Source organism: Medicago truncatula, chromosome 3, assembly GCF_003473485.1.
Source record: "Medicago truncatula cultivar Jemalong A17 chromosome 3, MtrunA17r5.0-ANR, whole genome shotgun sequence".
NCBI lineage: Eukaryota > Viridiplantae > Streptophyta > Magnoliopsida > Fabales > Fabaceae > Medicago > Medicago truncatula.
Window position 1 is genome coordinate 41,083,710 of NC_053044.1, and position 135,393 is coordinate 41,219,102.

Here is a 135,393-nt window from a genome sequence, read left to right on the forward strand (position 1 = left end):
AGTGTGAATGGTTAAATATATGAGTGATTATATCATACATCACATATTAATAAATAAAATGTTGGATATATAAGAGAGGTCATACATATACCTAATGTCTTAAGATTTTAGGTGGAGATCGATGTGGCGTCTCCCTCTGTTATACCTGTTATTTCTCCTGTTATCCCTGGACTCCCCAAAAATGCTCAGAGCTAGTATTTTATTTTATTTTTCGAAGAGAAAGAGAATCAAAACCATATAAATGTTAGGGTTTGTCTAACATACACAAATTAACAAAATGGTCCTGCAGTATGCAATAATATCTTTCCAGCATTAGATCAGAAAATTATATCACATTTCATTTAATTTAAGGGAACTTCTACGGTACATTTCATAAATTGAGGCGTACCGGTATTGTTTCATAAATTTATGAATTAACGATCATTTTTATTAAATAAAGAGCTATTTGTTAATATTTATATTTTAGGAAACATCATTTCATAAAAAAAAAAATCATTTTATTGTTTATAAGAATCATATTAAATTTTTAACATTTTTCTCATAAAAAATAATCAATATTCTTTGTTATGAGTAGTAAAAATTCAAAAAAAATTAAATGATTCTTAAGAATCAATTTAATTATTATAATTGTCAATGATAAAAAAATAAATTTTTTTCTTCAAAAAAAAAACAACTATTTAATTATTAATTTAATAATTTGATATACTGATACACTCAAAATTTTGGGTGTACCATAATTTATATTTGATTAATAGAATTAATAGAAGAAAATAATTTATATTTGATCCAAGACTTGTTTCACTTGTACACAATATAATTGGTATGTCATATGAACGTGTGTGGAAAAAAACATTCTCATTTGGGAAATGAGATTTCTAGGCACCTTCAGAGACATCATTTTCACATGCAGTTAGTAAAATGAAAAGAAAGAAAAAAAATATACAGAACAAATATACGGTTGCGGCAGCCTTTGTGGTTGAATTTGGTCAAATATTCAAGAGGAAAAAACAGCCATCTAGTGGGTCCATGCCAAGTGTTTATGACAATTCAACAAATGAACCCAAAATAAACACAAGCTCTGATTTAGACTAATAAATCTAAGAAAATTAAGTTGAACAAATCAGATTATTAAAATATGAGAAATGCTAGGGACACACTCCCTAACACACTCTTTAACACACACCAATCAAAATTAGACACCTCATCGATTTTTTTTTATTTCTTTACCTGCTACCTGTTCACTTTTGTAGCCATTTAATTTATGATTTTATTATTATTATTATGATTTATTTTAACTTTTCATCTCTCCCCACTCAATCTCCGCACCAAAACCGTTCTCATCCGCCAAAAATGAAGTTGCTGTTTTTCTGTCAAATTAAATTGAATGGAGTTGCTTTTCATGATTCTGATCCATCAAAAATCAAGCTGTTGCACAAATTACAAATATATCCAAAAAAAAAAATTCCACAATCTCAAAAGCGAAAATGTCTTGTAGAACATAGATCTTGAAAATCTCATCAAAGGCCGCCGACCAAGTCAACGACGGCCACCAGAGCTTTCAACGGTGACGAAACGCTGGCAGTTAGTTAACAGAGACGAGATGTGGCAGATAGAATCTTGAGAGAAAGACGATAAGCTTACGACAAATACACAATAGATACTAGAAGCCATGGGAAGATCAGTTGGAAATGAGAAGATGCCATCCACATATTGAAATACGATGAGATTGGAAGGAGCAATGGATTTGCAATTAATTAAATTCTATACAAAAATAAATAAGAATTGTAGCAACCTGTTAAACCGGTGAATAGGTAAAGAAATAAAGTAATTGGATGAGGTGTCTAATTTTGATTGGTGTGTGTTAAAAGAGTGTGTTAGGGAGTGTGTCCCTAGCATTTCTCTTAAAATATATTCAATTAGATTTAAAATAAGATTTTGTTGGTCTATAAATACCACCTTATAAAGAACTCTAATATGCATCATAAAGCAAGCAACCTACAATAAACTTGGAGAAAGAAAAGCATACAACAAGAGTTTTTAAGTTAAGAAATTCTATTAAAAATATGGATAACTTCCCAATTATCAACTTAGAAAACCTGAATGGTGATGAGAGAAAAGCTACTATGGAGAAAATCAAGGATGCTTGTGAAAACTGGGGATTCTTTGAGGTACTTTATGAACTCAATATTCGTTTCATATAAATTTCTACATTGGTCTCTAAATCTCTATTCATGTTTGTTTTTTTGTAGCTGGTGAATCATGGCATACCTCATGACTTAATGGACACTGTGGAGAGGTTAACCAAAGAACACTACAGGAAATGCATGGAACAAAGATTCAAGGAATTAGTGTCTTCCAAAGGGCTAGAGGCTGTTCAAACTGAGGTCAAAGACATGGACTGGGAGAGTACTTTCCATTTGCGTCACCTACCTGAGTCAAACATTTCAGAGATCCCTGATCTCAGTGATGAATACAGGTTCATATCAAAAATATTTAGATTGCCCCACAAATAAGTTATTTACATAATACCAAATGATGACTTCGGTACCAACATTATGTCGCTCTCTGAGTGAAATTGTACTCGGATCTATTAAACAAATTAAGGTCTTGAGTTTGAGTCTTGTGAACGGAAAAAAAAATGTGGATGAGTGTTTCACATCTATGATCTGTTAACAAAAAAAAATGATGATTACAATTTATTGAGATTCTAAATTATTCAAGACAATGATGCAGGAAATCAATGAAGGAATTTGCTTTGAAGCTAGAGACACTTGCAGAGGAGCTACTAGACTTATTATGTGAAAATCTTGGACTAGAAAAGGGGTACCTAAAAAAGGCTTTGTATGGATCAAAGGGACCAACTTTTGGAACCAAGGTTGCAAACTACCCTCCATGCCCAAAACCAGACCTTGTAAAGGGTCTCCGTGCACACACCGATGCCGGTGGAATCATCCTTCTTTTCCAAGATGACAAGGTCAGTGGCCTTCAGCTTCTCAAAGATGGTAACTGGGTAGATGTCCCTCCCATGCATCATTCCATTGTCATCAACCTTGGTGACCAACTTGAGGTAAAAAAAAAAACATTCTTCTAAATTTATATTGACATTTTTACAAACATAAAATCAACAACAAATGATTCATATCAAGCATTAATTTTTTATTTTTTATTTTTAATGTGACAGGTAATAACAAATGGCAAGTACAAAAGTGTGGAACACCGTGTGGTAGCACAAACTGATGGAACAAGAATGTCTATAGCCTCATTCTACAACCCTGGTAGTGATGCTGTTATCTACCCAGCACCAACATTGATAGAGGAGAATAATGAAATCTACCCAAAATTTGTGTTTGAGGATTACATGAACCTTTATGCTAGGTTAAAGTTTCAGGCCAAGGAACCAAGATTTGAAGCATTTAAGGAATCAAATGTTAATTTGGGTCCAATAGCAACCGTTTAATTATGTTTTACTATAAATAATTATATATAAACATGTTTGTTTAAGGGGAAGCAAGCAAAGTAAAAAAAGGTTAAAGTCAAGTGCATAAGTTTCTCAAAATAGTATATAGTTGTTTACTTTATTATAGTGAGTGATGTGATGTTGTTCCATGTAATAACGTTATCAAATATAGGGGAGAAAATATCAATGTTTGTTAATAATAAAGTATTGTTCATGTGGAATAAATAAATATATGTTGGTTCTTGTCTTTATCCATCTCCTTTCGTTTTCATTGTGGCTGTACATGAATGATGAAGGACAAGTTGGGTTATGGGACAATAATGATCATAAGCATAAGTGGTCAATCTTTGAAAGAAAGTAGGCCTGAACTTATCAACGGTATAACCACCAAATGGAAGAAAAAAAATCAATACAGGGACCACATTTTTAGTAGTTGCTTAAAATCTTTGTTTTTTGCGCAAGTAACTGGTAATCAAAAGTTAGAGATTAATCAGGTAGAAATGTTTTTCTTTTTCTTTTTCGAGTAATCTAATGGTTAGAGATCACGTTATACGCAAGGTAACTAATAGTCAAAAGTTAGAAATTAATTTGGTAGAATGTTTGTTTACTTAAGGGTTTACATCTTCTAATTAATTATTAACTAGACTTGTACCTGCGCGTTGCACGGGCACAAGTTTGTCTTGTCCTCATTCTCTGACTCTTCCTAACCAATTTCACACTCTTTGGGTATCATCTTCCTTTAAATCAACTTCCTTACTTGTTGGGTGTGGTGAGATGGACTCCAAGCTGGAAAATTGGAGAAAAAATTACTCTTGACATGGTAGAAATCAATAGTATCTTAATAATCCAATGCGATTATAAGATAGAAGCAGAAACCTTATTGCAATAAGATAAAATCAGAAGGTTATATATATAAACATTGCAATATTTTTTTTTTTTGAAACGGCTAAAATTTATTCATGGCAAGTTTGTGCAAGACGCACATAAACTCGCAGGAAGAAGAAAAACAAAGCAAGATACGAAATAAGGTGCCATATATAGGCGTAACACCTTGCAACCCTAAAGCCGGGCTTCCTCAAACAAAACAGAAAACAGAGGAAATAAAAAGCAACACCTTAACAAAAGATGAGGCTGTATTATACATAAAGAATGCCTCATGCATACCACTGCCTTATAATTCAGCACCGACAGAGGCGCTACAAAGGCTCCCACAACACATCCTCCTTGTTAAAAATAGCCCTGACCTCCAACGATACACAACAGCCTAAATAACCTGACCTAGCAAGACAGAACAGCAACCCAAAAGAGGATTCCGTAGCACAGCCGGAAGTAAACCAGAAAAACAAAGCAGCACTTAGCTCAATTTTAACCAGCCAGTGACTCTCCAAAAAACCTGCCATCAGCAGCAGCGCCTAACCAAAGAAAAACAGAAAACTGGAACCAAAACTGCGACCTGAACCGCAACCTGACAAGCAACACCTCTGTCCAACAACTGAACAACTACCTCAAGAGACAATCCCTTGGATTCCAAGTCCATTCATAGAATAAACACGGCGAAATATGAAGCCTAGACAAAAACCAACGCCACGACAGCACCTTAATCTCTTCCACAATCTCCTCGACACCACAAGTTGAACTAATAAGATAAAACCCTTTCTTGATCTTTTTCTTCCTCTCCGCAGCACACCAACCTGCGAAATAATAGTATATATGCCACTTAAAAAAAATGAGAAAGTCATTTCTCGGAATGGTCCTTTAATTTTTTCTTCTATAATTGACCCTTTAATTTAGATTATGTTTGCATTGTTAGTCATTTGTCTCACTTTGTACAACAACTTGTGCAATTGAAAGCATATAATCATTATAAACTTTACTAAATGATGCAACAATATGTCCCTCAATACTAATCCTTAAGGAAACATCCACCAAAGCTTGTGAACGGTCTTCATTTCTTGATTTTCTTTGCAACCATTTAGACACAGGTATAACCTTTATTTAGACTAATATCATACAAATGTGACAAAAACAAAGTGATCAGATTATCCATGTCTCTCAATATATATTGTTGATATGTATGCCATTGATTGAATATGTAATAGATCGAAGTTGATCTATCAATTTGACTGAGAGGTTGACGCTGAGGTATACGGTGTCGGTGATTGCTTTTCGGCTGCTGACAACACGCATACAGCATCATCAATTCTGTTTTCTGCTGCAGTAGTGATTCGGCTGGGATTTTTTCTGTTATGAAACAAATTGGTTTTTTTTGGGGTCTAGAGGGGCTTTGGCAGTGGAGTTTTCCGATATGTCGGAGACTTTTGCACTTTATTTTTTCTCCCACCGAGTTTGTTGTGCGTCTTGTACACCATTGTGTTAATAATATTAGCTGATTCCAAAAAAAAAAAAATGATTGAGTCGAACATTGTAACAAGACGAAAAAACAAAGAATGTAGCACTAAGACATCAAACAAAAATGACACACTCCTGCGTCGAAATCACATAAAAACACGTAAGTATAATTAGATCTATGTAAACACCGTTTAGTTAGATAAAAAGGGTAGAAAAACAATGTGGCGTACATTTATTCTACATGCAATTCATACTTCTGCATTTTTGTTGTTTTTCTCGATGAATTAAAATATTAAAAACTCTGCCGCAAGCATCATAACAAGATAACTCTACCCACCTTCTATGAAGGGTTGGAAAGGGCTTACACTATATGTGCTCGAAGGGGGGACAATACACCATACACAGTCATACACCAATGACAAGGCATACAAAGATAACCCCAAAATTGCCTGCCAGAGAGTAGCCATACAAACCAAAAACATGTTGCTAACCCACGAATACATGAACCTCAAAACAACCATGAACACCCTAGGACTCAAACAAACAAAAATAGTAGCAAATATAACTTTTTGCTGTACAAAAACACCACCAAAACCAGAAAATTAACAGCATAGCAGAAATAGCAGCAAATCAAAACTTGTGGCTGCACCAAAACACCTTTAGGACTGAAATGCGGTGTGCATCTTTGATATTTTCGTATGTACCTATATTTTCATACAAATTAGAGTACATTTGTTTAACATTTCAGCGCTTGGCATTTTTTGAACTAGTTAAATAATCCACAACTAAAAATGTAGTTCTTCATTTGTATAATCCTTAGAATTTTTAGAACTATTATTTGCATTTAAATTGTTAGGTTTTGCAGTCGTATATTATCTAAATATATATTGATTCGAATATACGCGTTTGATCATTATTTAATTTAAGAGGAATCATATTATAATTAAAATGAGAGCGTATTTTGATTAGAAGAACATCTACTAAGGAGAAAAGAGAAGAGAATTGGATATTGTAAATTGAATGGTTAAGTTAATGGAACATATTCTACATAACATATTATATGATTAGTACACGCGGTTTTGTCTTCATTTTCAAATTATGGAAGTGTGAAACAAGCACATAAAGAGAAATAGTATGAAAAATATTGGGAAGAAGAATTTAACAAATGTTAATATTAATTAAGGGGATAATTGAATAATTAAATATAGTAAGAGGGTTGATTATATATAAATCAACCAATAGATAACATACAATATAATGAATCTCTATGACTTAGTGCTAACAATCACATGAAGCTCACGACATAGAGAGAAATGAGTAATTTCAAACAACACTCTAAACGTATTTTGGTGGAGGCCTTGGCATATCCTTGACGATACCGCAAACAAGTTGAGTCTCAGGAAGGTTGTATTCATCCCTAGTAGACTTTTCTTCTGATTCAACACTGAGATAAAGTTGTTGTCCCAGGTAACGGTGCTCTGCATGCTCTGACCTCAATTGCCACATACCAGCATTGTCGAATGTCAACATGATTGCAGCCCATGATTTAGGGAACACCTGAATTGTGTGTCTGCTGATGGCATCCAAAAGGTTGTAGCCCTTCCTCTTCTCTGGGGTCCATGTTCCTGGCTCACCAGCGACGGCAAAGAAAGAATAACCACCCAAATTGTAAGATTGGAGGACCTTTTCGGGGTTCTCGAAGATGATCTCAATGAAGGTACGGAAAGTAGTTTGCATGACATTAGGTGCGATGGTGATGGCCCTGAGATCGGTTGGGGGTTCATCGGAGATGATGTTGTACTTGAACACCTTATCCGCAACACCGTAGTACTCAGCAAGCTTCACAGGAGTTTCAGGATCAACATGGGAAACACCGTTAATAGCATAACGGAGTTTACCGTTAACATTGCTAACAGAGTTAACAAACTTGATTGTGCGGGTAATGTTGATCTGACCGTAATGGTAAGATCCCTGAGGGTTGGGTCTTGCAGCAGAAGCGGTTAAGTTCCAACGGAATGATCGGAACTGGTTGAGAGACCAAGCCCAACCGACAGGTGCAGGTGGTAGCACAGGTGAAGCGGGACCTTTTCCGTTGGTGTAACGAACAATACCCTTTCCAAGTAGATTGTACTTGGTCATACGGGTGGAGGCAATCATGTAATAGTCCCTTGGCTCTTTATCGGCGGTCACGAGGACAGTGTAGCATTGTCCAACGTGAACGTCAAGAGAGTCATAAACATTTTGAACAACGTGTGATCCTTCGGTTTCAACCAACTTCATTCCATGTCCTTGGAACCTGAAGTTAAGGGTGTCCTTAAGACCAGTATTGCAGATTCTGTATTTGTAGGTTTTTCCCGGCTTCATTGTGTAGAGTGGCTCATCTCTACCATCACCTTTAGCATTTTTACCGTTTATGATAACACCGGCAGGTCTTCCAATTGAACGACCACTGTCCAACTCCATCTTAAGAGTTTTGTGGCTCTTACCGTACCAGTCACCAATGAGAACCCAATACTCATCCTCAGGATCAGCATAAGGAACAGGGATCAACAGACGACTGAAGATTCTAAGACCACCGAAACCACCAACGGCTCTTTGAAGACCTGTGGTAGGGTAGTAAAAGTAACTTCCAATTTGATCCTTCACTTGGAATTTGTAGGTATAGTTAGTCCCAGGAAGAATGGGGCATTGAACACCAGCGGTACCATCTTGCCATGAATTCTTCCTCTGTTGAACACCGTGCCATGTGAAAAGCAATGGTTCATCAAGGTTGTTGAATACATTAACAACAACATTGTTATTGCTAGTGCTGTTGATTTCAGGTCCTGGGAATTGACCGTTAATAAGGATACCCTGCTGGGGTGTTCCAAGTGGTGAAATGGTACCATAGGTAACCTTCCATGTATAGTAAATGTAAGGATCTTCACCGTAAACGGTGACGCCTAAAAGGCATAGCATAAAAGCTAACACCGCTCCACGACCCATTTTATTATTATTTTTTATTTTGATAAAAGAAATAGAATAGTAGAAAAGAGAGAATGAGATGAAACTCTTATTTCCTATCTCCTCCTTATTGGAAGAAGATAGTTGCTTTTCTATGGAACGCATTTGTAACCTTCTTATACAATTGCTTCAACATTTTTCCACCATTCAAACATCTTTGGTTTCCCTTAATTTTCTGATCGTGAATTCCTTATTGAACGCTCTACTTCTCATTTTTTTTTTACTTTCTATTTATTCCCTTCTATTTTTAGAACTATTATTTTCATTTTAATTGTTATATTTTACGCTTTTATATTATCTAAAGTAATGTCGATTCAAATATACATTATCTAAAGTAATGTCAATTCAAATATACATGTTTGATCATTTATTTAAGTCAAGAGAGATCACATTATGATTAAATTGAGAGACTATTTTGGTTAGAAGAACATCTACGTACTGAGGAGAAAAGAGAAGAGAATTGGATATTTTTCACATATCTGCCATTTTAAAAATGCAATTGGATATTTGTTCACTATATTGGATCATGCTGAGTTTGTTCACTATATTGGATCATGCTGAAGTTTGAGTTGTGGGTTTAAGACATATGTGTCTTCATTTTCCATTGTTGGTTTAAGACATATGTATCTTCATTTTCCATTGTTGGATCACTGTTTGGAGCTTTGAAATGAGAGACATGCTTGCACAACAAACAACATTATTTTTTAGTATTTTTCATAAACTTGTTTCCCATTTGTAACTATTTGTATCTCAGTTTCACATTATCCTAAACAAAAATAGTTACTATTTGTTAGTGTTTGATGCCTGCGATTTCGTGCTTTGGTGCCTGAAATTTCAGTTAGCAGGTAGTGTTGATTTTTGTTCTTTTTTGTAGATTGTTAATTATGTAAATTCAATGGTTAAGTTAATGGAACATATTCTACTTAACATATTATTTGATTCACTCATTTTTGTATTAATTTTCAAATTATCGAAATGTCAAAGAAGCACATAATATTAATTTTCAAATTATCGAAATGTCAAAGAAGCTCATAATGAGAAATAGTACGAGAAATATTGGGAAGAAGAATTTAATAAATGTTAATATCAATTAAGGGGAAAATTGAATAATTAAATATAGTAAAAGGTTGATTATATATAAATCAACCAATAGATAACATACAATATAATGAATCTCTATGACTTAGTGCTAACAATCACATGAAGCTCACGACATAGAGAGAAATAAGTAATTTCAAACAACACTCTAAACGTATTTTGGTGGAGGCCTTGGCATATCCTTGACGATACCGCAAACAAGTTGAGTCTCAGGAAGGTTGTATTCATCCCTAGTAGACTTTTCTTCTGATTCAACACTGAGATAAAGTTGTTGTCCCAGGTAACGGTGCTCTGCATGCTCTGACCTCAATTGCCACATACCAGCATTGTCGAATGTCAACATGATTGCAGCCCATGATTTAGGGAACACCTGAATTGTGTGTCTGCTGATGGCATCCAGAAGGTTGTAGCCCTTCCTCTTCTCTGGGGTCCATGTTCCTGGCTCACCAGCGACGGCAAAGAAAGAATAACCACCCAAATTGTAAGATTGGAGGACCTTTTCGGGGTTCTCGAAGATGATCTCAATGAAGGTACGGAAAGTAGTTTGCATGACATTAGGTGCGATGGTGATGGCCTTGAGATCGGTTGGGGGTTCATCGGAGATGATGTTGTACTTGAACACCTTATCCGCAACACCGTAGTACTCAGCAAGCTTCACAGGAGTTTCAGGATCAACATGGGAAACACCGTTAATAGCATAACAGAGTTTACCGTTAACATTGCTAACAGAGTTAACAAACTTGATTGTGCGGGTAATGTTGATCTGACCGTAATGGTAAGATCCCTGAGGGTTGGGTCTTGCAGCAGAAGCGGTTAAGTTCCAACGGAATGATCGGAACTGGTTGAGAGACCAAGCCCAACCGACAGGTGCAGGTGGTAGCACAGGTGAAGCGGGACCTTTTCCGTTGGTGTAACGAACAATACCCTTTCCAAGTAGATTGTACTTGGTCATACGGGTGGAGGCAATCATGTAATAGTCCCTTGGCTCTTTATCGGCGGTCACGAGGACAGTGTAGCATTGTCCAACGTGAACGTCAAGAGAGTCATAAACATTTTGAACAACGTGTGATCCTTCGGTTTCAACCAACTTCATTCCATGTCCTTGGAACCTGAAGTTAAGGGTGTCCTTAAGACCAGTATTGCAGATTCTATATTTGTAGGTTTTTCCCGGCTTCATTGTGTAGAGTGGCTCATCGCTACCATCACCTTTAGCATTTTTACCGTTTATGATAACACCGGCAGGTCTTCCAATTGAACGACCACTGTCCAACTCCATCTTAAGAGTTTTGTGGCTCTTACCGTACCAGTCACCAATGAGAACCCAATACTCATCCTCAGGATCAGCATAAGGAACAGGGATCAACAGACGACTGAAGATTCTAAGACCACCGAAACCACCAACGGCTCTTTGAAGACCTGTGGTAGGGTAGTAAAAGTAACTTCCAATTTGATCCTTCACTTGGAATTTGTAGGTATAGTTAGTCCCAGGAAGAATGGGGCATTGAACACCAGCGGTACCATCTTGCCATGAATTCTTCCTCTGTTGAACACCGTGCCATGTGAAAAGCAATGGTTCATCAAGGTTGTTGAATACATTAACAACAACATTGTTATTGCTAGTGCTGTTGATTTCAGGTCCTGGGAATTGACCGTTAATAAGGATACCCTGCTGGGGTGTTCCAAGTGGTGAAATGGTACCATAGGTAACCTTCCATGTATAGTAAATGTAAGGATCTTCACCGTAAACGGTGACGCCTAAAAGGCATAGCATAAAAGCTAACACCGCTCCACGACCCATTTTATTATTATTTTTTATTTTGATAAAAGAAATAGAATAGTAGAAAAGAGAGAATGAGATGAAACTCTTATTTCCTATCTCCTCCTTATTGGAAGAAGATAGTTGCTTTTCTATGGAACGCATTTGTAACCTTCTTATACAATTGCTTCAACATTTTTCCACCATTCAAACATCTTTGGTTTCCCTTAATTTTCTGATCGTGAATTCCTTATTGAACACTCTACTTCTCATTTTTTTTTTACTTTCTATTTATTCCCTTCTATTTTTAGAACTATTATTTTCATTTTAATTATTATATTTTACGCTTTTATATTATCTAAAGTAATGTCGATTCAAATATACATTATCTAAAGTAATGTCAATTCAAATATACATGTTTGATCATTTATTTAAGTCAAGAGAGATCACATTATGATTAAAATGAGAGACTATTTTGGTTAGAAGAACATCTACGTACTGAGGAGAAAAGAGAAGAGAATTGGATATTTTTCACATATCTGCCATTTTAAAAATGCAATTGGATATTTGTTCACTATATTGGATCATGCTGAGTTTGTTCACTATATTGGATCATGCTGAAGTTTGAGTTGTGGGTTTAAGACATATGTGTCTTCATTTTCCATTGTTGGTTTAAGACATATGTATCTTCATTTTCCATTGTTGGATCACTGTTTGGAGCTTTGAAATGAGAGACATGCTTGCACAACAAACAACATTATTTTTTAGTATTTTTCATAAACTTGTTTCCCATTTGTAACTATTTGTATCTCAGTTTCACATTATCCTAAACAAAAATAGTTACTATTTGTTAGTGTTTGATGCCTGCGATTTCGTGCTTTGGTGCCTGAAATTTCAGTTAGCAGGTAGTGTTGATTTTTGTTCTTTTTTGTAGATTGTTAATTATGTAAATTCAATGGTTAAGTTAATGGAACATATTCTACTTAACATATTATTTGATTCACTCATTTTTGTATTAATTTTCAAATTATCGAAATGTCAAAGAAGCACATAATATTAATTTTCAAATTATCGAAATGTCAAAGAAGCTCAAAATGAGAAATAGTACGAGAAATATTGGGAAGAAGAATTTAATAAATGTTAATATCAATTAAGGGGAAAATTGAATAATTAAATATAGTAAAAGGTTGATTATATATAAATCAACCAATAGATAACATACAATATAATGAATCTCTATGACTTAGTGTTAACAATCACATGAAGCTCACGACATAGAGAGAAATGAGTAATTTCAAACAACACTCTAAACGTATTTTGGTGGAGGCCTTGGCATATCCTTGACGATACCGCAAACAAGTTGAGTCTCAGGAAGGTTGTATTCATCCCTAGTAGACTTTTCTTCTGATTCAACACTGAGATAAAGTTGTTGTCCCAGGTAACGGTGCTCTGCATGCTCTGACCTCAATTGCCACATACCAGCATTGTCGAATGTCAACATGATTGCAGCCCATGATTTAGGGAACACCTGAATTGTGTGTCTGCTGATGGCATCCAAAAGGTTGTAGCCCTTCCTCTTCTCTGGGGTCCATGTTCCTGGCTCACCAGCGACGGCAAAGAAAGAATAACCACCCAAATTGTAAGATTGGAGGACCTTTTCGGGGTTCTCGAAGATGATCTCAATGAAGGTACGGAAAGTAGTTTGCATGACATTAGGTGCGATGGTGATGGCCTTGAGATCGGTTGGGGGTTCATCGGAGATGATGTTGTACTTGAACACCTTATCCGCAATACCGTAGTACTCAGCAAGCTTCACAGGAGTTTCAGGATCAACATGGGAAACACCGTTAATAGCATAACAGAGTTTACCGTTAACATTGCTAACAGAGTTAACAAACTTGATTGTGCGGGTAATGTTGATCTGACCGTAATGGTAAGATCCCTGAGGGTTGGGTCTTGCAGCAGAAGCGGTTAAGTTCCAACGGAATGATCGGAACTGGTTGAGAGACCAAGCCCAACCGACAGGTGCAGGTGGTAGCACAGGTGAAGCGGGACCTTTTCCGTTGGTGTAACGTATAATACCCTTTCCAAGTAGATTGTACTTGGTCATACGGGTGGAGGCAATCATGTAATAGTCCCTTGGCTCTTTATCGGCGGTCACGAGGACAGTGTAGCATTGTCCAACGTGAACGTCAAGAGAGTCATAAACATTTTGAACAACGTGTGATCCTTCGGTTTCAACCAACTTCATTCCATGTCCTTGGAACCTGAAGTTAAGGGTGTCCTTAAGACCAGTATTGCAGATTCTGTATTTGTAGGTTTTTCCCGGCTTCATTGTGTAGAGTGGCTCATCGCTACCATCACCTTTAGCATTTTTACCGTTTATGATAACACCGGCAGGTCTTCCAATTGAACGACCACTGTCCAACTCCATCTTAAGAGTTTTGTGGCTCTTACCGTACCAGTCACAAATGAGAACCCAATACTCATCCTCAGGATCAGCATAAGGAACAGGGATCAACAGACGACTGAAGATTCTAAGACCACCGAAACCACCAACGGCTCTTTGAAGACCTGTGGTAGGGTAGTAAAAGTAACTTCCAATTTGATCCTTCACTTGGAATTTGTAGGTATAGTTAGTCCCAGGAAGAATGGGGCATTGAACACCAGGGGTACCATCTTGCCATGAATTCTTCCTCTGTTGAACACCGTGCCATGTGAAAAGCAATGGTTCATCAAGGTTGTTGAATACATTAGCAACAACATTGTTATTGCTAGTGCTGTTGATTTCAGGTCCTGGGAATTGACCATTAATAAGGATACTGTAACGCCCTCTTTAATTATTTGATTATTTTAATGAGTTTAGAATATAATTATATGATTTGTGTGATTTATATAATTTATTTTGATGAGTGATATTTTGTTATGTTATATATTGGTATTTATTAGTATAATATGTATATATTTTATTTGTTGTAGAAATATATATAATTTGTTATAGAAATATTTTATGTTTTATATTATTGAATAGAATAGGATTTGAAATTAAATAAATATAGAGATGTGGGGCTGTTTTGGAATTTAGAAGAGTTTAGTGGAAATAGAGGAAATAGGATAAAGTGGATTGAGGAGAGATAAATAGGAGAAACTAGGTTTAGAATTATTTTCACGGACGATCAGTTTTGGAGAAACAAGGGAGAAAACAAGAGAAGAGGAGAACCAAGAGGGAGAGAGACCGCCGATCATCAATACTAAGGTAAGGGTGGGACTAACATTCAATCTTCTTAAGCCTATGATTCTGAAATTGGATTTAACATGTAGTTTTGGGAATTTGGGAAATTAGGGTTAGAGGTTGTAATTGGTTGATTAGATGTTGGAAACCCGTTGAATTAATGAAGAAATAGTGTTCATACCTTAGATTGTTCATAGTACAATGATTAGAACCAGTTTTTGGGTTTGGGTTGATGAAAATTGGGATTTTCGCTTGAATAGTCGGTGTCTAAACGTTTATGCAAATAAGTGATTATGTGAGGTTTTGGAAACCGATTTTTGGGTGGTTTAAACTTGAATTTTTCTATAGATTATGATAGAGCTAAGTGTCAGGAGCGTGTAGGCGAAAACGGCATCGAAAACGGGTTAACGGTTTGGTTTTTATGAGCGAAAACGTGAAGGTTGAAAATCTGAAGTCGTCTGTCAAATCTGGAAAAAATCGTGTCACGATGGGAGACCAACGTGCCACGATGATGTCATACCAGAAACCCTAAAAATGCAATTTTCTTCACTCCAAATGCTTCCAAACTTCTTCCTAAGTGTAGGGACTTTATCCTAACCATCTAGAGATGTTTTTAGGAAAGAAATAACCTTGTATAAAGGGTCTAATGAGTTGTTGAGAGTTGAACCTTAGGGTAGTTATGAATATTAATGATGATCTGTGAAGCTGATTTATGATGATTTGATGTTGTTTATAATGTGATATAATTGTATATGCATTACTTGAATTATATGTGATTATTTGAGATGTTGTTTACTTACGTGCGATATTATTATATCATGATGTTTTGCATACTGCCTATGTTGCTGATCATTAACTAACTAAGCTGCATGAGTCGGTCCAAGTCGTTGAAGATGTTGATGTTCCAAATTATTGGACTATTATAAGAGGTTGTCGAATTAAGACGTTTAAGAAGTCGAGTCCATGCATTAGCATATAACGATTGGGGCTTGATGCTCCGGAAGTATAATAATACTTAAATAATAATACTCAAATAGCGATTGGGGCTTGATGCTTCGGAAGTATAATAATAATCAAATAGCGATTGGGGCTTGATGCTCCGTATTGGTACCACATGCATGATTAAGAGGTTGTAGTTGCATTTTTGTCAAGAGGGTCTAAGATGAATAAGATGTCTAAGTTGCATTGTTAAGTTGAGGTTGTGTCGTTATGATTAAGTTGTTATTTAACCTTGAGTTGTTGATGAAAGATTATTTGATGTTGTGATGATTATGATGTTTTATGATAATTAAGTATGATGTTGTATATGAGGTTGTTATGAAGTGTTGTTATATTATTATAAGATGTTAAATACGTGTTGTTATATTATGATGAGATGATGAATTATATGCCTATTAAGATGATGTTGTGTTGTTTATGATAATGATTAAGATGATGTTATGATGCTTTATGATAATGATTAGGATGATGTTATGTGGTTATGATATAGTTATATGTAATGTGATATGTTGTTGTTTATGTTATTGAGAAAGGTGAGTACGTGTTAAGTATGTTACTATAGGATGATGATCAGGTTGTTGCTATATTATTATATATGATGAAATGTTATGTTGTTAAATATAATTGTTGAATTATATGCTTAATATTATTGTTTTGTGAAATCTCACCCCTTCTGCTTGGAAATGTTGCTCTTCGTATGAGTAACTTGTAGGTGATCGTTAGTAGGTTGCTGGTGTTGCTGTCGTGAGTGACTTATTCCTCACTGAGTCTTAGGATGCTCTGATACGTAACGGGATGTGATCTTTTGTGGCTATTTTCTATTCCTTTACGTATTGCTTATGTTTTAATAAGGTCTGCGTGCCAAAGACTTACTTATGTTAATGAATTAAATCCGCTGCTAAGTTTGAATTAATATGTTTATGATTTTTGGAAAGATAATTAGTTAATTATCTCATCTATGATTTTTAAGAAGTGTAGCATTCCGTTATGTGTTGAATACTCTGCTATTTGTTATGAAATTTTTAAGTTGGGAAAACGGGGTGTTACAGATACCCTGCTGGGGTGTTCCAAGTGGTGAAATGGTACCATAGGTAACCTTCCATGTATAGTAAATGTAAGGATCTTCACCGTAAACGGTGACACCTAAAAGGCATAGCATAAAAGCTAACACCGCTCCACGACCGATTTTATTATTATTTTTTATTTTGATAAAAGAAATAGAATAGTAGAAAAGAGAGAATGAGATGAAACTCTTATTTCCTATCTCCTCCTTATTGGAAGAAGATAGTTGCTTTTCTATGGAACGCATTTGTAACCTTCTTATACAATTGCTTCAACATTTTTCCACCATTCAAACATCTTTGGTTTCCCTTAATTTTCTGATCGTGAATTCCTTATTGAACGCTCTACTTCTCATTTTTTTTGACTTTCTATTTATTCCCTTCTATTTTTAGAACTATTATTTTCATTTTAATTGTTATATTTTACGCTTTTATATTATCTAAAGTAATGTCGATTCAAATATACATTATCTAAAGTAATGTCAATTCAAATATACATGTTTGATAATTTATTTAAGTCAAGAGAGATCACATTATGATTAAAATGAGAGACTACTTTGGTTAGAAGAACATCTACGTACTGAGGAGAAAAGAGAAGAGAATTGGATATTTTTCACATATCTGCCATTTTAAAAATGCAATTGGATATTTGTTCACTATATTGGATCATGCTGAGTTTGTTCACTATATTGGATCATGCTGAAGTTTGAGTTGTTGGTTTAAGACATATGTGTCTTCATTTTCCATTGTTGGTTTAAGACATATGTATCTTCATTTTCCATTGTTGGATCACTGTTTGGAGCTTTGAAATGAGAGACATGCTTGCACAACAAACAACATTATTTTTTAGTATTTTTCACAAACTTGTTTCCCATTTGTAACTATTTGTATCTCAGTTTCACATTATCCTAAACAAAAATAGTTACTATTTGTTAGTGTTTCATGCCTGCGATTTCGTGCTTTGGTGCCTGAAATTTCAGTTAGCAGGTAGTGTTGATTTTTGTTCTTTTTTGTAGATTGTTAATTATGTAAATTCAATGGTTAAGTTAATGGAACATATTCTACTTAACATATTATTTGATTCACTCATTTTTGTATTAATTTTCAAATTATCGAAATGTCAAAGAAGCACATAATATTAATTTTCAAATTATCGAAATGTCAAAGAAGCTCATAATGAGAAATAGTACGAGAAATATTGGGAAGAAGAATTTAATAAATGTTAAAATCAATTAAGGGGAAAATTGAATAATTAAATATAGTAAAAGGTTGATTATATATAAATCAACCAATAGATAACATACAATATAATGAATCTCTATGACTTAGTGCTAACAATCACATGAAGCTCACGACATAGAGAGAAATAAGTAATTTCAAACAACACTCTAAACGTATTTTGGTGGAGGCCTTGGCATATCCTTGACGATACCGCAAACAAGTTGAGTCTCAGGAAGGTTGTATTCATCCCTAGTAGACTTTTCTTCTGATTCAACACTGAGATAAAGTTGTTGTCCCAGGTAACGGTGCTCTGCATGCTCTGACCTCAATTGCCACATACCAGCATTGTCGAATGTCAACATGATTGCAGCCCATGATTTAGGGAACACCTGAATTGTGTGTCTGCTGATGGCATCCAAAAGGTTGTAGCCCTTCCTCTTCTCTGGGGTCCATGTACCTGGCTCACCAGCGACGGCGAAGAAAGAATAACCACCCAAATTGTAAGATTGGAGGACCTTTCCGGGGTTCTCGAAGATGATTTCAATGAAGGTACGGAAAGTAGTTTGCATGACATTAGGTGCGATGGTGATGGCCCTGAGATCGGTTGGGGGTTCATCGGAGATGATGTTGTACTTGAACACCTTATCCGCAACACCGTAGTACTCAGCAAGCTTCACAGGAGTTTCAGGATCAACATGGGAAACACCGTTAATAGCATAACGGAGTTTACCGTTAACATTGCTAACAGAGTTAACAAACTTGATTGTGCGGGTAATGTTGATCTGACCGTAATGGTAAGATCCCTGAGGGTTGGGTCTTGCAGCAGAAGCGGTTAAGTTCCAACGGAATGATCGGAACTGGTTGAGAGACCAAGCCCAACCGACAGGTGCAGATGGTAGCAAAGGTGAAGCGGGACCTTTTCCGTTGGTGTAACGAACAATACCCTTTCCAACTAGATTGTACTTGGTCATACGGGTGGAGGCAATCATGTAATAGTCCCTTGGCTCTTTATCGGCGGTCACGAGGACAGTGTAGCATTGTCCAACGTGAACGTCAAGAGAGTCATAAACATTTTGAACAACGTGTGATCCTTCGGTTTCAACCAACTTCATTCCATGTCCTTGGAACCTGAAGTTAAGGGTGTCCTTAAGACCAGTATTGCAGATTCTATATTTGTAGGTTTTTCCCGGCTTCATTGTGTAGAGTGGCTCATCGCTACCATCACCTTTAGCATTTTTACCGTTTATGATAACACCGGCAGGTCTTCCAATTGAACGACCACTGTCCAACTCCATCTTAAGAGTTTTGTGGCTCTTACCGTACCAGTCACCAATGAGAACCCAATACTCATCCTCAGGATCAGCATAAGGAACAGGGATCAACAGACGACTGAAGATTCTAAGACCACCGAAACCACCAACGGCTCTTTGAAGACCTGTGGTAGGGTAGTAAAAGTAACTTCCAATTTGATCCTTCACTTGGAATTTGTAGGTATAGTTAGTCCCAGGAAGAATGGGGCATTGAACACCAGCGGTACCATCTTGCCATGAATTCTTCCTCTGTTGAACACCGTGCCATGTGAAAAGCAATGGTTCATCAAGGTTGTTGAATACATTAACAACAACATTGTTATTGCTAGTGCTGTTGATTTCAGGTCCTGGGAATTGACCGTTAATAAGGATACCCTGCTGGGGTGTTCCAAGTGGTGAAATGGTACCATAGGTAACCTTCCATGTATAGTAAATGTAAGGATCTTCACCGTAAACGGTGACGCCTAAAAGGCATAGCATAAAAGCTAACACCGCTCCACGACCCATTTTATTATTATTTTTTATTTTGATAAAAGAAATAGAATAGTAGAAAAGAGAGAATGAGATGAAACTCTTATTTCCTATCTCCTCCTTATTGGAAGAAGATAGTTGCTTTTCTATGGAACGCATTTGTAACATTCTTATACAATTGCTTCAACATTTTTCCACCATTCAAACATCTTTGGTTTCCCTTAATTTTCTGATCGTGAATTCCTTATTGAACGCTCTACTTCTCATTTTTTTTGACTTTCTATTTATTCCCTTCTATTTTTAGAACTATTATTTTCATTTTAATTGTTATATTTTAGGCTTTTATATTATCTAAAGTAATGTCGATTCAAATATACATTATCTAAAGTAATGTCAATTTAAATATACATGTTTGATCATTTATTTAAGTCAAGAGAGATCACATTATGATTAAAATGAGAGACTACTTTGGTTAGAAGAACATCTACGTACTGAGGAGAAAATAGAAGAGAATTGGATATTTTTCACATATCTGCCATTTTAAAAATGCAATTGGATATTTGTTCACTATATTGGATCATGCTGAGTTTGTTCACTATATTGGATCATGCAAAAGTTTGAGTTGTTGGTTTAAGACATATGTGTCTTCATTTTCCATTGTTGGTTTAAGACATATGTATCTTCATTTTCCATTGTTGGATCACGGTTTGGAGCTTTGAAATGAGAGACATGCTTGCACAACAAACAACATTATTTTTTAGTATTTTTCACAAACTTGTTTCCCATTTGTAACTATTTGTATCTCAGTTTCACATTATCCTAAACAAAAATAGTTACTATTTGTTAGTGTTTGATGCCTGCGATTTCGTGCTTTGGTGCCTGAAATTTCAGTTAGCAGGTAGTGTTGATTTTTGTTCTTTTTTGTAGATTGTTAATTATGTAAATTCAATGGTTAAGTTAATGGAACATATTCTACTTAACATATTATTTGATTCACTCATTTTTGTATTAATTTTCAAATTATCGAAATGTCAAAGAAGCACATAATATTAATTTTCAAATTATCGAAATGTCAAAGAAGCTCAAAATGAGAAATAGTACGAGAAATATTGGGAAGAAGAATTTAATAAATGTTAATATCAATTAAGGGGAAAATTGAATAATTAAATATAGTAAAAGGTCGATTATATATAAATCAACCAATAGATAACATACAATATAATGAATCTCTATGACTTAGTGCTAACAATCACATGAAGCTCACGACATAGAGAGAAATGAGTAATTTCAAACAACACTCTAAACGTATTTTGGTGGAGGCCTTGGCATATCCTTAACGATACCGCAAACAAGTTGAGTCTCAGGAAGGTTGTATTCATCCCTAGTAGACTTTTCTTCTGATTCAACACTGAGATAAAGTTGTTGTCCCAGGTAACGGTGCTCTGCATGCTCTGACCTCAATTGCCACATACCAGCATTGTCGAATGTCAACATGATTGCAGCCCATGATTTAGGGAACACCTGAATTGTGTGTCTGCTGATGGCATCCAAAAGGTTGTAGCCCTTCCTCTTCTCTGGGGTCCATGTTCCTGGCTCACCAGCGACGGCAAAGAAAGAATAACCACCCAAATTGTAAGATTGGAGGACCTTTTCGGGGTTCTCGAAGATGATCTCAATGAAGGTACGGAAAGTAGTTTGCATGACATTAGGTGCGATGGTGATGGCCTTGAGATCGGTTGGGGGTTCATCGGAGATGATGTTGTACTTGAACACCTTATCCGCAACACCGTAGTACTCAGCAAGCTTCACAGGAGTTTCAGGATCAACATGGGAAACACCGTTAATAGCATAACGGAGTTTACCGTTAACATTGCTAACAGAGTTAACAAACTTGATTGTGCGGGTAATGTTGATCTGACCGTAATGGTAAGATCCCTGAGGGTTGGGTCTTGCAGCAGAAGCGGTTAAGTTCCAACGGAATGATCGGAACTGGTTGAGAGACCAAGCCCAACCGACAGGTGCAGGTGGTAGCACAGGTGAAGCGGGACCTTTTCCGTTGGTGTAACGTATAATACCCTTTCCAAGTAGATTGTACTTGGTCATACGGGTGGAGGCAATCATGTAATAGTCCCTTGGCTCTTTATCGGCGGTCACGAGGACAGTGTAGCATTGTCCAACGTGAACGTCAAGAGAGTCATAAACATTTTGAACAACGTGTGATCCTTCGGTTTCAACCAACTTCATTCCATGTCCTTGGAACCTGAAGTTAAGGGTGTCCTTAAGACCAGTATTGCAGATTCTGTATTTGTAGGTTTTTCCCGGCTTCATTGTGTAGAGTGGCTCATCGCTACCATCACCTTTAGCATTTTTACCGTTTATGATAACACCGGCAGGTCTTCCAATTGAACGACCACTGTCCAACTCCATCTTAAGAGTTTTGTGGCTCTTACCGTACCAGTCACCAATGAGAACCCAATACTCATCCTCAGGATCAGCATAAGGAACAGGGATCAACAGACGACTGAAGATTCTAAGACCACCGAAACCACCAACGGCTCTTTGAAGACCTGTGGTAGGGTAGTAAAAGTAACTTCCAATTTGATCCTTCACTTGGAATTTGTAGGTATAGTTAGTCCCAGGAAGAATGGGGCATTGAACACCAGCGGTACCATCTTGCCATGAATTCTTCCTCTGTTGAACACCGTGCCATGTGAAAAGCAATGGTTCATCAAGGTTGTTGAATACATTAACAACAACATTGTTATTGCTAGTGCTGTTGATTTCAGGTCCTGGGAATTGACCGTTAATAAGGATACCCTGCTGGGGTGTTCCAAGTGGTGAAATGGTACCATAGGTAACCTTCCATGTATAGTAAATGTAAGGATCTTCACCGTAAACGGTGACGCCTAAAAGGCATAGCATAAAAGCTAACACCGCTCCACGACCCATTTTATTATTATTTTTTATTTTGATAAAAGAAATAGAATAGTAGAAAAGAGAGAATGAGATGAAACTCTTATTTCCTATCTCCTCCTTATTGGAAGAAGATAGTTGCTTTTCTATGGAACGCATTTGTAACCTTCTTATACAATTGCTTCAACATTTTTCCACCCTTCAAACATCTTTGGTTTCCCTTAATTTTCTGATCGTGAATTCCTTATTGAACGCTCTACTTCTCATTTTTTTTGACTTTCTATTTATTCACTTCTATTTTTAGAACTATTATTTTCATTTTAATTGTTATATTTTACGCTTTTATATTATCTAAAGTAATGTCGATTCAAATATACATTATCTAAAGTAATGTCAATTCAAATATACCTGTTTGATCATTTATTTAAGTCAAGAGAGATCACATTATGATTAAAATGAGAGACTACTTTGGTTAGAAGAACATCTACGTACTGAGGAGAAATGAGAAGAGAATTGGATATTTTTCACATATCTACCATTTTAAAAATGCTATTGGATATTTGTTCACTATATTGGATCATGCTGAGTTTGTTCACTATATTGGATCATGCTGAAGTTTGAGTTGTTGGTTTAAGACATATGTGTCTTCATTTTCCATTGTTGGTTTAAGACATATGTATCTTCATTTTCCATTGTTGGATCACTGTTTGGAGCTTTGAAATGAGAGACATGCTTGCACAACAAACAACATTATTTTTTAGTATTTTTCATAAACTTGTTTCCCATTTGTAACTATTTGTATCTCAGTTTCACATTATCCTAAACAAAAATAGTTACTATTTGTTAGTGTTTGATGCCTGCGATTTCGTGCTTTGGTGCCTGAAATTTCAGTTAGCAGGTAGTGTTGATTTTTGTTTTTTTTGTAGATTGTTAATTATGTAAATTCAATGGTTAAGTTAATGGAACATATTCTACTTAACATATTATTTGATTCACTCATTTTTGTATTAATTTTCAAATTATCGAAATGTCAAAGAAGCACATAATATTAATTTTCAAATTATCGAAATGTCAAAGAAGCTCATAATGAGAAATAGTACGAGAAATATTGGGAAGAAGAATTTAATAAATGTTAATATCAATTAAGGGGAAAATTGAATAATTAAATATAGTAAAAGGTCGATTATATATAAATCAACCAATAGATAACATACAATATAATGAATCTCTATGACTTAGTGCTAACAATCACATGAAGCTCACGACATAGAGAGAAATGAGTAATTTCAAACAACGCTCTAAACGTATTTTGGTGGAGGCCTTGGCATATCCTTGACGATACCGCAAACAAGTTGAGTCTCAGGAAGGTTGTATTCATCCCTAGTAGACTTTTCTTCTGATTCAACACTGAGATAAAGTTGTTGTCCCAGGTAACGGTGCTCTGCATGCTCTGACCTCAATTGCCACATACCAGCATTGTCGAATGTCAACATGATTGCAGCCCATGATTTAGGGAACACCTGAATTGTGTGTCTGCTGATGGCATCCAAAAGGTTGTAGCCCTTCCTCTTCTCTGGGGTCCATGTACCTGGCTCACCAGCGACGACGAAGAAAGAATAACCACCCAAATTGTAAGATTGGAGGACCTTTCCGGGGTTCTCGAAGATGATTTCAATGAAGGTACGGAAAGTAGTTTGCATGACATTAGGTGCAATGGTGATGGCCCTGAGATCGATTGGGGGTTCATCGGAGATGATGTTGTACTTGAACACCTTATCCGCAACACCGTAGTACTCAGCAAGCTTCACAGGAGTTTCAGGATCAACATGGGAAACACCGTTAATAGCATAACGGAGTTTACCGTTAACATTGCTAACAGAGTTAACAAACTTGATTGTGCGGGTAATGTTGATCTGACCGTAATGGTAAGATCCCTGAGGGTTGGGTCTTGCAGCAGAAGCGGTTAAGTTCCAACGGAATGATCGGAACTGGTTGAGAGACCAAGCCCAACCGACAGGTGCAGGTGGTAGCATAGGTGAAGCGGGACCTTTTCCGTTGGTGTAACGTATAATACCCTTTCCAAGTAGATTGTACTTGGTCATACGGGTGGAGGCAACCATGTAATAGTCCTTTGGCTCTTTATCGGCGGTCACGAGGACAGTGTAGCATTGCCCAACATGAACGTCGAGAGAGTCATAGACATTTTGAACAACATGTGAGCCTTCAGTTTCAACCAACTTCATTCCATGTCCTTGGAACCTGAAGTTAAGGGTGTCCTTAAGACCAGTATTGCAGATTCTATATTTGTAGGTTTTTCCCGGCTTCATTGTGTATAGTGGCTCATCGCTACCATCACCTTTAGCATTTTTACCGTTTATGATAACACCAGCAGGTCTTCCAATTGAACGACCACTGTCCAACTCCATCTTAAGAGTTTTGTGGCTCTTACCGTACCAGTCACCAATGAGAACCCAATACTCATCCTCAGGATCAGCATAAGGAACAGGGATCAACAGACGACTGAAGATTCTAAGACCACCGAAACCACCAACGGCTCTTTGAAGACCTGTGGTAGGGTAGTAAAAGTAACTTCCAATTTGATCCTTCACTTGAAATTTGTAGGTGTAGTTAGTTCCAGGAAGAATAGGGCATTGAACACCAAGGGTACCATCTTGCCATGAATTCTTCCTCTGTTGAACACCGTGCCATGTGAAAAGCAATGGTTCATCAAGGTTGTTGAATACATTAACAACGACATTGTTGTTGCTAGTGCTGTTGATTTCAGGTCCTGGGAATTGACCGTTAATAAGGATACCCTGCTGGGGTGTTCCAAGTGGTGAAATGGTACCATAGGTAACCTTCCATGTATAGTAAATGTAAGGATCTTCACCATAAACGGTGACGCCTAAGAGGCATAGCATCAAAGCTGCTAACATCGCTCCACGGCCCATTTTATTTATTTATTTATTTTTTTGATAAAAGAAATAAAATGCTAGAAAAGAGAGAATGAGATGAAACTCTTATTTCCTATCTCCTCCTTCTTATTGGAAGAAGATAGTTGCTTTTTTATTGAACACATTTGTAACCTTCTTATACCATTGCTTCAACATTTTTCCATCATTCAAAAATCTTTGGTTTCCCGAAATTTTGTGATCTTGAATTCCTTGTTGAACGCTCTACTTCTCATTTTTCTTGACTTTCTATTCATTCTGTTCTATTTTTAGATTAAGAAACATTCCTTTTGTTCTATTCTATAGCCATATATTTCCCCTTTGACCGGTTTTCAAGCTGTATTGATTTTCTACCTTACACGCCAACATCCATTGCCTCTGGTCTAGTTATATTATTATGGGTAAATATATTGATATACATCATGACTTCCTTTGCACCAAAAATATATTCTTTTTGGTAATTCATTAACATAAAAGATATTCTCTTTGGTAGAATATATATATATATATATATATATTCACATGAATTGAAGAAACGAAAATTAATAAGGATTTTATTACCTTAATTTAGCTAAACTTGAGATTGATTATTCAACAATATTAATGAGGGTACTAACTACACACTATCCAAAATGAGTTTTTTAAAAAGGAAATGTTAACCGGTGTCTCAGACACCGGTTAATGAGTCAATTATAGTAGTATTTTGTATTGAAAGTTGTGTAGTTAATGTATTAAAAGCTTAAAAAATATTCTTTTTAATTTAAAATTTTCATTTTTAGCTTTGTCTAGAGCACCAGTTAGCAAAACCTTTTTTAAAATTATGTCAATGTTGATGCTATCAGATCAAGACCAACATCCACATCATTACCATAACAGTCGCATAAAGATCATAATGATAACTATAACATCAAAGTTCAAATCATCACCTGAGTGAGTATAGTTTCCAATTTACATGTAAAAGAAAATCCACAAACCTAGGTAAAGATGTTAAAGGTAACCATCTATATTGCTAGGAAACTTCGACTACTTCACCCATACATAATAAATAAATCATTGGATATATGTGGCGATAATAACAATTTGAAGAATGACTTCGATCCAGTGGCAGAGGGAAGAACTACATGTCCATCATCATGATTCTAAATTCATCGAAATCAATTCTGCCATCACCATCGGTGTCAACGCAGCCTATCATTCTTCCACATTTGGCCAAGGAGCACTCTTCACCAAAGCTTGTTTTAAAAGAGTTTGAAGAATCCATAGTAAGAAATATACAATAAGCGCGACGATGAAATAGGTCGTATAGTGTTGTTTGGAAAGCTTGTTTCCTGCTTCTGTGTAGTTCAGTACTAGCTAAGGCAGTCAAAATGGTAAACAGTTTATATAAGATGTTTGCCAAGTCTTTAAACACTAGTTAGTAACTTGTTTGAACTTTGAAAGATAAAAGTTAAATGCTAATGCATAGTAGCAAACCGAGGTACTAACCTTGAAACTGGATTAATGGAGTTTGAATTGGACTCCATCGGAATATATTATGCAAAAGTCAGTCCAAGTATAAATGGCGACAATAATATTGCCCTGTATATAAATTCAATATAGAGCATAGATTATAATTATTTTTTGTTATTGAAAAGAAAGTTTCAGGAAAAAAATGTAATGAAAGCTCTTTAAAAACAAATTAGAAATATCTTGTAAAAACAAAAATAAACAAATTAGAAATATAGAAAATGAGATGATGTCTAAGATATTGTTTAGGCTTAATTACCTTTTTAATTTTTTTAACTTACTTTGGTGTTAATTTTAAATTTTGTCTTTTAGCATCACTATGTTAATTTGTATAATTTTTTTTTTTTTTATGTGACATCTGATAAAATTATTTATTTTTTCAAAATCTAGGGTTTGTATAAAAATCATTTTTCTTTACCTTATTTGATACATCACCCTTGCTCGAAAGGTCAACATCTCCATTTGCTATAATGATTATAAGATTGATGAAACATACAAGAATAAAGAAGACCGGCTTAAACTAATATTCTTTATAAAAAAAAAAAAAAAAAAAAATTGCTTCAAAAATAAAATAATCTTTGGTGTTTATGTTAAACTATTTTTTTTATAACAACGGATAAAATAAAATCAAACATTTGCATATAAGTCATAATTTGTTTAATTACAACAAATAGAATTGTTTGCGACGGTTGAAAAGTGAATTTGCTACAATTCAAATCGCCGCAATGTACTATCTGCGACAATCCCTAACGATCGAGAATATCGGCGTTGCTATACCATTTTGCGACTGTTTGGAAAATTGTCGTTACAACTGCCACATGGGGTATTGCGATAGTTTGTAACGATCTCAAATCACTTGACAAAGTGATCCAACTATTACCACCATTGTTTTTTCATAATTTGAACCCTGAAATGGCAAATATTACTAACATTGTTGCTAATCGTTAATTTAGTTAAGGTGGCTTGTCCTAAAATCAATATGATCTTGTCCTTGTATCATCTCATCCTTATTAAACATGTATTACATCAAGTTCAATTAGATTCATGGCCATGTTCATGACTAAATAATTGGTTAAGATTGGGTTTAGGTCTAGTCAAACGAGACTCATCTCTAATACATCCTTAGTATGTACCTAATTTTGTTTTGCCAATCATGGTGAAAATGTTAAAAAAAATCGATTATATTGTTTTCCTTCTTGCTAATAAATATGATTTTTTTAATGATCGATGTTAGTATTTAACTCTCTTCTTGTTATAAAAAGAAAATATGAAACTTTGACCGGTCTTATACATACCATATCATGAACAACAAGAACATAACACAATTGTGATTCCAACAAAATTACAAAACAAAAAACAACACAATTGTAGAATGAATTTGATCTAGTGAAAATTGTGAATACAAAGAAAGAAATGTCAAGTTTGATGTTCGACTCTATTATGGCGAGAACCCATCATCATCATGATTCTAAAATCCTCAAAATCAATCCTACCATCACCATCACTATCAACGCGACCAATAATTCTTTCACATTCATCCAAGGAACACTCTTGACCAATGCTTCTCATAAGCGTGTTAAGCTCCTTCGCCGTGATGAAACCATCGCCATCAATGTCATACACAGAAAACGTGCTCTTTAGGTTTTCTATTTCCTCTTCAGATTCATAGCTTGTTGTGCTTAGCTCAATAAACTCTTGAAGCGTGATAGATCCTCCATCAATGCCATCAACGTCATCTCCTATTTCTAACTTTCCTGTTATCGATCTCAGATCTGAGATCGATATCTTGCCATCACCGTCTGTGTCCAATTTCTTGAAGAGTTTTTCCATCTCCGATTCCAATGTGTTGCCATTTAAATTGTCGTTTTTGTTTTTATTTTTCCATCGTCGATTGATAAATATGACAACAACGATAATGGAGGAGATGAAATAGATGGTGTATTGTTGTTTGGAAAACTTGTTTGCAGTTTCTGTGTAATTCAATGCTAACAAAACAGCTAAAACGGCAATCAATTTGTATAAGATTTTGGCTATGTCTTTCAACACTCTTTCATTGCTTTTGATCCTTTTTGAGGGAAAACAAAAAAGAAATTGCAAATTATTAGAAACTTGTTTCAACTTCAAAGGTAAAATTCAAAAATAAAAAACAATCTGACCTTGAAGCTGGATGATCGGAGTTGGAGTTGGAATTGGAAACCATCTGATTGTGTTTTTTCGTAGAATCTGGATCCGTTTATGTGAGTCGGTGGAGAGCCTAGGGAGTAGGGTCTGATTTAATTAATTATTGAAAGAGGAGAAAGAGTTTTGTTTAATTCAAAAAAATGGACCAGTTTAAAATTAATATTTTTTTAGAAGATTATCCCAAAGTAATTTCCAAAAGTAAAAAGAGGACAACTTATTCAATGAAGGATAACATTACCATATATAAGTATATAAACAAAAATAGCAGAGCACCATAAAACATTGATAAATTAGAGCACCATACAACATTGATAAAAAATTTATTCTTCAAAAGAAAAATTGACAAAATTTTGATATCAATTATGAACTCCTATTTTTAAAATATCTTTAACTTGAAAGTTAGATTTGTTACATGTGATACAAAAACTAGAAAATTAGGATGAATCTAATAAAAAAATCACAAATCGAATCAATCCAAATTAAATCAAACCGTAACATAAGAAAAATATTAATTAAACTTATATCATTTAGACGAATATTCATAAAAACTCATTAAAAATCTTATAAAATAAAATATTTTTTCTCTTGTGAAGTTTCTTCTTTGTTTTTTATTTTAAGAATATATTTATGTACTCTTGAACTTTTAGAGATGTTAAAATCTCAACCTTTTGCATTTCTTAAATAATATGATTACTTTTTATTTATGCTTTAATTTATTCTATACTGTTGGAAATATTGTTAGATGAAAATGAAATTATTATGTTAAATTAAATTTAAAACATTGTTGAAAACAAAATATTGCATTGTCTAATATAAATAAAAACCGCACCAACTAATCAAAGTGAAACTGCATTGATTTGGCTTGTTTTGATTTAGATTCTACTTTAAGTCAATCAAACCAAACCAAACTGCATGTTTTTTTATTTTACGGTTCAGATGATTTTTAATCTTAAAATCGAAACAAATCACGTTGCGAACAACTCTAATAAAAATATATCTCAAAATTCTAAGACACATCAAGTACTATATCTCGTATAAAAAAATTATTATTTCTTTAAATTATATTGGGTCAAAAGTGTGAGGAAAGAGAATAATTTAGATTTCTTAAAAAAAATTTAGATATTAAATTACATTAATCGTATGTTATTTAAGAAAAAAGTAAGTAAAAAAAAAAAACTAGGAGAAAGCTTTCTATGATTTTTTTTTTTTAAATGCCCGTGGTATCTTCGGTAAATGTGGATATGGTTCGGTTTGAGATGAAAATTAAATCAAACCGAACTGAACTGTTAGATAAATTTAAAACAATTGATTCGAAATAAACTATTTGGATTTCGAACTGAACCGAACTGTTTTAAATTAAACCGAATTGTTTCGAATTGAATTGTTATTATTGGTACCATTGAATAAAAAAAAAGCCAAACAAAATCGAATTTCATAAGGTAAAACTGAACCGAACTATTTCAAATCGAACCGAACTGTTTTGAGCTGAACCGAATTATTTTAGTTAAGTTCTAGAATTGTTAATAATGGTTCAATTTTTTTTTGCTTTGGTTCGGTTCGATTTTTTGGTTTTCTTGCCTACCCTTAATCTTCAGATGAAATTCATCGCACATATGAGACGTGCGTTTAACGAGTACACTTGTAAATAAAACAAAATAAAATTTCAAACAATTAAACATCTGGCACATATATGATTCATCATGATCTATTTTTCCTCTCTTTATGTGAGTGAGTGGAGTCGAGGGTCCAATTTAATTGAAAGAGGTGAAAGAGTTTTGTTTAATTTAAAAAGCGGACCAATTTAAAATAAATATTTTTTAGGAGGTTATCCCAAAGTAATTACCAAAATAAAAAGAGGGCGATTATTTTTGAGGATATCATTTAAGAGACTAACATATTATAAGATAGGTATTTATCCTATCATATTATATTTTATACTTATTCAACTTTTTATCATTGTACACCAAACAAATTACAGTATTTGTTTCAAAACGTCGTTAAAATATAAAGATTAAATTATTTTTAGGACATTTATAAAGTAGTTTTTTTTAAGAAGAAAAATAATGGTTAATGCTACCTAATTAATGAAATGTTTAAAATTGTGTTTAGGAGTAACTTGATTTTTGAAGTTTACTATTTACTAGAATGAAATTTTACTCCAAAAACTAAATGTAAGTTATAAAAAAAAAAAAATGTATGTAATAATAGTAAGAAAAGAAAAATAGGGAAATGAGTTAAGACACAGTTTGGATTGAACGATTGATCGATCACACTTTCCCCAAATTCCAACTTCCATCGTTACGCTGCAAACAAACAATTCATTCATTCCTGCACCACCCACCAACATCATCATCAATACCAATTCATGAACTCTCAAACGTTTCTTCGTTAATTTTTCTTCTTGGTACTTTTTCATCGCTCTTAATCTAACAATATTATTATTATTTCTTTATTATTCCGTCAATTTTCTTACTATTTATTTATTTATTCTTTATATTTGCGTCTCAATTACGATCATCTTGCTTTGCTTGCACCTTCTCCGCACGCGCTTCAATTTTCCACCTGAGCCGCGCGTGTCGTATTTCTGTTATTTCAACTCTTCCAGATCCTTCTTTTCATTTTTTTTTTTTTTATATATAAACCGATTCGCGTTATTTTTTTTTTTTGTTATTGTTCGTTTTACATAAACCCTTCGCTGAACAAATCGTTGTTGCTTCGATTCTTTCATTCTTCGTTTGGTAAAGGTGATTATTATTCCTTTTTTTTTTCTTTAATGTTCCTCATCATTATTTGATCTGTGGTGGTTTTATTTTTGGGGGTTTTGGGTTTTTTCTGCTTGATTATTGCACTTGTTAATAGCGTATGAATTAAATTGTATTATTTATTTTTTTAATTTTTGGTTTGCTTTTGTTTAACCAATCATTGACCTTGATTGCTAGATCAATGAAATCATGTTGATTTTGTATAATGATGATAATTGATAATTTCTTCATGAATTAGTGCATAATTGGTTTAGCTTTTAGAAATTTTTGATTCATGGTCTGGGAAAAAATTCCAAACCATGAATATTTTGAGGGTTTAAACCTAATTCTATGAACTCTGATGGTTGTGAGTGCTTAATTTTCTGTGTTTTGGATTTTGATTCGAAATTGTATTGGCTTGATGTTTCAGGAATTAAGGAATATAGTATCTGTGATCTTTGGAGGGAACATTCTAAATTGAATATCATGGACGAAACAATGGCGGCAAGATATTGGTGTCACGCGTGTTCTCAAATAGTCAGTCCCGTCATGGGAATGGAGATCAAATGTCCACTTTGCCAAAGTGGATTTATTGAAGAAATGAGCAGTGCTACTGGTATCAGTGACTTGCAAAATACACCAGAAACTGATTTTGGAGTGGATCGTTCTCCCTCTCTTTGGGCACCAATCTTGCTAGGCATGATGGGTAATCCGCGGCTTCGTCGAAGATTGAGACGAATAGAGCTTGAAGATGATTATGAAAGTGGTAATCGTGATGATGATCATGGTGGTGTAGGACATTATGATCGAGAGCTTGAGTCCATCCTTCGAAGGAGGAGAAGAAGCTCAGCTACCATTCAGCAATTGCTCCAAGGCATAAGAGCTGGACTGACATCTGAATCACACGAGAATACTGACAGTGATGACCGTGTTAGGGAAAGAGAAAGAGAGCATGTAATCTTGATTAATCCTTTTAATCAGACTATTATTGTTCAAGGTTCCTATGATTCAAACCGAGATCAAAGTGATAATCATAACCCAATTGGGGCTCTTGGTGACTATTTCGTAGGGCCTGGTTTGGATCTATTGTTGCAACATTTGTCTGAGAATGACCCTAATAGGTATGGAACTCCACCTGCACCGAAGGAAGCCGTTGAATCTCTACCTACTGTGAAGATTAACGAGAATTTGCAGTGTTCTGTCTGTTTGGATGATTTTGAAGTTGGTTCTGAAGCTAAAGAGATGCCATGTAAACATAGGTTTCATAGTGCTTGTATCCTACCCTGGCTGGAGCTTCATAGTTCTTGCCCTGTTTGCAGGTCTCAATTGCGAGTGGATGAACCTAAGCAAGACTCTGATGTGTCAAGGAATCACAGAAATCAAAGGGATGATGAAATTATTGGACATGCCAATGCCAATGCTGAAGGAGATAGTGAAGGGAGAAGTCCAAGTGGGGGTAGAAGATTCTCATTTCCATGGCCTTTCAATGGATTATTTTCTTCATCATCTTCTAGTTCCAATGCAAATGGAAATGGTACTCAATCAGAAAGAAACTGAGTATCCTTGCATATTCGGTGTACTATTCATGTGCTGCCTTGCTTTTGTACAGAAAGAACTACCGATTAAAAGATACAACGTTGACGTTATCGGTTATGATTCTTTACGTGACTTTGTTTTTGCTAAATTTCGCGCACAATTGTTGTTATATTTCCTTCAACTTTTACCACCAACTTGGTTTGTGTATATTTGACGGTGGTTGTTTTGTTATCCCTATCTCATGAATTTGTACTACACTGGTATATATGCACATTTATTAAGCAGCCTTGCTTTCAAATTTGTCTACTTGTAAAATTGAAATTTCTTGGTCATGGTCATGAATTATATTGGTGTAGGATGTGTGTTGTTGATTTTTATTTTTGAATGAGCGTTTTTGAATTTAGACATTGGTCAGTAGTCATAAATTGATGAATCTTATTACTGCAGTTATTTTTTGAATTGTTCTCTTACGATATGTTTGAGCAAAATCTTTTAATTCAGAAGTTATATATTTAGTTTTTATTAAAATACCACCTCTTAAAAATATTTATTTTTGTAATCAACTATGATTGAGTTTTATTGGAAATGATTAGCAAAGAACAGTTTGACACATGGATTACAAAGAAATTCGGTTTTTTTAATAAAAATATTATAGTCCTTTTATTTATTTCTACCTATTACTGTTAAAACAAAGTTGACAAGTTGAACAAGAATTATTTCAAAAAAAAAAAAAGTGGAACAAGAAAAACAAAGTTGACAAGCTGCACCAACACTTTATGCGGATGCGCCACAATCTTCAACTGATTTTCATTGCAATTAAGACGTATGGAAAATGTTTAAATATTCAAATATTAAGATTTATATTTAGATTTCGTCAACAACAAAAAAATGTATGTAGGCCAACAATTCATAATACAAACAAGTTGAATATTAAGTGTCACATGATATGAGTTTTCTTGTTTCAACCATGTGAATATTAACATCTTAGGCCATGCCACAACTTCAACTCTATGTTTCAAAGACGCTCATAAAATATACCACATTTTTCTTTCCACCCACATTACTAACAGTCCTTTTAATGCTAATTTAGAATATCATTGGATGTTTTAGTGGCCAAGTAATTGCAGCTTGTAATTTCTTGAGAAGGAAGATTAATGATCTTGTTTATGCGTTGTTTTATGAAGCCTACTTTACACATGTATCAATTCACATAACTCTATAATGTCACTTCTTTTTTTAATAAAACTCAATAATGTCACTTTGTTACGCTAGTTCCTAATGCTAAGATGCGATTGGTTTGTCTGCGTAATAATATTTTACACTGTCGGTTTATACAACTTAAATTCATTTTATATTGCATTATACCTTGTAAATATTATCTCACCTATGATGATTTTTGTAGGGAAGTTTCTATCTATTGATGAAGCAGCAACGCAGAGGGACCATGGTTCAACATTTCTAACTAAAGATGGTTCAGGTGAAACTTCATAGTTTGCTGCAGAGAACACAACTGTTACACCTTGTTGGATTGCATGAAATGAACCAATACTTGAACCATCTTTCAACAAAGGCACAACAAGTACAATTATATAACTGGCACATATATGATCCATAAATCAAAGAAACTTGTGTTTTTCACTATTTACCCTATCTAGGTGATTCACACTCAAAATTATCTGCTGAATTTAATGGTCCATGTTCTTGTTCTAGACCTTCTGGCTTCTAGATAGTAACAAGCATCGAATTAACTTGTTGCATGCTTTCTTAGGGCTGAATCTCTCCTTTCCAAGTTGATGGAATAGGACTGATGTTAGTATCTTCCTCGAAACTCTCATATTTCAGCCATACTCTAGTGCTTTAGAAGCATAAGTTTTCTTATAATTACTAGTACGTAGCTAGTAAGTGTGGCTGCTTGTGTTGAATTGAGCATTGCTAAAAACCATGAGAAACTTTTTTTTTTTTTGAGGGACATGAGAAACTATACTTATAGATATATAAATTAAACTTTCTGGCTTCTGCATCCTTTTCAGTGAAATGTAGTTGGTGTAACAAACAATAGATAATTGAGTTTATGTCTGCAAAGTCTTTTAAAAAAAAAAAAAAAGAGTTTTTGCCTGCAAAGAAAGCTTATGCAGAAATTAAAATAAGCAAGGAGTGGAATTATAAAATAAAAGTGACCAAAATAGACCCGAAATATTGTGAAGAAAACAACTACTAATTAAGTGAGATTATTGAGCGAAATAAAGAGAACATTTGAGATTACTGTTGAGAAATCGGAATTTATTGAACGAAATAAATAGAACATAAAAGAAATTGACTCCAGAAAAGAAGAAAATAAACAGCCATTTTCCTTGGAAAATAACTTTGTATAATTGATGACGGATTGTTTGAGAAAGTTTCAAGATAAGGTTTTGAGTGATATTGTTGAATGATCTAGTATTTCATATTTTGAACTAAAATGTTTCACAAAATAACTTCTTAAAATTTCTATATTTTTTAATACCAAGAGATATTTTTTAAATTGTAAAAAATCTCAATTAAGGGAAATGTTAACTTGTGCCCTTGGGGCATAAGTTAAGAAGGAAAATGTGAAGGTTTTTTTTGGAACTTTTGTATTCAATATCTTAAAAGTTGTAAAAGTTATACTTTCGATATAAAATTTATTTTTAATTTCCATTTTAACCTTTTAACTTGTGCCCTTAGGGCATATGTTAACATAACCCCTCAATTAAATATCACAAATTTTGTTGTCCACTTAAAAACTTCGACAATCGTAATTGAATACTACAAGACTCATTTATATTTTATACAAATTTGAATTGAATGCAACATTTATTTATTATCATAAAATATTTATATTTTATACAAATTTGAATTGAATGCAACATTTATTTATTATCATAAAATAGGAAAAACGCAATAAATCTTAAAGCCTATGGTGAAAGTTGAAACAAAGGCTCTTTCTTTCTAAAATGAGGTCCTTTAAATAGGGAAAAATACATATACCTCCCTTGACGTGTCATTAAAAGACACTCGCATCCCCTCTAATTTTAAACAAAACTAGAGACTAGAGAGGCTTTCAAGCGAATTTTATAAAAAAAAAAATGGTAATATGCCACCCAGTAGCTACCTTAGTCATTTGCTCGAGTCACTTTCCTAGACAAAATTATATAAAGCCAAGTCTCATGTTGGAGAGTGGGAAAACTGAAAGCTAGCTCGGATCAAATATCTACTATATGAAGGCAAAGATGAACTTGTGCCTTGCGTAAAGAAAATAAAAATAGGTTAGCCATGAACCCATTACAGTCTTAATACGACCCCTCATGCAGGGATTTCCATTAATCATTACCATGTTGATTTCAATCCTGCGAAATTTATTTTCTTTTTGCATCAGGACTCATCAAAGAAATTGGACCGAGAAATAATACCTAAGAACCACAACAAGAGTACTATTGTTGTTCGGGTTCAATTCGATCAGATTGCACAGCAGAGCATGATGAATATTTCAAAGACACGGGCTGCCAAAAAATGGGTGATCGTTTCATATTTTTAACGTTCAGCACAAAGACTTAACCATGGCCAGAAAACCAAAATTGAGCACAAAGATAAGTTAATGGCGGCACATTATTGCCTTATAAAATATATAATTACAAGGAAAATGAAATTACGGATGCCCTAGTGCTATAGAAAATATGGTATTATTCTATTGTACAATCAACAGCTTCTATCAATTATGCTAATCTGAGTCAAAGTCGGCTGTTCTAGAACGCTCATGTACACTCTCAACTATAACTTAATCTATTTCTTCCATCAACACATCAGCATGCTTTACATTTAATTTACAAAAGTCACAGCGGATCAAGTATGATACAGTCTACTCAGCTCAGTCTATTAGCTGTCTTTCCACTCAAACCAATGGGTAAAGGTCATTGTATATAAATTAAAGTCAAGATTTGTCTGACTGCTTGGAAAGCTCTTTGTCGGCAAAGTGAAGAAGTCGTCTTAGTCTCAGAACCATGTCACAATGGAAAGGAAGTGCTGTTCGTCGTTCTAGGTATGTGGGGCTGACTGTCATCCATGACAAGGCATGAAGCTCTGCGGCAAGGGACTCCAGAACCAAGTGTGTCTCAGTTTCAAAATCTTTAGCTTCCCAGTTCAAAGATCTACCACCTTGCTTGTTAATTCCACGAACATTCTTCTCTTGTGGGATACTAGAACCACCATAATAATCAATGAGGCTCACTGAAAGTACTGAAGGCCATTCTTCTTTCAGGTTGCTTCTATAGTCCTTCCTCATTGAAGCAACTGTTTTTGAAACCACAAATCCTGTGGAGAGCGGAAGAGCAGAACCCTTGCTGTGAAGCAAATGAGCTAGAGGTGGAGACTCGGCAGTGAGGCATGTGGGGAGTTGAAGTGCTGTTGGAGGAAGGAACCGCATGCTGGGAGAAGGAATTAGGATATATGCAGAAGATGCAGAACCAAGAGACTTCACTGGAGTGAAACCTTCTACATAACCTACAATAGAAACCCCACAGCCACTTTCAGTTCCTCCCAAACATTTTTTCTATAAATACTTCAGTATTTACTTCATAATGAGTATTCAAGTATGACTTACTATCACAAAAATTCTAAAATTTGTATTTTGGTTATTTTGGAAATACCAAATTCTATTCTCTTCTGCTATTATGTGTACACTTCAAACTTTTTTCCAAAATCCCCAAGTCTATCATTAGCATAATGCAATTCCATTATGGTTCAGGCCCTGAAGGATGCTTTTCTTAGTCGACTCTATCATATACTTCAATATTTTAGCTTTTTAACTAATGGATTTAGTGCTATACAGATCAAATGATGCAATTGTAAAATGCCAAAATTAGGCTTATGAAGAAACGATTAAGATATAGATCCATTTTAACATTTCCAACATTTCCAGTAAGAATTTTATTTCTCTTTCTTTATCTTTAACAACAGACCATTGTACATCTAATCAACTCTTATTTAGGCTTCTACTAGCCTTCTTCTCACATGGCCAAACTATCTTAAGCACAACTTTACCATATTTTCCTAAATAGTCGCTATTCCTATTTTTTTCCCAACCACACTCATTTCTAATTTTGGCTGTTCTCCAGTTCACTCACAGTATATTGTAACACTCTTGTCGAGATCCCAAATAAACTGAAGATATAGCCTAAGTAGTCCTTTTAAGAGTAAAACAATTCTGACTTTTGGAGTTGAATTAGGCATAGTCAAAATTCTAAGATAGTATCAAAGTCTATCTTATATCAGTTAATTAGGTCCCAGTTATTTGTCCACGTACTAGATGTCCAACCTTCGGTATGAGGTGAGTTGAGATCTACATCAACCAGAGACATGACAAAAGTAGTCCCTACAAGACATCGACGATCCTCACCCCTTGAACTTGTTTTTAGATTGAGTTAGGAGTAGTTCAAAATTCTAAAAACTCTCAATTTGTGAATGTAATTTAATGAAATGAGGGGAAAAAAATTATGATAGTAATGATCACTCACCAGGAGATGATGAATCAGCTGGGAGAACTGGTTGTAGCGTATGGTCCATTGAAACTGCAACAAAACTAATGCTTTGTGCCCAATGAAGTAAACCCCTTGAATTGTCAACCGTGGAATGTCCACCCATCATCTGTTTTCTTCCAGCAGATTGCCCTAAATTACCTTTTATAAAACCAGTTGGTTTGGGATGAGGGCTGTACAAAGGACTAGGGGAGGAAGGAAGAGTTCTTTCTGGAATCAAACTCATATCTGGTTGTTGCAAAGAAGAACCATTACTAGTTGAGGACACCCCATCAGACAGAGACTTGCGGAGTTGCAGGGGCCATCTCTTCATCTCAGATCCACCAACTGAATAAATAGCTTTCTGCCACTCTGTTTGATATATTAAGGCAGACATAAGAAGCGAATATAATCCAATCAGCTACATTAGCATCCACTGACTATCATATGAATAATAAGAAAAATATGAATTTACAACTGAATGCAAGTATATATGAATAACTTGAAGGTTGGAACAGATTGAACATGGTCAAAAAGAAGACATCTAAATACGCTGGAACAATAACTGTCATCATTACCAATATCAAGCAATTGGTCTCAATTTGATTGATTAGACAGTGAATTGTCTAGACATATGTATTAAAAATTAAAATAAGTTATATAAATGCAAAACTCTATTAAAAACCACAGGTTTAAAAAACGATTTTTAACATAAAACATCAGAGAAGATGTAATTTGTACTTCACTTTCCCCGTTCTCAGGCTCAACTACTTATTTAAACATTACATGCTACAATGAAAAAAATATTACATAATCGAAAGTGAGTCCCCTCTAATCCAAAATCAATAGTTTGAATGTACCAAAGTTAATGAAGCCAGCTAATTTCATTATTACAATTGAAAGAATAAGAACTGGTGTAAGATTGTTATTTTAAACTGAAAGGAGAGCCCAAGCTCTTGCAAGGGAAAACCAGAGTCTCAGCTTCTCAAAGAAATAATTTGTCTAAAAACAACCCAATGACTAACATCCTCTCAAGCTACTAATCGCCTCCCTATAATAAAGCAGCTTGGTCTAATTGACATGCAAATTCACCAGCCTAACTAATTCTCTTCCCCTGCACATTTTGTGCGATTAACGAGTATAGACCTTCCAGGTCGTACACTCTTTGGGATTCCATTCCAATAACTGGTCCGTTCTCTGCTCATCCTCACTGCTATACATCAGGTCCATAATCTAGTGCTGCAACATCTGAATTCTGAACTTATCAGGACCTACACCAAGACCAACCCTTAAATCAAACTAGTTTAAAATTTTAGGACAATTATTGAGGACCATGAGAGCTTTGTAATGATCTTCGCTTGCCAGAGTTTTGTTTATGATGTCTGAGGTATAATCCACACACACCCCTCGCTCTCTCTCTCTCTCTCTCTCTCTCTCTCTCTCTCTCTCTCTCTCTCTCACACACACACGCACGCAAACTAGTAAGGCAAGGATTGGTCAGCCAATTCGCGGCGTACATGTGAGATAATACTCAAGTCTAAAACATTGTGTGACTACAGCCCACTCACTTGAGGATGGTAGAAGTGTTCTTAAATTAACTTTTACTCAAGGTCAAGTAAAAGAATGTCCTCCATATCTCCGTACAGTTCAAATGTATGCATGCAATCTCTCTCTCTCTCACACACACAAAAACTAGTCAGCAAGGCTTGATTGGCCAATTCGCGGAAGAAGTGCTTTTAAATTAACTTTTACACAAGATCATCTAGAAGAATGCCCCCATGTCCCAAACCCATGTATGTATATCAAAAATACAGCAGAGATGCAGAGACAGAATTCTTACCAAGGTACTCAAGCTCATAGAAACCTCCAATGCGTGCTATCACAAAATCTCGAGGCTTTGCAAGGCCGGGATCACAAGATTGAAGTATCAGACAACCTTGCTGGAGAACTTGAACAAAAAGGCACTGCAGACCTTTTGTATCCTGCCTACTGCTTATTCCACCAAAGGGGAAAATATTAGAGTCAAGCAACTCTCCCCTTGAATCTGTCCAGATGCATACAAGCCAACGCCAGTCCTCTGTCCATCCATAGCAACAATGTAAGCTTGGATGAGTCTTTTGGTCAGACCCAGATCCATCAATGCTTGAAGCAGAATCCACACTCCCAGATGTACTTGTACTCTGCACATGGTTACCACTACTGTCATCTGCCAATGCCTTGGAAGCTTCTGAACCGGGGCTACCTACAACTGAAATACCATGTTCTGGAGAACCTGGTTCAGCAAGAATAAAAAGAGGTTCAAACATGTAGCGAATTTCATCATGAAGAAAAATATCCCCGGTTCTACTTGGATCGCAGTTCAGAACCCCAGACCTCGTCGGTTGCCAAGAATTATCCCAATTACCAGGTCTCAAGCTAGTATCAATGTCACCATCTCTTGGAAGAGAATGTCCTGCCATCCGAGGACCACCGCAGTCTTTCCACATCCCAGAGATGGGAGAGGGCATTTGTGGCAAAACAGACTGAGATCTACTAGAAAATGCCAATTGAGCGGAATCACTGGAGATGCCACGTGAAATGCGACGAGCCTTGCTGTACACAGTAAAGGCAGTCTCTTTTAAAATGACAAGCTCACTCACTGATGGACTTGTGACTCTAAAAATGGCATCGACTGTAACTATTTGCAAGACCAATTTAGGAATACTAAACCCAGAAAGCACAGGGATATTAGATGCTGAAGCTTCATCAACAGTTGCCAAACCACTCAATGCCTTTACAACCTGACTATGCAAGTTAGATCTCCTCTCTCTATCTGACTGTTGGATAACCGATCCAATGGCAACAGATGATTCAATAATAGTTTGCAAAATTGCAGAAGGATCAGGAAACGGGCACACCACATAGATTACCTAAATGCAAGGAAATTAAAAAGGATGAGATCAAAAATCTCTAAGCATGTAGATCTGCCAAAAAAATATAGTGAGAAATATACAATTTTCTTATATAAACAGACCGTTTGTTATCATGATGTTAATCCATTAGTTAAAAATACACTAGCCATTAATCTACAGGATCAAATCAATAAACAAGTCACTTACCAAACATGAACTGTTACTTCCTTCGGTAGGGTTTGCAGAAAAACAAGAGCTCAGGTTTAAAGCTCTCAGCGCCTTCGAAAGAGACTTGAGATAACTAGTCAGGTCCCAACCATTCGATAAGGATAAAAAATAATCACTTACGGAACCAACAAGAGATGCATTGCTGCTCTCAATTTTCATTGATTGAGGACAATCAAGTAAAACAAAACCACAAGATGACAGCTTCGCAGACTCCGTCTCCATCTGATTCCCCAAGACCAGAGGTGAATGAGTACCTAGCTTGCACATCTCGTAGACTGAAGAGTAAAAGAAAAACAAGATTGACAGAACAACTCAGTGCAAAAAAGCAGAGTAAATGAACAAAAATAGTTGGAACTTAAATCAACAATACTGCATAAAATTAAGCATGCTGCTGGCAACACAGCTATCATTACTCTTAATTGGTGTGACACGTAGGAAAGTCCAGCAACATAACCCGCTCTAAGAACTTTGAGATTTAAAAAGAAACTAAATTAAAAGAAATAGTTTTTTCTTTCCCAAGATAAAAGATCCTACTATGGTTTCTCCACATTTTCTTTCGTCCTTTTTACTGTCTATAATACATCCATTTTAAATAAATGGACATGTATACCAAATTTGCTATAAGCCAGAATGTAACGATAATAGATTTCAAATATGCAACCACAGAAACGTCATCAAACAGACCTTATAGAGCAATTGAAGCATAATTACCATTACTCACCTGTTCCTAGTTGTTGAAAAAAATCAGCAGCAGCAGAAGTAAGGGGATCGATATCAGGACATACAACGTGATATGCAATCTGTAACCACCAATAATTACAATTACATAAATGAAAGCAAGTTGTTAAAATCATTTTCCAGCAGGTAATCAAGTCGGATTATATGGTCGAAACAGAGTTTAACTAGCAACACTGTCAACTGGTTATTATAAACGTACAGGTTTCTGCAGAGCATAAGGTTCTAGAGGAGCCTTTTCCCAATGCTGCATACAGTTTGCCGATGCCTTGAGCCAATCATCCTGATACCTATTGCATATGTTCCATTGGCATGAGTGGTTAAGGCAAAACTTCACAAGAAATGGCATCTCTGATCAAATTTAATAGATGATGATGATGATGATGATATGTCAGTAAGCAAGGGATCAATCAACCGAATTTTTTGCACTCAAATACTATCAAAAGCCTTGTATTGTAAGTAATTATGTATTCAAACATGTTTGTCTTTAAACATGAAAATGACTGCAAGTGCACATACCCCACAAGTATAGAAGGAAATGGAACAGCGATGAGGGTAGGTTTTAGACGGGAACACGGCTGCTGCTCTGATTCTGAATTGCACATATCTTGACCAGTCAGGCTTGAAACTGCAGTAACATTCAAATTTTATCAGTAAAACGAAAATAAGGCTTCCATCACTAATATATAAGCAAACTTATACCTTTAAAACTGGATGATCCACAAACGGATGATTGTGATGGACTCAATGGTTCTGAAGAATCCCTACATTCACTAATGCTGGATTCAGCAGAAACTCCATCAACCATGCTTCCAGGATCAACTAATTGGCTGCGTCCTTTGCACCAATCAGTCACAGATAAGGGCCCCTCCAAATTCGTGAATGCCGACTTTAAAGCTGTTTTTATGTCAGATTGCAACAAACTGATCACAGTAGATGCATGAACCTGAAAATTCAGAATACTGCCAAGATAAGTATAAATTGAAACATAAACCAATCATCAACTCCACCATCGGTGCTGTCATGAACAAACCATCCTAACAGCTTAAGCTTTTAGATGAAGACATGCAAATGGATTTATATTATATTTCTAACACCCCCTCGTATAAAAGCTCTATGCGCTTGGAGCATGAGCAACACACAGGCCCGCCTACATTGTCCTGAAGACACATGAATGGTTTACATAATATTTCTAAGTTCTAACATGTTCAAGATATCATATGATTGAAATTGATAACCCAAAAAGACTACCAAAAGTAACAAAAGACGCAAAGGGCTGCGACAGAGTTCCACACAAAAGCCTTTCCCCGGGGATCAATAATTACATAGCCAGACTCAAAGGTTTTGTTACATATTCAACAGCAAACATAAAATTTCATCAAACCCTCATGACATGGATAGAGATGAGTTTCTTCTTCGCTAAACAACTCAGAAATACATGAATATTGAAAAGATTACACAAAAGTGTCAATGCAAGTATGAAACAGAAAAGAGTTAGAGAAGATATCCTAAATATGAAACAGGAACAGTATGTTATATGAAGGTAATATAACACGAAAATATAAACACATCCTACTCATGTTGTGAATCATACACCAATAAAAACAGCAATGAATAAAGAGAAGGGTTAAATATGTTTTTGGTCCCTAAAAATAACAACTTATCGTTTTAATCTCCAGATAATTTTCTTCCACTTTTAGTCCCCCAAAAGTTTTCTATCACCACTTTTGGTCCCTCATTTTAAGTCAACTCATGTGCAGACTGCATATTTTTGAATGAAATTTTGCAGGAATGTATAGTATATTATAAGAATCTCTCCTAGAGAAAATTAGAATTTTTTAACAAAACATGAATTAAATATGAATTTTTATGTTTTTGGAGCTTAAAAATTCATATTTAATTTATATTTTGTTAAAAAAATCTAATTTTTGCTAGGACATATTCTTATAATATTCTATACATTCCTGCAAAATTTATACATTAAAGTCGAAGGAAAATTTTAGGGGGACTAAACATATTTAACCTTAAAGAAAATTCATGCAATATATCTTGAGATACACAAATTTACTTTTACTAGGTGTCGAATCATATACATGCAACATTTATTACTTAATTCAGTGTATGTATTTAGTTTATATTCATAACCAATAAATGACATAAGCATATCCCTGTTAGAGTGATGGTAATAAATAACAATTTTCCATCCTTAAGAATGCTATGGAAGTCGACGACGAATAGCATCATATCATAGAACCAACATTTTTACAACAATTTAACACCAGTGAATGCATATATCCACAACAAATAAAAGATTCCAAACCCACAGCTCTTCACACCTGAATATTTCTACAAACCACGACAAATATAACTTCAAGACATACAGTCTATTTTATCATTAAGAAATGCTATTTGTATAACCATTTTGGGACAACTTTTGTGACAACTCTTTCTCGCATACTCTCATCATTGTGTTCTTACTCTCCCTATCTCTATTGTTTTTGTCCCAAAAGAAGAGGGGGAAAAAAAGTTGTCCCAAAAGTTGTCACAAAATGGTTGTATTACTTTTAGCAGAAGGAACATCTAAGAAAAATATATATACAACAAAAGCTTACATCAGAAGAAAGTGGATCCACTAACTCCAAGCCAGCAATGTCCAGGGAATGAGAAGAGGCAAGAGTTCCCCCACAACCAGCATGGACCATTGAAGGCCCACAACAAAACCCACGCCTCCACTGTTCTTGCAACGCAAGCAAACCATAAGGACCATCACCACAATCCGCATCCAAGGCCAGATCAACAAAGGAAGTAGCCTGTTGGACAAGCAATGCAATCCCATCAAGAAGCTCCTGAAGTGGTTTTCTTTGAGCATAAGAAAGGATTCCTTCTTCATTGAATGAATTATGGGAAAAGGAAGGACCAACTTCCATGTTTGGTGAATTGGAAGGTTTTACAACTTTTGAAGTTCCTACAGAGCGCCAAACACCAACAGGTGCATTGAGGTGTCCATCAAGCATTCCTCCATCAAAATCACCTGCAATCCTGACCGGTATATTCTCTTTCTTTTTCACCTCGTACTTGCCAGATATGTTGTCTGTGGTGGTACTTGGATCAGTTGGAAGCTGATTAGAAAATGTAACCCCAGTGGACCTATTCAAACCAACAGGAACGAGGTTGTTACCAGAAGATAAGAGTGTGTGTCGTAACCTACACATGGAAGCTTGCAACATAGCACAGGTAACATCAGTTGCTAATAAAGTTTTTGCAGATAGAGGAGTGAAACGCTCTGCGTCCTTTGGGTCTTCAGTCATCTTCCTTAAAACGGACTTGACAGAGACATTAGAACCAACGCTAGAGAATGGAGGTTGCACTATCCCCTCAGATTTAGCAATGTTGTTAGCAATACAAGTGACTGGTTTTTTCTCATTCATGTCTTTCCTACTCTCCACAAAAGTATAATAATTTTTTGAGTGGAGAGTCATACTTGTATCATGTTTTCCAGAACATGTTTTTGTATTGATGACCATTCCATTCTTCCCCTCTGATCCTTCGATATACGGAGAAGAGGGTGGCTCTGCACCATACAAGTAATTGTTTGAACAAGAATTTGAACTCTCGGCCTTTTGAAACTTTGGAAAATATGGGCTTCTGAATAATGTTGTGGATAACCCACTAGTAGGGGCCTCAACAGCTCCAAATTCAGGAGCGAATGTGATCATTGCTTCAGCTTTCATTATATGATCAAACTCCCCTGTATACAACATTTGAGTTTGATTAGTTTGACCCGTTGACATGGAGTTATTCAAGTTATCTTGATCTTTGTTAAGACATTCCTCCATGACTGCCGGAGAAGTTGGATTAAAGCTCTCAAAGGAAGAAAACCCAATAGGCAAAATCATTTGATCTGAAACATCCATCACATCGGCACCAACTGGACTGCTGTTAACATCACCACAATCAGGGGCATACACCATAAGTGCCTGAGATTCAGCAGTTCCTGGGGGCTTTGCCAGAAAATTGATTGTATGATTAGACACCAGTATATTAGAAACCAAGAAGCAGAAAGAAATAATTACAATATTATAATTATGGAAAGAAGCTTATAAATCTAAGTACAGTTCATCACTACATATGTACACTTAAATCAGAAAGGAATGTGAGGCATAAGAAATGAAGAGCACGCCTTCCACTCCCCCTCCTAAATAAATCATTAAGGCTTTCTTTGGGAGTTTGGAGGGGAAGGAAAGGAAAGGCTTTGAGGGGTGCAAAATATGAGGAAAAATAGAGAAATCTTTCAAAAAATTTAAAAGAGTGGTTTTTTAGAGAATGATAATTTAATGCATATGATTACTTTATTTTTAATTTTAAAAATATTATAACAACATAGATTAAATTTGAAAAATTCTTATTAACCCTCCAAAACCCTCCAATACAATTTTTTAGTTCCTCAAAATGAGGAGGGTTTTGTATCATGAAGAAAAGTTAACCCCCCAAAGCCCTCCTCTCCCATTTTCCTTTATTTCTTCCACTTGCTCGTTCCTTTTTTCCCAAGCCTTCCCCTCCAAACTCGCAAACAAAGCCTAAAAGAGAGAACAAACTAAACAACCTAATTGGTACAATAAGGAGCTTCAAGCCCTCTTCATATTCAAAACAGGAGGCTCCCAGTGCAGTATAGAAAACAACCAAAAAAGAAAATAGTAAAATATGTATGTATAATGTTTTTTGTTCACAAGAAAAGCAAAATTGTATTGATTAAATTTATGAATTCCTAAAATAGAAAAATGCCTAACTATACTTCAAAATTATATTTTATTATGAAAAGAAACTGAACAAGGTTAAAAGTTAAATTATAAACGTTTCTTCTGCTCGAGGGAAACAGTGTGCTGACAGATGTTAAAATGTAACTACAAGTCTATAAATAGTCAAACTATGGACAATTTAATAGTCCTAATGTGTCGCACAACAGTTTAAACCGGGAAGCATAACTTAATAGCTCTTACTTTATTATAGAGAGAAAAAAATGGAAATCAAAAGAAGGAATCCTCTAAATATGGTGCTGTAAATATTCAGATACCTCTCCAAAAGGCAATTCATCACCAACGAAGAAGTCATCAAAACCACGACCAAACTCTTTTAAAAGAGCTTCCATATTCAATTCCATGCCTCTATTCTCCTCATCATTATCATCCCAGTCCCAGTAAGACCCAGTTGGCTCATTCCCTACTCTTGTAATGGCTGAATTGTTAACTTCCATGGAACCAAAATCAGACATGTACGCATCTTGCCCAGGAATATTTGTAGTCGTACTTAATGACTGTACCAATCCTGTTCGAGAACGCTTGGAGCCCTGCACAGCAATAACAGTTATGTTGATGCCCAATTGTACAAAAGTTAAGATTGGCCAAATAGGAAAGTTTAAAAAGATTTGCTAATCTAAAAAAAAATAACTATGATGTCAAATAATCATCTTTTCAAAACAAAAAAAAAAAAAACTAATAATCAATTTTTCTCAATGAGTCCGGATCCGTTGACACCATATGTCAAAGATAAATTTGACACCAAATCTCGTCCATTCAAATGTTTGATCCACAAGTCCGCATTTACTCATTCAACCATTGATTTTGTTCCATTTTAGGAAAATTATATCATTTATTTGCTTAAATCTTGATTTGAGATTCTTTCCAAAAACGCATTCACTAGTCTCTCTATGTTCACTGATCGCTTCTTCTCCAAATTGCTAGAGAATTTTTAATTTAAACCACAATACATTACTCAAATATCTATTTGTGCGTTATCAGATTTTGATAGATAGGAAAGCAATATGAAAACATGTGTCGCTGTCAATATGATGGGTTTAATTCATATATATATATATATATATATATATATATATATATATATATATATATATATATATGTGTGTGTGTGTGTGTGTGTGCATTACCAGATTGATAGAAAAAATGTTAATAGTTTTACCAACAAAACAAAGGAACAATTATTCCATAAACGTGCTGTGAGTTCAGAGAACGTGCTATGGTGTTTGGTTACCATTAACATATCTAAAAGAAGTGGTAAAATGTGAATTCAAAGAATCACATGATTCTGCACCCTGTTGCCTTTTCTTCACAGATATTGATCACAACGACTCAAATAATTGTGATATAAATTAATAAAAAAAATATATATCTCTATCAATCTGTAGAGGAAGCGATAGAGATTAGTATGTTTCTGGAAAGAATAAAAAATCAGGAATTAAGCTAATAAATGAGATACTTTTCCTAAAATGGAACAAAATTAATGTTAAATGAATAAATAAATAAATAAATAAAGGCCTTTGGATCAAATAATTGAACGGATGAGATTTAGTGTCAAAGTTAACTCTGACACTTGGTGTCAAGGATCCTGGCTCTTTCTCAATTTACTTCATAAACACAGTAAGTTAGCCATCTTCATGTGAATACAACAAAATAAGTGACTAACTTGTGAAGTATTTCCTTCAAAAAACTTACGAAGTAGCAAGCATGTAAGCTACTATGTTGTAGGGATAAACTATAAGTACATGCATACCAATTCCAGAACTTATGGAGACCACGTATGAGTAACAGATGCATTCAAACATTAAACTTGAAAAAAATGCATCACCATTATTACGCCTCCTTTTAATCCAAGAATAAAAACCATCACGGACAACAGAGGGAAATTTTTGGGGACTAGCTTTAGCAGTTTTGAAATTAGTAGTTTAGTAGAGGGGAATGTTTATGGCAATGTGAAGTGTAAGCTGTTATCTTGTTCATTCGACCGAAGGGCAACATTTTTAGTATGCTCATGAAAGCCAGAAGATTAGGCAAATGGCTTCTATTTGGAGTAAAACAAGGATGGTTTTCTCAAGGGGTCCCTAGCAGATATGCAAAGTGATTTGGTTGACTTTGTTTTCTTGCTTTAATTTACCTTCTCTACTTTTTAGATAATCGATTATCCTCCAAGTTCTTTGTAATTTTGTTTTACTCATCTTGATAAACTTTCTTGGTAAAATAATCTAAAGTACCTTTTCAGAAATAGATAAAGACATACCGATTTGGCATCACTTCCCAACCGATCAGCGGATGATATCATAGACTGTCTACACGCTAAAGAATCAGCATCTGCCTCTAGTTCACTTGGTCCTGTAGTCTTGTAATCACTATCACTAGAGCTGGCACTTAAGCTACTGATACTGCTACTGTTGCTATTGCTACTACTATCATAACTATTTTGAGTTCGGGATCCATTGTATTCAGCCCAAGGATCTTCAGTAGATTCCACATTACCCGCACTACATAATGTAGAACATTTAAGATTCAAGATATGAAAATTTAGGCTTTAACCAAAACCAGAGCAAAACTGAGCATATTTATGTGTTCAAAAAATTAACCAAAAAAACATTATAGGGATAATGTTTGCTTAAGAAATATATATATATATATATATATATGTGTGTGTGTGTGTGTGTGTGTGTGTGTATGTGAGAGAGAGAGAGAGAGATTCATCAATAAACCCATTACTACATACATACATGTCAATTCAACGATATTTTTTAACAAAGGGAAATGTTAACCGGTGCCCCTGGGAAAAGGAAATATTTTCTTGAAAATTGTGTATTCTATTTTTTAAAAGTTGAAATATTGCTCTTGTCAATGTAAATTTATTTCTACTTTTAGTAGCTTAACCGGTGCCCCCGGGGCACCAGTTAACAAGACCCTTTAAGAAAATAGAAAGAAGAAAAAAACTGAGAATAAGATATCCACAAACAGAAAATTCAATAGAAAGAAACGGGAGGAAAAAATGCAACAAGGCTTCCTATTTTCTCTCTATGCCAGAAACAGAAACTCACATGAAACAGCCATGAGCAGAAAACATAAATACTAACCTCAATAATCAAAGAATGCAAGGAAAAAATAGAGATAGAGAACAACAAACCAGTGAATAAAGGATGAGGAACCAGCCAGGGATGGACCCATCCAATTCTGCAGCCAAAATCTGTATGTTCACATTAAAGAGAAAGAATTAGAGCTCCTTTAGGATTGGAGTGCATGGTTTATATAACGGGACATTCACATTGCACATGTAGGTATGTAACAAATATGTCCAATCTAATGAAAAAATTAAAGTTGTTGCAGCTCAAGTAGCATCAATAACTGTAGCTGAAGATAGAAGTGGCACAAATTAAGAGTAAGCATTCGCATCCCAGAAGAGTAAAAACTAAAGGGAGTAAAGATGCCTGTACTGCATGTGAAAGAGAGGCAGCCTTTGGAAACCATAAAATTCTTCAAAACAGAGATGATAGCAGCTTATGAACTTAAAGCCTAGCTATTGGACTTCGGGTTCTGGTCAGTAGATGATGAGTTCTCCAGCTAACGATTGGATCGTTTGCTACAAAACTTCTTACCATCCCACTCGGACAGTTTTTAATCTCTTTATCGCTCTAAATTTCTTTCTCTCTTAATCCTTTTCTCATATTCTTTTCTTTTTCTCTTTCCTCCCACTCTCATTTCTACTTGTTGCGAGGATCCAAGTCCCTCCAACTAGGGGTCACAGAAAATAAGATCAGCATCATATGGAGTATAAGTATAACTATTAGATAAGCACTAGTTAAGCATGTAATTAGTTTAGAACTAGTTAAGCCAGCTGTAATGTATACAGCTGTCATGTAACTGACCTGTCTCAGTTAAAGATAGGTTAATCTGCTATTGCAGGTATTCACCAGCTTCATATATATAGCTGTTTTGTAACAGAATTATTCATTCAATTAAGAAAAGAGATTTGTGATAAAAGTTTGTTAGAAAATTCTCTATGAATTTTCTCTTAAGTTTTACATTAGGATGGGTTCTGAGCAGCTGCAACCAGAACTGTAATAATGGTTGCATGGCTATAATTTAAATGGCCACCAAGCACTATTGCAAAACTCTGCCACAATGGGGAAATGCTATATCATATGCATTTGGGAGCAATGAAGTTGTGCTCTACTAACTGCACCACCATTAGCTACTCTTGGTGATCCATGATTCTCTATGGTGCATTTTGATTGGAGCTTTTTTAAGATTTACTTGCTAAGGAGCTAATTCAAATAAGACTAGATCACTGGATTCTATTTGCAGTAACATTGACTTTTCAAGGAGGTTTCCCAAGTAGATATGGAAAGGTATTGAGCAACTTTCCTCTGGTGATTTTTCTCATTTTCTTTGTTGCTTTGTTTTTCCATTTCCTTGCGCACAGCCCCATATTCTCTAATTCCTATGTTATTTTTGAGTCTTAATGACTATTAAAAAACATTACATTGCACAAAAAAAGAACCAGACAGGAAACAAGCTTGACCAGATTGTCTTAAAAGCCACCTAGAACTCTTATTGAAGAAAGGGAAAATTAAGATGTGGAAAAAAAATACCTTCTCAAAGATGACCTAGCTAACGACGTTTGAAAAACGGGTACAAGCACTGCCTCAGCTGGATAGAGAAATGTTTTCTCATTATCTGATAAATGATCTGGTGATCCCTTGCCATCATTGTGTCCCGTGACAGGAGATTTGAGTAAATTCCTAATATTTTTGTTTGACTGCAATGCCTTGTCAGTTTCAGATCTAGGGAAGCCAAGGCTTACTTCAACAAAACAATTCTGCCCCCTCAGCTGGCAACCAACACCCTGGGAAACATGATACGGGAGACCTATAATTCCATTTGACACCCTAAATTTGGCAGAACTGCTACACAATAAAAATTATAAAAAAAAAATTAAAAAAAAAATGGAATTCAGTCAGTGGTGATATCTTCATACATCAGTTATACACATAAAGGGTTATAAAAAAGGACCTGAAATAACTTTGCTTGACAAGATCACTTGATGAACAACCAGTCAGGTTGCCACGTATTCCATGAGGAGAAACAATCACTGCCACATAATAATGTAAAATAATTTAAAATATGCTGCCAGGAAAAGCCATCTGGAGAACTAAAATGAACTTGGTAACCCTATGGACATTGGTAAGTACGAAGAGACATGCATTAACATATGAATCATGATAAAACACTTAAAGACAGAATATCAATGACAGATATATTGATAATAACTCAACAAAAAGGTGGGTAGAGAAAGAAAAGATTAGCCCATCCCTCTGAACATCTGAAAGAAACCAGCAATTCCATGAACACAAAAAAAAAAAAAAAAACATCGAAAAAGCAAAATGATGTTCAAAGGAAAATGGTCCCGTCCCCATAAGCCAATCCTTGAAAATACAACCATTGCTCATATCATTGCATACCAAACAAAAGCAGGCATAACACAAATGTTTAATGCAATCCTAAGAGAGCAACCAAAAACTCATGGACAAAAATCCTGCCAACCTGGAAGCGTATATGTTGTCTCCATAGAATGTTTCAATAATTTTTCTAGATCACCGCTTGAAAGCATCCGGATATTCCTGACAAAAAGGAGGGAAAACAATAGGTAAATAATTTAATGCAAACTAAACTATAAGCCATCTAAAAATTCTACCAGCATCATACTTTGAGGATACTATGACATGTATAAGGATTGCCTCCTCTGTTGCAGCAAAAACAAACTCAAATGCAGGGTGTCCTCTCCTGTAAATATCAAAAATAGGCAATAGCAGGGTCACAGTCAAAAAGCAGTACAGAGGCAACACAACACAATGCAGACAATGGTCCAGTCAATCAGCTCTGGTGGGATTTGGATTTCGCAATTTTGTTCGAGTTCAATGCAAACAGCCTAAATCTATAAAAAATCTACAGCCTCATGGGAAATAAGCCTGTTATGGTAAAGTTTACAGTTGTGAAACTTGTTCCAACATAAATTTTGTTCCGCGAGTTACTTAGGTATAGATAGTTACAGCGACTCGCACTATACAGTTGAACCATGCTACTATTAAACTGAAGGCTTCAAGCAGCTTATTTGAAACAGAAGGATAAGACAAAAATAACAAACGCATGCATCCAAACCTATTACGTGTACTCCAAAATTAAAGCCATGTGCATATCATGTGCGTACAAGTTGGATACATGTGAGTACACACTAGGGATATAATAATAATAATAATAATAATAATAATAATAAATAATAAATAATAATAATAATAATAATAATAATAATAATAATAATAATCTATACACATCCAAACCTATTATGTGTACTCCAAAATTAAAGTCGTGTGCACATATCATGTACGTACAAGTTGGATACATGTGAGTACACACTAGGGATATATAATCATAATAATAATAATAATCTATTCTATAATATATATATATATATATATATATATATATATATATATATGTATATGTATATTACTCTTAAACAATATTAATAATATATTCTATAATAAAAAAAAAAAATATATATATATATACTGAAAATAGGCTTAAAATACCTATTTTACTCTTCAATTAAACTATTTTATTTACTATTTTATCCTTTGATAATATTATTATAAATTTTCATTAAAATAAATAAATCCCATTATCAATATTATATATGAAGGGGATGGAGATTTTGGGCTGAATTTTTTATAATTTCAATTATACCCTTAAACAAATTTTCCTATATTAATGTTATATTGTTGGTGGTATTAAAAAAGATAAGGATTTATATTATATTTGTTAAATTATTGTTGTTATTGAAAAAGATAAACATGATTTTTTGGGTTTGTTACAATTTGAAAGTCACAAATATTTGTACTTATAATTTTAATCAAAGTCAAATTTCATATAAAATACCGTTTATAATTTACACGCGTTGGCACAATAAAAAGAGCAGAAAGACGGGCATTATAATAGGCACTCAGTTTGCGTACACGCGGATGTTTGCGTGTGTACCAACCCGTATCCATATTAATAAAAAATGAGGTATTCTTCATTCCTTTTGTTGAGAATGTTAAAACTATTATTTTCTTGCTATGTAAATATTCTTTCATGATTTTTCGCTGCGAAAATACCATTTTTCCTGATCTTAAGTATGATTTGTAATGCAGTAAAATAGGAAAGGATTCTAGAGAGTAGAGAGAGGGGGGGGAGGGGAGGGCAAGAGAAATCAGGGGAACTTTGTTAGTTCATTATATCGTTTTTAGGACGTAGGATTTTAAAATTACACTGCAGGAACAAATTGGAGCAACGATTTGAAAAACAACTTCAACAGAGTCATTCAATTTTCGTTGTACCTATGAACCCATCTATTGCATCAGGGGAACTGTAGCCAGCCTTGTAAATATGGGATTTGGAAAATACTTGTAGCCAAAGATCATTTTTATGTGGTTACACATGACCCTATTAATGATTGTTTAGAGTCGGGATCCATTGACACCAGGTGTCAAAGTTTATATTGACACCAAATAATAGCTGTTGATTTTTTTTAATCTGATGCCTCAGATTCATTCACTTAAAAAGTCACGTGACTGTCATGGAGCTTCTATTCGCCTTGTTGAAAATGTCATGACCTAACTTCACTCTATTTCAATACCGTCGTATTTTACTCATGACCGCACAACCCTAGAGAGAGAGAGAGAGAGAGAGCGAATAGAATATGAACAAATTCGCCGACCTTAGGTCGGTGGAGGCCGGAGAAGTCTGCCCCGGGCGAACTGGGTGACAAAAGAGAGGGGTGTGCCATTGGCGGTGGTTGAACGTGAAGACGGCAAATTCTTCCTAAAAAAATATATATGACAGTGGCACAGTGAGCTGATGACAGTAGCACGGTGGTTGTACTCGTAGATCTGGTTCCTTTGCATTCTACCTTCTTTTTTTTACGGTGATTCCTCGAAACGGTTCCAGCTTTTCTATTCTGAGGTTGTTTGACAAACTTCGGAGACAGAGCATTGAAATTTTTCTTTATCACTGTTTGTTTTACACACAAATAGTGTAATTAAGATTTAAATAGTAGAGTACATGCATGAAGCATCAACGTCGAGCTTCTTTTTACATGGATGAAGCATCAACGTCGAGGTTCTTTTTAGAATAACTTAGAAGGAAAAAACGATGAGTAAAATCCAGAAGAAGACACCACGTGACTTTTTAAGTGAGTGAATATGAGACGTTAGATTAAGAGAAATCAACAGCTATTATTTGGTGTCAATATAAACATTAACACCTGGTGTCAATGCATCCTGACTCAACTACTTATTATAAAATAACTTATTACATTTTTAACGGGAACACATCATTTGTTGCTCTTTAACAAGTTAATATTTTTTTTATTCAGATCATTGCTGGCTGCCCACAATGTTCCCCACTGACAACGTGAGAATAATCTCCGCTTGCCCGGGGACAAAGTAAAGGCTAGCTAACACTTTTTTTTTCTGTACTGTTGATTGCAATCAGATTTCGTTATTATTAGCTTTCGTAGTTCCCTTAGATAGTCGGTAACTGATTTGATTCCAAAATTATAGGATAATGTTTCCTTTTCAGATTATATTTCACTTGTTATATGTGTGTGTGTACATAACCCTGTAAATATTAGTGAAATATTTAGATTTAATTTAGCCAAAAGTGTTAAATCTAAGTACAGTAAAAATATACCTGAGCAGTTCTTCACTTTGAAATTGATGGACCTTCAAGAATACATCTCCAAATCTCATGTAATAAAGCCCAAGCAGTGCTCTGCCAAATTCAACAAGATAAATGGCAAGATATGACCAAATTTAACATCACTTTGAAGAATTGAGGGGGAGAAAAACCTTTCAATGCAATTCCTTAAAGCCTGAGAGAGAGCGGCTGCAACTTCTTCTGAATCCCCAGGAGCGAGCCAGAGCCCAGACGCGACAGCTTCATCCAAAAAACTTTCCCGTGTAAGAGTGTTTTCAAAAAACACAGAAGTATAAAAGCTACAAAGCCACTATCTTTGACGAAAGAAATGTATACTGTAACATCCCGGTATCTATAAATGGGATTGTTATATTATTAAATATTTGTTGTATATTGTTTGAACTTTATTATTTAACGGGGTATTACATATATGCCCAATACAACAGTTCTGTTAAGTGTGATACCTCGTAATCCAGTTAAAGCTGGCTGAGCAGTTTCAGAAACTGTTAAATGACGCCCCGGAAGAAAAAGCCACAGCTTAATCTTTTCATCTGCATGTTAAGTACAGAAAGCAGAAATTTAGGTAGCAAGAAAATGGATGACCATTTCCGTTCTTTCCTTTTGCTAAAAAGACAATAAAACTGTAAATAATCACAGATGACAAAACCAATAAGTCAGCAATCTCTACCAGGATTATGCAAACCCTGAGATGGATCCCACGGTCCAACAAAAGAATTGGTCCATGCGCTGAGAAATCCTTCCTTCTGCAGTTGCAAATGTGATGAAAGCACCACTAACATTGCAGCATCCTTCTGGTCCGCTTTTACACTGTTTGAACAGAAGATGGCCCATAAATAATATTAAAATAGTGAAGCAGAAAGAAGGAGAGAAATAGAAAATATATTCCAACCTTTTGTCAGGTAGAGGGTTCAGATCAGGTTCGTGAGGGAGAAACTGAAACCATGATATCTGATGCAGACTACCCTGTACAAATTTCAAACAATATACACATAGTTATATAAATATAAACAATATACACATAGTTATATAAATATAAAGACAACCAAATAAATTGTGAACAAAAATGGAGGAGCATGGAATATACATTAATTTATGGTAAAAGCTAACTAAACAGCAGCATTGAGATTTAACCTTTTGCACTCATTTCTAAAAATGATATTATTCTTGGAGAAGGAGATTTGACCTTGAGATCTTTCATTAGACTAACAGACAATTTTTCTTCTATTTTATATATCCTAGTGCTGTCAATCGCAGAACGATGAAATAGCGGTTTGTTCAAACTCTGTTATGCTATACCACTATTTGATAGTGCTTTTTACTAAATCGCATATCGGGTAACAATAGTAGATTGTTAAAATTCCGCTGCGCTATAGTGTCACAATTAAATCGCATATAGCGTAACAATTGTAGTTTGTTAAAATTCCACTACGCAATAGATCCACTATTTGAGAACAATATTATGAAACCAGGTGGGCCAAGACGAAGGTTGATATCGATCCACAACATTAATTGACATGATCGAGCAAGTAAACAATATTTTTGTCATCATCCTAGCATTAATACGAGCCGATACTTTATTGTTCTACTAATGTATTTACTATTTATTTTAAAAAAATAAAAAATAACAGTCGGATAGGACACGTGTCGCCTCCTAGTAATTTGGTCACCCGCCGAACACCTTTCTTGCCATATCCGTGTTATTTATTACACACGGCTTTTCATTGCCACTAATACCGATCAAAAAGAAAAGGAAACATCTTATACATAAGACGAGTTCTTGATCAGGCAATTCACATACCAGCTAGGGTGATATAGCTAACTCGCAGTTTCATTAACATAATCCAACAGGACCAATACCAAACGTGATTATGAAGGCGACAGAAAGTCACAATCATCAGTGTTCCAGCCCATGGCAACCAAATATCGAATGACGTAGTTACTTAGCGAATACGTAATCTCTAGTAAACCCTAACAACGCTTGATCGGGGAAAAAAATCATAATTCCAGTATATGATGAAATAGAAAGAAAAAAGCAAGTAACATAATCAAATAAGTTTTTCATTTGTATAAAACATATATCTACAAGAAAAATTTAAACATTCACAAACCAAATCTAACTAAAACAACACAAACACCTTGTGTGAAAATAAACATGAGATAATTTACAAAGTTTTCGGTTCATAAACAAATTAACCGACTTAATCATCATGAGATTAACTACAGCTGAAAAAATGAAAGCATGTTTTGTGATATACTAACTAGGTTAAAACGAAATTGAACCCTAAACTATCATATTCCAGCTAAACACGCAAAATAATGAGAATTGGTGAAGAAGAGTATTGAGATTAAGAAGAAATAACGTACGATTTTGAAAACGTTGGTCCACATAGCTGATGAACGGTTCCGGTGAATTGAATAGGGTTTTGGATCTGCGTTAGGGTTGGGTGAGACTTATGAAGCGTAAACGTGCTTCTGCTCTAGAAAAGCGAAACGGAAAATGCGAATTCGGAATCTGATTCAGAAAATGTAACACTGAGTTTGATTTGATACTTACTTCGCTTACCGTTTAAACTGAAAAGCGATTACGAAAATCGCTTCATTCAGCATTCCCGCAAAGATCACTCGAGTGTAGGGTTTTTTTTTTGTTTTCTCGATAGAGTTGAAATTTGTGACCGCGCTTAACTTAGTTCCAGTATTCATGACAGAGTTAAGAGTTGTTGGTGTTTATATATAGCATTGAATTAGACTCAAGGTATTTTTTGGACAATGTTACTTTTTATCGGTGTCAAAAAAAAAAAATACTAGTATTTGTATATCGTGTATTTATTCATAATTGTTGTTGACACATTGTATAAAGTTGTGTCACACGAATAATTTACTGAAATGTTCATCGGCAGTTAAGTGTCGAATTATGGAACCGATTGCAGTTAATTATCATTTTTAACCGTACGATAATATGTTAATTGTTATGTTAATATTTTTTCTTGTTAAAACTTGAACCTTTAACAATTTAACTTTTTTAATCTTTTAGCTCAAACCAGTTTAACTAGTCAACGATCTTTTGTTTAATTGGTGCGTAAAATCTTTTAACTTTTAGTGTTTTTTCAAAAATAAAACAAAGATAAACTAACTAAAATGACGCAGCAATTGATTGTCGGGTCAAGAGCTTTATAGTTTGAGTGATGATTTGTGTCACTTACAAATAAGAAAGAAAATTGATGTAGCGTGTGTGTTTTTTTTTTGTATGGTGAGTGTTTTGTTACAACGATTGTTTTTTTTTAGGATTGCAACGATTCGTTAAATAATAAATTATAAATAACTTTATAAAAGGAAGAAGTCATTGAGGATTCATGTAAAAGAGATAACCACAATCTCATTGAGTATCAATAAAAAAATAACAACGACGACTAAAATATGGTTAAGTGGCTCGTTGACTCAATAAAAGATGGTGGGAACATACCAAAACACCCTTGAGGCTTTCAAACAAACGTGAAATTGCAAAAATACCCTTTAAATCTTTCATCTTCCTATTATCCTCCCTCTCCCTTATTCCCCCGTCATCCACCACCACTTAAATCAAACTCAAATCTCTGCTCCTCTTCTCAAAGTCACAGACACATATCTCAAGTTAATGATTCTCCTTTCTTCCTCCTTTGAAGCCTTCTTCCTTCCTCCTTTAAAGCTTTGTTATTCTCCTCATCTTCCACCATCCATTTTGGCACCTCCAACATTTTACCATCAAAGGGTCGTCGTCCCCCCTTCCACCACCAGTTTCGACGCCTCAAACATAATAGTCCTCGGAACCCAGTTAAGAAGAAGCTTGCAGAATCTGGACCCACCATCGATTCTTAACCTCATCGCAGCTTAACACCACCGTGTCGGTGACTAAGTTTCGATTTCCTACCAATTTAGAACTCACCCCATAATTTCCTCACTCATTTCAATTTTATGTTCTTTAAACAAACTATTTGCTTCTTCTTGCCTTGGATTGGGAAAAAATGTAAATTGAAACCGAAAATGGATAACAAGATATATATATATATATATATATATATAGAGAGAGAGAGAGAGAGAGAGAGAGTTCAATTAAATTCATGCAATTGGTGTTTTGATTTTGAGATGATGAAGGCATGGTTGGAAAATTTCAACCACCGTGCTATATGAGTGTTTTTTAGATGATTTTGACAATTAGTTTCTTGTTAGTGGATTTGTAACAAAAAAATTGGATAGTGTTTTTGGTAATTGGCTTGGTGTTGTATGAATCAATATATATGTCCCTTCTTACGTTCTCACACACGATCTCATATATGACTGTTCATCTTATAAAAAATGCATACAATTGTTGACTTTATTGGCAACGTTGTAGGGTTTACGATATTTTTTTTTCTTCCTATAAATATGTTGTTCATTCTCTAAACGATTTGATTCATTTCATTACACAACCACACATTTATCTTTAAGAAGTTCTTCTTATGTTGTTGCGACAGATTGTTGGGGATCAAGTTCCCTGCTTTGAAATTTGTTATGTCTGCAAACCATGACCTTCCACTGATAGCGAATAACTGTTCATTTGGGAACTCTGCTACAATAGTTTTGTCTTTCGTGGTCAACTCTTTATTTTCCAACCTCGAGAGGTGATCCACCACTACATTCTCTGCTCACTTCTTATCTCGAATTTCCAAGTCAAACTCTTGCAATAAGAGTATTCATCCTAACAACGGGGGTTTTGAATCCACTTTAGTCAACAAAAATATTTAAGAGCCGGATGACATGTAAAAACAATAATAACCTTGAAAATAATTAGATAAGATGCTGTGACATGCGACAATAATGTGACATAATGACTAAAGCATGATCAAAATAAGTTAGAGTATTAGTTTATTACAAACCTGAAATTTAGAGAATTTGAATGCGACAAAAATAACATCAATCTTATTACAAACTTCAAACTTAAATCACAGTTTAGACCGTTAGCTCAATCACAAAATTGTCATAATATTCATATTCCATCGATCTGTTAAGAAGTGCGTGCGTGCGTACTTGGTACCCAGGGTTTTTGTGTTATTCCGGCGCGAGCTCGAGTGAGAAAATGCAAGCTGCAATGAAGCAGAAACTGAAACTCCTCTACAATTCCAACTTCAAATCTCTCTTTACACTCTCATCATTCAAATTTCATTCTTATTCCTCTCCGCTAAACTCATTACCACATTCTTCCACCGCCACCAACTCCTTCACCACTCCATGGTCCATCATTCAACGACGTGGAAACAAAATCGTTGGTTCTGATGTACGCATCGCATCACCTTCACCTTTCACTGTTTTTAAATCTTTACCGATTCTTATACTTTTTTACATTTTTCACTGCAGATCAGAGTCGGAAAAAAGATCGGAAAACAAGGTTACTTTGCTTTTTCTATTATCATTCAATTGAAATTTCGTATTTGATTGTTCATTTGATCAATTTCTTACGCGTATTTAGTTATTTTCTTCTTACTCACAAATTTTATGGCTTAATTCCAGGGCGCATTTACGAGGTAATAATTCATTTCTTGACGAGTTGTTATCAGTTTCTATTCATTCATTCAATGTTGTTATTGAAGACTTTTTTTTTTTTATTTTTTATTTTTATATTGTGAACTTGTTCAGGTTCTTAAAGTAGATCATTCTCATGAAGGACGAGGAAAAGCCACACTGAAGGTTTTTTTTCTTTCTTTTTTCTATTCAAGATTTTACATGTTCCCAATCATTATTTATCAGCTCACAGATGTTATCTGCTGCCTGTTTGGATTGACCTATCATGATAAGTGCTTACGTATAAGTTCACATAAGCTATTTCTATAGCAAAAGATAAAATAAAGAAATTGTTTTTGTATATGCTATAGGTTGTTTTTATGAGTATATCAGAGCACTTATGAAAATAAGTTGAAAAAAGCTTTGAAAATTGTCATAAGCTGTTTTCTTAAGTTCTCCCATACAGTATCACAGAACCTATTTCAGTAAATAAGCTCAAATAAGCTAATCCAACCTTTATTTGAGGTTATCTATTGACATAAACACCTGTTTTCAGCTCTCTACAAAATAGCTTATGAAAATAGTTTATAGCTTATATGAAAATAATTTAACTTTACTTTATCTTTTGTTATAAAAATAGCTTATCATAAGCGCTAAGTTGCAAATTAAGCCGTATATTCAAACGGGGCCTTGGTTTTTCATCCATTACTATTAGAGTTTGAAATGTAATGCTGTGATGTGTGCATAAATGTACATTGCCTTTAATACAAAATTAGCCAAGTGAATACTGAATATTAACGTGCAAGTTATATTTTAAAAGAATTATTACTATTTTATATATTTACGATGGCTTTTATTTGACCTATGAGAGGCCTTTTTGCCATAAATTTAAAGGAAAAATGTATTTTCTTATTTTCTGCATTTTATTTCAGGTAAAATACTTGCAGGGGCACGGCCTCTCATGTTTTAAAATATTTCCTTTTTTCATTAACATATTTGGTTATTGTGTGTGTGCGTTGTAACAAGACACTGACTTGGTATTTTGGCCATTTGCTCTCTGAGTCTTTGAATTTATATCTTTGGTAATTGCTCTCTCTATCGGTAAATCTGTGCCTTCTGCGCTGCATACTTGACACATAGAACCAACTTCTTGTTGCAAAATATGCCATGCTAGATTTTGTAATCCACCTCTCCCTTTGGTAGGAAAGTTTTAGTTGTAGATTACTAGATTTACTGGCTTGACCGAAATGGCGAAATGTTAGAGATGTATTTTTGCAACACATGATTCATAGGAAAACAGTTTTCCATGAAGCAGTCTTATTGAAGGATTAGGATCAACTAATAACTGATGAATACACAATTTTTCGTACCTTTAACATAGATATTGATACATGATCTCAAAGGATTATATTGTTTAATTTGATCAAGTAATGATTTTTTTAAGAGAGTGTTGATTTAGGTTTTATTCTAACTTACCAGTCTTATTTGTGTTTAACATGGTATTATCCAAAAATAGGCTTTGTGATATTTGGACAGTGGCATTTGTCAATCCATTTTAATTTGCCAACTGTGGAACGGCAAATGATTAAATGCAATCTCATTTTGCTTGGTTTGTCCAACTGCCTATGCATATTTATGCTATTGGTATTGGATATAGTTGTTTATTGTAACTTATAACTTGTAGACTCTCAACTCCATGCATAACTGACAATTGTAGCTCTTTCTGATGATGATAGGTGGAACTTCTTGACATTATCCAGGGAACCAAGGTATCACAAAGAATTGCCACTGATGATGAGTTCGAAAGTATGTCCCTGCATTCATTTACAAATTTATCAACAGCATAACATCATGTATTTTGTGTATCGGTGTTGAGATTTTTTATTTAGTTCTTGATAATATGGCCAGGATTCTTTAATTTGTTTAGGTTGAGTCATTCTTCCTAGGGAAACAAAAAACAGAAGACATATTATTGGGTCACTAATAGTAGTTAGTTAGAATAGTTATGAAGTGAAGTGGTTGGGCAGTTAAGACTGCTGGGTTTAGAAATTTAGATTAAATAACAGGAGAGTGGGGAAGAAAGGATGGTAGATTTGTTAGTTTGTTAAACAAAGTAGGGTATTGGTTGTAAAATGGAAAGCCTTTTACTGAGTGGGAAACCCTTGAAAGTTGAAAGTATTCCCTTCTTTATTCTTTGTCTGTGATTCAGTTATTCAATACAGTAGTGTTTTTTCTGTCTGTTTTATTTGGTGTGCTCAAATGAAATCTTTCGCAACGTTTTGGGCTTTGTTTTGGGGTTTGTAACAGCGTGTGCCTCCGTTCTGTGGATCCAAATGAATTTGTATGAAGGCTATACATTTATACATATTCTACAATTACATCTTTTAATTTGAATGATAAGATTTGGGACAATTTGTTCTCTTTCTGATTAGTGGCATGCTAGGACATTTCACACCTGCTGATAGCTGACCAGTATCCTTTTCCGTGCTTACAATTCTCAAATTGTTGCAGAGGCCTATATTCAGGAAAAGAATTTCATGTACATGTGCACGGATCAAGATGGTACTGTAGTATTAATGGAGTGAGTTCCTACATCTTTCATCCTGTTTCGCTGTCGGTATGTCATTCTATGCTGTCGCGTACAAGAAACTCTTGGGGAGCATAGCTATTTAACGCGGTTTCTCCATTTATTTTTGCTCAGCACTGATACGTTGGATCAAATTGAAGTTTCCAAAGAGTTGTTTGGCAAGAATTGTTTATACATACAAGGTGTGTTAAATTTTACTCTTGATCACTATTCTTTTACTGTTAAAATTAAGAATCTTTAGAGATTCCTATCAGCTATTATGTGGAAAATTAAGACATTTTCAACTGCACTTAATGGTCATACTCAGCATCCTTGTCTCAATAAACTACTAGCTCGTTACCAATCATTTTCTAGTTTTGCATCAGTTCTGATATTGTTATTGCTATGTGTTACTGTGAATTCCCTACATAATCAATGTCATGACTGGTGCCCGAGTATTTCCCTGAATTTTCATTTCTACTTAACCTTTCTCATTTGTAGTTTACTCTAGCTGATTAGGTGGTCAGTGTTGTATCTCCTTCTCATAGCTGCTTAAGTCTAAGTATCTCCTCCGTGGGTTTATTTATCTGATGCATTCATGACTGATGTTGCGTAACAATTCAAGCTTTATTCTAGTCAGTATAGCGTTCTCTTCTGTTATGTATATGGTGTCATTCTGCATTTGTAGCTTTTCTCTGTCATTCTGCACTTATGGGATAACCTTTTTTTTTTGTCTTCAAGGCTTGTACCCCCCTCCGACCTTGTTCTACCTTCTTACTGTGATTTTTCCTATGTTCATAAATATGATTAGCAAACTGTAATGTTGTGTTTTATTTTACCCTCTGGTAGTCATCGAGTAGCAAACTTTTATTTCATGAATATGATTTGTAATAGAACTATTACCAATTAATTATTATATTGTTGCCCGTTTGCCAGATGAAATGAAAGTTAAGGTACAATTTTACGATGACAAACCTATATCTGCAACAGTTCCAAAACGTGTAATATGTACTGTCAAGGAGGTGATTGCAGCCACTCCAAGGTACATATTTTTCTCCATTACTGGATATAAAAAAAAGTACTTGATCCTGTACCTTTGCATTTCTTTTCCTTCCTCTTGTTGTGAATGCCTTTGAATATTTTTTGATGAAATATGCCAACGAATTGTCTTTAAGTTACAAATCACTCTCTTATTAGTTAAAAAATGTCACATATTTTTGCGGGCTTATGTGCCCTCTCCTTAGGTCGTATATGGTATTATTAGAAATGTCTTTAACATCGTGGAAGAGTGAGCAGGAATAAAAGTTTCTTATGTTGATACAGGAGACCAACTATGTTTCCCAGTCATAGGACATTCCCAAGCATGCAGTTTGCGAATGATAGTTAAAAGTATCATCATCAGCTTCATAGCTGGGACTTTTCTGTGGAAATGGAAATTTATAGGCTGTAAAGTTACGAATTTACTCACAGTTGCTGCCAAAGTTATAAACAGCACATTCATCAAACATTAGGATAAAACTTGGTAAGGAACAGAAAGAAAAAATTCCCAAAAAAGTTGAATGGCAGCCAAAATATATCATAAAATTTGGATCCCCTCATAAAGATATGCCCAAGGAGTGAAAGATTCCCTGCAGCACTGAATGCCCACCTTAATGAGGTCAGTGTAGCTTCTATTCCACAAATTTTGATGCCCAAGGAATAATATGATCGTGTGAGTGTTTTCTTCAATTTCACATCCTGTCAAGACTTGGAACAGTTAGGAAAGATAGTTTGACTTAGGATAAGAATCAAAATATCCAATAGATTTGAGTATAGGATAAGATCCAAATCATTTGATTCAGCCCTGAATCATGTTATTTCCTCCTTTGTATTTTTCCCTAATTGCAGTAGAGTGGTTGTTTCTGCAATCTCAGTATTAATTACATAATAATTACGATATTGTTTCTATCTTAATTACTTAATATTACTATAAACAAAATATATTATTTACATAAATATTAACACTGCTTAACCAACTATGCTTTATATTCTAGCAATGTATGACTCTTGAGCAAAAAAACAATATAATCTCTTCTCCGAAGTTACATTTTCCTTAAACAATTAGGATTAAGAGTCTAGTTTAATATAATTCGCGTTAGAACGTTAGTGCTTTCTCTACTGGATCACACAAATATGCAGAGGATAATATTATTCATGGTCTTTTATCTCTCTTATTCTCATTTTCTGCCAATTTCTATAAATTCTGAGATCTTCATTGATTATTGTGTTTGTAAATCATTGTCCTTTGTCAAGAAACATTCCTTTCCTTTGGTTTCTTAGCCATGCCCATGATCCTGACTAAAACTTGTGGCAGTCCTACATCATCCATCGTTATGTAATATGTGTAGTGATACGTTGCTGTCATTCACATTATCATATGTTATATTATGGTTCACAATGTCAACTGGAGCTGCAGTCTTCATCAATTTTGAGAACTGACTTGAAAGTTGAAGAGTCTTTTGTTGTCAACATTACTGTAGATCTCTACTTGGTGTAGGAGATGAAAATTTTGAAATCAAGAAAAGAGAACAGGCAGAGGAAGGAAGTTTTTTTCCCACATTAGTCTGGTTGGAGATTTGTAATTGAGACAAACTCTAAAACATTAAAGAAAACCTTGTACATGGAAGGGCCGTCTAATTTCCCAATCTCTTTGATCTGATTGTTTGTTGGTAATGGTAACTCCATTAAGACATCCATGAGCAAGTGATTGAATATAAGTTAAGAACTTTTTCCTATCCTAAAGTAAACTTATGGGAAAGGAATTGTCCTTAAAGATAGTAAAGTAGCTGCTTTGCAGTGCATGAACAAGTTTCCCACTGTTGTAGAGCTTGACTGAGTTGTACATAACATACATGTCATGCGAGAGAGAAATCTGAGACACAACCTTTGAATCTGTATCTAGTCATTAATATTTGACCTACTAAGTAATGCTGTCCAAATGATTAGATTAGAGAGTAGTACTTAAATTGTTTGCGTTCTTACCCCATATTCCTAGTTATATATTAAACTTTAAAGTCTCACACTTGTGATATTTCTTGGCATGTGTAGTTCTCAATTTGTGGGAGGATGCTGGTTATTTTTTAATGTGTCCGACTAATTTTATGTTTCTGCATCAATAGAATTTTGCTTACTATCAGTTTGAATCTAACAAATATTAAACATAGCATGATAGCAAAGACGAAGTCAATTTCTGAGATGGAGTATAACAGTATCTCTATAATTTCCATTCAATTTAATCATGTACTGATTTTTTCTTTCCTTTTTGTTTTAAGGAATAAAAAGGTAACACTGGACAATGGTCCTACAATCGAAGTAAGTCAAATGATTATTTCATTTTTCCTTCTTTGTTTATTCAGTAGCATAAGTAATTCGTAAAAAAATTACTCAGATGTGCAACTAATCATGGAAATTTTATTATTATGTCATGCAAAAGTTACGATTATTTGAGACTTTTTTTTTTTCTTTTCAAAAGTCAGAGACTGTAGCAGTTTCTTGCATGATACTTATTACACACGGGATCAGTTTAGCGTCTCCTTAAAAATGAGACGAATATAATTTGAGGAGCTTAAGATACTTATTACACACGGGATCAGTTTAGCGTCTTCTTAAAAATGAGACAAATATAATTTGAGGAGTTTAATATGTGAAATTATAAAAATCCAATCCCTGAAATTTTACGCTCATTTTAGGGGGATACCTAACTAAATCTTAGTGAAATATGATTAGTTAAGATGTCTATAACTATTTTCTTTCAAATATATATCCTTTATTGTATCCATGATATAATTTTGGCAAAATTCTAAAATTGTGTCAATCAATAAGAATATGCATTAGTTATTTTATAACTATATTATTATCCCCTCAATAATGCAATGAACAACATTGGATCAGCATTTTTGAATCCCAGGAAGTTTATGTATTCCGCTACTACTAGTTATCTTACCATCTGACCCAAGGCTGAAAAGTTCCCAGCCTGGAGTTGAAATATAATTTTCTGGAAAAAACTTTTACAGGATGGTAGTGAGTCCACCTGATAAGTATGCGATGTGTTTGGCTCGTCTTGGGCTTTGAATGATATCATGTAATGCGAAGAGAAAAATGAGAGACACATAACTAAATCTATTCGTCGCAGTGTTGGAACTCTGAACTACTCCCTCCGTCTCTAAATAATAGTCGTTTAAGGTTTTGTGCACGATTATTAAGGAAATGATTAATTGTGTTGATTTCAATGGTAAAATTAATATCATTTACTAAAACACCCTTATTAATTGTAGTTAGTGGAGTAGTTAAGTTAGATGAAATTCAATAAATAAGGGTATAATAATGGAAAAAAAATAATAAATGTTGCATTGGTATTCTAAAGTGACACAATGAAATAATTATAAGAAACTCAAAATATCATAATCGATGTACTTGCAAGATATTATTCACATATTTACAATATTCACATGTGTTTCAACAAAATTAACATGACTAGCGAATTAATTTTTAAAAGATAATAAATATGGTGGTATCTCTGTTATAAATTCTTTCCCTTTGACTTCAAATAACGATTCAATATCTGTTGTTGGTAAGGCCTAGTGCTTATGTCTTGTTTGTCCATATGATCAACATCTTCCAGGTCCCCCCTCACATTGTAGCCGGTGATGCCATTCTTGTTAATACAGAGGACGACTGCTACATTGAAAGGTTAGTTGGTCTACTAAAACTAAAAGCATTTGATATAAAAATTATGATATTTGCTATTTTATTAAGCATTAAGCCACTCTTGTATTTGTGAGATTGATTATTGTGCCCCTTTATTCAGGAGGATATTCTTTCCCACAACTTTTGTTTTCCATTCTTTTGTGGCTCTCTCTTGAAAAAACAAAGGCTATCCTATATTGACTTTGAAATTCTTTGGGTAGCTAGATTTTTTTAACTGTGATTTGACATGGAATCATGATTGTCATTTTTACATAAGTTTGAAAGCAAATTATTAATTATAGCACCCGTGTAAGTTGTTTCTCTTGCCCTTCTCTTTAGTAATGTGGAAAGTTCTGAGAAGGAACATAATCTGTAACGACCCCATCTGTTTTCTGGTGTGTTCAGTATCAATTATCATCCCTATCAGTCATCGTCAACTCCCACATTATAAACCAAATGCTACGAGCTCGTTCTCACCAGATAGCCACTGTACATTTGCTTTTCATATCATGCAGATGGAAAATTTAACTATTGGAAATGAAAAACATCTGTGAGGTTACCAAAAAAATAATACTAGCTACTGTATCAAATCCTCTGCTATAAAATGCTTTCTCGTTCTTTCCATGTTGGTTTTGTATGTTGGGGATGGGCAAGGAATTGATCCCCGTGGTCTATTACTGTAGGCTCTGGTGGCATGCTGTTATCGGTTGAATTTATGAAATATATGATACTACATGATCTAGTTATTTTCATGTTAATAGTGAAGCTGTTTTAACTTTTATCTCTTCATTCTCAGGGCTAAGGCATAGGGTGTGTTCAGCCAGAGTTTGTGCAGACTGTGTGAAACAACATCCATTTTATTATGCTCATGAATTTTGAAGCAGATACAACCAACCTATGCTATCCTTCCCCCTCCCCTATATCTCTAGGTAATAAGCCTTTCCTTTATGTCCAATTGATGATTTTAATGTATCCGTGGGCAATGACTTTAGGTTTAGCTGTGATATCCGAATTTTGTGTATCTTGGTTCAGTTTATGCACGTCATAGAGAAGCATTGGAAAATTATTTCACTTCTTGAAGTTTAAAAAAAAAAGTCATCGGTTCCACTGAGTTTACTCATTGGTGGGATCCGGGGCAAGATACTATGATTGTCAACTGCAAGAGATGTTTTCAATCCTTGTCATCAATTTCTTGGGAACGTCATCTTTCATCAACTTATAGATAGACGACTTATTTGGGTGTGACAGCAAATTTGTTATTTTACGTTATTAAGGCCCCGTTTGGATAAACAGCTTATATAGATGCTTATAGCATTAGTGCTTATGACATTAGAGCTTATATCATAAGCTCTTATACTTGATAAGCTATTTATGTTTGGATATGTACACTAAAAAGTACTTACATAAATTGAAGTGTTTGGATGTGACATTACATAAGCAATTATCCAAATTTTAAATATTTTTAATTTAACAAAAAAATCAAAGAATTGAACCACAATCATCAAGATTTTTTTTGATAAAATTAATCAAGGCGTAAAAAAAACAATATTATAACATATTAATTATAATTATATATATATATATATATATATATATATATATATATATATATATATATATATATATATAGTATAATCAATATTTGTCCTTAAAAAAAATATCAATATTCATATAAGATAAAATTAACATTAGAGGTGTAAATAAACATATCATATATATTGATATTAGCGTGCAGTTTGTTACCCAAAAAAGACAAGTTAAATTTGTTTTTTTATTCAGTTTCATTTTATTACGTAACAAAAAAAAAAAATCTTCTTAAAAAAAAAAAATCTTTGTTACGTTTGTTACTTTAGTAAGATAAGTATATAGTAATTTCGTTACTGATGCACCGCCAAAGATAACTAACATTATAATTAAAATATTCCTTCAAAAAATATTATAATTAAAATATATGTTTTGAAAAAGTGGTTCCAGAGAGAATCGAAGGAGGTTACATAAATTCATAAGCTCCTTGTTAAGCCAGAGGGTAAGCTGAAAATTTAGGCTTATTAAAATATGACATAAGCAGCTTATGAAACTATGATAAGCTATTTTTATTTATTTACCCAAACACCTTTAAAAAGGCTTATGGGAGTAGATAAGCCCACATAAGCTCAAAATAAGCCAATCCAAACGGGGCCTAAATGTAAGTGTGTGTTTGTTTCTGCTGTGATAAAAATTAATTTTGATAGAATTGATTGTGAATGAATTGATTCGGATCAAAAGTGAGTTGAGTGAAATTAATTTATGTTTGGATGCATTAATATGAAAGTGATTCTTAGTAATGTATGTTGTTTGGATAGTTTGAATCAAAATTGATTTTACATGTATAATTACCAAAATGGGTTTCATTATAATTATAAGTATTTAAAATACAATTAGATTTCATTTCAATTTTATATAATTATTCAAATTTAATTTGTATCATTAAATTTAATATTTTATAATTATAAAAAAATAAGTTGTTTATAAAATTATTTTGACAAAATTATTCATAGATTATTGAAATCATATATTAAGGGTTGATATGATAAAAACGTCAATGAAAAATGTGAATTTAAATTATTAAGAAATCCATAATAAAAATAGTTAGGCTTTTATCATGTACAACGTCAAAATAAATAAGACTGAGTTTAATCTTACAAAATATATCGGTAATTTTTTCTAATTAGCAATTTATTGTTTTAGTACAATTTATGATCTACATGAAAAAACAATATTGCAGCTCCTAGATAATTAGTTTAGTGAAACGGCACAATAGAAAGGATATTTATGTAAAACTGAGGGCATCCACTCATAAAATAATAAATAAATTGCAATCAATTCCCACCATGTTCCCAAAAGCTACAAATACCAGCTTTGGTTGGAATCGCTTTTACATGCCAGACTCAATTTTAAAAATAGTTATCCAAACACCAATTTTTTAACAAACTCACTTCTAAGATTTCTAAATTCACGATTACGGTTCCCCACCACGTAACCAAACGAGTGCTAAGTATGAAAATAAAGTAAGCGTTGCCTGTAAATGTGTCAAAACAGTGTAGTGGTCCCCACTCCCCACTATAGGATGTGCAAAAGTGGAACAATTTAGCGGCCGCTGCCTTGGCAGCGTATAAATCAGCGTTGCACGGAATGAGATAAGTTTGCCTCCATTAAAGCCCTTACAAGTAGGGCTGGACAAGATTCTGACAAACCGGCCCAAACCGCATCGGTCGGGTTAACTGGTTAAACCGGGTTGAACGGGTTCGAAATCATGGGTTTATTCGGTTAGTAGTGGTTCGGTTCGGGTGGGCAGATTCAGCCCAATGAAAACCGTAGCCGTCCGATTCACACAGCTTCAATATGGATGAAAGCCCATTTCTAGATAAGGCCCATCATATATAACCATAAGTTAAAGGGAAGCTGAAGAAAACCTAATTCATTTCACTAAAACAACACAGCCGCACAGCTGCTTCTTTTGAAATTGAAAACTTTGTTTCTCTCCTCAATCCATTCATTTGTCTCGTTTTACAGAAATCATCATCCCTTTAATTTTTCAATAAAATCATCACCTCTAACCTTCAAATAGCAAACAAAACTACTAATTCTGCTAACTCAGTATGGTGTGTTCTTGCCCTTCCTTTTTGCTGAACCATGCTTCATCTTCTCTCCCAAACATTATTTCCTACGTGGTTTCACCACAAAATCCAAGCAATACTGAACAAAACAATGAATCTCAACCATTTATAAGCGAACATTTGCATTCAAATCTGTTAAGTTTTTTATGTTAACTTTCTGGATCTGTAAGGTTTTTGTATCGATTTTTTACTCTCAAACCCGATACTAACCACCCGCCAAACCGAAAACTCAAAACGGACGGGAACGGTTGGTAGTGTTTCAACCGTCGGTTGATTCGGTTTCGGATTTTGAGCCCGAATTCCGACCGAAACCGGCCTATGTTCAGCCCTACTTACAAGATGATAGAGCTTTAAAAAAATGTTAGAGGTTTATTCCTAAAAATAAAATAAAAAAAAGGTAGTGTTAACCTGTGCCCTTGAGCCATATGTTAAGAAACCTAAAAAAGAACTATTCTCTAAAATTGTGTGCATTCAATTCATTAAAAAATTTAAAATTAAATATAATGCACACATTCCAATAAACTATTTTCATATTTGATTCATTAACCTGTAGCATAAGTTAACATTTTCAAAAAAAAGAGAGGATGTTGGAGCATTTATATAACAAAAAAGATGTTTGAGCTTTGTTTATCCCTTAAAAAAAAAGATCTTGGAGCATTTATATATATAAAAAAAGAAGATATTAGAGCTTTTTGCTTGGGGTACTTTAGGGATTTTTTCAATTTAAAACACAAAAATGGCGTTTGAGCGTCTCCTATCTTATTATGTCTTCCTGCTGCTATGATTTTCTACCCTCTCACTAATCAGTTACAACTAGTTGTTGAGTTTATATAAGTATAACATAATTAAATTATATGTATCTTTGAATTGATAGTGATATAGACGAAATTACGATGACATCATGATTTTATAGAAGTTACAAAGTGATTCTGCCAATGTCATTATGAATCCAAACATTATAAGGTTTTCAAATAGTCATCCTAATTTTTGATATTTTGCTAGTGTTTTTAAAGTTAAACGCTTTGTGAGATTGAAAACATTAAACAAAATATGTCTGCATGATATAGAGTTGTTTTCCAATATAGTTTAGAAATATTTTTATCTCAATTTTCAAAACAAAAGGATTTATTTAAATTTTTAGTCTTAAAATCTATCACATTAATCACAATATTTCAGTGGTGTTGATAATGGCTAGTGTTGGGTGGTACATGGTAATTTTTTTGATAAGCAAAAACTATTCAAACCGACTGCAAGAGATACTCCAACTTGATACATCAACAATACAATTAACAAGCTTTCAACCATGTTATAGGACATGTATACCAACAAGAAAGTTCAGAGGACATGTAAACCACTTGGGAAGTTTATACCCCATCCTTTACGAACAAACCATCCCCAAGATATGGTTCTATTATTGAACTTGAACGTACGATCTTTTAGGGACATGGCATTGTTATGTATTCTGTGCGCATAATAACTACATTGTCATGTAGGCTCAACCCACTAGCCCCCCCTCTGAATAATACAAGAGCCAAATTTATTCATGAAATTATTATATACCTTGGCAAACACTGCTACAAATTTTGTTAGGTAATGAGTTTATATGGTCCCAAAAGATCCGTGTAATGCCTGAAGAAATTTAACATGAAGATGCAAATCAAAACAACTGGCATAATTCATACATGTTGATTATTAAATTACTCTTGCTCCCGAATTAAATTACTTTTTTTGTCGGTAAGCAGTTCAAATTTGTAGGAACTAGTAGCAAGTACAATAAATAAAAGCCACCTCAAAAAGAAATTAAACAAATTCAACCAGGCCCTACAAACTAAAAAGGATGAACAGTACCAAATGACAAAGTTTTTTTTTTCTTCTTCTTCCAGGCCCTTCATTAAAACCCCTCCCCTCCCCTCCCCTCCGTTGAACCAAACGGACTCTAAAGAGGAAATGTCAACAAATGCTTCTGGAATCTATTAAAGGAAATAAATATTGTAAAAATATTGTTATATCATCAAATTCAAGTATAAAAGAGCTCCTTTTTGATACATTTTCCAGTTTCCTTTTCTTTTTGGTCAACATTTTCCAATTTCTTGTAACTAATGTCTTAAAAACATCAGTTAACATACCTTTTGAAAAATCGATGCGAATATATTTTGAGATATATTAAAAGAGTTTTTCTATCATATACAGATTTATACATGATATATTAAATATATAACTTTTTAATAAATAATTAATTTTTAATAAAAAATTATTATTTTTAATTGCTTTTTTTTTTTGGTGAATATTTTTAATTACTTTAACAGATGCAATATTACACATGAACATTTATTAAAAACAATACTTGGATTTTTTTTAAAGAAAAAACAATACTAGGGTTAATTAGCTGTACTCTAAACTCTAACACCAAATCCAATTAAATGCACCGTGTATGTGATAAACAACTAATAAATGCTAGACTTTATAAAGTTGCTAAAGCCACCCATGCAGTCCATAGCTAGCCACTCAATTTATTTATATGGATCATACTAACTTATGATTTAAGGGTACAATATAAAATTTAAATGTAAAAATTTAACTTTGAATGCATAATTTTCTTATCTTATGCTTTAAGGGCCTTTTTCGAATTTCTTATCATGGACACATGTTAGCATTTTTTAATATTTTGTAGTACCCCCTCCATCCTAAAATTACTCAATCATTTGATTATTTCACATATATTTAAAAAAGGGTTTTGCTAGAAAACACCTTTTAGAGGTGTCTTTAGCAAGCCACAAATCAAGGTGTGATATCCACTTTTTAGTTATAACTTTGCTAAAAAACACCTTCATAAAAATTAGTTGGTGTCTATTAGCAAATGCCAATAGGATAACTTGCTAAAAGACACTTTCAAAAAAGGTGTCTTCTAGCAAAACCTTTTTAAAAAATGTATAAGCAAAAGAGATAAAAAAAATAGTTTTAAATGCCCTTGATTAGTATTGATACATTCATCATTATCATAATTTATTTTTTAATAAATATAAAGTGGAATATTAATTAAAATGTATAATTGAAAAGAAAAAAAATCAATGTTGTATTGAAAAATGAAATAAGTCATTTATTTTAGAATATTTTGGTTTATTTTAAAATACCAAGAAATTTTCTCTAACTTTCTTAAAAGACACTTTAGTTTATTTTGGTTTTATTTTTTGGAGGAGGCGAAATTGATTCTAGATATAAACCATAAAGTTGATTTTGCCATATTTATCTCCAAATTATAATTGTGTTTGTCTTTAAAATTAAAATTGATTATACTTGAAGTTTAAAATTGTAACTTCTTATTTTAAAATTAATTTTTACACTCAAATTTATTGTTCAATTCACTTTTACATAAATATATTTAACTTAAATCATTTTATCTCTAATTCAATTTTCACCACAATGAATTATACATGATCAACTTATTCAATATCAATTTTTCTCTAACCAAATATGCTTAATCTAGTTGATATGTTAATGACAAAAGTACTAAAAGAGTGACCTATATTATTTTATTTTTGAAGGGTGACTTGTCTTGGGCCTTGGCCGAAGAGTCAGTGTCAAGACTTTAGTAAAATCAACTCCGTGATTAGATAGTTTGGCTGACAGTATAATGGCTTGTATTAATCACCTGACATGCATGAAGCTGACGGAACACAAGCCGTTATTCTTCTCCGTAAGAAAGAACAAAAATGATATCGTCATGTAACGCAATATTTTGGTATTTCCTCTGAAAACGAATATGTAACACAATACAATCGAGTCAATTTCCCCATTGAAATTGTAAGTTTCATCAATTATCCCTTAAAATTAACAAAATTTTAATTACCCCCTCTGAAATTTCACAATGTTAATCAATTTACCCCCTCCGTCAAATTTTTCTGTTAGTAAACATGACATTTTGCAAATACCCCCCTGAAGTTTTGCACTTATGTGCAAATGCCCCCCAAATTTAAAAATTTATATTATTTTTTTCTTAAAAACAATCAATTAATAGTTAAATATTAATGCTAACTATTAATTTTGGAGTTTGGAAAAACTACATACATATATACATCAAAATACGAAAAAATATGTATTTTTAAAGTGACAATAATGGTTATTTCTAATAGACAAATTATTATTTTTAGAGGTTTATAAACAAATTAATAATCAGATTTAAATTTATATTTTCTCCTTCACCATCTTAGTCTTTTAACTCCTCCAACTCCTTCAACAATTTGCTCAAACCATTTAAACTACACAACCCCCAATATTAATCCAGAAATCATCCCATTATTGCCACTTTAAAAAATACATATTTTTTTCTATTTTGGAGCCTATTTTGATGTATATATGCATGTAGTTTTCCCAAATTCCAAAATTAATAGTTAGCTTTAATATTTAACTATTAATTGTTTGTTTTTAAGAAAAAAATAATATAAATTTTTAAGTTTGGGGGGCATTTTGCACATAAGTGCAAAATTTCAGGGGGTATTTGCAAAATGTCATGTTCACTAACAGAAAAATTTGACGGAGGGGATAAATTGACTAACATTGTGAAATTTCAGGGGGGTAATTGAAGTTTTGTTAATTTCAGATGGGTAATTGATGAAACTTACAATTTCAGGGAGGAAATTGACTATTTACTCCAATACTATTTATTAGCTTTGAGACACTCTAGAGCTCATTGTGCAACAAAATGTCTCAATTTGCCATACTCTTCCTAAAAGAAATCGGTATGACGATTATATAATCAAGTTCGAAACCTTTTTAGATAGTGATCTCTTTCTCTATTCATATTCTTCGAAAGGTCTTCTAAATCTCTTTAAGATTGATGTGGTCAATGTTCTTACATCGCTTCTTTTATTTTTGTTATTTGTTTAGCCATGTAACCAAAAAGAAAACTTGAGATCATAGTTAAACAACAAATGAAATGCTAATTATATATATTTAATAAATACAACTGATTTTTTTAATTTAATGTATGAAAGTATACTATCAATAGGGGGTTGTATGTATTTATGTAAAGAAGAAAAAAAAAATCATGATAAAACAAATTTTGTAAGAGAAAAAGACAGGTGCGGCTGGTAGTGAGAGTTAGAGAGAGACGTGGATCTCAGGGTGGAGGGTTAGCGCGTGGATGTTAGCTGTGCTGAAAAGCAATATGAAATGAAAGTAAAATAGAATCTCTCTCCCGAATCGGGATAAGAGAGAGAAAGTGTGTTACTGAACTGAACCCTCTGCACTTACCTTACACAAATTGTACTTCTCCTCAGTCTCTTTAATTTTGCATATATTAAGCAAAAAAATCCATATTGAAATTGTTATCGATGATGAATCTATCTTCATCAACAGATCAAGACAAATCAGAAACAACAAATTCAAATTCAAATTCAAATCCAAACAAAAAACAGAAGACAACAACAACTACACCTTGTTGCAGTAAAGTAGGGTTGAAGAGAGGACCGTGGACTGTAGAAGAAGATGAAGTTTTATCAGAATACATCAAAAAAGAAGGTGAAGGTCGTTGGAGAACTCTTCCCAAACGAGCTGGTCTTCTCCGTTGCGGCAAAAGCTGTCGTCTCCGTTGGATGAATTATCTTCGTCCATCCGTCAAACGCGGTCAGATCGCTCCTGATGAAGAAGATCTCATCCTCCGCCTCCACCGTCTTCTCGGCAACAGGTTTACATAATCATTATTCCTGATCTTATATAGGGTTTCATTTATTCAACTTAGGGTTTGGGTTGTATATTTAATTGATAAAAATCAAAATTAAATTATTAATTGAATGATTTATATATATATATGATTCATTCAGGTGGTCATTGATAGCTGGGAGAATTCCAGGAAGAACCGATAATGAGATTAAAAATTATTGGAACACACATCTCAGCAAGAAACTTATTAACCAAGGGATTGATCCCAGAACTCACAAGCCTCTTAATAACCCATCTTCTTCTTCTTCAATAATCCCAAATACTAATCACCAAACAAGTACTCCTTTTTTTGCACCATCTTCTTCTGATCATCATCATCCAATTACTATCACTAACAATGAACCTGATCCCTCTCAAACACAACAAGCTCAGGGTTGTGGTAACTTGGTTAATGATGTTTCTGCAATGGATAATCATCATGTGCTTACCAACAACAACAGAGGGGATTATGGAGACGACAATGGTAATAACAATTACGGCGGTGATGATGTGTTTACTTCATTTCTGGATTCATTGATCAACGACGATGCATTTGCTGCACACAGATCAGAGAATGATCCTTTGATCTTATCTGCTGCACCACCAGCTCTGTGGGAATCGCCGCCACTCATGATGACATCTACTCATAATTTCACCCAAAACCAAGACGGGAAAGCTTCTTAGCATTTTCGTTTTTCTCAATAAATATGTGTACTCACTGCATGCTTCTTTAACATTTTACTTCATCAAATCAAATTCATATATGATATTATTACATAGACATATGTAATATGTGTGTGTATTTTATCACGCATTGCATTTTAATTGTACTTTAATCGCTCGCAGGTATATATATATCGAATTTGGTGTCGTCATTTCATGCTGATTAACATCTGCAGCTTGCTCTGGTTGATTTTTTTATGTATATATATATAACACCAATAGTTAAGTATTTTTATCAAAAAATATAAATAAAAAAACCAATTAAATATTTACTCATGATAATTTTCTTTACACATAATTATTTCACTCTCTTACTTTTTGTTTCTTTATGCAATGATCCACTTTGGATTCAGATGTTTTATTACTGTATTTCTTCATGCATTGTTTTTATAATAGTGGATCTTTGAATAAATGGTGTACGTCAAAATATATCTTAAAAATATATTGATGTATTTCTTTCAGCATATATATGTAATCTACTAGTATTTCCACCTGGGCGAACAAAGATTTTTTGTGGCCTTAACAACTTATTACTATGAACGTAACACCAAAATAAAAAATATAATGCAGCTGTTAGACAAATCGGATTATGTTGTCATCATCAAATTAAAGATGTCATCGTTTATAATATAGTTCAATTTAATTTAAAGCAATTACGTATCCCTGACCAACAAGAAGAGCAAATACAACATAGTTAGTGTTGTACATGGAATCTATATAGGACATATGAAACTGACATTTAAAAATTACCTTTTTTCTTGTTACTAACTACAATGAATGAGCATAATTAGATGGAAAAGGTACATGTAAAAGATAAAAGTACGGGCAAAAAGAATTTTATTGTGGTGTTTGACAAAGTTTACCCTCAACATATATACAACATAAATAATACAAATTACAAAAGATATAATGTGACTCAACGATAAAAAAACGCATTTATCTTTTATCTTTTATGCTGATTCAACGATAAAGATATAATGTGACAAATCAAGAGTTTGATAATGATATTGATATACCAATTTCTTTTTAAATAATTAATTTGAATTATATTTACTATTTCCTCACATTTTAATATGTAGTTTTTTTTTTTTTTTATTAAAATTACTAAACCTTTAAGAATGTAGTGAAATGAAATATAGTCAAATATCTTTGTAAAATCTATTTATACTATCAATATATAGTAACTAATTCCATAAATCAATATTTGTTCGAAAAACAAAAGCACGAATTTATATATAAATCAAGAAAAATCCACATAAAGAGTAATCATATATTTTCTTTTGAAAAAATGTTATTTACCATAGACATTGTATTTATTGTTCATCTCTTATTACGGGTCACCACAATTCAAATGCATGATTAGAACATTTATTTTATTGTTTTTTGTCAAGTAATCTAGTAGTTAGAATTCACCTTTTTTAAAGTAAATAAGTTGGATGTCCGGGGTTCGAACCCCAACCCTGCATATAACAATTCATATTCCTGTCAACTGAGTTATACTCACTGGGACTAATTACAACATTTTATGATATGATATATGATCCTATCCGCACACAAAATTCTTAAATTTCTAACTATTGTTTCCAACAATTTCCTCTAGAGATGGGCAAATGTTATGTTTACCTGATAACAGAAAGCAGCAAACGATTGCATTCGTGACAAGTCTTGTTCTTATAGAGAATGATTTCTCGTTGTCGCTTGTGCATTTGTTATGGTGGTATATTCATTTCATAAAAAAAAATGAAGTAGTTTTGATGGTGTGTAAATATATTCACGTGCATAAAGGTCGCGCCAATGGATCCTTCTATAGCTGCATGCACAAAAGCACAATATATTGTTAAAGAAGCACGTACAAAATAATTATTTATTCATACATAAATGATCGATAACAGTGTATAAAATGGTCCTGCGAACATAATTCAGTTGGAAGAGATATTGCATTATATTTGTTGGGACTGGAGGTTCGAAACTTGAATTCTCCATTTATTCACCTTAAAAGTATGGAATACTAGCCACTAGACTACTTAACAAAAGAAAAAGTGTATAAAACCTTCTTTAATTTTTAGCAAACTATTTAGACTAGACTCACTCCATGTTTTTTTTAGGACAATCACTCCATCTCTTAAAAAAGAAAATGTAGACGAGTTAATGAAATTGTGATATAGTATAGGGGTCTTGTTAACAAGTGCCCCCGAGGCACTCTTTAAGCATATTAAAATAAGCAATTAGTCTTTAAAAAAGTTAAACATTTCAATTTTCAATGCACTGATTACATGTATTTTTATAAATATGTTTTACATATAGTTCTTAAAGAATGCCCCAGAGCACTCGTTAACATTTTCCATATTATAGTTTTTAGTTAAAGACAAAATTTCCGATTTGCAGTTCTTTTTATGGAGGCTATATATCTTTAATACAAACATTGCTAAATTTTTGGAAACATTTCCACAAGAATTGCAAGAATATAACTATGTATTATGTTAATAGAACAAACCTTGGGTATAAAAGCATATAATGTCGCTATAATCTGCAAAAAAAATTACTAAGTGACTTGGATACTGAAAATTATGTTGTTGGGCATAAGCTTTTACATCTAATGAGACTTATAACTCACACTTGACATAAAAACACTATAATTAATCATTTTGTGAGCAAAATTATTGATTTGATTTGAGTTTCGATCATGGTTTTGGCTAAATGTTGCATGAGGCTTTTGAGTTTTCTTTTCAAATCAATACATGTGTCCTTTAGCTTGTAGTAAAGGAATCCGAGGGTAATTTAGCAGTCGTTAATTCAGTAAATTAATGGAAATTTATCGACTATATGGTGAGGATATTTGAGTTTAACACAAGGTAGATGACATATATTCTAACATATGTCTTTTTTGGAGTCTTATTTCTAAATTGGTTAAGGATATTTTCAACGGAGCAAGTAGAGATATGAAATAAGGGGACCCATTAGCCCCTCTTCTATTTCTCTTGGCGAAGGGAATTTAGCTTCTCTAATTATATGAATAAAGTGGTATTATTAATGAGAATGTGTGAAGAACATGTGGGCAATGGAAGCAGTGTTAAGCGACTTGATTTTTGAAGTGTTAATTGGATAAATAGTCTTTTACGAACCTTGTACTTTCAGAAAGTGTGAATCTCATGAAGTTTTCTACTTGGAACTCGATAGTGAATTCTCTTCGTGGTGTAATATGTATGTTAGCTTTGGTGACCATATAGTTTTATTAATTATATTGTGTCAATAATCTTTATCTTCAATCTATCTTTCCTCAAGATGTTAGTGAATGTTAAGAATTTTTTGTTAATATTAAGAGGTGGGACTAAAGAGGGAAGAAAATCACTTGGTTGAAGTGAGATGATGCGTAGAAGTGAGGGAAGTACCACAGTAAGAGATTTAAGGTTGTTCAACACTTCTCTTTAGGTTAAGTGGCACATATAGCTTTTGTTTATGGAATGACATACTTGTAGCATAACATGGAGGGGATGTCTTAGTTTCTTTACATATTTGTGGAACTTTGAAGCACGGGATACGTGTATCGAATATGGCGATACGGCAGTCATTAAAAAATATAGAATACTATACGTTTAAGATACGTATATAAAAAGTAAAAATAAAATGGAAATTAAAATAAAATCAGCACACAAACTCAAGAGAAGTAATGTTTCAAAGGCGGATACTCTATAGGTTTGGCTCAAGGAGTGCTCTATTGCCCTTTTCTCAAAGGTGGATACTCCTAGTGGCTTGTTTGTATCCTCTATATAGTGGTTTGTTCAGACTTAATAATTGGTAATTGTGAATATGCACAATCGTGAATTGAATTTGCACCCTAAAAGAGTTATGGGGAAATAAACCAATCTTGAGAAATGCTTAGAAGTTAAATGGGTGCATCATAATTTAGATGAATCAATTAATGTAGAGAGAGGTCATTAAATTAGAAAATAGTAATTAAGGAGAGGAAAGCTAAACAGTTAGACGTATCTTAGGCGTGTCGGTGATGCATCGGAATTTTTTATTTTTATTTTTTAATTAAAAAATTTCGGATACTCCTTCGATACGTATCAGATACGATTCGGAGCTATTTAGACGTATCGGTACTTCATAGTTGTGGAACGAGAAAGGTGCATGGAGCTGACACCTTCTTTCTTGCATAATTTTTGGTTGAGAGATGATATTTGTACAATCATTCTGTGACAACTTTTGAACAAGATTCTCTCTCATACTCACATTATCTTCTTACTATCTCTCTTCCTTTTTCTCTCTCTATTATTTTTGACCAATAAAAAGAGAGAAAAAGAAGATTGTTACAAAAGTTGTCAACAAATGGTCGTACACTTATCATTAATCTTTTTGGTTAGATCATCTTCAGTTGTGTGTGGTATTCCCAAGATATTTTTGCAATCTCTTTGTTGGATGGTTTTCTGATTCAGTAGATAGAGACATGGTGCTTTGTGTTGGACACTAGCATTAACAATGTTTCTTCTTCAATGGCTTATTTTGGTTAAGCTAGTTAGTCATACAATTTCAAGTGTTGGTTTAGAATGAGGGAAGGTAGTTTTATTGAAGTGTACATACTCTGTTTTATGTTGTAAAATATCATATCCTAGTAGAGTTGTGGGTCCAAATTGGCAACGAAAATAAATTAAGAACCCAAATTGATTGGTTGCATTAATTGGAGATGGTATGAAAAATAAACATATGCATGCCATGTAAAGATATGCCAAGCTACATAATACTATTATGTATGTCAATATGAAACATCTCAAAGCTTAAGCTACATATGAGATGGTATGATAATAGTATATGGTATCTTTTTGTCAAAAATAAAAAAGAAGCTAAATTCAAAAACAGATAGATCAAGATATGTGATATGTAAATGTCTAACTAGGTTCAGTAAGTATTTGGTTTTAATTCATAGGCACCATCAATCATAATCAGTTGGACCACTAAAATATTTCACTTTAACTATACCTTACAAAGAGTGATTTATAATATGGAAATGATATGTACCTTTCGTCCCTTTTGGCCTAACACATTCATTCTCAGGTCTCAAAACAAACTCTGAAGTTCATAATCTCTGAAAAATTCAAAAACAATAAATATCTCACTATCTTAAAACTATTTCCAATCAAAATAAGTAGTCAAAACTCCCAAGTAAAGTGGAACAACATGCTATTTGAAATGAGGAATCAGCAAAATACGATTACTTGCAAAAGATACATGTTTAATCATTAATCATATGTCAAAAGCATTAAACAATTTCAGTTAAGTAGTAGAAAATAAGATTATACAATCATATATATACATGTATATTTATTCAACATTGGGAAGAAATGGTACCTGTATGTGGCTGCTTGGGACACAATGGTAGAGGCAGAGCAATGCCAAATCCGAATGTTCCCATCAATAGCTTTGAATTGATGTAGTAATCTCAAAATGAGTAGAAGAAAATAAGACAAACAACAAAATATGAATGGGGGTGTAATGTGATATTTGACCGTTAGATTTGGTAGTCTCAAACTAGGAAAGTAAGACTCATTCACTGAGGTTGTGACCAAGACCAACCAAACGTTCTTGGACCAACCAAACCAACTTTTCTTTTGTAAAAAGAAATGAAAATTCCTCAACCAACCAAAACTAACTTTCCATGCGATAGGGTCTATGAAATGAACACTAAATCAGAACTCACAAATAAGCACCAACATCCTTCTTTGCACACTAGTTACATGCACTTATGATATGGATGATACAGGTACCATTTTGTTGATTATTTTTTTATACAACATCATTTTATGTATTCTTAAAACATTATGTAAAAGATAGCGAAATATAACTAATATTAATATATTGGTAAAAAAAACCTAGTAGTGTTAATTTTGCTCAAAGCGATGCCAAAAACCACGTCTCCACCAACTTTTCAAATATTTGACTGTTGAATATGTAGTGTGATCTTGCCACCAACATCTTTGCTGCTACTAGGACGAGGTTTTCTTTGTCCCTTTCAAAAATTAAATTACGACAAGTGAATAAATATTGAAAAAAAATAATCATTTCAAATGAACTAAAAATAAAAATTAGGGTCAAATGCATTTTATCCTTCTAATTTTCAAGATTATTTGCATTTTTCTTAAACTCTTCAATTTAATCACCTCCTTACACCTGTATATATAGTACCAAAACGACAGGGTATCATGGGACGTACTAAAACATGCAGACACAATCTTTTAAAAACATGCACAATTTTTGAAATTTAGTTAGGCTCTGTTTTCTAAAAATAGCGGATAGCTGATGACTGATAGCTTGTAGCTGATAGCTGATACCTTATAGCTGATGATTGATAGCTGATAAATTAGTTAAAGTGTTTGGTAAAACTAGCGGTTCAACTAGCTGATAAATGTAAAATGACATAAAATGGTATTCTTAATTCATAATAAAACAATCACTAGAATTTTGTAATTTAAATTACTTTTTTTAAGTTATTTAAATTTATTAATCTAATATACCTTTTATATTATAAATTAAATTTTACATTTATTTTCATTTATAAAACAATTAAATGTATTATTAGCAAGGTAAGAGCTAAATAGACGTAAAACAATTTTTTTATAGGTATATTTAGTTCAAAATCAAGGTGATATATTTTCATTGAATAACAAAATGAATATAACAAAGTAAACAGTAGACGAAGTAAAATTCCTTACATAAGAAAAAGAAAAATACAGTGAATTGGTGTATAGTGATTGCACATGTATTAACGAGGCATATTTGTTTTTTAAGGTCATAAGCATATTTATTATACTAATGTGTTATTCTAAATTATAAGAGTAGTAATAAATTATAATGGGTAAAATGGATTTTAGATAAATTAATAAGGGTAAAAATGGAAGAAAAGATGAGAAGCTATAAGTTATATAAGCTCAAACGCTACTTAGAATAACTTCTTAAAAATAGTTTATAAGCTCGTAAAATAAACTATAAGCTCGTTGTAAAAAACCGTTACTCAAACAGAGCTTTTTTTGTCAAACGAGTTTATAAGCCATAAGCTCATTTAGTGAGCTTACCAAAGAGACCCTTAGGCTCTGTTTGGTAAAAATAGCGGATAGCTGATAGCTTTTAACTTATAAGCTAGCTGGTAGCTTTTAGCTGATAAGCTAACTGAAGTGTTTGGTAAAAATAGCGGTTCAACTAGCTGATAAATGTAAAATGACATAAAGGGTATTCTTAATTCATAATAAAAATTATATCATTAATTTAAGTATTTGTAATTTTGTAAACTAATTTTTCTTTAAAAAAATACTTTAAATTTATTAATTTAATATATCCTATGTATTATAAATTAAATTAAATTTTATTCACTAAAATTTTATCTTATATTTATTATCATTTAAGTGTTTCTACTTTATAAAGAAAATAACATTTACCTAAAAAAAAAAAATGTAGCACTAATAGAGTAATACTAATAACAGAGAATAAAGAAAATAACATTTACCTCAAAAAAATAAAAATAAAAAGTAACATTAATAGAATAATAGTATTTTGTTTCGTAAAAAAAAACGAAGGTATATATTTTTTCAAAAAAAAAAAAAAAAAAGGTCAGCTGATATATATACAAAAATTGAAATAAAGGGATAAGCTATAAGGGTAAAATTACGTAGCTTATTATAAAAATTATAATGGATAAAAATACAATTTAAATGAAATAATAAGGGTAAAATTGAAAGAAAAAGTGAGAAGCTATAAGCTCAAACGCTACTTGGAATAACTTCTGAAAAATAGCTTATAAGCTCGTGAAATAAGCTATAAGCTCATGGTGAAAAAGTGTTACCAAACAGAGCTTTTTTTATCAAACGAGCTTATAAGCTATAAGCTAAAAGCTCTTTTTTTTAGTTTCCCAAACAGACCCTTAATATAGCTCAGGGTCATATACCTAGTTGAAACAATTAACTAAAGTCAAACTTATTTGTTGCTACAAATATCAATGTTGTCAAATTCAACTGGATTGCTACGCTTGCTTTCGAAACTTTTAGGAAGATCGTTAGAAAAAGAAAAAAGGTCATGAGACCCAGAGTTATTTTTGCTCCATAAGAAGACAAGACAACAAAACACATAGAAAATTTCCAGAAAAATCCATACCAATATAATTCTACTAAATCTAGATGGAACATAGTAACAAATTTTAAATCAACATCCAGCTAGTATTAATACATTTTTAATTTAAACAACACACAACTCTGATATATGAAACTGACAAATTAAAATCCAAATCCACTGTATTTGCTGAACATTAAGAAAAACCAAGCCTCTAATTGTCTAATGGTTCTCTTCCATTGTCACTGACTGGGAGACCTACTGCGGGATGCTGCCCTGACATCACGGCTCGGACTTGGACTTCTGCTCTCGACTGAGCCTTTCACTGGACTCTGACTACGGCTTCTCGCATCCCCGTTCTTGGGTGGAGAGCGTGAGTATGACCTCTCTCTGCTGTGTTGTGACCCTTCTCGACTGTGCCTTCTATCCTCAGGTGATACAGATCTACAAAACAGGCAATGTATGAAATTATAATTTAAAAAAAATTAGCAAAGATTCCACCAACATCTTTATAATTTAAATTTTTTTAGCAAAGATTCCACCAACATCTTTTGACCAGAAGAAACACATACATAATCAAAGTTCAACTAAACATACTGCGTACACAACAGATTGTATCAACCCAAACTACAACCAACTAACAGTATGTGATAGTCCTGCTGTTTCTAAACATTTATACAACATTATTTGATGTAAATACAAATATATGCAATAAAATGAATTGTTATCATGTGCCCACTGGCCAATACCTTGAATATTCCCTTCGTTTAGGAGGAGGGGAATGATAGTCACGACTGCCGCGAGAGCGAGATCTGTGACGAGGTGGAGACCGGGAATAGCGGGGTGAACGAGAATAACGTGGAGGAGACCTCCTTCGATCAGAATGCCGACCGCTACTGAAACATAAACATTAAAAATAGATAATCAGAATTTCATCTCACCTCTTAGCTGCAACAAGCAGAAATTTATGCAACATTGCGATGAAGAAGCTTAAAACAGTATACTTATAAGTATTGATAAATGATAATAATAAATAAGGAAAACAGCAATCATTTAAACTTTGGATGAAACCAGGACATTTTAATGTCTCGTCAAAACAATGACAGGATCCATAAATTGGCCTAGTATAACTTAGTTGCAGTAATCAATGGCTAAATTTCACTGGAAAAAAGGCCTTCATTAGATTACAAACAACAAATTCAGGCGGAGCTCATCAATGTTATTATAAATTATAGATTCAAACTGAGATCGGCGAGATTGTTTATAATTATATGCAAATAGATTGGTTGATTTCATTGGGGGGTAAAATATTTTAGACTATATATTTTATAAAATACTTATAAGTTCCGTGATGGTATGGTGGTTTAATTGATTATACACAGCCTGAAATCCGAGGTTTGAACCCTACCTATACCATTATAACGCAATAAAAGACAGCTACATAAGTCAATCCCATCTCTTCCGAGAAGCAAAATAGGGCCTTACTAGTATACCGCACAATTATTGTTCAAATTCAAAGTGAAAACAATAGTATATATAACCACTATACTAATATTATAATCCTAGAATATGTGTATTTACAGGAATCGATTACAAATGCAAGTATCCCATATTGATTCATTCAAAGTTAAATAAAAAATTGAAAAAGAAATGAAGAGGGAAATCTTACCTTCTCTCTCTGACCCTCATCTCAGTTGGCTTCTTTCTATTTTCCTCAGCAAAAACAACAGTTATCTCCCTACCGAGAAGAACTTGACCATCCATATGATATTTAGCATCAGCAGCATCCGCAGGATCCACAAATTGAATAAAACCAAAACCACGAGGTTGTCTGTAACAACGAAGAAAACAGAAAATCCAACGAAAACATCATAAAAACATGGAATAGAACAAAATCGGAACTGAGACCCATATGCAGTGAGTAAATTTGGTGGTAACAAGTTGGTGAAATAGTCCCAATAATATAAGATCAAATCAAGCAAGCACTATGCTGCTGACCTTTTTGTGAAATTAAGATGAAATCTTCTTCAAGACTTGGAAGATCTTCATCTTCATTATCAATAACATCTTCTACTTACTTGATACATGTCTTCAAAACTCTAAATCACTGATAAACCTAGTTTCTCACAATTATTAAAAAAAAAAAAAAAAAAAAGCCCCAATAATATAACCCTAAATAAATAAAATTTTAAATATTTTGAAATTTCGGAGCAGAAGAAAACATAATTGAGTGAAATTGAAGATTGATTAGTACTGACCCAGTGTAATAATCTTTGGGGAGATAAATATCCTTAAGAGGACCAAAATGACCGAAAGGTCTACGAAGATCTTCAGGCCTACAGTCATGGCGAAGATTACGAACAAGAAGACTGGTAGGTAGATCGCTTTGACGGGGAGCGTAACGCCGACGAGGACTTGGACTTCTTCCTCCTCCTCCGCCGCCTCTTCTGCTGTAACGCGGTGGTGGTGATGGACTGTAGCTTCTTCCTCTCATTTTCGGACGACAACGCCGGCGAGTGATCCTTTGCTTGCTTCTAATTTTTTCTTTCTTTCTCCTATGCTAGGGTATCAAAGTAGTTGAATTATGGATCCTTTTACTTCTGCTCCGACCCGGCCCAATTATTATGTAAGTTGGCCCATTGACTTACTTTCCTTTACCCAACTCAATAATAATAAATAACTTGCCAACGAAGAGGATTGCTTTTCTGACATACGAAACTTCACAATAATACAAGTAAAATACTTAAAAACCTCCAGCGATTATTAACAACGGTTGGACTAAGCGGTGGCTGTTAACAACCGTTGGCTCCAGCGACTGGTAACTACCATTGTGTTCGTAATATATTCAAAAAACTGACTTTTCTTTAATACACATTTTTTATTTGAATTTTTTTTATTTCATATAAATAAATAAATGCAAGTAAAAACTAAAATAAAGGACCAGTAATAAATATAAAATCACATTTTATTAATATAATAATACATTTTCAATGGGGTAAAACTAAATCTGCTTCGTCGTACCAATAACATTAAAAATAACATCTTCGTGTACATTTATTTCTTAATAGGTGGAGTCATCTTTATTTCTAGAACTTCTGGATACTCTTCTCCAAGATACTCATACAGGACAACACCAAAATGACCCAAAATTGTTCCTCTCGTGAGTCATCTTTATTCCTAGAACTTTTGAATACTCGTCTCCAAGATAATCATACAAGACAACACCAAGATGACCCAAAAAATATTGTTCCTCACCTTTGCACTCTTGTTGTTTAATAATACATTTAACTACCCCTTGGATTAAAACAAAGAAGAAAAAAACACAAACCATAAACCCTAAACCCTAAATCCTAGGGTAAAACCAATTCAAAGAAACCTCTTGAAATTTTCAAAGAGGCTTATTTCAATGAAAGGCGAATGATGACAAACCAATATTTTGTAGAAGAAAGAGGAAGAATGAGAGTAAGGAGGAGAGAATCTGAGGGTTTTTATAGGGAAAAATGAAAAAAATAGGTTGAATGTTGAAAAAAGAGGTTAAATGAATGATGGAAAAAGAGGTTGAATGATGGAAAAAGAGGTTGAATAGTGAAAAAATAATTTGAATGTTGAAAAAATAGGTTGAATGAATGATGAAAAAGAGGTTGAATGATGAAAAAGACGGTGCATCCCAGAACGCATGTAGCGGCAGCCGGCAGCCAACGGTTGTTATCTGCCGGCGCTTAGGCTAACGGCGGTTAACTACCGCTGGAGGTAAAAGCGTCATTTACTTGTGTCAATAGGAAGTATTCGTTGTCGAAAAAGCAATTTTCGCCAAAGAAAATGTCGAAGGTTTGATATCGTCACTAGAAATAGGTCGGACCGACTTTTTATTTTTAATTAAAAATATTGATATTGATATGTTAATTGTTATTTTAATTTCAACTAAACTCGAGGATTAGTCTCCGTAATTACGCGCACACGTAGAATATCCGATTTACACACAAAAAAATTGTTATTATTTTTTTTTTTTTTATAACAATGAATCTCTCTTTAATCATTAGCTCAAATTAGTTGAGCTAACCAGCCACATAGATCAAACCAATTGTGGATTTATTTTACTCTATTGATTATTCCTTTAGATGGCTCAAATCTAAAATGCATTTTCTTTCAAAAGTTCAGTATACTAGCTTCATAGTGAGATAATGAATTTATTTCCTTTGAACAACATTACAATGGGATAGACCTTAAAAAATTGGTCAAAATTCATTTTGTACAATATATACATGAGTAATGGAAATGAATAAATAAGAATCACCTACATGAATCAATGGTAAAGAATAACAAAATTTCCTATGATTTTCCTATTTACACAAAAGAATAAACTGATTTGGCATTCTATTCACTCATGAGTCATGACAGGAATAATTTGCATCAACAATGTCCCTTTGATGGCTCAACCCTGCCCAGTGTCTCTGAGTCAGTACAAACCATTTCTTGGAGACAGATTAGTTTATTCTAATTCAGTTCTCTTCCAAAATTTTGGAATTTCCTGTCTTAGGTGTATAGACTCACTCTCAATTTTAATCAAATTGACCTTGTCTATAATTGAGTCTTCAAAAGTAGCCTATTCATCCTCCAAGCCACTCATGTTCCCAGTTAAGTCCTCTTCAGATGAGTGGACTCCATCATTAACTGGAGCCATCTGCATATAGCAAGTAGAATTTCCTTAGAGTATGTTCTCACATTTTTTAAACAGATGCAAATTTCAAATCCCTAAAAAGATTTCTAAAGCCTTTAAATTATAATACCTTGACATTAGAAAGGTCCACATTGTTCTCCTCCAGAAATGAAATAAATTCCTTAAAATTCTCTTCTGTCGGACGATAGTGACCACTGTGAGGCCAAACAGCCTGTGCAAACAAAAAAATCATTCTTAACTAACCATAACAAACAATCAGATAATAATTAACCGCCGTGGTTTTAAATTGCGGCACACTATAGTCTATAGATGATTTTGTGGTCTCCGGCATTGCAACCATATTTTGTCGTAATATAAAGGTTTGCAGTTACCACAATTTAAAATCATGTTAGCCACTAATGGCAATAGGAATGAAGCAAATGAGTAATAAATTTACAAGCTTACCTTTAAGACACCATGTTCAACAACTAGTCTCCCAGCACAAGATGTAGCTCCTCCAGCCAAAAAACTAGAATGTTGAAATGAACCTTTCTTCTTTTTACCAACATATAAATTCTTAGATGTGCTAAGAACAAAAATCCACTTGCCACGTGAACCTTCTTTTGTAGTGTGAAGGAACTCTCCTGATTGCTTGTACAAGAATCTTCCATCCTCCACAACAACTTCATAAGCCAGTCTTCCCATCTGAAAAGAATGAAAATTTAAATCAAATATAGCCCAAAAGAATAGGATGTTAGCATAAATGGAGAGGGAAACTTACAGGACTAAGATATTTAATACATTGCTGTTGAAGTTTAGCTCTAGGGCACTTCTCAAGATTTATTTCCTTTCCTTCTCCTATATCTAGCCTACAATTTCAAACAATAAGATTAATTGCATGAATCATAACCTTGGTAAATTTACAACCATTTATGCATGCATAGTGAATAATATAGTTTGAAAAGAATGTTACCAATAGAAAAAGGGTTCTCTGCTCTTAGACTTGAGCCATTTATCATAATAAAAGTGTAGATTATGTCCATATCGATGTTGTGGATCAATCTGTTTCACAAGCATTTAAAGCAACTCGGTAAATAATGATTGATGTGAATAACAAACTTACAAACATATAAATTTACAGCTATATAAAAAAATAGTATGATCAAGATCAAGATCAAGTGTTTGACTTACTGCTTCAAGCCAATGCAGCAAAGCAAGTTTTCTAGCTTTAACATCTTTTGATAAACCTTTACCAACCTTAGCAGCTCTTGTTCTAGCTCTAGACCAACGCGAAATGGCAGTTTCGTGTTTCTCAATGTCAAAGAAAGATATAGAGCTGCGTTTTAGCTCAGCAAAATCTAAAAGCTTCCACCTATATATGGTTAAAACAAAAGATCAATTAAAACACATGAATGAAATTTTTGTACAATTGAAGTACTCAATATTAGGTAGATATATATATATATACCAGCTTTGGTTGATAAGAATTGCATAATCTGCTAGCTTTCTTATTGTGTGAAAGCTCTTGTATACTTTCTGCAATTTAAGTTCGGTCATATATGTGTGAAGAATAAAATCAGGTAGGTGTGATCGTTAAGCACTTAAATATAGTTATATAAATGATGAGGTTAATCTATTTATAGAAGAACATGGATGAAAGTGAAGGTGAAATTGTGAGAGAAAGAGAGTCAGATAGTTGACAGAGAAAGACAGTGTTCCCTTTTCTCAACCACGGGGTGTTGACTTTCTGACTATGACATAAAACCAAGAATTTAGGAGGAGGATTCCTTGTCTTTTTTTTATTGTCGTTATTAAAAACAAAAACTCCACATTCACACACCCTTTGTACGCATGAAATGACATAACCAACAAGTCTTAATTTGTTTTGTTCCTTGCAAACTTTTAGTGGACTCCATGAAAATTGATTAACCATTTTGTCACTGCTTATGTCATCTAAGAGATTTCTAATTAGTAGTAATCTCGTACTTCCGCGTAAGTAGTTGCGTAGCTTAAGCACCAAGGTTTTTACTTGGTCCAACTCCAAGTCTACTACTAAATTCTTCTAATAGTAGCACATACTTGACAACCACTCCAAACATATATAACCTGATAAATTCATCTTATAAATTATAGTATTATTTATTATATATATATATATATATATATATATATATGAAATTAAATTTCATGTAAGCGTATGCAGCAAGACATATCGGTGACTTTTTATTAATCAGTACTATTTACAATTTCTGGCCACAACGAATGTTTCCTGCTTGCTATATTATATTAAAAATTAAACTTCTCTCCCCATAATAATTTAATATTTTTTATTTCACAAATTATATTTTTCGTTGTTTACGAAACAATGATCACCTTCCGTTTTTAAAAAAATAAATAAATTAAACAATGTCCATGAATTTGTCCGTCCTGCCCCGTCATCCAAAGACAGTTAAACTATGTGTCTCATTTTCATTTTCTTAAATCAAGGTATCATCAACTTTCTTTAACACTGGTATCGTATCATTCATGCTAATATTTCAAATGTATGATTCATATTAATTTCAATCGATAAAAAATGAGTGTCAAAGAAAATGTATTATAAATAAAAGTGAAACATCAAAAGTACCAACTCTGTCTCCACCATAAAAGTTTTGTATACATGACATGAGAGAAAATGAAAGAAAAATAAAATCCGCTTTTTGACATTGTAGGAGCATTGGACTGCTTTATGCACTTTTTACAGCCAAGGGTGGTGGCCCATACGTGACGATGCTCATAGGTTGTTGCGTTGATATTCACTCTTTAGATCCTCGTGTTGCACTAAAGTCCCCCAGTTTCTATTGAAAAGCTAAGTAGTGGTTTTTACTCTTCTTTTTTACTTCTGAATACAGCCTATCATAAAAAGTAACCATCTATTTCCTTTCACTTGGAGTTGAGTATTTTGATGAGGGTAAAATTTATAAATCATTTTCAATACAAAATTTCTATTTAGACTCATTAACAAATGTCATTATTTACGACACTTGTTAGTATTTTACAATCTTAAATAATAAATTTTTATGAAAAATCTATACTTCTATTGGATGCATTGAAAATTGTAATATTTAAGTTTTTAGTGAACAATTTCTTAATTTAAAATCTTAAAAATGTTCTTGAGTATTTGTTAACAAGAAGAACTTACTATATAAGAAGGAAGGAGACACTAATTAAGTAATATAGTAGTATTTTTTTTTTCTTGAAGTAACACTGGTATCTTTTGCACGCAAGTGCAGAGATTAATCTCTCGAATTTTGTGAGATTTAATCTAAGCCTTATTGATTAATGAGCAGTTAATGTATTAATTGAATAGGAGGAACCCGAAAAGCAATGGCAGAAACCCATTAAAAGTGGTACTACTACTAGTAACGCGTGTTTGACCTTTTGGCTCCGTTTTCACTTTTTGTTTCGAGCATTGTGATATGTGGTGACAGAAAGAAAAGAAAAACAATGAATGACTTTTTGATTTGGTTTTGGTATTGGAGGGAAAATCATAGGAACAGAACAGAGATGACATAAAAGTCTCATTTTCACATGTATGTAGTGTTAGTCTTTAGACAAAAGAAAAGGACAACCTCAACTCAACTCAAGCTGCTGCCATACCTATTCTTGGTACCGCTACACTGTTCCTTCCTCTCTTTCTTTTGGATTGGAAACTATGAAGCTTCAAAAATGGCTCACTAGTTTGTTCTTGCTCACTCTTGCCACTATAAACAATGTATTAGGTAATTTATGCTACACTCCTTTGTCAATCTCAATTATTCTTTTCATTTTTTCTTTGAGTTGAAAAAACTATTATTATTACCATGTTCAGCTTTATACTATGTTCTTTTTTTTGGTTTCATTATATTATATACTATGGTTTTTCATTTGTAAAGATTATTGTGTTATGTGTTCTTAGTCAAAATACGTCTAGCCACGTATTCTTGTAATCTTTTCTTCATACTCTGAGCATATGCTACTTACTTATTTAACTTCATAGTCAGAATTTTTAAGAATAATATGCCTGGACATTTTTCTAAGTAGTTGTTTCTAAAATTTTATAATAATTGAATTAGAGTACTGTAAGAAATATTTTTCCAGTTGATATTAGATCACATTATTTATCATGTAGGTGCATTTGTGGGGGTAAACATTGGCACTCATGTTACTGATCTACCATCAGCTTCAAATATAGTTGCTATTCTAAAATCTCATCAAATTACTCATGTGCGTCTCTATGATGCTAATGCTCACATGCTACAAGCCCTATCAAACACCGGCATTGAACTCCTTGTTGGTGTCACCGACGAAGAGATATTAAGAATTGGAGAATCTCCATCAGTGGCTGCAACATGGATTAGCAAAAACGTAGCTGCTTACATGCCTCACACAAATATCACAACAATAGCCGTTGGCAGTGAGGTTCTTACTTCAATCCCAAATGTTGCTCGTGTTCTTGTTCCTGCCATGAATCATCTTCACAGTGCCTTGGTTGCTTCAAACCTTCATTTCCGTGTTAAAATTTCGACGCCTCAGTCCATGGATTTAATCCCTAAGCCTTTTCCTCCTTCTACAGCCACTTTTAACTCATCATGGAACTCAACAATTCACCAAATCCTCCAGTTTTTGAAGAACACAAACTCTTCTTATATGTTAAATGCTCACCCTTATTATGGATATACTAAAGGAGATGGCATTTTCCCAATTGAATATGCTTTACTTCGATCCCTTCCTTCGACAAAGAAAATTGTTGATCCGAATACATTGTTCCGTTATGACAGTATGTTTGATGCTATGGTGGATGCTACCTATTATTCTATACAAGCATTAAATTTCAATGATATACGGATCATTGTCACAGAAACTGGCTGGCCACATTTAGGTGGATCCAACGAACCGGATGCTAGTTTAGAAAATGCTGAGACCTACAATAATAATTTGATTAGGAGAGTACTTAATGATTCAGGTCCTCCTAGTCAACCAAAGATGGCTATTAATACCTATATATATGAATTGTTTGATGAAGATAAGAGAACAGGACCTATATCTGAAAGACATTGGGGACTTTTTTATACTACTAATGGCAGTAGTGTTTACCCTTTGAGTTTTAGTTCTTCTAACAAGGTTTTCGGAAATTCTTCTAAGTCTTTTTGCGTGGCTAAAGACGGTGCGGACGCTGAAAAGATGGAAGCTGGTTTGGATTGGGCTTGTGGACAAGGCCGGGCAAACTGTGCAGCTATTCAAGCAGGGAGACCTTGCTATTTCCCCAATGATGTGAAAAGTCATGCCTCTTATGCTTATAATGATTATTATCAAAAAATGAATAGTGTTGGAGGAACATGTGACTTTGATGATACGGCTATGATAACTACCGAGGATCCAAGTAAGTTAATGCTGTTAGAATTAGTTGCAGTTTGGTTATAAGTAAATTACTTGTTGGTTTAGTATTAATTGCAAGTTAAAAAATGGTGTTTACTGTTTAGGATTGCTATATAGTGTATCCTACACTCAACAAGTAGCTCCTTACAGTATGTTTTAACTCAAATCTTTCTGTATGCCACTTTTGTAACATATCAAGCCATTCCTTTATAATGTCATATAACCACATGCTTTTCAAATCATTCTATATATATATCATTGCATAATTTAGAGGACTTGGCTCTTGTGAAGTCAGCAATTCACACCCAAAAGTGATGTAATTTTCAACCATTAATGAGCCATGAAGCACTGACACAGACACGAACACGACATTGATTTGTTGATACCAGTAATAATTTGAGAAAATGACAAAACTGAATCTAACCTTATGTGTTGTTGTCGTGTTGGACACCAGACAAGCTTTCGATTAGGAGTGTCAGTGCTACATAGTTAGTGAGTAAATCAACGTTTAATCTGAATATTTCATGGTGTTTCAAGGTCCTAGTTCACCTTGTTTTTAGTGATTATCACTGAAATGTTTGTTTGTGAACAATGACATGCCTCTGTTGAAGATATGTATAGAGAATAAAGCAACTAATAATGAGCACCTTGTTATACAGGTCATGGATCATGCATATATGCAGGAAGGTAAGAATGTGACTCTTTTGTACATCCATTATAGTGAATTAGAGTTCCAATTAAACTTTTACATTGTTATATAAAACTAATATTGGTATTGAATATTTTCATATCAGTTCTAACTTGAGCACTGGCGGTGATGGGAGCTTTTCTTCTATTGCATTTGGACCTGTAAGTCCTAATATTGGTGCTGGATTGAAGTTGCAACTGACTAGCCTTCACTATGCATTCTCTTCTACTAGTCTACTTTTGGCTTTGATGTTGTAATGACCAGAAAAATGATGCCTTTTTAGCTTGCAATTGCAATTCAATGGTCATTGGATTTGTATTCCATATTGTATGGTGTATTTGGGGTCAATGTAATTTACACTCTCACTGTAGGTGTAGGTACTTGCAGAAACTTGGTGCTTTAGAACTTAGTACTAGAAGACACCAAACGAGGTATCACACTTTTGCTTATCTTTTTGAGCGAATAGATTTATTATGCAGTATTTAACATACATTCTCAAAAAATTAGCTTAAGTGATCAATGTTAGCCCTTTTCTTTTGGACTGAATGAATCATTCTGTACTCTAACAAAGTGGAGTAACCAGTCAAGCTCAATACAAGGCTTTTATTTGATAAAATAACAATGTCGTTGGACATACAATTAAATCCTTACATACGTGTCCTAACTATTAACAACTTGTTATTAAACAACGTTTATTTTGACATTTTTTTTAAGCGGTCAATATGTTACTTGATAATTTGTTAGTATTTTTGGAGACATGAATAGAAAGTGATACCACTCTTATCACTCTTATTTGTTAGCTTTTGATCCTTTCAATGGTGAAATCTCACTATCCAAGGTGTTTATAATGTTTCCCCACCCAAGAGATCCTCACTACAAAGACACTCAACCCTAAAGTTTCCTCCTTTGTAATCCAAGTTTCTCTCTCTTCAAGCTCACTTCCAAAATCTGCACAAGAACACTTATATAGCAGTTTGCAGCTGATAAAATCGTGCCACGTTTTCCAAATCGTGTCACGATTGATACGTACGACCCAATGTACGACCAACCTTATCCTGAAAACTTAACCAACAAGTTTGAAAATCGTGTCACGATTCCACAAAATCGTGTCACGATTTGACACCCTGCAAACCAGCTCACGGCATCACAAAATCGTGTCACGATATCAAATTCGTGTCACGATTTCTCTGTTCTTCCAAACCACAAATTTGAAGCCAAATCTCAACAAAACTAAAAGGCCTTGAACCCATTTTCCATTCAAACTTTGAGGGAAGACAATGTGTGTCAGTTGACAATTATGTAATGCTTGACTTTATATTTCATTGCCTCAAAAGGAAAAAAAGAGTTAGTCTTTCTTTTACAAAGCAACATAGCTCAAACACATTTAAGAAATTAATGTCTAGTTACATTTTTTTTTTACGCATGTTGGTTTGCAAGTGTGAGTTATATGTCTCACATCGGATAAAATAGTAAATGTTGAATACCTTATAAGTAAGAGGATCCATTGCCTTTAGGTTTTGGATAAGAGTGTGACGTTTATCTTACTTGTATAGTTGTTCTAGCCTCGATGTGGACGGTCCCCCGAACTCCCCAACAACGCACACCACTAAAAATGAAATATCTATAACAGATAGGAAGTGTTTGTTCCTTAAAAAAAAAAAAAGATAGGAAGTGTTTGTTTCAAGGTTACCATAAAGATGCAACTTCTAAATTTTTTTATTTCTATATTTGAAGAGTGGACTTTTTTTTTAAGAAGAAGAGTGGTTTTTTTTTTGTAGAAACATCAAGAACTTACCAATCATATATGTGAAGTTAATATTCCGAGAATAAAATTTGAAACTTCTATCGAAAAAAAGGCTTAATTACACTTTTGGTCCTCGTGTTTTGGTCTGCTTACGAAACTGGTTCTGCCCTTTTAAAACATAACAAAACGGTCCTTCAATTATCATTTTTGTTGCATTTTTCGTCCTACCCCCCATTTTATTCTCCAAAAACGCAGAGAAATGACAGTTTTAGACCTACCCCCTATGCTCAACCATGAAATAAACAATGAATAAAGCATGTGGGTACAAAGAATCCATTTTATTCAACACACTAACAAAAAAAAACCTAATTTCTACGATATGTTTCAAATTAGGGTTTTTTTTGTTAGTGTGCTAAATAGAATAGATTCCTTGCGCCCAGATGGTTTATTCCTTGCTGATTTCATGGTTGAGCATAGGGGTAGGTCTAAAACCGCCTAAAACTGTCATTTCTCTGCGTTTCTGGAGTTTGAAAATAGGAGGTAGGACGAAAAATGCAACAAAAATGATAATTGAAGGACCGTTTTGTTCTGTTTTAAAAGAGCAGGACCAGTTTCGTGAGTAGGCCAAAACATGAGGACCAAAAGTGTAATTAAGCCAAAAAAAAAAAGGAATAAATTTTAAAACTATGAAGTAGACTCACCCTAAGACCCACGCATAACTATCATTCACTGAAAACCATAGGAGATACTCTCTCTCTCTCTCTCTCTCTCTCTATATATATATATATATATATATATATATATATATAGGGCATATCAAATGAGAGGACTCTTAAAATGAGAGATGAGAGGATTAAATGCTAGCCATTGGATTGAATTGAATTAATATCAACGGTTTATATATTAAAAAAGGCACATGCTGGTCTTTCATCTTCTCTAACTAGCTGCACGCTTGGGTTTCTCTTGTTTGTTCCATTTTTCTAGAAATTGTTCCATGTTTTAATCTCATCCTGTGAACACCTTAGATCTGGTATCATCTAAATCTTCACAACACAATATCTGTAATTTTTTGCAAAACTAAGTCACGCAGAGACACCCATAATCAAAATCTTACTTTCCTCCATGTCTCCATTGTTGGTTCAGAGGAATTCGAAAGGTTGATGCACCTTCATAACCTCTATTGCTCATGTGACCTTCCATTCTTATATGTTGTCTGCCTTTGTGTAATAATTGAATTGGTTTTCACCGAAGATGCACTGCAATTGGATCCTGTATCTTCAAGCTCTTTTTTTTTTTTTTTTTTTTTTGTAAATTCTCTTAGGCTTGCTTTTGCTTCATGTTTTTATCTCCAGAATGAATAAATATTCTTCTTGTTGAAGCAAATAATTGTTGGGTCACATTTTATTATTGAGTTGAGTTGAGTTGACATGATATTAGCATTTTATTTTTGGGGAAAAACAACTTTTTCAATGTCTTTTGGCAAGAACAGAGAATCACTGAGGGAATAAACAAACACAAACACAACATAAGTTGCTAATGGAAAATAACTTTTTTAACATGGTTCCATGTTTGTAATTGCAATCAATTGAAAGGAATAACAACCGCAACAGAGACAAGATGCAGCAGGAGAGGTTTTTTTTTTTTTTTTTTTTTTTTTTTTTTTAAAGAAGAAAGGAAATAGGGAAAGGATGAATATTACGGTGCTGTTATAAAAATTAATTCTCATATTAAAGATTAATCAATGGCTAGGATTTAATCCTCTCATCTCTCATATATATATATATATATATATATAACCACTCATTTGACTAAAAATTTGTCCCTAAATATAAACACATTTTCAAATTACTAATGCATTTATGTTTTTTTTTTCTAAACATACCCCTAAGTAATACTCCCTCCGTCCCTAATTATAAGACCCTTTTGAGAATATTTGTTGTCCCTTTTTATAAGACCCCTTTGTTATTTCCAACTACATTAATTATTTCTTTACATACATGCCCCTATTTATTATACATCTTTTTCTTCAATCAGCAATAAGTAGCATATGGAAAACATAAACTAACTCTCTCTCTTAAAGATAAAATTGTAAATACAATAGTGATTACAAACAACTTTAATACAAATATTCACTTTCTTAATTCCCGTGATTTTAACAAAAGGGTCTTATAATTAAGGACAGAGGGAGTACTACTAACTTATTTTGAAATATGAGAAGTCAAATTTAATACACATACAAACAAAAGATAATATGATAATATTAACACACAAAATAGACACATTAATTATATTAACAATTTTTCTTAAGAAATGTGAAAAAACAAAAAGGAGTTATATATAGAAACGGAGGGAGTATATATTAAATGAAGAAGTCTTTGAATTTTATTCGATTACAATTTAAAAACATATCTAAATCTTTAAAATAAGAAGCAAATTAACAACAATTTCTAAAAATATTTTAAATAAAATAATGTTATTTTTAATCATATCTTATTTTAAATCTAAATAAATAAAAAACTTCTAAAAATAGTTAGACATATTATTCTTAAAAAAACAAAAAACTACACATTGATTTGCTTTACACCAAGTTTGTAAGTAGTAGTAATTAGTAGTGGATTGCGAAGAAAGTGAAGGTAATTAATTTAATTAGGGTATATTAACAGTGCTAAGAAGATTGGATCGGGCAGTGTGACCCGACTGGACTGGTAACACAAACCAACCTTGCACGTCTCTCTCTCCACCCGAGAGAGGGAGAGAGCTCATCCACCACCATCCGCCGCATCTTTCAATTTTCCCTTTCTCTGATTTTCAATTCACTCAAAAACAAAGGTATCAATTCACTTACTTACTCATTTTATGATAAATTTAGTAATTACTTATCCTATTGTTTCTTTATTTATCTATTAATTCATCTCTTCCTTCGTTTCCTTATTTTCTGGGTTTCACTTATCGATCTCATTCTGTTGCATTACACTCGCTTTTATCCACCGTTTATTGCTTCGCTTCATTAGATAGTAAATTAATTAACTTTAATTCATATTTGTTTCTAATTTGTATTGATTGATTTTCAATCCCACTGTCAACCTGATTCTGTTTATTAGTGATGACAAATTCAATTGCATTTGCTTTCAAAACTTACTCTCTTTATTTCCCTATTTGGTTAAACAACTTATTTTGCACCTAATAGCATAAGCTCTTTCGAATAACCTCTTCTATAACACAATATAAAATCAAGTAGAACCGTTTTCATAAGCTATCCTGAAGGGTTTTTGTACATGTCATAAGATGTTTGAAGACCCTTTCCCTTGTGTTGAAATTTTATCTTGCCTCTCCTGAGTTGCAGGTATAATCATTTCTATGGTTTTTTAACCATCGCCGTTTTTTTTTTTTTTTTTTTTTTTTTGTTCTTTTCTGCTTTCTTCTGGTTGGGTGTGTATAACAAGCAACACATGTTGTTATTTAATGTAAGTGGGATGTATATCTGATTTCTTGTTTGTGTATGCTGGCATAGTTCATTGATTTGTTTTTGATTATAGGAACAATGGCGAAGAAAATAAAAAAGAGGGGTCGAAGTTCAGTTAAGGAGAAGGCGGTTATTATCGATTCGTCGCCCAAAATTGTTACAGAATCATGTAACCCGCCAACTACTGAGTCTGTTGGTGAGGAGGTTTCAGTTGCAAAAGAGACAAATCCTTGTCCTCATCTTGTTAAAGGTATTCAATTAGATATATTGTCTGGTAAGGTTGAGTCTTCTGCACCCATAAGGTGTGAAGGCTGCAGGGAAGGTGCGGCTGATAGGAGGGGCGGTAAAGGAAAAGGTAAACATGGGAAGAAGAAAGGAGGTGCAGACTCAAAATCCGATTCAAAGTCTATATGGGTTTGTTTGGAGTGTGGTCAATACAACTGTGGAGGTGTGGGGCTACCTATAACCCCTAATTGTCATGCAATTGTGCATTCAAAGAAAGCTCGGCACCCGTTAGTGGTTAATATTGAAAAACCTCAACTGTGTTGGTGTTTTCGTTGCAATATGCTTATTCAAGTTGATAAGCTTGAAACCGATGAAGCAAGTCATGTTATATCTGATGTTGTGAAATTGTTAAAAGGACGATCGTCAGGAAAAACTTTAGTAGATGTTGAGGATGTTTCCATTGGGGATGGCAGTGTCACTTCAGAAATTAAGTTAGGATCTCTGTCCACAAGCGGTTCATATGGACAAGGTGGTTATGTGGTTCGAGGCATGGTTAATCTTGGGAATACTTGTTTTTTTAATTCAATCATGCAAAATCTGCTTGCTATGAATAAATTGCGGGACAATTTCCTAAGGGTTGATGCTTTTGTTGGGCCACTTATTAGTTCGTTGAAGAAGTTGTTCACTGAAACAAACCCAGAATCAGGATTCAAAAACATTATCAATCCAAGATCCTTTTTTGGTTGTGTATGTTCTAAGTCTCCTCAATTCCGAGGATATCAGCAACATGACAGTCATGAATTGCTTCGTTGTTTACTGGATGGTTTGAGTACTGAAGAACTGGCTGGTAGGAAGCAGAATGGTTCTCTCAAGAGAGATGGGACCTCTTCCAAAACATTAGTTGATGCTTTATTTGGGGGGCAGATATCTAGTACTGTATGTTGCAATGAATGTGGGCATTCCTCAACAGTGTATGAGCCTTTTTTAGATCTTTCCCTCCCTGTTCCAACCAAGAAACCTCCGCCTCGGAAGGCTCAACCAGCACCCAGAACCAGAAAGACTAAACCTCCACCAAAAAAAGGAGCAAAATCTCGAGTCAAAGTTAACAGGGATGTTGATCCGCTACCCGTTCAAAATATACCAAGCCAATCATCCTGCCTTGATCAGTCTGTCACATCAGGTGCTGGGGAATTGGTGATTTCTTCTGGTGTTTCTACGGTATTAGGTTCTGAAGAAATAAGCAGCGAGGCCAAAGTTAACAGGGATGATGATCCGTTACCTACTCAAAATGTACCAAGCCAATCATCCAGCCATGAATCGTCTTGCCCTGATCAGTCTGTCACATCAGTTGCTGGAGAATTGGTGGCTTCTTCTGGTGTTTCTACGGTATTGGGTTCTGAAGAAATAAGCAGTGAGGCCAATAAAGAGGACTTATCTCCATCAAATTTGGTTACCGTTGTAGAGTCTCAACAAATTCAAGGGTTTGACAGTGTTGCAACTAAAACGTCAGATTCATCAGATGCTTTTGCATGGTTGGATTTTGTGGAAGCTGAAACCAATGAAGAGGACTTATCTCCACCAAATTTGGTTACTGTTGGAGAATCTCAACAAATGCAAGGGCTTGACAGTGTTGCAAACAAAACCTCAGATTCATCAGATGATTTTCCATGGTTGGATTATGTGGAAGCCGAAACAACGATAGATGAATATGCTTCCATATCCCAGAAGGAAGATGCACTGGAGGTACAAGACTCTGAGAACAAGGATGAACGTTTGACTGCATTCCCTGAACAAGGTAGCTGTGAAACCAGTGGTCCTGTTTGTTTCCTTAAGGAGGATCAAAACCAAAGGCCTGATTTTTCTTCATCAAATGAGCGGGAAGATGAGGTTCCTTTACAAGTTCAAAATTCAGAAGTGCTGTTACTTCCATACAAAGAAGAAAGTTCCTCAGCCGGAGACATCACTGGAATAGATGGCGGGGACTCCTCGTCTGTTTTGGGTGGTGGTCCAGAAGAATCAGAGTTTGATGCCTTTGGTGGCTTATTTAATGAGCCTGAAGTTGTTGCTGGGCCTGCTCCCAGGCCTTCTTCGTCTGGTGATGTGGAAGCTGGCATTATCATAAGAAACATCAGTGAATCTGATCCAGATGAAGTAGATGATACAGATTCTCCAGTCTCTGTAGAGAGTTGTTTGGCACATTTTATAAAGCCCGAGCTTCTTTCAGATGAAAATGCTTGGCATTGTGAGAACTGTTCAAAAATCCTCCAACGTCAGAAGAAGAAAGCAAAAGAGCAGGAAAAAACCCTATCTGATGGAAATGCGAGTGGTAGTCATGATGAATCGTGGCATGCATCTAAAGCGTGTTCTTTTAAAGTCAGTAGTACAGGAAATGAAGATATTGAAAATGACAAGAATATAGAAAGTTCAGTTTCACATGTTCAACATGGCACAGAGCTTGAAAACGGTCAAAAAGATGAGCTGCGTAATTGTGAATTACAGTCTTCAAGTTTACATCAACCCAACAATGAAGAAAGCTGTGATAATTCAGCTGTTGATTCTTCTATTACCGGAAACGTCCAACAAGATGCTCCAATGTTAAATAATGATGACAATGACTCAGAAGAATGCAGTGGCAAAGAGACCGGCCTAGAAAGCATTAGAGTGAATAGGGATGCAACTAAGAGGGTCCTCATTTATAGAGCTCCACCTGTCTTGACCATTCATCTGAAGAGATTCAGCCAAGATGCACGTGGTCGCTTAAGTAAATTAAATGGTCATGTCAACTTCAGAGAAACAATGGATCTTAGACCATATATGGATCCCAGGTACTTCGTTACTTGCTAGTGTTCTTGTTTGAAGTTTTAACAACTTATAATTGCCTAATGCATCTACTTCTATCAAGTTTTCTTCATTTTACATATTTACCCAATCATCTTCTCTAATTTGTTTTTATTTTCAAATGTTAAAAATTATTAGTTTATTTTAGTTTAATCTTCTGAAATTCAGAACAATTTTGGAAATGATTGAAAACCACTGTGTACAATTTGGATTTCTGAATTCAGTTTTTACCTTAAATTTTACTTTTTTTAGATTTTACCTCTTTTCTTTATACATTTGTATTGGTCCACTGGCATGTGATTCACTCCCAATTTCTGTTTAAAAAGGTGTATTAATGAAGAGGAGTATAAATACCAGTTGGTTGGTGTTGTGGAGCACTCGGGAACCATGAGAGGGGGTCACTATGTTGCTTATGTGAGAGGGGGCCAGAGGAACAGAGAGAAGGTTGATAATAAAGAAAATGAGAGTTCCACATGGTATCACGCGAGTGATGCGTATGTGCGTCAAGTTTCCCTTGATGAAGTTCTTCGCTGTGAGGCATACATTTTGTTTTATGAAAGAAATTGAGGACCATCTACTTTCTATGCAATTTATACTTGAGGTAGAGACACAAGTTTACCAAATTTAGAAGAGTGAGAGATATACATCATTGCAGGTGAGTATAAAAGCAATTGCTATTGTATACCATTTTTCCAACATGTGATGAGGTATTGAATGTACAATGCGGTATCATACAATCAAATGTCAATTTTTCCATTTTTACATTATTTTGGTGCTAACTGTCAAGTCCAATTCAGCTATTGTGCTTTGTTTAAATTTGTGTGACAGGACTGTCCATTCTGCATTCATTCAATTTGATTATAAAATTAGTTTTAGACTTTCAAAATGGTAATGTTTGTGTCGTGGTTTTTTTAAATTACGTTTCTAAGGTTATGTTTGGATTGGTGAAGGAATAGAATGGAATGAAGTGGTAAGTAATGAATGGAATGAAATGGAACATAATGGAACCATTCCATTTCATCCAATACTTCAATGGGAGTATAAGTATGTAATGATATGGAGCTTCACAATTAAAACATAACCCCTCTATCCTTCTATTCTCAAATGCATGACGTGAAATTGCTTCGTGTTTTAAATCGGGATGATGTTTGTATCAACCATAGATTGTTTGAATAGTAGTATGAGATAGGTTCAGGGATTCAAATGAATATTTCAATTCCGTAGATTGTTTGAATAATAGTATCATATATTCAGTGTGTTCCGTTCACGAACATGCTTTGGCATCAATTTAAATGAGCATGATTAATTTCAGGCTTTGTGTCTACACCTTCCTTGTGCTGAGATGACTGTCTTTTGATAAAGAAAAAAGAGAGACTATTTTAGCTTTCTTATATTCAACTGCTACTATTTTTGATTTTTTTATTACAACTTCTACTATTTTATTACATTAAGAAAAAAATACTACTATTTTATTATAAGTATTACTAATTACGCAGGTATATAAATTTATTTATTAAATTCATTATATTTTCTCTTATTTTAATATAAGATAACATGCTTTATTTCTATATAATCTTGTTTCTTTTTTTATAAGGGTGAAAATTGAATTAAAGGATTATAATTTATTTTGTTCCGTCCACTTTTCAAACAATGGAATGAAGCATTATTATGTCATCATAAAATATCCAATATCTACTCGATTCCGCTCCTTCTACTCCATTCCATTATATTTAATTTACATTCATTTCTATCAATCCAAACAGAGCTTAAAAGCATTATGAGATCTTTCATATTTTCTTTGGGGTTACATGTAGGGTGTTCATGGGTTGGGTCAACCCAGAAAATCTGGTCAAACCCACCCAATATTTTTAAGACCAATATTATAGTAACTTACATGAGAGGCTCTAGGATCAATATTAGGAATGGAGAAGGGCGTGTTATTAGGATTTTATTTTTAGGCTTATTTGATCCATTGGTCCTTTAAATAATTTTAAGTTTTCATTTTGGTCCCATAATTAATAAAACGTATGTTTTAGTCCCTCATTTTTTTCTTCGTTTGTCAAATAAATCTCATCCGTCAAAACAATTGATTTTCCGTTAGTATGAGTCCATGTAACTTCATCTTCTTCATCAATCATGTTCATAAATTCATAAAAAACTTCATTCCAATCCAAAAAAAAAAAAAAAAACAGAAAAATAAATTAAAACTAAATTTTTTTTTTGGATCTATTTCTTCTTTCCACTCACCACAACACAGCAACACAAAATCCAATTGAGTTTATCTCCCTATGCTTTCCTTTCTTCTTCGTTTCCATCTTTTTTTTCCCCCTTCTTTTTATGTATTTTCTTATTCTTGGTTTGTTCTTAATTGAGTTCGATTGACACAGGGAGTGTTAAATCTCAAAGAAATCTAATTCCTTTTTCTTATATCTTTGATTCTAACTCAAAGGAAGTGGATTCATACCCATTTTTCATACGATAGGTTTGAATGTTTCAATTTATGTAACTTCAAGTTTTAATTCCAGTTTATTCACATTTGTTTTTGTTCATATTTCCAGATTATGGATTTGTTGGTTTAATTTTTGTATTCAAGTTTGCAATTCCAGTTTGTTTAATTTTTGTTTTCAAGTTTGCGATGCGTATAGATTTCCCTTTTCAAGTTTTTTTTTTTTTTCTTTCAAGCTTATGCATTTGCCACATGGACTCATACTAACGGAAAACCAATTGTTTTGACGATGAGGTTTATTTGGCAAACGGAGAAAAAAGTGAGGGACTAAAACGTACGTTTTATTAATTGTGAGACCAAAATGAAAACATGAAATTATTTAAGGGACTAATGAATCACATAAGCCTTATTTTTATACATCGATAAACTTTAATATTCATGCGTCCAACAAATCACTTAATGATACCATTTTTTTGGGTTAGTTTTTGGGGTTAGTTCTTAAAGTATCTCTGCGAATATTTATGTCATGATTTTTTTTACTACATTTATGCCATGATTCGATTGAATGCAAGTTTTTTTTTTTGCTCTGCTGGTACATAGAAATTATTCTCGCGCTATTATACGTCAATATCGAAATTGTTCGCCAGGGAATGATTCTGTGAGATATTTAATTTGCATCTCGCATTTTTGCATTATCTTTTCTAATAATTGTTTGTTTTTATCAAAGTAATTGTTGTTTGTTTGCTCTAGTCTCGGTCAGGTTTCGGAGATGAATTTGAAAGAGCAAGAGATAGCACTGCTGAATAATATCCAGTTTGGCACTGGAATAAGACAGGATCGAAAATTATCAAAAAGTATAGGTGATGTTCAATTTGAATTGATTGATCAGAGATAAATTGGATTTTCAACACTGAGCAAAAATTTCATACATGGACCCAAAAGCAAAATTCTTATCACGTTTTTTTTTTTCTTCAAAATTCTTACCACATTTTTATAAAGGCTTAAATATGTAATTCCGCACCTGTAATTTGGATGCGTTTTGATTTTCGTTCTTGTAAAAAAAAAAATTTAAAAACATCCCTACAAAATTTTTGTTGTTTTAAAAAGGTCTTTGACCCCACTTTTTTGCTGACATGGGATCGCTTTGGCCACGTGGCAGTTGCTGACTGTGCAACTTTTGCCACGTGGCAGTCCACGTCATTAAAAATTTATTTATTTTTTTTAACTCTGAAAATTATTTTTTATAATTAAAAAATCATAAAAAAATTCCAATTTTTTTTATTTGAAATATGAAGAAAAAAATTGGAAATTAGTGTTTTTAAAATCTAGAAATAAATTTTTGAAAAATAAAATTTAAAATTATATAATCTCAAAATTTATAACTTTTGAAAATATAATTTAATTTTCAGAATTAAAAAAAAAAAGAGTTTTCGAAAATTTAATTTTCAGTTTTTATTTTATTTTTTTATGATTTTAAAATTTATTTTCTGATTTTTTAAATTTAAAGAAAATGAATTTTCATAATTTTGAAAAAATATTTTTTTAACTAAAAATCGAAAATTTAATTTTCAGATTTTTTTTATGATTTTTAATTTTATTTTCTGAATTTTGAAGAAAAAAATAATTTTCAGTTTTTTTTATGATTTTTATATTTATTTTCGGATTTTTTTAATTTAAAAAATGAATTTTTAGAATTTTGAAAAAATAAACAAAAATTAATTATGTGGCATGCCACGTGGCAAAAGTTGCACAGTCAGCAACTGCCACGTGGCCAAAACCATGCCACTTCAATTGAATAGTGGGACCAGGGACCTTTTTTACAAGGACGAAAATCAAAACGCGTCCAAATTACAGGGACAAATTGCATATTTAAGCCAATATTTTTTAGTAGTGTTAGCAACACTCTCTACCATTCACCTTTTTATTGGCTTAAATCATGGTGGTTTCACATTTTAGAAATTGATTCCACTAAAAATGGTGAGTCATACATCGTTTTTTCGCATGTATATGTCGGCCTCAATACCGGTATCAATCTTAGGGTTTTGTGGGGTGCATAGGTGTTCTGTATATATGCAGCATCTTATTTGTATTGTTTCTTCTTTACCGCGAGATTTAATGTGTCTTGCATTTTCTTGTCAAGAATAAATTTGCTATTCAAAAAAAAAAAAAAAAGTATCCCTAACATTCCTTGATATTTTTTTAGAGATTTTCAAAAAGTGAATATTATATTTTCTCTGTCTCTATATATAAGCATTCTTTTGACTAAAAATTCTCTCAAAATATAAATGTTTTTTCAAATTACTACATACAAGGGCGGAGCGATTAGTTGAGTGAGAAAAGGATGGGTTGGAATGAATTATCCCTGATCTTAATCTGGCTCCAAATTTTTAACCCTTAATTTATCATAAGACTCGAATATGTTCTGCTTGCAAATTAAGATTTGGTCTATTTAACAATTTAAGTAGGACAAGTTTTTCTCCTTTTGCAGTAACATACGTTGTGATGGGAGCATGAAACATATTTGGGCTATTAATTACCAACCTGGTACTTTAATTGGCTGCCCTAAATAAGAGATAGACCGCCATCACCCAACCAAACTCCAATTATCCCACTTTGAGCAATTGGAACTTGAAAAAACATCATCAACAAACATACACATATCGAAGTAAAAATAGAAGAATAAAAGGGAGAGTAGAAGGTGAAGACTGAGGGAGAGAGAGGAACTGCTGAAAATTTGATATTATACTCCACAATAAAATATATTAACATGTTTTGATCTAACGGTTTTAAACTATGGTCCATATAATAGACCACCTAGTAGACGGTCCATGATAAAAGTAGTTGAAAAATCGTTTAAATTTGGGCAAACCTTTTACGAAAATGTATTTTTCTCTATTTATGTCATGTTTGATGTGAAAATGTCACAAACATAAAAAAAATGGAGAGAATGGAGACAATCTATTCTTGAAAGTTGATTAGACAGGAAAGATACATAATTTCCAAAACAATTCACCACTATTGTAACTTTTTTAATTGGTATATAAGATATTATCTTTTTTAGTAAACACAAATTTAGATGAGTTGAGTTCCGAGAGGCACTAGGGTTAGGACAAATTTTAAGACTTAAAATGTTTATAAATATACTACATATTATCTATTAAAGAGATCTTCAAGTCGGCAACAAAAATATAATTAAGTCAATTATTTATCAACCGAATCAATCTTCATTGACTATATATAATACACCCTCTAGTCATTATTATTTTTAAGGGACTTTCTGGTAATTAATATAAGCAAAAATTGACGTCTTGGACTTATTAAATAAATGATATATATGGTATTTAATATATGCCACATGTATTATTTATTAAATAAACTTAAAATGTTAAATTTTGCTTATAATATTGATTGTATAATTTTTTTTTTTAAAACTTTGTGCAACAACTCATTAAAGTTTCCAATAAACATAATTGTATATTATTCTTTTTTAAAAGATTACTGTATTATAATTATATTTAAATATGATTGAAAAACAATTAATTTTTTTGGGAAAGAAAAAGAAACAATTATTGTTTAGTTTGTCCATATCAACAAAACATTGTTTTAGGAATATCAACTAAACTTTTTATTAACATGCAAAACACGCCACATTATCAAATTGGCAGACAATAGAAAGATGATTTTTCACCTGATCCATATTTGTTTATTAGTATCATCCAATCTAATTATTGAGAACGAAATAGTAGGCAGTAGCACACGCTCTTGAAGAAATATGCACTTTAACCTGGTTAAAAACTGGAAATCTTTTTTTAACTATTTCGATTTACAGTTTTGTATACCATAATACAAAACTTAACTTAAGTTTTTTAAAAAATTATTCTACACAATCAATTAAATTATTTGAATATATTTAGGAAAAATAGATGAGAGTTTTATCGTTTATACCAAATATGGACGACACAGTCAATCATCGAAATATAGTATAAATTAGGTTGAGAGACTCGTGGGCCGTGGCATGTATCACATTTTTAATGCATTTCACTCTCACACACACACGCTAATACAAATACAACAAAGTACATAACAATCATGACAACCGACACAAATGTTTTTTATTTTTATGACAATAATGCATCTTGATGACAAATACACCGTCCGTTTCTAAATATAAGCAAAATAATTATTTTAGATTCATTCATTCAATAATGTATCTGGTTAATAATATGGACCACATATATCATTAAATAAATCAACCTAAAAAATCAATTTTACTTATATTTAAAAACGGAGGAATTACATGCAAAGATCATGTTATTTATTGTTTTCAGTGTTTGTTGTCATAATCTTAACAGGAGGCCACGATTACACTCTGAACAGCATTGATAGATTTCACAATGAGTGCTTTGAATCCAGCCATTTTGATCACATATTCCCATTCTTTGAGTGTCCTTTCTTTGCCAATGTTTGTGTGTGCCATCATCACCATGTCTAACATTAACCCTACGTCTTTATACTTGTTGTGTTTTCCTTCTCCTTCTTCAATCACTGCTTCCACAATAATAACTTTTCCATTTTCTTTTGGAATTGCTTCTCTACAGTTCTTTAAGATTTGGATGCACTCTTCATCCCCCCAATCATGCAAAACCCACTGCATTTCAATTGATATATAATTCAATCAAATCATCACCAAATCACATATTTTTTTAATCAAACTACATCATACACTTCAATTAGTTGGTATATTGGTTCCCTTTATTGATAAAGAAATTAACAATATTTATTACATATGTAGGCCTGGTGCAAATTTTAATATAAGTATTATTAAAGTTCGTAATAATACTTCAATAAAATTGACAATTTTGATTTAAGTGTTATTTTTTCATGTTTATAATGCAAAATCATATATTAAATAAGCCAAATCAATCTTATTTAAAAAAAAAATCAGTTGATATTAAAGATTGCGGACTTGGTCCCCATCAACTTAACTCAATTGGTAGGGACATTACATAATTTTTGCAGGAGTCAGAGTTCGAACCTCGGACACCTCACTTTTCCACATTTAATTGTGTGAACTCCAGCCACTAGACTACTAGACCCAAAAAAATAAATTACAGACTTGATGACAATATCAAAATTTTACTAAAAAAATTAACAAGTAACATTAAGAAAAACAATTAATATTGCAAATATTTTCTGTTTAAAAAAAATATATAAATTTTAGACTATGAACTCTTTTTATCACGCAAAATTTTATATTTTTAAAGGCCTAAAACGATTTCATTGGTGGTCTTACCCTTAAACCTACTTTAATCGAGACGATTTATACTTGACATCAATTCATCCTCCATTTTGATTCAACCTATTCTTTTAAACTAAAATAGTTTGTTTGGAGACTCAAACAAATCTCATGCTCTATATATCAAATTAAGTCTGATTTATTGCAGACGAGTTGGCCTAAAAGACAACTACAATACAAAATTCTAAGGTGGTCACTCAATTAAACTAAAAGTTAAAATAAAATCAAAGATTGATATCTTTTCACGAGAGTGTATTTTTAACAACCCAAAGATTGTCTTAAGTGTATTTTTATAGGATTGTCATTTTACTAATAATAGTAATATATCTCTCACAATCCAACTAGGTTTTTTTTAGATTACCTTTAAAGAATGGTGGGTAATTTACCCACCAACCAATACAACATTTATCTAGAATGTTTTATAGGTTTTTTAATTTTTTTTAAAATAATTGTCACTTTAAAATATCAATACAACATTTATTATTTTTTATCTACTATTATATTTTCATTTAGTAAATTTAATTCGATTTAACTACTCCAATGAAATATTTTAGTAAATGATATAATTTTACTATTAAAATGAATACAATTAATATTTTTTTAAAATCATGCATAAACTTTAAATATCTATTATTATTTTGATACCGATGATTTACCTTAATAATTGCAGCATCAGCTTTGGGAACACTTGTAAACATGTCACCTGCCACATGTTCCACCCCATCATACTTTGGAGCCACATCAATAACATGGGGAAGATCAAAGTTAATTCCTCGAATCCTAGGAAAAGCCTTAGCAAGGATGCTCATGGTGGTACCATTTCCTCCACCAACATCCACCAAAGATCCAACACCATCAAACACTTCACTACAACCTTCAACAATTGCAGGCACAACAACTTTAGCATCACAAGCCATAGCATCATTGATAAGATTGCTATGATCAAGATTTGAAGCAGCATAATGCCACACATCTTCACCATGAACCTTCTCAAATGAAGGATTTCCATTAACCAAAACACGATCACTTAGACTAAGCCAAGGTGCTACCATTACAGGACTACTCTCTAATAAAAGAATAGCAACCATGCTATGTTCACCGTTTCGAATCAAACGTCGAGAAAGTGGTGTTTGAACATAGCTAGGATAGTCATCATGGTTGGTATTCATGGTTTTAAATATTTTCCTATGTACTAGGAATCTCATGATACGGTTAACATATGAAGAATCACATTTTAGAGTTGATGATAACTCTAGTAGTGACATGGGTTTTTTGTGCTTTTCAATGGCTTCAGCTATACCAAGTTCAATTGCACATTTCACTACAGCTAGCTCAACAAAACCAAATATGTACTTCCATATTTCTACTTGAGCTTCTGCTTCTTCTTTTTCTTCTTCCTCCTCTTGCTCCCATGTTACCTCACTATGTATTTCTCCCATATTTACCTATATCTCAAAAACTACTATATAGTATGGTGAACTGGTGATGATTTTGGTTGAAACTAGAAAGCTTCATTTATAGAGGTTAAGTTAGCAACATATCTCACTCATGGATCACCTTTTTATTTATTTATAATTATATTGTGTGTATCACAGGTCATGGATCACCTTTAAAATGTGGGCACTATTATGTCGGGTTCCACTTGTGTATTAAGGTACCAATGGTATATATCATTGGTCAATTAGAGTATGCCACCTACCAATGTTACATTACCAATGCTTTATTTGATATATTTTTTTAAAGAGTGTGCCACGTGGCACATTATAATTGGGCAATGGTATATACCATTATGTTACACAAGTGCTATCCCTATTATGTCTGCTTAAATATAGAAATTTGGTATTGCTGATGAATGTTCCCAATAAGTGTCGGGCCGAAAGGACTGCCACTAAGTCAAATTTTAAACATTTTTACGACTATGTCGGTTGGTAGTTAAATGGAGAGTTGTATATTTGTAGTTCAATTAAATGTAGCTATTTTATTGGTTATATGTATCTTAAATACTTTTTTCCTTCATATTTTTATTAATATGAAGGAAATATATAAAAATAAAAAGGTAATATATATTTGTCTTAGAATTCAATATTAGTTTGCTATTTCAAGGTTTAATAATTGATTAATAATGTCTATATTAAATGTTATTTTTGACATATATTATAAATTAAACTAAATTTTTGTTAAGTAAAAAGGTAATTTATATTTGTCTTAGAATTCAATATTAATTATCACAAAAAAAAATTAATATTAGTTTGGTATTTCTTGATTTAATAATTGGTAAATAATGTCTATATTAAATTTTATTTTCAACATATATTATAGATTAAACTAAATTTTTGTTCCAAAATGTTCTTGAACTAGGTTGAGTCTAACGAAAGCACTTAGACTCTCACAACCTCATAAATCAATGTTCGAACTCTGATCGAACGTAATATTCATATTTAGTGTATGTCATGCTTCAAATAAAATTACATATTTAATGTTCTTAATTTCTATGTTTATCTGCCAACACACTTAAATGGTCTTAATTTTAAATCTGCTTTAGACCTACAAATGCATTGGACTGGCTCTAGTTCTCATGACATTGTTCTATTAACATTCTTTATAAGGAATACATTAGAGGAAAATTTGTCTTGAAAATACAGAAGTTCTTACTTTTGTCAATAATTACACATTTTTTAATACAAACTTATTCTTTTGTACTGTGATAAATGTATTAAGGGTTCTCATTAGCATTTTTCATATAACTTATGGTTAAATAAGTTTTTGAACATCTTAAAGTACCATTACAAGACCATTAGCATTGTAGATTATTAAAGGATTTTAAACATCTTCCTAAATTTTATTAAAAAATGTAAAGGATGCATATGAGTTGACTTAAAAAAATGATCAAAAATCGTGACAAAAATATTTGAAAATTTTAAGATACTAAAAACGAAATTTGATATGTTTTGTAGAAATTAAAAAAAAAAACTTATTTAACTCTATAACGTATGTACCACTCAGAATTTTGTTCCTCAAATTTTACAATGGCCAGAATTTTCTCAATCAATGCATTTAGAACTGAATTTTAATTGGTATTTCAGGTGAAATGTGATAAATTTCTACTCCCTAGCTTCATCCTTAAATATAACTTTCACAGAAAATTTCATATATATTAAGAGAAAACAACTAATTCTTTTCAATGTTAAACCAAATTAGGTACAATCTATGCGCAACTGCATAAATTAATTTCTTCGAGATAACTGATATACATTTAAAAGATTGATCTCTTTTAACATATATTCTTTCATATGCATCGATCGCGAATCGAACTTAAATCATATTGTTAAAGGAGCTAAGTATCTTCCACTTATACTATATACCGGTAAAAATAAAACCAAATTTGATAAAAAGACGTTACATAAATAGATTCTCACTTAACAATTTTTCATTGTCACAAACTCTGTTCACATATAAGTATTTCACTTATCAGATCATCAAAATTCAACTATAGTGTATTTAAATAAATAAATTAAATGTTATGTAACATTGCTCTGTTCGTCGTGTTGGTGTGGCATTGTTTTATTTTTCATTTTGCTGGGATGTTTGTTTGATTTAAATGATCAAATCAGTTTTGATCTATTACATGTTCAATCATCATGACTTGAAGATCCAGATACATGAGTGTTTAAGTCACTTTTGATTTTGTTAAAGTTGTAGCAATTTTGCATTTTTTATGTTATTAACTTGATTGTTGATTGTTCTGAGTTTGTTCACATATTTATACTTTTCAATTTTTAGTTAATGAATTAATTGACTAACGAGTATAGAAAATATTTGTGGGAGATGCCAAACTCTTAATTGAATATCAAATTATCAAGGATCTTGTTAACGAGTGCCCCCATGACACTCTTTAAAGGTCTCAAAAGAAGAATTTATTCCATAAAAAAATTAAATATTACAATTTTTAATGCATTGATTACACAAATTTTTTAAAAAAATTACTATTTAAAGATCTTAAAGAATGCTCTGAAAGCACTCGTTAAACAATTATCAATTAGCTTGAAGAGCACGTGGGGATACTTTGGATAGTAAAATAGTATGGTTATGCTAACAACTGTCATAAGAGAATTAAGAAATCTACTATAGAAAGTTTTACCTTGAAAACATAAGTTTGACAAATATAAAAGTAATAATTGCACAACTTTTATGCAAAATTTAATATTTTTGGTTTTTGAAACAATACCTCAAGCGAGAGGATTTTAACCCAAATTTCTTTTCCTTTACCAGGCTATATATAGCACACGCGCGTGCATTTCTTTCCTTTCCTCATGATTTGAATTTTGGACTTTTATTTCTTAATAATTTTATTTTTGCTGTGAATTTTAATTTTTTACGTGAATATAAAAGAAAGACCCAATTCAGACATAAAAATATAAAAGAAAGAGTAGTACAAAAATAAAATAGGAGCTGTAATGTAGTAACCGTAGAAAAGTGGGAAAAGTGTCATAGAACTTAAGCTGCAGAAAAGTGGTGGCATGGATATTACTTTAAAAGCGGAGGGCGAAGGAAGATAAATTGCTGAATTATCAGGCGCGTGTATCATTGCGGGTCTTTTATGGTTGTCTTTTAAAGAGTATTCAATACACCTATTTCTTACATTAAATTGTTGACTTATTTCTCAAATTAATTGAGATAAATCAATTGAGATTCATCTATTTATTTATTGCTTCTTAACCGGTGCCCCGGGGCACTCGATAACATTTCCCAACATTTATTAGCATTTTCTAAAAAAAAATATTGAATGTAATATGCAAGATATTAAAGACCATGAATTAATTGTGCAAGGCATTAAAAGTAGGTAGTAATGGTTTAATTGTGAAGTGGCTGATCAAGGAAGGATGAGCCAATGAGATGTTATGAAGTGGGCCACGTAGCATTGCATTGCGACTCAAATAATGGAGGGGGCGTGAAGATGATTTCAGGGGGCGTTGGAAGCAGAATGGAAAGTGGTCTGTGTGATGGTTTGGGTTAACCGCTCGAGTTAGGCTATTTGGAAGTGGGCTAGATTGCAAATCCAGCGTGGTCCGGTCCCCAATCCATTTGGGAGGGGCAAACAGTAATTTATTGGTTTAGCAAGTGTTTACAAGATGATGAAGTGGAGAACATTTCTGATGCATTTAATCATGAGAAAAATAAACATGGATAGTTTATGTCATAGCTTATTTTTTATTTGTTTGATTGGTGAAAGAAAAATAGATAAAAGAATAGAAAGTGAAATATGTCAATCACAAAGTGAATTTAACTTAGTCCTTACATTATCATCTCCAGTAAAGGTGGATTTAATTTATCCACTTCATCAGAAATAGCAATTACTAGTACAATTTTTGAATAAAAGAATGGTCCCAAATTATAATGAAAATCATCAACTGCTAATCCTTTTATTCCTTTCAATTTTTAAGCTTTCTGTATGTCCACTTTTATCAATCAATTCAAGTATGATTTTAAATTTCAGTTCAAAAAGATAAATATTTGCATGATTTGTGCTTTAGTGGAAATATTTGTTTGGTGGTTTATGACATATGCATTATCTTTTTGCATTTGATTTAATTGGACCTTGGTGTTTATGCTCAAAATATGGTGAGAAACAATTTGGAGCAAAAACTCTTAAACCCACTATTCCTGCTGCGTTTATGTTCTCATAATTTGAGAATTAGAGTTTATAATGTATTTCCTTTTAACTTTATAATTTGTTTGTGTTACTTTTGTGACTTTAAAGATACACGTTTATTTTCTATCATCATTTTCTCTTGTATCATATTACTACATAATCACCTTATTTTCTATTCATTTTTTGTTACTTTATTTCTTCTAGCTTTCCTTCATTAACCAAACAAATAGTAAAGAATGTACTACTAAGTTCTCCAAGTTTATTTTTCTCAAAAACTAAAAGTTATTTATTTATTTATTTTTAGACTCGCGGTTTTTTCGATGACCAAAATGAGTTTTTTTATTTCCCTTAATCAACTTCCCGTTCCTTCCCCCCTACTTGCTGAGCAGGACGTAATTGCCATATTTTAATTAGGAGGTATGTGATATATACTAACTATGTTGTATGTCCATGACTTTTTCGGTTTGTTATCTAGCTTGATTTGGTTGGCCTGCTTTTGGAGCATTTGGAAAGATATGAATCAAGTCTTGTTTCATCAAAAGGATGTGAGTGTCACTACCAAAAAAAAATTGAAGACTAAGCATAAAGCTTTCATGTGTGAGTTTAACCAATGATGGATTAATCCAATTAGTTGTATTGGTGTTGATATACTTTGATTGTTTTACCATCGGTTTTGTTTTGGTGTTTTCTGAACGAGTTATTTAACCCTTATTTTTTAATATCGGTTTCGTTTATGTGTGTTTTTCTCGTTTATTTGAGTTTTTTGGCTGCTTGTATGTTTTACCCTTTTGACGCACCATGTGTTTAAAAGTGAGTTGTTTAAATATCATTTTGGTTTTTAAAAACAAATGAAAGGTTGGTTGTTTTAAAAATAAAATAAAAAATAAAAAGTTATTGCTTATATGATACATTGTTTTAGGGATGCTTACATGATACATGTTCATATTGTTTTTGCACATAAAAACTAAAAGCAGTTATAAAAAATCGATAAGATTTTATTTTTTTTGGCGAGCAAAAATTAAAAGAAGATTTGCACATATATTATTTTAGCACAATCTCAAATGGAGCAAGTGCTACACACAGTCTCAGATAAAAACTATTCTAACACACGCATATGAAAAATAAAAAATGTTTTAGTCACATAATACATTTATCTTTAATTGAAGTTGTGCTTAATTAAGTAGTATTTCTCCTATCATGACCATGCACTTTATATTTATAAGAAAAAGCAGCACTAACAAAACTAGTTAGTTGCCCATTCATTATTCAAAAATAAAATCCACAATCATTTATATGACATTTTCTTTTCCCTAGATAGTAGTCCTCCTATGGAGAACGTTGTTTGGAATTTATACTCTGATCTAAAAAAATAATGATACAATAAATTTGAGAGACGTTTGAGTGTGACGAGGTACTCATAGAGCAATTCTTGTCTCCGGATCATGTAATATATGTGATATGTACATGGTAAAACAACATGTGTGTGCATAATTAATTACTAGCATGCCACTCCGGCAAAATGATCAGCGAGCATATTGCATGGTGAAACTGTACTTAAAAGACAACAAGTAAAGGACGAGACAAGAATTGTTAACCCCACACAACCAAAGGTATGATCGAAGAACAGACATACGTGGGGGTTGGGAAAGGTATCAAAATCACTATGATTCTTTACAAGGAACTCAACTAGAAGACACAATCAAGTTTAGGTGGCTTTCTAGTTCTACAAGACAAAACAAGCATCTTTGTTATTGTAAACCAACTTCTTCATCAAACCAAACTGTGTGTGATGTCATGTGACCTAAACTGTGTTATACAAATGCTAGCAATTGGAATTTGTGTATAGGAATATACAACATTTTAAAAAAATAAAAAATAAATGTCATTTCTTCTTAAAAATCACACACAATTGCGATGTTCCGAGTTTGTGCTAGACTATTGTCATTTTTAATTTAGTATTAATTTTTTTTACAATTATATTGTCTAATTAATACTATGTGCATCATTCTCAATTTTTAAGACAAAATTATATTGCCTGAAAAAAGAGTAATTTATTATTATTAGGAGTATTATTTATAGTTTGTGTGAAACAACGTAACATGAAATTCAATGAATTATTATTAAGTTGAAAAGATGGAAAACCCTCATTGTTATCTCCAATACAAGCAATTTAACGTGGCTTTAAAATAATCACACAACAGTGTATTCCAAATTTACGCTTTATCCATAAATAAAATAAAACTACCCTTCAGAAAATATTTTATATCACCCCAATTTTCTATGGAAGAAGGATAAGGATAGAAATATATAGAAATGAATCAAATGATCAACCAGCCATTGGTCATTTAACTATTTATGTACTATATAACTATATACCTAATCTAGTGATTGCTACAATACAATACAATACAGAATGCAACAAAAACAAAATGATAGTAAATATTTGTTTTAAGGAAAAAATCCTAGTAGTTGATATATATAGCTTCCTCCTCCACATTCATTTGAAAGCAATACCTTAAAAGTACTACTCATCTGTTAAACCTTCAAAGTAGAGATAGTCCAATGAGTATACCATTTTCTGTGGCAGCAAAGCCTTCCATCATTAGGACCAACAGAAAACCATATTGTAGAAGATATGATGTTATAACATCAGAATTAATCATGGTTCCAAAACATAAAACAGCCACCTTTCCTCAGTTGTCAAAACAAGGAGTTTCTGTTGCTGACCTACATGTACAAGAAGTTGTTGAAAAACAGTCTCAGACAAACATTTTTGACACTCTATGTTCTAGTAATTTCAAGCCACAGTTTGAGCCTAGTTTTCTCAAGGATGCCTATGAAATGTGCAGAAATATCTGTTCCGAGTATGCAAAGACATTCTATCTAGGTAAAAATCTAGAGTATGTGCTTCTAAATGCATCTTTGGAAATTGGAATCACGTGAGTTTAAGGAAATCACGGTAGAGCTATGATTTTGTCAAAGCTCCAAAGTTTTCTTTTTTGGCAAAATCACCGTGGCACGCTGGATTCTTCCAAACTCACCGTCAATCCAAACATGCACTAAGTTAGTTTGGCCTTCATGCCTTATAATAAGATGATAATTTATTTTTTGTTTTGATTCTTAGAAACTTGATTGGTAAACAAACTTGACAATTCTTTTAAAAAATTATATCAAAATTTCTTGCACTCTTTTTGATACCATAGGTTTAACAATTTCCATTTTCATTTCTTAAACAGGAACTTTGCTTATGACCGAAGAAAGACAGAAGGCTATATGGGCTATATATGGTAGGAAATTACAATAGATCAAGATAGAAACAATGTTGCAATTAGTTTTGTAAGTCAAAATATATCTTATTTATTGAAATCTTTGTTTGCAGTTTGGTGCAGGAGGACAGATGAGCTTGTTGATGGTCCTAATGCTGACTATATGAGCTCTGCTGTTCTTGATAGATGGGAAGAAAGATTGCATGACATTTTCAATGGATGTCCCTATGATATGCTTGATGCTGCTCTTACAGATACAATCTCCAAGTTTCCCTTGGATATTAAGGTAACAGCTAAAATTCCTTAACTATCAATTCTCATGCTTTCAGAATCAGATTAATATTTAACACTACTAGAAAAATTGAATCAGCGATGAAAAATCACGAATATGTTCTGGTTGTATCTTGAAGTGTTTTTTCTGTTATAATTTTTGTCTGTAATTCAACTAATGAGATAATGCTTGTGTTTTATTGCAGCCTTTTAGGGACATGATAGAAGGTATGAGAATGGATACGAGGAAATCACGATACAAAAATTTCGAAGAATTATATCTTTACTGCTACTATGTGGCGGGAACTGTTGGTTTGATGAGTGTTCCAGTAATGGGAATCGCGCCAGAATCCCTTATCCCTGCTCAAAGTGTATATAAATCAGCATTATATCTTGGTATTGGAAATCAACTCACAAACATTCTTAGAGATGTAGGGGAGGAGTAAGTTTATAATTCTAACCGATTTGCTTCACTTAGTTGATATTCACTTTTCTGCTTAATTATTTTAATATGATATATGATATTAATTAAAGAATTATATGATTTGTTTGACTATAGTGCATTAAGAGGTAGAGTGTACCTTCCACAAGATGAACTTGGTGAGTTTGGTTTATGTGACAATGATGTTTTCTCAAGAAAGGTGAGTGAAAGATGGAGAGAGTTTATGAAACAGCAGATTGCAAGGGCAAGATTCTACTTCAACTCGGCAGAAGAAGGAGCTTCTCACCTTGATAAAGCAAGCCGTTGGCCGGTACATACATTTTTCGAATCTACTCAACCGCATATAAAAAATATAAAAACAATTAAGCATTGCATATAATCCTTCCTCACTGGTGATATTAGTTTAATCAATTAAGTTCGGTACGAGATTAATTTTCTCTAGACACTAGATTATCCAACTCCAATTATAAAGTGGAAGAAAGGCGTTGAATCAAATGATTTTTAAGATTGGCATGCATACCAATTAGTACATTATGATGCCATGATTATATGTCATTGAAGGTAATGAGTAGATATTAATATAGTTTATGTGTGATTTGCAGGTTTGGTCCTCATTAATATTGTATCGCAAAATCTTAGATGCAATCGAAGACAACGATTATGACAATTTGACAAAACGAGCTTATGTAGGACGAACTGAGAAGTTTGTGTCGTTGCCTGCAGCTTATACTAGATCTCTCTCAATTCCCAAAACCGAATCTCATGCTTCCTTCACAAGGCATATGTAGCAAATTTTTACCCAAAGGCTAGCGTTATTTGTTTATTGTGCAAAATGCATACCGCAAATTAATTAATAAGAAAAAAACTAGCTCAATATGGACCAGGAAAAATACTTGGCTTCAGTTCCAGAAATGAAAAACCATGGACTAAACAGTTTTACTATTCATATCAAAGTTAGAAATTCAAGCCATGGCAGCAAAGATGTATGACAAAATATATGTATGAATTGGTCAAGTACTGTAATTAAATATAAATTTGATGGCTGTAAGTGTTTTGTATTAACAGGCGGAATTGACAGGTGAACTTATCTCAATTACTGGTTATGAGTGATTATACAAATTATACAAATATATAAATAAAATAAAAACACCTTGTTCATGTCAATATCATGCTCTTCTCGCACGGTTCCTTTTGTCATATATCTTTTTTCTTATTTGGGGTTCGGCTATATATGCTCATGTATAAAAATTGACATGATAGAGTTGGGATTGTGAGTTCAGAATATTGTTTAACTATACTTTGGAGATTTGATGACAAATATGAATGAATAAAGATGTTGTATGTCACAACTAAGAGCAGTATTCATGAAAAAATAACGCGAAAGTTTTGTTATGAATATTCGGTATAGGAAAGTATAGCCGACCCCGCTTAATGGGAAAAGGCTTGGCTGTTATTGTATTTCGTAGAGGAAAGTATGACTACGGGCCTTTGAGACTTGATATATTGATTATTCACCTGGTTTTAAAGTTGAGCAGTCATGCAGGATGAAATCATACCCTTGCCTGTTGATTTTTGAACCAGTTTTTGGGGGCTGAAAATCGTTGAGGAGTCATGTTATATATTTGATTCTTTTAGATCAATGCTGATTAAGTCTCTTACTGCATAGTGCATAGACAAGTTATGTAGTAATTGGCTTAGTGATTACTTGTCTTACCTCACTGCATATTCAAGGAATTAAAGCTTCTCCCCCAGATATACATGCACTAATCTTAAGCAATAACATGAACAATTAAATAGTAATAGACTTTAACTCATTACACATAACTGTCACAAGGGCTAGGCCAATCCCATTAAGTATTGATTGAAGAAACAACTCAAACCAACAAATAATTGAAAATAACAAGTTGCATCTGCCATGAACTAACAGTAACAATGATCCCAAAAGACAGCAATAATCAGAACATGCAAATACATATCATAAATAGAAATTAACCATATATAAGTTGGAGTTGAATCCTATGCTTAAACGACAAAATATAGCATCTATATCTTAACATTAAGAACAAGTGATATCAGACTTTCAATTTAGTCTTATGGATCCATCCACAGTTGATGTTTTGAATCTTGAGAATCTTCAAAGCATCATTTTTGGAATCGTGCACAACCAACTTCAAATCGATGCTTCGCAACTCATGAAAATTCAACAGGACTTAGGCATCCTCAGAAATATATATATAAAAAAGTCTTGGCATAAGCAATTGAAAACAACAAGTTCCATCTGCCATTAACTAACAATAACAGTAATCAAAACATGCAAATAAATATATTATATACAAAAATTAACAACATATAAGATGCGGTTGAATCCCATGCTCAAATGAAATAACATAGCATACCTTGACATTAAGAACAAGGTGATATCAGACTCTCAGTGTAGACTTTTGGATCCTTCCAACCATTTCTATTTTGAATCTCACGAATCTTCAAAGCATCAGTTTTGGAATCATATACAGCCAACTTCAATGGCACACATGCATCCAACACCACTTGGCCATCCTCAGAAAGATAGAAAGCCTTGTAAAAAGCACGCAACCTCGGACTTTGATCTTCCAAGTAAGGAACCTTGCACAATTTAGTCCAAGACTCTTTCTTTCCATATTCCTCCATAATCCAAACATCCATAAACAATTCATTACTTGCAAAGATGCACAGGTAATCCCACACCAATCCTAAGGTCCACAAATCCGTCTCCAAATCAGGCGGCAAAACCTCACAATATGACTCGTCCTCCAAATCAAGAGAAACAATTTCACGCTGAGAACCTGGACCATCATATGTCAACCAATGAACATAACCCGCCACAAATATTCCTGAATCAGGAATAAAGCTCCAAGATGGGAAGTCTTCAATCCTTCTCCAAGAAGACGTACCCATAGTATGAACTTCAACTGTAGTTCTCTTGACACAAAAGGTAATAGCAAAAACCTTATAATTATCGGCGAAAGGATCATACCCAAAAGTAAATAAGCAAGAAGGCGATCTTTTCAGTGAAATATATTTTAAAGGAGGCAATGTTTTGAATTTATTAATGAAAGGGTTCCACAAAACAGCGGAACTATAATCAGTGGTGAGACAAATGATGCCATCGCAAGAACACCATTCATAAGGAGAAGCAAATTCCTCTGTGAGACAAGTAGGGTAAGTGAGTTGTGTCTGTGGAACTGGAACGGTAGAAGTTGATAGAACAGATTGAATTGGGGAAACAATGAGAGCAAATCTGCCTGAACCGTTGTTAGAGCGTAAGATAAGGTGGTGGGGCGTGGTTGACGAATGAAGGTGCTTCTTTGCGAATTTTGGATCGGAGATAAGAGAGTTGAAGGACTTACAGAGGCACCGGAGTTGTAAGAGTAACTTGACAGGGAGTCTGCATAGAATTTCTGCGACCAATTCGAAAGGAAGAGTGGGCAGTGGCGGCGCGTGACGCGACTGTGGTGTTAGGGTTTCGGTGGATTGCTGCATCTCAGTGACAGTTGGTGACGGGGAAGAAATGGCGATGTTAGGGTTTCGGTTGCTTCGCCGCTTTCTTCTTTTTCTTCTTTTTGATAGTACGGTGGCCTCCATTTCAGCGATATGCTCAAACGAATGTTTGAGAGGTGTCTGTTTGGCAAACCCAAAAAACATACTTATAGTTTATAAATTTGTGTGACAAAAAAATACATGTTTTTTTAGGAGAAATGATATTTGTACATCTATTTTATAATAATTTTTGGACAACTTTCTCTCTCATGCAAATAGTTTATCAAATGGATGTACATATATCATTATTTTTTTTAGAGAGAAAAAAAAAAGTTTGATAATAGTCTTTTCATGCAAATGTTCAAATTTAAACTGATCCAAAGAGATGAAAAAAAAAAAATCCTCAAAACTTAATATTATTGGATGTGTTTTTGTGAAAATCGCCAAATTTAAGATTGATATTTTTAAAACGAAACAAACCGCATACATATTGCAGCACTCCTTTCTCAAGTAGGGGATGCTGAAGTTGTTGAGACCGCATAGGAAAACACTGCAATCAGTCCTAAAGGTAGATGCGACTTCGTTCCTTTCTTTTCTCATAAGAGTGTTAGCGCACTGGCTCCTATGTTTGAAAAAATTGCGATTTTGGCCCCTAACTAAATAAACTACAAAACTGTCCCTTAAGTATTGACTTTTTTGCAGTTTTGACCCCATGTCAATTTTGATAAAGTCAATGCACACATGGACGCCACATGTGTATTTATTTTTTAATTAAAAAAATATTTTTTTATATATTTTTTAATTAAAAATAAATAAATTATATATTTTTTATTTTTAATAATTAAAAAATAAATAAATACATACGTGACGTCCACGTCAGCTTTGACTTGGTCAAAATTGGCATGGGGCCAAAACTGCAAAAAAGTTAATACTTAAGGGGCGGTTTTATAGTTTATTTAGTTAGGGGGCTAAAATCGCAACTTCATGAAACATAGGGGGCCAAAACTGCAATTAAGCTTTGAATATTTTACTTATTTTTTTATTAGTATAATATATAGAAATTTTTACACTCATGTTCTAGTAATTTCAAGCCAAGTTTGAGCATATTTTTCTCAAGGATGCCTATGAATTGTGCAGAAACATTTCTGCTGAGTATGCAAGACATTTTATCTATAGTATTGCCTCTCAGTGCTTGTTTAAATTGACTTATTTCAGTTTATCTTTTGGCATAAACACTTGCGAGTCTTTTTTGGAACAGCTACTTATGACATGTCTATAAGCTGCCTTTAGGCTATTTCCATAACATGTTTAATTAAGTTGTTTATAAATGCTTAGTTAAGTTATTTATCCAAACAAGGCCTAAATTAGGCGGAACATCATGCCAATGTTATAAGATGATTGTTTATATTTGATGTTAATTATTCTTAAAAACTTGATTGGTAAACTAAATTGGCAGCAATTCCCTTCAAAATTTGTAACATAATTTCTTGCATCTTTTTTTGATACCATAAGTTTAATAATTTTCATTCCTTTAACAAGAACTTTGCTTATGACCGAAGAAAGACAGAAGGCTATATGGGCTATATATGGTAAGAAATTACAACAGATAAAGATAAAAACAGTGTTGCAATTAGTTTTGATGCAAGCCAAAATATATTTTATTTATTGAAACCTTTATTTGCAGTTTGGTGCAGGAGGACATATGAGTTTGTTGATGGTCCTAATGCTGACTGTATGAGCTCTGCTGTTCTTGATAGACGGGAAGAAAGATTGCATGACATTTTCAACGGACATCCTAATGATATGCTTGATGCTTCTCTTACTGATACAATCTCTTGGTTTCCGTTGGATATTAAGTAACAACTAAAACTGGTTAGTGATCATTTCTCATACTTTCAGAATCAGATATTAATACCACTAGAAAAAATTGTATTAGAAACAAAAAATCTTGAAATATGTTCTAATTTAATTTCTAAGCATGTTTTTCTATCTCTATTTTTTGTCAATAATTCAATTACTTGTGTTTGATTGCAGTCTTTCTGGGACATGATAGAAGGTGTGAGAATGGATACGAGGAAAACACATTAAAATTGTTTTGAATTGAAGAATTATATATATATATATATATATATATATATATATATATTTTTTTTGTGAAGTAGCCTAGCGGCGAGAGAAACTCACGTTAAAGGTGAATAAGTGGGGTGTTTGGGGTTCGAACCCCAGCCCCTGCATAAATTATGCATTATCCCTTATCAAGTGAGCTATAAGCTCACGTGGACGAAGAATTATATCTTTACTACTACGTGAGCATAACTGTTGGATTGACGAGCATTCCAATAATGGGAATCGCGCCAGAATCCATCACCCCTGCTCAAAAATAGGAACTGTTGGCAGGAACTATTTTTGTTGTTTTGGTTAACCGGAGTTTAGGAACTCACAGACCAACTATTTGTGCTAGACTATGATGGTTTTTTTATGAAATTTATTTTTAATTAAAGAAATGTGTTGAATCAAATGATGATTCATAAGATTGCCATGCTTGCCAATTGGGTACATCATATATGATACCATGCATATATGTCATAACAGTACTTTGGTTTATTTGTGATTTGCAGGTTTGCTCCTCGTTAATACTGTATCGCAAGATCCTAGATGCAATTGAAGACAACGATTATGACAATTTAACGAAACAAATGTAGGATGAACTAAGAAGATTGTGTCATTGCCTGCAGCTTACACTAATCTCTCTCAATTCCCAAAATGAAATTGCATCATTCGTTCACAAGACGTATGCAACAGAGTTGTAATCAAAAGTCAGCGTTATTTGTTTATTGGGCAAAATGCACATCACAAATTAATAAGAAGAATTAGGTCACGTATGGACCAGTTAAATGCTTGGCTTCAGTTCCAAAATTTAAAAATCCATTGAATTAAACAGTTATATTATTTCATGAAGAGTATAGAGAAATTCTAGCCATGGCAGTAAAGATGTATGACAGTTTTGTAATTCCCCTCTGTCTAACCGTGTGACAAGAGGGCTAGGTCATTCTCAAGGGTATTTTCGTTTTAAGCCAACAACTCAAACTAACAAACCAATGAAAATAACTGCAATATTTCAACCTACAAATTCCAACTATCATTAACTAACAATGATTCAATGAGTCCGTTTATCCAAATATACAAAATGAATTAAGATCAACAGAATTAACCATATATGTTGCAATTGAATCTTATGCTCAAATGACATGACATAGCATCTACACCTTGACATTAAGAACAAGGTGATAGACTCTCGATGTAGACTTTTGGATCCATCAAATGATTGCTATTTTGGATCTCAAGAATCTTCAAAATACCATTTTTGAAATCATAAACACCGACCTTCAATTCGATACTTCCCAACTCATGCAAGTCCATCAACACTTGATCCTCATCAGAAATATATAAAGCCTTGGTGAAAGCATACAAACCCCAATTTTCCACGTAAGGAACACTGTACAACTTCGTCCAAGACTCTTTGTTTCCATATTCCTTCATAATCCATATATCCAAACACATTTCACTATTTGCAAAAATGCACAAGTAATCCCTAACCACCCCTAAGGTCTTCAAATTTTTCACGGAATCATCAGGCTGCAAAAGCTTTTGATATAACCCGCTCTTCAAATCAAGAGAAACAATAACATATTTCAAATTATCAAATGTCAACCAATTAATAGTGCCACCAATGAATATTCCTGAACCACAAGCGGAGCTACAACATGGAAAGTCTTCAATCCTTCTCCAACAACTTGTACCCAGAGTATGAACACTAACTTTATTTTTGTTGATACAGAAGGAAACAACAAAAACCTTATAATCATCTGTGAAAGGATCGTGCCCGAAGCTATACTTGGAAAAAGGAAAAAGGAAGTATTTTTCTTGTAATTTCCAAAGGAGGCAACATCTTGGATTTATTAATGGAAGGGTTCACAAAAGGGCAGAACTATCATTAATGGTGAAACAAATGATGCCGTCGCAAGAACACACATCCAAAGGAGCACCATATTCCTTTAAGAGACTGTTAGGGTAACTAAGTTATCTCTGTGTAAAGCTATTAGTTGAAAAAACAGATGAGATTGGAGAAACAAAGAGAAGGAACTCTCGTAAGTTGTTCGTAGAACTTACCATGAGATTGTGGTGCGTGGTTGACATACGAAGATGCTTCTTAGCGAATTTGGGATCCAAGATTAAAGAATTCAAGGACTTGCAGAGGCATCGGAGTTGTAAGAGTAACTTGACAGGAAGCCTACATAGAATTTCTGCCACCAAATCGAAAGGAAGAGTCGGCAGGGGTGGCGTGTAAAGCGAAGGTGATGTTAGGGTTTTGATGAAGGTAGCCGATTGCTGCATCATCCTAGTGACTTTTGCTTCCCCGAGAAAGGGAGTTGGTTAGGCCGTCACCCTCACTACCTACCTAGAGCCACGTATTTACCAGTACCGAAAAAGTGAATAATGTAGCATAACACTTAATTCTAATTCCAAAGGTAGTGGTCGGCGAGTAACAAGATCTATCTATTATGTAACTTTCAGGCAGAGGTTCGTGGTATTTCCGTTACAAGGGTATGCTTGGGCCTGATGCATGTTGGTATGCAACCAACACTATATATTCTTGAGTTTACTTATTTCTCTGTTTACTTATTTTTTTAAGGTTTTTTCTAGATTGCTTTTGAAGAATGGTGAATAATTTATCCATCAACCAATGAAAATGAGCAATTTGTTGATGAAGTCAAGATAGTTCATAGATACCACTTAAAAATGTACTTATGTGGCTAATGTGTATTGGTTGGGGTAAATTGAAGGTGAAAAACACAAGAAGGGGGGGTTGAATTGTGTTTTCTTTTTCTCTAAAAAGAGTACTTCTTCTGATAAAACTTCAGAAGCAGTTTGATTGCTTCTGATGAAATGATCAGAGTCAGATTGCAGCGGAAAAGAACAGAGCAGAGAAAAGAAAGACAAAGACACAAGCAGTTATCATGGTTCCTTCCACAACACGGAAGTAGTTCAGTCCCCCTTGCACTTCCAAGGAGATTTCACTATAATCACAAAGATTACAACTCCTCAATACTTTCTAAGTGTGAGACTTCACAAAAATGCTCAAGCACACACGCAAGAGTCTTCCAATGCTCAAGCACTAAGCAAGAGACTTCTAATGCTCAAGCACGCAGGCAAGAGACTTCTAATCAAACAAAAATACAGAGAATTGAGTTTGAATTGAACACTTGATATACAATCAGTGGTGTTCACAATACAATACAGAAAAAGACTCTAGACTTTGAATTTCTAAGATGTATCAAATCAGTGCAGAAATTCAATGTGCTTTGTAGAATCAAATTGACAGAGTTTTGGCGCTTTTGAACTTATGTATTTCTATATGCAATCTTCAAGTCTTCACTCCTTTATATAGAGGCGTGAAAGAGACGTTGAGATAATCAGCACGTCTAAAGAGTCGTTTGAAATCCTTTGATTATCCACCAGTGATCCTTTGCCTGATTTGGGTGTAGTCCTTTGAAGAATAAGCTTCAAATTCATTCCCATCTTGAGTGTACAAATTCTGCAGGCATGGCTGTTGTTTTGTCTTGTAGCGTAGACAGAAAACAGAGTAGTGGAGGTAGTGGTTGTACACTTGTACTTTGTCAACTCTATTAATGAGAGACAAGTGCTCAGTGCTATCCATATATCCGTTGATACCTCCCTTTCAATTCTTCGTTCTTCTTTGATAAGACTGAATTGAGAATCAGCTACTTTGAATCTTCAGTTTGATTAAAGGATCAAACGTAGCTTCTGGTGAAGATATTGCTTCTGATGAAAACTTTTGCTTCTGATGACCTTCTGCTTCTGATGACGTCATCTCTTCAGAAGCACTTCAGCTTCAGGAGCAGTTTTCTTCAGATGCTCAGAATTTCTTTTTCTTTCCATTGTTCTTCCAAGACCTATTGAAATAACTTGAGTAGCCTTTGGTCCTGTACACTTGAACAATTATTAGTAATAACCAATTGACAATTTTTAATACCTTGTTATCATCAAAACTTAATAAGGTTTATTGTGAAACACATTTTGTTCCAACATAAATTACCCACCATTCTTCCATAGGTACCCTAGTTATCACTTTTTTTTTAATGGTTGTTGTAGTTGTTACACTTATTGTATTTAAAAATACCAATTAAATATTTTTTACAATAATATTAATTTTTTTTTTTAATGATCAATATTGTTTGTATCCTTATTAATTTTGTTACGTCTGCAACAATTTAACCTAAATTTTTCCCGCTCATTTGCTTTATTAGGTTTGCAATTATTTAACCTAACAAATTTCATCCAAAAAAATGTATCGCACCAATTTCATTCTTATCCTCTTGCCTTTTTTTTTTTTTAGAAAATATTTTCTACACTTATTTGATGTTGCACGTTTGTATGAGCATATCAATGATCACGTTTGATGTCTTCTATTTTTTTTTTTGCTACCCTAATTTTCATGTAAACTTGGTTATATATACCCGAATTATTATAGGATTACCAAATTTTCTTTTATAATATTTTCAGATCTCATACATTTTATGAAGTGTTTTATTTTGTCTACTATAAATTATTACGTGTTATTTTTTCACCGTTACCTATTATATATTGCATTTTATTATTCGTATGTCAATCCCTTTACAATAAACCCGAGCAGAGCACGGGTCAAAAATCTAGTTGTTGTTCATTATTACTTCTATTATGATGGATTGTTTATACTTTAATGGATTTAATATTTTTTATTGATAATTTAAATAATATTATAAAAGAGGTACCCGAAAACAAATGTATTTCTTTTATATATTCTTATCTATATTGTATATGAAGAAAATAGGTCGTTTTGGGTCGACTTTTTACTCCAATTATACTTTTAAGCAATTTTGATTATAAGAATGTTATTTTACTGGTGTTATTTAAAAAGATAAGAATTTATATAATATTTTTCAAAGAAGAATTTATATAATATTTGTTATACTATTGACATCATTGAAAAATATAAGTATAGTTTGTTACAATATGAAAATACAAAATATCTATTATCTATGTCTATAATTTTTATCAAAAAATTATTAAAAAAAATTGTTTTTTATTTCAAAAAATTGAATTATTAAATTCTATTGATAATTTAAATAATATTAAAAAAAATTATGGACAAACGAGTAAAAAGTGTCTGTCCGAACGCTAGTATATATAATGACTTTAGATTTGTTGTTATCATTCTCATATAAAATATTCATTCTTACTTGATATCCATCAAAGAGATATCAAAAGGGTTACAATAAATTAGTTTTAACAAGCCCACAAAGAACAAACCTTAATTTTTACCTTTTTCTCATTCTCTTTCCAAGAACAAGAGACTTAATGAATTTACTCGTCCAAGGTGTTTACAAATGTTTCATAACCTAGGAGATCCTTTCAAGAGAACTCTCACCAAAGACTCTCAATCTTAAAGTTATTTCTTTTGATTTTTCAAGTTACTCTCTCTTGAAGCCAACTAAAAACATGAAGAATAAAGTCTTATATAATGTCCAGATCCTGAGAATTGTGCCTCAATTTTCAGTTCATAACAGTACAATTGAATGTTATACATAAATCTTCCCCTGATTTCTACAAATCATGCTCCGGTTTTTGTCGAACCAAAACTCAAAAATTTGCATAAAATTGTACCTCAACTTCTTCAAATTGTGCCACGATTTTTGCTGAATCTCATTCATC

The 135,393-nt window shown here is 33.4% G+C and overlaps 20 protein-coding genes, 1 long non-coding RNA gene and 1 pseudogene across 33 annotated transcripts; 8 read left to right on the forward strand and 14 right to left on the reverse strand.

Annotated features, from left to right (window-relative positions):
* Nucleotides 1-1,432: 1,432 nt before the first annotated feature.
* Nucleotides 1,433-3,710, forward strand: LOC11437005 (1-aminocyclopropane-1-carboxylate oxidase). Its single transcript, XM_003601545.3, has 4 exons — nt 1,433-2,168; nt 2,250-2,476; nt 2,734-3,067; nt 3,182-3,710. The coding sequence occupies exons 1-4, from the start codon at nt 2,064-2,066 to the stop codon at nt 3,455-3,457; spliced, it is 942 nt and encodes a 313-aa protein (XP_003601593.1). The 5' UTR covers nt 1,433-2,063; the 3' UTR covers nt 3,458-3,710.
* A 3,262-nt stretch (nt 3,711-6,972) lies between these two features.
* Nucleotides 6,973-8,916, reverse strand: LOC11437284 (L-ascorbate oxidase homolog). Its single transcript, XM_003601547.3, has one exon. The coding sequence runs from the start codon at nt 8,912-8,914 to the stop codon at nt 7,142-7,144; it is 1,773 nt and encodes a 590-aa protein (XP_003601595.2). The 5' UTR covers nt 8,915-8,916; the 3' UTR covers nt 6,973-7,141.
* A 1,139-nt stretch (nt 8,917-10,055) lies between these two features.
* Nucleotides 10,056-11,830, reverse strand: LOC11444157 (L-ascorbate oxidase homolog). The gene has a single exon (XM_003601548.2). It carries the CDS (start codon nt 11,826-11,828, stop codon nt 10,056-10,058), a length of 1,773 nt encoding a protein of 590 aa, XP_003601596.2. The 5' UTR covers nt 11,829-11,830.
* A 1,112-nt stretch (nt 11,831-12,942) lies between these two features.
* LOC11442471 (L-ascorbate oxidase homolog) lies at nt 12,943-17,203 on the reverse strand. The gene is made up of 2 exons (XM_024778983.2): nt 16,948-17,203; nt 12,943-14,495 (listed from the first exon to the last, which is right to left on the reverse strand). Exons 1-2 carry the CDS (start codon nt 17,201-17,203, stop codon nt 12,970-12,972), a joined length of 1,782 nt encoding a protein of 593 aa, XP_024634751.1. The 3' UTR covers nt 12,943-12,969.
* Nucleotides 17,204-18,343: 1,140 nt separating this feature from the next.
* LOC11442472 (L-ascorbate oxidase homolog) lies at nt 18,344-20,062 on the reverse strand. Its single transcript, XM_003601551.2, has one exon. It carries the CDS (start codon nt 19,991-19,993, stop codon nt 18,344-18,346), a length of 1,650 nt encoding a protein of 549 aa, XP_003601599.1. The 5' UTR covers nt 19,994-20,062.
* A 1,194-nt stretch (nt 20,063-21,256) lies between these two features.
* On the reverse strand, nt 21,257-22,976 carry LOC11443040 (L-ascorbate oxidase homolog). Its single transcript, XM_003601552.2, has one exon. The coding sequence runs from the start codon at nt 22,904-22,906 to the stop codon at nt 21,257-21,259; it is 1,650 nt and encodes a 549-aa protein (XP_003601600.1). The 5' UTR covers nt 22,907-22,976.
* A 1,019-nt stretch (nt 22,977-23,995) lies between these two features.
* On the reverse strand, nt 23,996-25,927 carry LOC11443041 (L-ascorbate oxidase homolog). Its single transcript, XM_003601553.2, has one exon. It carries the CDS (start codon nt 25,819-25,821, stop codon nt 24,169-24,171), a length of 1,653 nt encoding a protein of 550 aa, XP_003601601.1. The 5' UTR covers nt 25,822-25,927; the 3' UTR covers nt 23,996-24,168.
* Nucleotides 25,928-28,593: 2,666 nt separating this feature from the next.
* On the reverse strand, nt 28,594-29,699 carry LOC11439466 (probable calcium-binding protein CML25). 2 transcript variants are annotated; one of them, XM_039831569.1, is made up of 2 exons: nt 29,484-29,699; nt 28,594-29,383 (listed from the first exon to the last, which is right to left on the reverse strand). In XM_039831569.1, exons 1-2 carry the CDS (start codon nt 29,525-29,527, stop codon nt 28,744-28,746), a joined length of 684 nt encoding a protein of 227 aa, XP_039687503.1. In that variant the 5' UTR covers nt 29,528-29,699; the 3' UTR covers nt 28,594-28,743. The 2 variants fall into 2 exon arrangements, with proteins under 2 accessions (XP_039687503.1, XP_003601603.1); XM_003601555.4 differs by having other exon boundaries at nt 28,594-29,392; nt 29,484-29,694.
* A 2,034-nt stretch (nt 29,700-31,733) lies between these two features.
* LOC11433228 (E3 ubiquitin-protein ligase SIRP1) lies at nt 31,734-34,162 on the forward strand. Of its 2 annotated transcripts, none has more exons than XM_003601556.4 (2): nt 31,734-31,912; nt 32,680-34,162. In XM_003601556.4, the coding sequence occupies exon 2, from the start codon at nt 32,736-32,738 to the stop codon at nt 33,804-33,806; it is 1,071 nt and encodes a 356-aa protein (XP_003601604.2). In that variant the 5' UTR covers nt 31,734-31,912; nt 32,680-32,735; the 3' UTR covers nt 33,807-34,162. The 2 variants fall into 2 exon arrangements, with proteins under 2 accessions (XP_003601604.2, XP_024635458.1); XM_024779690.2 differs by lacking the exon at nt 31,734-31,912 and adding an exon at nt 32,109-32,252.
* Nucleotides 34,163-37,304: 3,142 nt separating this feature from the next.
* LOC11437356 (mediator of RNA polymerase II transcription subunit 13) lies at nt 37,305-59,458 on the reverse strand. 4 transcript variants are annotated; one of them, XM_024779519.2, is made up of 23 exons: nt 59,305-59,458; nt 59,115-59,179; nt 57,640-57,713; nt 57,418-57,557; nt 57,194-57,280; nt 56,882-56,969; nt 56,724-56,804; nt 53,700-53,777; nt 53,538-53,614; nt 53,007-53,085; nt 52,586-52,900; nt 51,121-51,180; nt 50,236-50,476; nt 48,239-48,511; nt 45,780-47,168; nt 43,870-44,113; nt 43,687-43,795; nt 43,370-43,457; nt 43,154-43,232; nt 42,412-42,707; nt 41,154-42,222; nt 39,314-39,685; nt 37,305-38,300 (listed from the first exon to the last, which is right to left on the reverse strand). In XM_024779519.2, exons 2-23 carry the CDS (start codon nt 59,136-59,138, stop codon nt 37,732-37,734), a joined length of 5,832 nt encoding a protein of 1,943 aa, XP_024635287.1. In that variant the 5' UTR covers nt 59,139-59,179; nt 59,305-59,458; the 3' UTR covers nt 37,305-37,731. The 4 variants fall into 4 exon arrangements, with proteins under 4 accessions (XP_024635287.1, XP_024635288.1, XP_024635286.1 ...); XM_024779520.2 differs by having other exon boundaries at nt 52,586-52,897; nt 59,115-59,454; XM_024779518.2 differs by having other exon boundaries at nt 59,115-59,454.
* A 2,254-nt stretch (nt 59,459-61,712) lies between these two features.
* Nucleotides 61,713-70,916, forward strand: LOC11437357 (elongation factor P). 4 transcript variants are annotated; one of them, XR_003009954.2, is made up of 12 exons: nt 61,713-62,037; nt 62,118-62,148; nt 62,271-62,284; nt 62,397-62,447; nt 63,998-64,067; nt 64,773-64,842; nt 64,963-65,030; nt 65,764-65,869; nt 66,151-66,484; nt 68,139-68,178; nt 69,488-69,555; nt 70,349-70,916. XR_003009954.2 is itself a non-coding variant. In XM_003601560.4 (11 exons), the coding sequence occupies exons 1-11, from the start codon at nt 61,840-61,842 to the stop codon at nt 70,359-70,361; spliced, it is 729 nt and encodes a 242-aa protein (XP_003601608.1). In that variant the 5' UTR covers nt 61,718-61,839; the 3' UTR covers nt 70,362-70,916. The 4 variants fall into 4 exon arrangements, 2 of the variants coding, with proteins under 2 accessions (XP_024633743.1, XP_003601608.1); XR_003009953.2 differs by lacking the exon at nt 66,151-66,484 and having other exon boundaries at nt 61,718-62,037; nt 70,349-70,481; nt 70,585-70,916; XM_003601560.4 differs by lacking the exon at nt 66,151-66,484 and having other exon boundaries at nt 61,718-62,037.
* Nucleotides 70,917-74,337: 3,421 nt separating this feature from the next.
* Nucleotides 74,338-85,258, reverse strand: LOC112419920 (uncharacterized). 3 transcript variants are annotated; one of them, XR_005645237.1, is made up of 4 exons: nt 84,975-85,258; nt 84,645-84,711; nt 81,252-81,438; nt 74,338-74,837 (listed from the first exon to the last, which is right to left on the reverse strand). It is a non-coding gene; the product is annotated as an uncharacterized lncRNA (long non-coding RNA). The 3 variants fall into 3 exon arrangements; XR_005645236.1 differs by lacking the exon at nt 74,338-74,837 and adding an exon at nt 80,705-81,088; XR_003010026.2 differs by lacking the exon at nt 74,338-74,837 and having other exon boundaries at nt 81,095-81,438; nt 84,975-85,252.
* LOC11427010 (transcription repressor MYB5) lies at nt 78,394-79,795 on the forward strand. The gene is made up of 2 exons (XM_003601561.4): nt 78,394-78,891; nt 79,028-79,795. The coding sequence occupies exons 1-2, from the start codon at nt 78,539-78,541 to the stop codon at nt 79,587-79,589; spliced, it is 915 nt and encodes a 304-aa protein (XP_003601609.3). The 5' UTR covers nt 78,394-78,538; the 3' UTR covers nt 79,590-79,795.
* A 2,490-nt stretch (nt 85,259-87,748) lies between the features above and the next one.
* LOC11432730 (serine/arginine-rich SC35-like splicing factor SCL33) lies at nt 87,749-90,279 on the reverse strand. Its single transcript, XM_003601562.4, has 4 exons — nt 89,981-90,279; nt 89,392-89,553; nt 88,472-88,618; nt 87,749-88,166 (listed from the first exon to the last, which is right to left on the reverse strand). The coding sequence occupies exons 1-4, from the start codon at nt 90,214-90,216 to the stop codon at nt 87,965-87,967; spliced, it is 747 nt and encodes a 248-aa protein (XP_003601610.1). The 5' UTR covers nt 90,217-90,279; the 3' UTR covers nt 87,749-87,964.
* A 1,614-nt stretch (nt 90,280-91,893) lies between these two features.
* On the reverse strand, nt 91,894-94,092 carry LOC11439467 (IQ domain-containing protein IQM2). The gene is made up of 7 exons (XM_003601565.4): nt 93,848-94,092; nt 93,571-93,751; nt 93,353-93,441; nt 93,161-93,248; nt 92,845-93,084; nt 92,510-92,611; nt 91,894-92,403 (listed from the first exon to the last, which is right to left on the reverse strand). The coding sequence occupies exons 1-7, from the start codon at nt 93,934-93,936 to the stop codon at nt 92,326-92,328; spliced, it is 867 nt and encodes a 288-aa protein (XP_003601613.1). The 5' UTR covers nt 93,937-94,092; the 3' UTR covers nt 91,894-92,325.
* Nucleotides 94,093-95,691: 1,599 nt separating this feature from the next.
* On the forward strand, nt 95,692-98,922 carry LOC11429067 (glucan endo-1,3-beta-glucosidase 4). 2 transcript variants are annotated; one of them, XR_003010058.2, is made up of 4 exons: nt 95,692-96,140; nt 96,530-97,780; nt 98,388-98,463; nt 98,571-98,607. XR_003010058.2 is itself a non-coding variant. In XM_003601566.4 (4 exons), exons 1-4 carry the CDS (start codon nt 96,074-96,076, stop codon nt 98,719-98,721), a joined length of 1,497 nt encoding a protein of 498 aa, XP_003601614.1. In that variant the 5' UTR covers nt 95,696-96,073; the 3' UTR covers nt 98,722-98,922. The 2 variants fall into 2 exon arrangements, 1 of the variants encoding a protein (XP_003601614.1); XM_003601566.4 differs by having other exon boundaries at nt 95,696-96,140; nt 98,436-98,463; nt 98,571-98,922.
* A 3,951-nt stretch (nt 98,923-102,873) lies between these two features.
* Nucleotides 102,874-107,620, forward strand: LOC11435669 (ubiquitin carboxyl-terminal hydrolase 2). The gene is made up of 3 exons (XM_003601568.4): nt 102,874-103,037; nt 103,745-106,721; nt 107,061-107,620. Exons 2-3 carry the CDS (start codon nt 103,750-103,752, stop codon nt 107,299-107,301), a joined length of 3,213 nt encoding a protein of 1,070 aa, XP_003601616.1. The 5' UTR covers nt 102,874-103,037; nt 103,745-103,749; the 3' UTR covers nt 107,302-107,620.
* Nucleotides 107,621-113,191: 5,571 nt separating this feature from the next.
* Nucleotides 113,192-116,098, reverse strand: LOC11435670 (acetylserotonin O-methyltransferase). The gene is made up of 2 exons (XM_003601570.4): nt 115,133-116,098; nt 113,192-113,828 (listed from the first exon to the last, which is right to left on the reverse strand). Exons 1-2 carry the CDS (start codon nt 115,913-115,915, stop codon nt 113,526-113,528), a joined length of 1,086 nt encoding a protein of 361 aa, XP_003601618.1. The 5' UTR covers nt 115,916-116,098; the 3' UTR covers nt 113,192-113,525.
* Nucleotides 116,099-122,433: 6,335 nt separating this feature from the next.
* On the forward strand, nt 122,434-125,272 carry LOC11437285 (phytoene synthase 2, chloroplastic). The gene is made up of 6 exons (XM_003601571.4): nt 122,434-123,013; nt 123,363-123,413; nt 123,506-123,678; nt 123,869-124,104; nt 124,222-124,414; nt 124,707-125,272. Exons 1-6 carry the CDS (start codon nt 122,689-122,691, stop codon nt 124,890-124,892), a joined length of 1,164 nt encoding a protein of 387 aa, XP_003601619.1. The 5' UTR covers nt 122,434-122,688; the 3' UTR covers nt 124,893-125,272.
* A 613-nt stretch (nt 125,273-125,885) lies between these two features.
* On the reverse strand, nt 125,886-127,770 carry LOC11444158 (F-box/kelch-repeat protein At3g23880). 2 transcript variants are annotated; one of them, XM_003601572.4, is made up of 2 exons: nt 126,501-127,770; nt 125,886-126,392 (listed from the first exon to the last, which is right to left on the reverse strand). In XM_003601572.4, the coding sequence occupies exon 1, from the start codon at nt 127,723-127,725 to the stop codon at nt 126,508-126,510; it is 1,218 nt and encodes a 405-aa protein (XP_003601620.1). In that variant the 5' UTR covers nt 127,726-127,770; the 3' UTR covers nt 125,886-126,392; nt 126,501-126,507. The 2 variants fall into 2 exon arrangements, with proteins under 2 accessions (XP_003601620.1, XP_024635289.1); XM_024779521.2 differs by having other exon boundaries at nt 125,995-126,382.
* Nucleotides 127,771-128,998: 1,228 nt separating this feature from the next.
* On the forward strand, nt 128,999-130,004 carry LOC120579609 (bifunctional 15-cis-phytoene synthase, chromoplastic-like; annotated as a pseudogene).
* Nucleotides 130,005-130,893: 889 nt separating this feature from the next.
* LOC11444159 (F-box/kelch-repeat protein At3g23880) lies at nt 130,894-132,018 on the reverse strand. The gene is made up of 2 exons (XM_024778984.1): nt 131,791-132,018; nt 130,894-131,283 (listed from the first exon to the last, which is right to left on the reverse strand). Exons 1-2 carry the CDS (start codon nt 132,016-132,018, stop codon nt 130,894-130,896), a joined length of 618 nt encoding a protein of 205 aa, XP_024634752.1.
* Nucleotides 132,019-135,393: the final 3,375 nt, after the last annotated feature.

Coding starts and splice junctions, on each gene's coding strand:
- LOC11437005 (XM_003601545.3), top strand. CDS start 2,064: ATGGATAACTTCCCAATTATCAACTTAGAAAACCTGAATGGTGATGAG. Junction 2,169..2,249: donor AAAACTGGGGATTCTTTGAG/GTACTTTATGAA, acceptor GTTTTTTTGTAG/CTGGTGAATCATGGCATACC. Junction 3,068..3,181: donor ACCTTGGTGACCAACTTGAG/GTAAAAAAAAAA, acceptor TTAATGTGACAG/GTAATAACAAATGGCAAGTA.
- LOC11437284 (XM_003601547.3), bottom strand. CDS start 8,914: ATGCGTTCCATAGAAAAGCAACTATCTTCTTCCAATAAGGAGGAGATA.
- LOC11444157 (XM_003601548.2), bottom strand. CDS start 11,828: ATGCGTTCCATAGAAAAGCAACTATCTTCTTCCAATAAGGAGGAGATA.
- LOC11442471 (XM_024778983.2), bottom strand. CDS start 17,203: ATGCGTTCCATAGAAAAGCAACTATCTTCTTCCAATAAGGAGGAGATA. Junction 14,496..16,947: donor ACTTGGAACACCCCAGCAGG/GTATCTGTAACA, acceptor ATAATTAAAGAG/GGCGTTACAGTATCCTTATT.
- LOC11442472 (XM_003601551.2), bottom strand. CDS start 19,993: ATGGGTCGTGGAGCGGTGTTAGCTTTTATGCTATGCCTTTTAGGCGTC.
- LOC11443040 (XM_003601552.2), bottom strand. CDS start 22,906: ATGGGTCGTGGAGCGGTGTTAGCTTTTATGCTATGCCTTTTAGGCGTC.
- LOC11443041 (XM_003601553.2), bottom strand. CDS start 25,821: ATGGGCCGTGGAGCGATGTTAGCAGCTTTGATGCTATGCCTCTTAGGC.
- LOC11439466 (XM_003601555.4), bottom strand. CDS start 29,527: ATGGTTTCCAATTCCAACTCCAACTCCGATCATCCAGCTTCAAG. Junction 29,393..29,483: donor TCCGATCATCCAGCTTCAAG/GTCAGATTGTTT, acceptor TCCCTCAAAAAG/GATCAAAAGCAATGAAAGAG.
- LOC11433228 (XM_003601556.4), top strand. CDS start 32,736: ATGGACGAAACAATGGCGGCAAGATATTGGTGTCACGCGTGTTCTCAA.
- LOC11437356 (XM_024779519.2), bottom strand. CDS start 59,138: ATGTGGACCAACGTTTTCAAAATC. Junction 57,558..57,639: donor AACCCTCTACCTGACAAAAG/GTTGGAATATAT, acceptor CTGTTCAAACAG/TGTAAAAGCGGACCAGAAGG. Junction 50,477..51,120: donor TCCTCATCCTTTATTCACTG/GTTTGTTGTTCT, acceptor TACATTATGTAG/TGCGGGTAATGTGGAATCTA.
- LOC11437357 (XM_003601560.4), top strand. CDS start 61,840: ATGCAAGCTGCAATGAAGCAGAAACTGAAACTCCTCTACAATTCCAAC. Junction 62,038..62,117: donor ACAAAATCGTTGGTTCTGAT/GTACGCATCGCA, acceptor TTTTCACTGCAG/ATCAGAGTCGGAAAAAAGAT. Junction 65,031..65,763: donor GAATTGTTTATACATACAAG/GTGTGTTAAATT, acceptor CCCGTTTGCCAG/ATGAAATGAAAGTTAAGGTA.
- LOC11427010 (XM_003601561.4), top strand. CDS start 78,539: ATGATGAATCTATCTTCATCAACAGATCAAGACAAATCAGAAACAACA. Junction 78,892..79,027: donor CACCGTCTTCTCGGCAACAG/GTTTACATAATC, acceptor TGATTCATTCAG/GTGGTCATTGATAGCTGGGA.
- LOC11432730 (XM_003601562.4), bottom strand. CDS start 90,216: ATGAGAGGAAGAAGCTACAGTCCATCACCACCACCGCGTTACAGCAGA. Junction 89,554..89,980: donor CCCAAAGATTATTACACTGG/GTCAGTACTAAT, acceptor TCGTTGTTACAG/ACAACCTCGTGGTTTTGGTT. Junction 88,619..89,391: donor ATGAGGGTCAGAGAGAGAAG/GTAAGATTTCCC, acceptor TTTATGTTTCAG/TAGCGGTCGGCATTCTGATC.
- LOC11439467 (XM_003601565.4), bottom strand. CDS start 93,936: ATGACCGAACTTAAATTGCAGAAAGTATACAAGAGCTTTCACACAATA. Junction 93,442..93,570: donor TGCTGCATTGGCTTGAAGCA/GTAAGTCAAACA, acceptor CTTGTGAAACAG/ATTGATCCACAACATCGATA. Junction 92,612..92,844: donor TTGAACATGGTGTCTTAAAG/GTAAGCTTGTAA, acceptor TTGTTTGCACAG/GCTGTTTGGCCTCACAGTGG.
- LOC11429067 (XM_003601566.4), top strand. CDS start 96,074: ATGAAGCTTCAAAAATGGCTCACTAGTTTGTTCTTGCTCACTCTTGCC. Junction 97,781..98,435: donor GATAACTACCGAGGATCCAA/GTAAGTTAATGC, acceptor CTTGTTATACAG/GTCATGGATCATGCATATAT. Junction 98,464..98,570: donor TCATGCATATATGCAGGAAG/GTAAGAATGTGA, acceptor TTTTCATATCAG/TTCTAACTTGAGCACTGGCG.
- LOC11435669 (XM_003601568.4), top strand. CDS start 103,750: ATGGCGAAGAAAATAAAAAAGAGGGGTCGAAGTTCAGTTAAGGAGAAG. Junction 106,722..107,060: donor AGACCATATATGGATCCCAG/GTACTTCGTTAC, acceptor CTGTTTAAAAAG/GTGTATTAATGAAGAGGAGT.
- LOC11435670 (XM_003601570.4), bottom strand. CDS start 115,915: ATGGGAGAAATACATAGTGAGGTAACATGGGAGCAAGAGGAGGAAGAA. Junction 113,829..115,132: donor CTGATGCTGCAATTATTAAG/GTAAATCATCGG, acceptor ATTGAAATGCAG/TGGGTTTTGCATGATTGGGG.
- LOC11437285 (XM_003601571.4), top strand. CDS start 122,689: ATGAGTATACCATTTTCTGTGGCAGCAAAGCCTTCCATCATTAGGACC. Junction 123,014..123,362: donor TGCAAAGACATTCTATCTAG/GTAAAAATCTAG, acceptor TTTCTTAAACAG/GAACTTTGCTTATGACCGAA. Junction 124,105..124,221: donor CTTAGAGATGTAGGGGAGGA/GTAAGTTTATAA, acceptor GTTTGACTATAG/TGCATTAAGAGGTAGAGTGT.
- LOC11444158 (XM_003601572.4), bottom strand. CDS start 127,725: ATGGAGGCCACCGTACTATCAAAAAGAAGAAAAAGAAGAAAGCGGCGA.
- LOC11444159 (XM_024778984.1), bottom strand. CDS start 132,018: ATGATGCAGCAATCGGCTACCTTCATCAAAACCCTAACATCACCTTCG. Junction 131,284..131,790: donor CCACGCACCACAATCTCATG/GTAAGTTCTACG, acceptor CTTGATTTGAAG/AGCGGGTTATATCAAAAGCT.